General features: G+C 32.1%; 4 protein-coding genes and 1 long non-coding RNA gene across 6 annotated transcripts in view; 1 reads left to right on the top strand and 4 right to left on the bottom strand.

Annotated features, from left to right (window-relative positions):
* Positions 1-549: 549 nt before the first annotated feature.
* Positions 550-18,487, bottom strand: LOC139481311 (ras-related and estrogen-regulated growth inhibitor-like). The gene is made up of 4 exons (XM_071264547.1): positions 18,198-18,487; positions 4,308-4,364; positions 3,411-3,484; positions 550-2,188 (listed from the first exon to the last, which is right to left on the bottom strand). Exons 1-4 carry the CDS (start codon positions 18,304-18,306, stop codon positions 1,769-1,771), a joined length of 660 nt encoding a protein of 219 aa, XP_071120648.1. The 5' UTR covers positions 18,307-18,487; the 3' UTR covers positions 550-1,768.
* Positions 18,488-36,596: 18,109 nt separating this feature from the next.
* On the top strand, positions 36,597-65,219 carry LOC139481313 (uncharacterized). The gene is made up of 11 exons (XM_071264549.1): positions 36,597-36,894; positions 40,638-40,805; positions 42,100-42,264; positions 49,853-49,989; positions 50,302-50,483; positions 53,225-53,381; positions 57,182-57,373; positions 58,681-58,737; positions 60,540-62,076; positions 62,831-62,922; positions 65,066-65,219. The coding sequence occupies exons 1-11, from the start codon at positions 36,623-36,625 to the stop codon at positions 65,170-65,172; spliced, it is 3,066 nt and encodes a 1,021-aa protein (XP_071120650.1). The 5' UTR covers positions 36,597-36,622; the 3' UTR covers positions 65,173-65,219.
* A 6,931-nt stretch (positions 65,220-72,150) lies between these two features.
* Positions 72,151-135,126, bottom strand: LOC139481314 (adhesion G protein-coupled receptor B1-like). Of its 2 annotated transcripts, none has more exons than XM_071264550.1 (21): positions 134,913-135,126; positions 123,867-123,980; positions 123,135-123,337; positions 120,559-120,747; positions 120,044-120,115; positions 117,938-118,046; positions 117,599-117,718; positions 115,003-115,075; positions 113,567-113,681; positions 111,980-112,026; positions 110,703-110,826; positions 109,527-109,630; positions 102,690-102,792; positions 100,972-101,122; positions 99,742-99,811; positions 98,527-98,593; positions 97,204-97,289; positions 93,607-93,733; positions 75,459-75,500; positions 73,922-74,005; positions 72,151-72,958 (listed from the first exon to the last, which is right to left on the bottom strand). In XM_071264550.1, the coding sequence occupies exons 1-21, from the start codon at positions 135,109-135,111 to the stop codon at positions 72,887-72,889; spliced, it is 2,271 nt and encodes a 756-aa protein (XP_071120651.1). In that variant the 5' UTR covers positions 135,112-135,126; the 3' UTR covers positions 72,151-72,886. The 2 variants fall into 2 exon arrangements, with proteins under 2 accessions (XP_071120651.1, XP_071120652.1); XM_071264551.1 differs by having other exon boundaries at positions 72,763-72,958; positions 123,135-123,334.
* On the bottom strand, positions 77,203-87,862 carry LOC139481312 (uncharacterized). Its single transcript, XR_011654592.1, has 4 exons — positions 87,787-87,862; positions 86,772-86,858; positions 81,192-81,372; positions 77,203-77,403 (listed from the first exon to the last, which is right to left on the bottom strand). It is a non-coding gene; the product is annotated as an uncharacterized lncRNA (long non-coding RNA).
* A 6,145-nt stretch (positions 135,127-141,271) lies between the features above and the next one.
* LOC139481315 (leucine-rich repeat-containing protein 15-like) overlaps positions 141,272-144,179 on the bottom strand; it is a 70,390-nt gene continuing 67,482 nt past the window's right edge. The window contains exon 7 of the mRNA XM_071264552.1: positions 141,272-141,996. Within this exon, the coding sequence (XP_071120653.1) occupies positions 141,921-141,996 (76 nt within the window). The 3' untranslated portion in view covers positions 141,272-141,920. The remainder of the gene's footprint in view (positions 141,997-144,179) is intronic.

The following is a 144,179-nucleotide window of genomic DNA, read 5'->3' on the forward strand; positions in this document are numbered from 1 at the left end:
AAATGTCTTAAGATTATTCCTGGCTTGGTACATGCATTTTCCAATGGTGGTGTAAACCTGGTTTTTATAGCTAGCTAAAGCTCTCGTTTGTATGACAGTTGTTTATTATTCAGTAATATTGACAAATTTGGGTGAGAAACCAAACATACATGATTGGTCAATTTTACAGTAATTTTGACCAATCAGCCAAACCTGCGTAAACATACATCACACGCACACAACAAACACATATATGTCTGTTTTGTTCACGCATCGTTGTCAATATAATGGAATTTGATACATAAGAAAATGCCTGTTCCAAGTCAGGAATATGACAGTTGTTGTCCATTCGTTTGATGTGTTTTATCTTTTGATTTTGCCATTTGATTAGGGACTGTCCATTTTGAGTATTCCTCGGAGTTCAGTATTTTTGTGATTTTACTTTTTGCACAACACCTATTACAAAATTAAAAACTGACAAATCTAACGGACCACTGTGTGTTTTAAATAAAAACCCAGTTTATAACCATTGCATTGAAACAACAGGTTTTTTTTTATATCAATTTAATGTTTTCAACAAATTATTTTTATTTTGTCCATAACCAGAAGTAAAACGTATAAATACCATACAAAATTAACACAATGATTCTCTTTGTTTGAACTGTCATTCAGGGATACAAAAAAATGGTGTTGTTTGAGAGGTTGTATAATTGTAATAAACACATGTTAACAACACCAACATGATTTTAAACTTACATTACATTAAATTTGAAATGAGGAAATGTGGTAGATTCTTAATGAGACCTCTATCAACCAGCATTGTTAAGCATAATTATTGCTTCAATCGTCTAGAAACACTAGAATGGTTCTTTTAGTACTTAATACATGTATGGCATTCTAAAAGGGTGAAGTTTTACATAGTGTAGCAATAACGTTATGTAAATGATCTGTATTGTACAAAATTATAAGCATGGTATCATTGATGAGTGTTTATATATATATTTTTGATTAATGTCCGTCTCCTCGTTTGTCCGTCCCACTTGTCTATCCATTTCTGCTCTTGAATCGCTGAACAGAATCTTGTGAAAACTGACATGCCTTGCCATTGCACCTCCTTTTTCGTTTCTTCATCCGAGTGGTATTATAGATTTATTTATGTATAGTATGGCTTCATACCATATTATATAATTGTGCACCTCTGTTTCGTATTCATCCGAATTAATTGATATTCCCGTAGCAAATCATGGACTTCCCAATTCAGGAAACACAATTTGTATCTGCAACTTCTCCTAAATCGTTCATCATTTATTGATTTTTTTTTAAGAATCTTAACCATTTAATTTGATTAATTCATATCCTATTTGTGTTCAAATGAGTTTTTGGGATCTCACTTAGCACATCTGGAGATCGGGGTATAATTTTGTTAGATTTGCTCGCATCATCTCACCTCTATTTTTATTATAACGAAGAAAAGAATACGTCACCGTTTCTTCAGACCATTTCTTACGAAATACATATCTAGGAATTTTGAATTCCTTAATTAGTAAGTCAGTATTTAAATATCTTTAGGATGAAATGGAACTTATAACAGTGAACGAAAAGCAACACGTGAAGTTGCTGTTGAGTCAAACGATTTCAATGACCGTACTGATAAACAGATCGTAAAATGTATCGAGAGACTTTGTACAGTTGAATCACATGCAATTCTTCAGTTAGAAAACATGAAAGACAAAGTGCCAATTGAAATTAGTCACTGATGTTATAAGTTGCTCATAAGTAATGCACGTGGTCACGACGGTCCTGTTTTACTTGTCTGTTTATTGAACATTTTTGTAAGAACTTGTTTTACTTGTTGAGCAGAACTTCGACGTCTAGGTTTATTTTCAACCAATTTTCGTCTTTTTATTTCGCGGTGAAGCTCTTGGAATAATTCTGGAATTTCACTACCAGCTTCACTTGCTGATGTCTCGAAAAACGCACATGCCATATCAGCCGCGAGCTTTTGTCCTTCGACTGTACTAACTAGTCTTTCGTGGTGGAGATCAGATTTTGAACCAACTAAAACACATTGTACATTTGTCTTTTTTGTTTCATCAATATATTGTTTTATACTCGTTATATCTTCAAAGCTTTGACGATCATTTATAGCATAGACTAGAACAAATCCGTCTGCCCATCGAACACCACCCTCACGATGTATATTCTCGTCCTACAGTAGAAAAGAAAAAGTTGTATATTTTGATTATAAAAAACTTTTATTTGTACCTATACTATCAATCAAAGGGAAATATAAGAGTTGTATCTTTGTACTATTTCTTGATTCTTTGAGACTAAACTCGTGTGTATCTTTTAATCATTTGTTTGTTTTGTAAATTAAGCAATAAAACTAATTAGCTGGAAGATGTAAGATCAAAAGACATGATGAGGGATAATAACTTCAATTGGAAGTGTGTTTTATAGTTCAGCAACAAGAACATTTAAAGTGTATGTCTATGTAAATAGCTGCAATTTGAAATGATACCCGAAAGATCAGCTTCAACATTTCATAAAAAGGACTGTCTATTCTACCATGGAATTTAAAAAAAACCTTGTTATTGTTAAATGAATTCATAACTGATAATATTTCACTTCTTTAACAGTCGTGTGCTCCTTACACAAGCTTTGCCCGAACAGTGGTACGAGGAAGAACAGATGAAAACGAAACTACGTTAAAATCACCATCACGAATTGGTTAACTAATATGCCATGTTTCCCACCGAACTAGCGATATGTGTTCGTTCTTAGATCTTTAGATAACAGTATAGTCGTCAGATCTGTAAATTTACCGAGTGTGTCCTATTCTAGACTGTGACATCTTGATAAAGTGTGAATTCGAGGGTGATGCAGACATAGTAGGAGACGCCGACTTTGCCAACGCATCCAATCTCGTTCTTTTAGAGCAATGCGATCCCATCGGTTTTGTTTGTTACCTTAAATGTCTTTTCTATTCTATTTACGAGATTGATTTTGGGATTCTTGTTATTCATTTTTAATTTTTCTGAGTAGTGTTTGTCGATTTTGTATGTTTCCTTTTTTAACTGACCATTGTAGTGTCTTGTTTAATTTAATTAAAATGTCGAACTCTGATTTCGTTATACTCTACATAAGTATAACGAAATCAGAGTTCTATATTTTAATTTGGTTGGTGTTAAATTACCTACTTGCTTCTATTTTGGTTTCATTCAATCAATCATGACATTTCATACCGTACGACTTAGCTGTTACGTTAACTACCATGGATTCATCAAATAAGATTGATATTGACCTTTTGCTTTTGGTACGATAAGTTTTATAATGTTTGAAACGTTCTACGCGTTGACGAGAATACAAAAGAACGGTTTGTTTTCTCTCACTCGTCATAAGATCAGAAAAGAAACAAACTGTTCACTTACTTGACCAGCAGTGTCTAAAATTTCCATGACAACGTTTTCATCGTCTACAACAGAGTGATGTTTGTATGTACATTCTGAAAAAAACCCCCAGTAAATATATAAGAAGATGTGGTATGAGTGCCAATAAGACAACTCTTCATCCAAGTCACAATTTAAAAAAGTAAACTATTACACTAGGTCAAATTACGGTCTTCAACACGGAGCATCGGCTCTCACCGAACAGCAAGCTATAAAGTGCCCCCAAAATGACTAGTGTAAAACCATTCAAACGGGAAAACAACGATTTTATATAGCACTAAATGCTTGATTTGGCAATATATTTTAAAACCTTTGCTGCTATAAAAGCAACAAAAAAATGTTAGAACTAATTCATCGTCACGAGAACTGATTTATAAGAGTCATTTAAGTCGTCTCTAAAATACTTCGACGTAGGAGATCTCAAGTTTGAATCGTTTTCTTTGCCATAAATGCTTTTAATGCATTGTGTATTAAGTTTTATCAAGATAAAATGATTTATTATGAGCAAAAACATATAATTCAAATTACAAGTATTAAAATACAATTATTCTAAAGAAATTGTTCTGTATATAACAAAGATTACAGTCAATTCCGAAGTTGAAATGAATTATCAAGTAAGCTTAACGGACGCTGCGCGTAAATACTTTATAAAAGACTTGTTTACTTTGTGTTTTCAGTAACTAACAAAAGCCAATCAACTAACGCCCTTTTGATCCTATAGCTCTTTACGTGTGTAGGTATTTATACATCCTTGGCTTTAATTTTTTGCCATGAGCATTCCTGGTGACGGAAGGTTATCAAGAAAGGCGATAAGAATTTTTTTAAATGTCATCTACGGAAGGACTATTTCCAGTCGTATTCAATAGTTAGTTCACATACCTAGTGTTGGGTCATATTCCCAGATGAAGCGTCTTGTTAAATATCTAACCACCAAAGCTGAAAAAATAAAAACACAAACTTAAAAACAAAGCCATTTAAGCAATGGACTATAAGTCCCCGAGTGTATCACCAGCCCAGTAAACAGTACTGGGGCACTGACATGAAAAGTCGATTATTGTTGTGACTAAAATTTTAGATATCATTTTAAATTAAGGAATATATCCCTCCTTGTCCGGTTTTGGCTATACATTTGTTCCTTTACGTTGATAATCTCAGCAACGTTAACTTTGTATAAGGTATTCGATTTCCCAATGTTTTGGCCTCTCGAACAATAAAATTACCGTTTGTATTATTATGCAATATATCTGGTATGTTACGTATGACTCAGAATCTAATTTATGACAATTTCGCCTTATAAAGATCGGACCTTTTCATGCTTCAAGAAACTGAATCATACGCATCAAAATAGGTATATTAAATCAATGTATTACAAAAAAAGGTTATATTACTAGTTTACTTCGACATGTGTCAACAAATTATAAGCTAAGAGGTTTAGATTAAAGGATATATAAAGTTCATGTAGAAAAAGATATTAATACATAATCTGAAAGCAAATAGATGGTACAAGAAATGACGCAGACATGTCATTGAAGGGATTTAGAAACCGGAAGTAGAGTTCCAAATTACAAACTATCGACCTAGTGTCAAGTTTTCATTAAAATACTATTTTGTTGGTTAAATATTGTTGATGGAATGAAGTTCCAACTGTCTTTGAGAGCATGTATTAATCTACAAGTTAGAGTGGTCAATAATGAAGATCAGAGTTTATTTTTTGGATAGAAAATAACATATATAATATATAACAGATAATTCATGTCCTAAACTGTCTTGTTTATAAAAGTGTGCTTATGTGCTTATCCTTATTTACTAAATATTCAATAGAAAATAGCATAAATAAAATATAAGATGTAAATAATTCTCGTTCAAATGTTTGTGTTCTTTTGTTCTAACCCATTTAATTACAAAATATTCAAATTATGCTATCTGTCTGTAAAATATTTTTATTTATTTTTACTAGTAAGATAAAACGTCCTTTGATTATGTTGGTTTTGCTTTCAAGTACATGCATTTCAATTTAGTATTTCCGATTGCAAGTTAGATTACAATCGGTACAGATACATAGTATTTACATTACAAATATCTTTGTCATCTGTTCATTTAACTTTTAAAGTATTACAGGGTGTGCCATACACAAATGTTATGATTATATATAATTGCAGTTGCACACCGCAAATTCTTGAGGAAACTGGGAACACAGTAAAGAGTTCAAACAACTTCTGATGTGGTTTAGTCTAGAAATTTTGATTTTGTGATAGCTATATTGGTCAATGGTTCTAGCAGATGTTTTAGAATACAGAATTTGTTATAACGTATTCTGAAATGCATAACTCAGCAAAACATTTGCACTTGTCAATACCTCAATATCTAAGTGGCACTCCTACTATTTTATATGATAAGAGGAGATGAAGGTTAACAAGGGTGGTAAAGGGTGATTCTCGTGGAACGTTATCGCTGATTTTATATTTATCGTTAACGCGTTTATACCTTTTTATTTGACTTTCAGTCGTGCAAGAAAGGTGCCTCCTTATTTTAGTTCTGTCTATTTTATTTTACGTGTAAAGTGATATCTGATATTCACATGCTGATTTTGCGTGCTCGGTACTTTGCGAATAAAATTTAAAAAGATCGTTTATATACTTTTACAGAAGCTGTAAACTATCTATATGTATACCAAATAGGGAATATCAAGTAAAACCAGAGGTTATATATACAGGAAGATATGGAATCAGTCCCAAAATGTTCACACCAAAGTCTATTTTTTGTGCAACGTTCATGACGAAAATCATATCGTGTTCAACGTGAAATTATGTCGTATTTCATGTTTTGTTTTTACAAAGAAATGATTTTTTTTGCGTTAATATTGTGTACAATTTAGTATAACCGATAGTTTGGAAAAAACATCAGTGACCATTTTTTTTTCATTAAAATTTTTGTAATAAACATAATAATATGAACTAATTTGGATAAAGTATTTTAACTGTGAAACATTATATCCGAATTAAGACCCTCTTCTACCTGTGGGTCAACAAAATGGTCCCAATATCAACCAAAGCGTGACTTAAAAGACAACAAATCTTAATATAATCTATTATTAGGAATGTGTACATCGCAAGTACCATTATCATTTCCGGAATGTAGTAAGCTGTCTAAGATACTGAAAGGAATTCGGAAATGTGCATTTTAAATTCAAATTAAGAACATGCATGTGATCTTAATGGGCGTCACACCATCAATAAATGCGTGCAATTATTGTAAACGACGATATAAAAGTCTTTTCTTCACATAAATTATCTTGTTAAACGTGCACTTTGCACTCATGCATATTTAATATTTATTTAAACATTGAAATAGTTTATTATCACTTGCATTCATTCGATGATACATGTTTTGAAAAACATTTGCTTTTCTTCTTATATCACATGTCTAATGGTACATGTATATGATAGTGATGTTCGCCATTGGTTGCATAAATTAAGACTGAAAATAGCTTAGCAAACAAAATACTAAATATAACAAATTGAAATCGCGGAAATATCGAACTGGATATCGACTTAAATCTACACTTACATAGATACAAATCCAACAAAAATTTTAGTATTGAAGAATTAAATTAAAAAAATACGAAGCCGTTTAACCATGGTGAGAGCCGTGGTGTAGTGGTTAGTGCATCGGACTACTAACGTGACAAAGGGATGAACATTTCTTGGACTGAATTTTCGGCTCTCCCTTGACACCATTTGCGAGTACGGTCTTGTGGAAACGATGATAGTCAGTCGAAAGGGGACGATAAATGGCTGACCCGTGTTAAGAGAGAGCCATACATTTGTATCTCTTGCTCGTTAAAGACACCCTTGTATATTTCGAAAAAGAGCAGGCGCGCAGTAATGCCGCTACAAGGCAGCACTCGCACCCGCAAAGTGGAAAGGGATTAATATAAGTTGCAAAACTTGTTTCCCAATCTACTATAAATACATCTGTTTAAAAATTTAAAAAATGATACAAACTAGCATATTAAAAGAGTGAACCAGATCACCATTATATATCACGTTGCTAACTGGAACAGGCAATAATTGAGTTCTCGTTGGAAATAAAAGTTTTACATTTTGATGCACATGCATGTTTTATTTAGATGTTTAATGATGTTCATATGTTAAGATGCAACCAATAAGTATATTAAGATGTGCAAGTGTTCAACTTAAAATTGTTTATCTCGTAAGTTACGTATATTAATTAAAAACTGATAAATAAAATGAAATTTATTGAAATCCTAGATCTTACAAATTCAAGTACACCTAAACCTCATGTTCATTGTTAGCATATTTTTGTTATTTTATTACAAATTTCACGCAAATGTTCCATGCACTTGAAAGGTGCAAACTTTAATTCATAAGATTAAATTAAATGAAAACGTGAATAGAAAATTGTGGTATTCTATAATTAAGAAATTGGACACTTTTTGTCAAAAAGGAGAAGTTTGTTCTGCAATATTTGCACAATATTTACGAATGAAATTAGTCTTTTCTTTAAAATGACACAATTTAAACATCTAAGTGATGGGATGGATGGGTCAATTTATATAAAATAACAACAACATGCAAAGCTACAGCTGGCAAATCATTGTTCAAAAAAATTATTATTTACTAAGAATATAGAGGTCACATTACAACGGGTGTTCAAATGACAGCTTGCATATTTCGATACATAAATCCGTATCAACTATTTGTAAGGTGGGCTAATCAAACATTTCATTACCAACCCAGACCGAAATAACAAAAGTGTCATAAAAATCCCGAAATTAAAACAAGATGTACTTTTAGTTACTGGTCACTAATGATGAACCCACTCTTAAGTATTCGGTTAACAGGAATTTGATATGCGATGGATATGCAACCATATTCACATTTCAAGAAGCACGCTCCAAGGAATTCAGATAAAAACGATGAGTTTGGACAAGCAGAATCTTTATGAAAAGTAAATTTTGTGACGACGATATAACTCGGTCATAGTTCTATAGATGTACATGTATCATAACATGCTTAATCATAACTTAACTGCTGAGTGGGAAAATGACAATTTACATGGGACGGGCAAATAGCATCGACCTGAATTGAATAGAACGGGGGGGGGGGGGGGGGACTAAAATACTTGAGTAAATATTGCACCAAATAATCAAGTTTTAACAGACAAAAGAAGAAAAAAAAACAACCTCAAGTTACGGTCGTTGTTCATGTGGTTGACCGTTGACCACAACAATCAATCACTGTTATCGTAATTGATGACAGGGATCTGATAATATAATATTGTAATTATTTTAACGCTTGATAACATTAAATGTTACTTATCATTTTTGCATCGACGAAAACAATAACGATAATTCAGCAAGGTTATGGTTCGACAAGGGCATTCCCATTAAACTCTATAGACTCGTCTGTCTTAAAAACTCTACTGTATATTGTACATTGTTCAAGTAAAGGGGGTTCAACACACTCCATACCTTTTTCTTACTATAAAAACTATATTGTATATTGTTCAAATGAAAAAAGAGTATGCCATCTTCAAACTTAAAAAAAACCCTAGGTATACAATTATTTTATGTATATTTTCAAGTTAGTCAAAAGAGGGGTCAAACACTCTATATACCCTCTTCTTCTGCGTTTTAAAGAACTTGATGTAAATTCTCCATTAAATCTAAAATGTGTCGAAGAGACAACATCCTGACCAAAAAAACACATTCATGTATGTTATTCGAGTGAGGGCGAGTTCATCTGTGAAAATTATACAAAAATGAATTCCTAAAATAAATGATTAGAAAATAGTCAGTATCATACAGCTCATTGCCCAATCTAATTAAAATATTGAGAAGTTATAATTGTAAATAATATAAGAATTAATATGATCATATTATAAATGAAAGATCTTTTTATCAACAAATAATTTAATTGGATTTTAAACATTATTAATATATTGTGGAATTTTATTTTTCCACGTACCTATTCTTTGTAAAAGTACACATCAAATAATATGTATTGTTGTCATGTATTTTACTATGCTGTATGAGTGAGTCTTATATATCATGCTGGTATTAATATGTACTACCCCTACCTACTTATTAAGCTGAAAATGATTGTTACAGGATATAATTTAAAAGCACGGTACTTCGCTATGAAATATGATACACCACCGAAAAATTCACGTAATAAAATGCAAAAGGAAGGGGTTTTAAAAACTAACAGCTTGCTGAACTGAAAGTGCTTCAATGGAATATATCTAAAATGCACGGTAATTACTTATTAAATATGATACACCACCATTGTTTCTTAACATGTATGAAATATCAGCCACTGGACTTAAGTCGAACATGATCATCAATCAATCATGATATACTACTGAAAAATACAAGTACTGAAATGCAAATAGTACGGTGTTTCTATCAAATAAACTATCATAGCTACTGTTTTAAAAATCTATAAATCAAAGGCAACATAAATACATAACAATAGTCCTTACAAAACTATTCAAAAGTACTTCACATGCAAATATTTTATTTGTTAGGTAAATTTGACCGATTTACGGCTTTAGTAGAGGCAGTTTTGTTGAAATCTTAAATAAACAAAATTAATATGAAAGATGAGTCTTTTAAATGATTTTTTAAAGTACAAATCATCTGTCTCTTATTTAACTTTCTCAAAACTAACATTTTATAATGCATAACAGTTTTTGAAGAGAAAAAAGTTGGAAGATGCCAAGAACGTAAATCGATATATATATATATATTTATACTAATGACAAAAAGACGAAAATGATGAGAAAGCAAACGATCTTTTTCAAAAGAAAAACCATTAATATAAATAAATGCTTTTAACCTCTTTGATTCAAATGAACTCCTCTATAAAACATTCATATACATTTATAAGATATCCCTAAAGTTTCGTCCGCAGTATTCCTCGATTTAGTTAAAGCAATTTACGGAGATGCATGGTAAAATCTGTTAGATAACTTATATTTTGGTACAATAATTTTTTTTGTCATCTTCAATCCCACTTTTTAGTCTTCAATGTACATGAAAAGGTACCAAACAGAACATGCCATAGTTTGTATCCTTTATTTTACACTTAATAGGGTAAAGATATTTTAATAAATATAAATCCATATATTGTTTTAATGTTTCTAATTATTTTAAGTTAAAACAAACTATTTCTTTTCTCACTTTCCTTCTAAAATAGTTAACATAAAGAGGACCCCTCCTCCCCCCCCCCCCCCCCCCCCCCCCCCCCCCACAAACGCCGACCGAAGGAACGCACAGACTTATTATAGCTTCGTTCAAATGCATCGACAACATAAACGAGGGTGCTTTTCCCTTTTTTTTTGCTATTTTTATTCACTTCCACTTTTTCCGTCTTTTTCTCAGCATCCCACTTTTTTTTTATCTCCTATATGCCACATTCAAAATGCGTGTCATCTCCTTCCATAACAACGATGATTGTTGATTAAATCATTAAATTCTAGTGAAATCGAAGCGCTGGTTTTGTTCTTAAGATCTTCATGTTCAATGTTTTTTGGTTTTTGAATCGAAAAAGTTCTTTTTTGGTGACTTTTATACAAAACTTAGAATTTTAGGTATATCGAAACATACCATTAAATAAGAAATTGCTCCATATATTTGGTGATTTTTGGTAATATTAAGATTGATTGATTGATGTTTGCTTAACCGCCAGAAGAAATATTTTCATGTGTATTTAGTATGATAAATTTAAAGAATAAGAACACCCTGACTAGCGCTTACCGGAATATAAATTTTCATTTTGTTTGAAGTACAACATCAGTTATTATGATTCAGTGCAATACACGCGAGAGTGTATGTGTTCGAGACAATCGATTTAAAGATCTTCCAACACAATCTTAACAACTGGAAAATGTAATCAAGTTCATAAAAGTACTACAAACATGCTTCTTTCTTTACAAAGTAAATTGGCCTTATAAAAACCTATTTATTTAGTTCCATGTCGATAATCATATTACATAACAAAAAACTGCAGTTCGTGTATTTGCATATAAAAGACATTAAATATGCAAAATGTATTTTTAGACAGTCTAACATGCTGTTGTGGTACATGTACATTTCATTCCTTTCAAGTATTTAGTACTTAATATTTTGAGTAGAGATCTCTATAATAGTTGAAAAATAAAAGAGAAATAATTATTCATTGAAAAATTTAACTATGATAGTGTTTGAACAATTTTGGTTAAGGTCGTATCGATTATTGCACAAAGTGTTCTTGATATATTCGCTTTAAATGTATTCGTCCTTTTAAATTGCTTCAATAACTCAGTTTAAAATTGCTGCTGATCTTTGCTGCTATAAGTCAGTCGAGGTATTGATATTTTCTTCCGAACTTCTTCGAATCAACTTTGTACATATAAGTATCATTGATGTCAACAATAATTGAGCAATATGCAACCAGTTGAAAAAATATTTCAGTGCTGTACTCAATGAATGTCTTCGCAACTTCCATTATAAACTGATTTTTTTTCACATAACCACTTCCCATTAAAATCTGCTGGTATCCTATACAATATACATGAGGGAGGAAAGATATGCATCGTCTTCAATGTAAATCCATAAAATAAAATTGTATGAGTAACAACTAAAAATAACTAAAATTTAGAGCTCTGCGAAAAAATTTACCACTGTGAAATTTACATAGCGCACTCATAATGATTTTATTTAATTCATACGATCTGTTTTCACATTTTTGAATGTTATCCGATACAATTTAAGTTTAAAAGATTTATTTAAAAAGAAAGGTTATATCTCGGATCAATTTCTGAATAAACTTATTGAATCATAAATTTACACTAAGATAAATTAAAATTCAGCAAAACTTAATTCCCCCAAAGCTTTATGATTTGACGATGTCATTATATTTACATACAGCTGTATTTTATTATAAAACTTCTATTGAACAGTGAAACTACCTTAAACGTAATTTTATCCACTATCTATGTCAAATGTCAATATATCTTAGTTTCAAATTTACTTTAGAATTAATCTAATTTAATAGTATGTACATTAATCACAACATTAACGTGCATGTATAGATGAATTATATCCAGTACCATATACATATAGATAGTATAAAAGTACGTTATCAAACTACTTGTGTGTTTGTTTTTCTACATTTGCTAGAAGTATAGGGGGAGGGTTAAGATCTCAAAAAATATGTTTAACCCCGCAGCATTTTTGCGCCAGTCCAAAGTCAGGAGCTTCAGGCCTTTGTTAGTCTTGTATGATTTTAATTTTAGTTTCTTGTGTGTATAATTCGGAGTTCAGTAGTATGACGTCCATTATCACTGAACTGGTATACATATTTGTTTAGGGGCCAGCTGAAGGACTCCTTAAGGGCTGGGCCGGTCGGGCTGGATAACGAAGCGTGATTGGGACGGGCACGGGCTGGGCGAGGCCGGCTTCTTTCGGGGAGTTCGGCCGAACTCCGGGTGCGTGGATTTCTCGCTGCATTGAAGACCCATTAGTTGCCTTCGGCTGTTGTCTGCCTTTGACATATTCCCCATTTCCACTCTCAATGTTATTCGAACATGTAAGATGCGATTTTATTTTATGACCGTTGAACTCGTTAAGTCAGATATTAGAAGTTCATTGCTTAATTCACTCACTCTTATTGGGTTCCTGGTGTGAAAGATTCACTTTACTTTTTAAATCTTTCTTTTTAATCTCTTTGTTAAGTGATATATCGGCCTATTATAAATGTTCTGTTTACATCTAACCGAATTCGAAGTAAGTCGCACTGGAAACATTGTCTCAAAATTGTCTAAAAATATTAAAACCAGATGCTCCGCAGGGCACAGGTTTATACGACCGCAGAGGTCGAACCCTGAACGGTTGGGACAAGTATGGACACAACATTCAAGCTGGATTCAGCTCTAAATTTGGATTGTGATTAAATAGTTGACACAGCATAGGTTTCGGACACAGAATGAATGTTGTCTAATGAACTTAAAATATTTTTTTTGCCTTTGAGCAATTCACTACGTGTTGAATATTAATCCTCTCAAAAAAATGTTTGAAGAAATTTTCTTTTTATTTATGAAATCTGAAATGAGAAAAATTTAACCCCCCCCCATTTTTTTTTCACATCCCCCTTTCCCTTTTTTCAAAACTGATCTCAATTCAAATTTCTAATGTAGTTTGCAACAATAAATACTCATTTAAATACATCATAAAATATTAAAATGTAACAAAAGGTGCTTGTTATCACTGAATGGTAAAGATTGTTTTAATTTATCAGTTGGTAGTAAAAGTGAATATACTTTGTATATTGTATAAAACAATGATTTAAGTTGATTCAACTACTATTCTGGACAAAGAAAGATAACTCCAATCAATTGAAAATTTCTTGCTATTGCACAATATTGTTCAATTAGATATTTCTTGCTATTGCGCAATACTGTACATTGAAAATATTTGCTATTGCACAATACTGTGCAATTGAAGATTTCTTGCTATTGCCCAATACTGAGAAATTGAAAATTTCTTGCTATTGCACAATACTGTGCAATTGAAGATTTCTTGCTATTGCTGAATACTGTGCAATTGAAAATTTCTTGCTATTGCACAATACTTAATATGATAATTTTGGATCCTGATTTGAACCAACTTGAAAACTGGGCCCATAATCAAAAAGTACATGTTTAGATAAAGCATATCAAAGAAGCCCAAGAATTTAATTTTTGGACCTTAATGTAGACCAATTTGAAAACTGGACCAAAAATTAAGAATCTACATACACAGTTATATTTGGCATATCAAAGAATCCCATTTATTCAATATCTAAGTACATTTTTAGATTCAGCATATCAAAGAACCCCAAGGATTCAATTTTTGTCAAAATCAAACAATTTAAGTTTGGACCCTTTGGACCTTAATGTAAACCAATTTGAAAACGGACCAAAAATTAAGAATCTACATACACAATTAGATTCGGCATATCAAAGAATCCCAATTATTCAATTTTTGATGAAATCAAACAAAGTTTAATTTTGGACCCTTTGGGCCCTAAATTCCTAAACTGTTGGGACCAAAACTCCGAAAATCAATACCAACCTTCCTTTTATGGTCATGAACCTTGTGTTTAAATTTCATAGATTTCTATTTACTTATACTAAAGTTATAATGTGAAAACCAAGAAAAATGCTTATTTGGGCCCTTTTTGGCCCAAAATTCCTAAACTGTTGGGATCTCAACTCCCCAAATCAATACCAACCTTCCTTTTGTAGTCATGAACCTTGTGTTTAAATTTCATAGATTTCTATTTACGTAAACTAAAGTTATTGTGCGAAAACCAAGAAAATGCTTATTTGGGCCCTTTTTGGCCCCTAATTCCTCATATGTTGGGATCAAAACTCCCAAAATCAATCCCAACCTTCCTTTTGTGGTCATACACCTTGTGTTAAAATTTCATAGATTTCTATTCACTTTTACTAAAGTTAGAGTGCGAAAACTAAAAGTATTCGGACGACGACGCAGACGACGACGTCAACGTGATAGCAATATACGACGAAAAATTAAAATTTTTGCGGTCGTATAAAAATGTATAATGTTTACTTTCTTTGCTTAACATTTATTCATATTCTGTTGTCGCTGCTACTCAAGGATTATAACAAAGACATCCACGTGTACTTGCGAACACCTCGATCAAGTAATCGAAGAGCCATCTTGTTCCTTTATATAATCTAGATAGTATAATTATACATAGATATATGAAGATGTGGTATGAGTGCCAATGAGACAACTCTCTATCCAAGTCGCAATTTATAAAAGTAAACCATTATAGGTCAAGGTACGATCTTCAACACGGAGCCTAGGCTCACACCGATCAGCAAGCTACAAAGAGCCCAACATTTACTAGTGTAAAACCATTCATACGGGGGAACCAATGGTCTAATCTATATAAAAACCGTGAAACACTTATGAACCACATAAAAAGACGACAACCCCTAGACATTTATTTGTTTATTTTACATATTTTAGAATTCCCTTTTTTACGATTGAGGTCTTACATCCTCATCCTGTTCTTTTATTTTTTGTTACACTTCAAAAAAGATATAACTTTTCCGCAGTTTACTAAATCTGTTTGGAGGTTTATTAATTGATATTTTAATCTGAAAAAAAATATGATTAATAACTTATCATTTTTAAGCAAGCTTCAGTACCTTCTTCGAATAGTCTTACGCATTACAACACATCTTAATATATTGACAAACCCTTTTCTTAATTTTCAAAATTTATAGTCCGCATTCAATATTGAAGATAACATGCCGATCTGCAGATATTTCTTATCCATTCTTTTGGTGTAAGGTAGATATTTCCCCGTTGTCGTTTAATTTATATCATTTAATTATTTGCAATCAATCATTATTTAGATATCTGATAGTTCTTTGTATCCTTCAGTTGTTTTTTTCATTGACATTTACCCCACATTTATTTCCCACTGTTCCTTATATATTCATAGAGGTGTCATTTCATGATTTTTATGCGCTTCGGCATTGCTTATCTAAACTAAAAAAATGTTTAAAAAAATATAAAAAAAAATGTTCAAAATGTTGTGTTGCTGACGATCCCACAAGGTCAGCTGAGCTCATCACATGAACATTTAAATGAGAAAACTGGTTTAACCATTAAAAGACATGAAGGAAACATTTCGTTTCAACATATATCTTGATCTTCATATCTTAAGATATAAAAGAATTGACATTTGTCTATCATCAGATCTTAGAATCACACAGAAAAAAAGACTATTCAATCAGTGCTTACATGAAAAGACTATCTCTGATGAAATCAGATTTCGTGTGTTAAGATATGATACAAAGAACATTGCAGAGTTTTGAACATGACGTTGATAGATATATAATTTCTAATATCTCGGCCTCTACGGATCCTACTTTTGTAATTTTTAACCAATTTTATATTGCATGGAATGTTAATGATATAAGAACAAATGTCTGCGACGCAATAACTTCAAATGCAGATATAATGGGTGTGTCCAAAGTACAGAATGGCCCGCTCGCACTATCACATTTTCCCGTTCAGTGACCACCAAATTTGGGAACACTTATTGAAAACATATTAGTACTCACTCCATAATGAACGTTTAATCCCGCTACAATTGTTTGCACCTGTCCTAAGTCAGAAATCTGATGTTCAGTAGTTGTCGTTTGTTTATGTGTTTCATAAGTGTTTATCGTTTCTCGTTTTTATATATAGATTAAACCGTTGGTTTTCCTGTTTGAATGATTTTACACTAGTATTTTTGGGGCCCTTTATAGCTTTCTGTTCTGTGTGAGCTAATGCTCCATGTTGAAGACCGTATAAATTGTGACTTGGATGGAGAGTTGTCTCATGATAGGCACTCATACCACATCTTCCTATATCTATGAACATAGGCTTATACACATTGATGTGACCACAAATTATCTTTAACCAAAGCTTTAACCTAACCCTAAAACTTAAACTTGATACAAGACGGACGGACGGATGAACAGACCTGAAAACATATTACCCTTTTACTATCTTATGCGGGGCATTAAAGGACATTTAGCACTCAGTTGACAGATATACATAAATAATTTCATGATCATAATACTATTAAATGCATCATTGATTTCTTGATTTTCCAGACAAATCAATCGTCTGTCAAACATATATTAGCTTTTCATGTCATTGGAATAGTAAATATGAAATCAAACGTGTTTTTTGTCACTGCTTATTTAGTATGAAGCCTCTTTAAGTCTAAAATTTATCAAGACTATTTAATCTTCTTTGGCCATATTTATAATTTTGTTAAGCTATTCAAAAGTTTGTAATCAGAAAGGTTTCTAGCAGTAGGTTACATTTTTTTTAAAGATAAATGTAAGTCACAGAGCAAAACTATTTTTACCGAATATTTGAGCATTGAAATGCAGATCATCAGGTATTTTTGAACAAGCTTTATTATATACTGCTTGTTGAATTGTTTTACAACCATTTCGGTGTTATTAAGATATAATAGGTTGCACATGTTCTCCTTGACTCACTTTTAGAACATGAGAAAATACATTTCTCAAATGATTACCTGTCAATTATGTACTAATGAAGAAAAATCAAAAGAAGTGGCCGAGAGAAAAATGACCAAGGATGCGAATATCTTTAGTTAGGTATTTCAGCAATTTTCAAAGCCAGTTAATTACATCTTTCGCTTCTTTTGTTTTCCTTTTTTTTAAAAGCAATATTGCACTTACTTTGAACTCTGAATATACAAACGCTTAGCTTTGTTCAAATTAGTGTACCAACTAAGTTAGTTTCATTGTAAGGTATGACAACGCATGAAGCGTTTCCCGATATTTTCTGTCTGAAAGTTTTCCTCAATTATCGCTTATCTATTAAAAAGTGATGTCCTGCTCAATCGTTAGACAGTTTTAACGAGTTTTATAAGTAAGCTTAATTTTGTTTCTATTTCCGCTGCTTAGTCTATATTAAGCTAAACTACAACAACTTAATGACAACAGATACTGTTAACACAGTCTTATTATAAACACGGAAAACAGGAATATATTTTTTCAAAGATTTGGATCATGACCGATAAAAATCAAAATAGTGCGACGAAACAAATTTAACAATAATCCAGTCATTTTTTTAAATTTTAAATCGTATTTAGATAACCAAACTATGTACAAAAATGTCTCTAAAATATAAGATAAAGAAATATGAAATCATACCTGATTTACCAACAGCGCTCCGACCTAATACCATAATCCTACTATCAACCGAAGACTTCCCTTTCCCATTTGAAGTCATTCCTTTTGCCTTGCAATCCTGATTTTTCATCAAAACGTTTTGACTTGTCAATACTATTGATTTAAAATAGTAAACAAGTGTTAAATTTATACACTGAACATGTTCATTATGTTTTTACTATTAATCATATTTATAAACCATTCTTTGTGATATAGTCAGTTAACAGTTCAACATTACTTGTCACTTTAAAAATTTACTACAGCAGACGACCGTTTTTCTTCAGTTATCACGTGATAAATAAAGAACGAACACTATCAGTTGAAATGATGGTGTTGATTTTGTAATATACATGTTGTAATTATAAAAGCACGTGGATAAGATACATTGCAATTACAACACACCTTATTGCACCGTAGAACCACAATAATGATAGATTTGCATTGTTATGGGTGACGTAGTGCATTTTAATTACACTGACTTTGTACTGCTTTACTCATACAATATTTAGTCAATTTCACCTGGTATTTATAACCAAGGAATAGACAAAATCTTGACATAAAAAAACCAACAAAGTAATAAAATACTAATGTTAAAATAAAAGCAAAAACATCCTATATATATATATCAAATTAAAATCAAGTAATCAATAACCACAAAATTAATGATAAAAGACAAAAGAAGAAAAATACCAGTATAGGACAGAAATCTTATGATAAAGACTGACTACATGAGATAGATAAGAAGATAGGATAAGAATTTTATTAATCTAATCAAGATATATAATCATAGTGCCAGTCCTTAATTTTCTAACTGAGAATGGATCTATATTGCTGAAACTGAAAAGTACCATAAGGAAGTCATGCATGGTACCATCATAAAAATGAAAAACAATTGTAAGAAAAGAGCAGCATAGCTAGATCCAATTAGAATGCCGAAGTCTTTTGAAAATATTCGAGTATATATATGAAGATGTCAGTTTCAAATCCTTTTGTTAGAATCATTGTGGTGACATAGCCTGATAACTCTGGTATCTTTCGCCCCTCTTTGACACATATATATACATCGACATAATTTCAGGCTTTTAATCTACAATGTTGGTGATATTTTTTATAGGAATCTATGTAATTATATTTCAGATTAAACGAATTTTGGACATATGTGATAGATTTCTTACTAAATCATAAAGTGAACTATTTTAGTTGTTATATACTAATATAATACAGTGTAGGTTACTTAATGTATAACTATCATAATAAAACTATAACAATAACACATGTCTCATTAAAAAAACTAGCATAGCAATATTAATGACTATAAAGAAGATCGTAAAATAGTATGTTTAGCTATTTACATCCATGCCAATATTTTCATCATTAATTTGCTAAGCTCTGATATTTTATTGGCTTGAACTTCGTATTTAATTTCGAAACTTACACTTTAATAATTAACCTGCATTTAACCGTAGATAAAACAGAAATCTTGGATATAACTTGTTCAATAACGCAGTTTGGTATAAATGCACTATTACAGTTAGAATCCCAAATGAAATTTTACTTTTGCCAAACATGTTGCAACATGTACAAGGAACGGATGCTGATACGGAATTGCACAACATCACTTCGCTAATTACTCCGATTCCGTCGTACAGATGCCGCTTATTGCTGCTGTCTTGGTCTTTTATATGCATTATACCTTGCAGGTCAGACACATTGTTATTCTTGTTGATTTATGATCTATAAGTTTCTCGAAAAACTGCGTGAAATATTTGTTATTGGACATGAAGTAAACAATACAAACATTCAGTCTACCATTGCCCAAATGTGCTAAACCTCACATATCAAAGTCATTTTGGTATCCTCTTCTAGTATATAACTCGTGTACAAAGTAAAGAAAAGTGTTACCCAAAGTGAAAGTGTATAGGACGTGCGGTGCATGTGCTTGTGATATTCGAGGTGCAGCACGAATAGCACTAATGCAGTATTTTGCAAGCAGGTTGAGTCTTAAAAAAGCTTTCAATCTAACTTTACTTCACATTTTTACGCCTTTATTTTCGTATTTTGAGGGTTGACAATTGCATATAGCATATTTCTGAACATTCTATCAAGTTATAGATACTCAAAGATAACTCAAACCGCAGTTTAAATTTGATCAGAAAATAAAAAAAAAAACAACACTTTCATAACTAAAATGAAGTTTCTGTTAAAATAAAGGTACGTGTGTGTATTGTCTCCCAGATACAATCTCGTTTTTGGTCAAAGTAACCCTTAACTGATTCAATACAAAAAATGAAACTGACGAATAACGTTTTGATTTTATGGATATTAAAGGTGAAAATGTTTTAAACTTTTTCTTATTTAATTTCAGGTATTGGCTTCGAATGGAAAATACATGGAAAATGGCCAAACCTTCCCATAGGATCAAAATCTGAAAACATCATTTTAGATTTATGTAAAATTTTGTTGATAGTCTGTGTTATGCGTATCCGGTAAAGTGGGGGTACATACCTGTTGACATGGGTAGATTTTATAAAGTTATCTATACACATCTGAAAGCCAGATAATCTCTTTAGATGTAAGTTTATTTAAACTTGCATTTTTAACATTTCACACCTATCAGGAACAAATTATGGACTAATAGTCTTTAGTTTCGAATCGTAGATAAGATAGAATGTAAACAGTAAATTGTTTAATTCATTCATAGTAGTTGTAAACACTTTAAAAGAGAAATCAATAAAATGCTGTGTAGTTTATTCTGAAATAATTCTGAACTAACACGAGAAAACTGTTTTCGAAGATTTATAAAGTGCAACTGAATTTTTGACTTTTACTTTGTACAAGTATTCATTCGTTTCTTGGTGTGATATTTGTTTGTTATTACTTCTGTTTGTTAATGATTGAACGGAATCAAAACGTCATGCACATTTCGAAAAGATGTAAATATGCTACAATTACTTCTTTAGTAATGCTCTAGTTATCTACTAATGTTTTGACTTTTACTTACACGTACTCATTCGTTTCTTGGTGTGGTATGTGTTTGTTTGTTGTTGTTTCTGTTTGTTAACGATTGAACAGGAACGAGCTGTCATGCAGATATCGAAAAGATGTAAATATGCTATAATTACTTCTTTAGGAATGCTCGAGTTATGTTCTAAGATATAATTATTCCTTAAACAAATATTAACTTTTAAAAATGTTTTTAAAACTCTTTCCTTATTGACTTTGTGGTATTGGCCTATATTGTTGACCTACGGTGACCTAAGGTTCTTAACATCTGTATCAGTGGAAATTTGTCTTATTTGTAATCATACCACATCTTTTTTTTTAATACCAGAATCAGAATATTTTGTTCGTTTAGTATTATATATACTTTACTATCCCAATATGTCATAATTTCTTAAAACTCACAGTTATGTGTTCCCCCTCATCGTGTTTATACTATACAGCATTTTCACTGTATCAATATTTTAGCCAAACTCAGACAATTATTGCTTAATTCTAAATTAGTAATTGAATTCATTATCAACTGTGTAATAACATTGTGATCTTTTTTTTAACAAAAAGAGCACATCAAAAGTGTGAATTACCACCTATCAGTTACAATGTACGACCCTTTAAATGATAACAAGACATGGCCTATTAGAAATGATTTCAAATGGAATGATGTTTTACTTTTCAGCTACATCTAACTTTAAGTGTACTATGACCATTTGCTGAAATCAGATTTAATGTACTTCCCATTCCTTTGTACAACTGCTAATGTCGTTAACTTTAACATTTGATAATGATACATTTAGGTAAACCTCTTTCATACGGATCATAATGTTAATTTTAACTGAAGACAAGTAAAATCCAGTGTAAATTTGAATCGGAGATAAACCGGGACATTTTACATAGATATGGGAATAAATTAGTCTTTATCTACGTATCTTTTACTTAACGAAGGCTTTACATCAACTTAAGTATAGATATGGGTTACTCAATGAAGTCGGAGCATATTTACCCTTTTTAAAATTAATGTGGCATACGGTGACCTGGTCACATTTAATACTTAGCTGATATATATTTTATGTATAGAAAACATTTCCAAAAGGTCTTGATTTTTATTTACATACATGTATGTTTGTAAAAGAAACAATAATTAAAGAAATGAAAAACAACACCTTTTTTTTCGGGATAAGTGAACTATACTAGCCATCTCTTGTAGTTTGTCGCCGTCGTAAACCTTTTCAAATGTCTTCTACTCCAAAAATACTGAACCAATTTAAAGCTTAACTTAGGAGAAATGATCATAAGGATGTCAATAATAAGGTTTGTGTTACTTCGCCAGTCACCAAACATAATCACCATGGTTGAACGTAGAATATAACAATTGTCGTATATCTCGAAAACTAGATTGAATGATTGTTGGTTGCTTAACGTCCAGGGACAAATCTTTCATGTCTGTTCAGGACGACTCGAAAATTCTAGAATAAATAGAGAAACCTGCACGGTATTAAATGCGGAGATTTACAATATTTATCTACTTCCTCATTGCACTAAAATTATCAAACAACGGTCACTTTTCAAGGAGCCATTGTCCTTAAATGACGATTTTTTTTTAATAATTTTACTTTTTTTGTCTATATCTTAAAAATCATAAGATATGGAAAGAAAATATTATCACGAAAAATAATCAGAAATACGATATCTACAAAATACATATACAGCTTATAACTGGATGACCCCTTACGGATTTACAGAATCAAATCAAGTTTTTTTTTACTACATGTTCTTTAATTGTCCGTTGTATACTTTTTAAAAGACCTTCCCCACTGAAACTACCAAACCAATCAATGTCATCCAAACTTGTTGTGAACGGCCCTTATGGTGTTTAGTATAAAATAACAGTAGTATACCAGTGTTCAAAAGACATAAATGGAAAATATTCGTTATCCCCGAGTCAGTTAATAAACTTGGCCGCAATTGCTTAAAATAAATTGGAAAACAACACGTTTAATAATTTCTTGCGTCTGAAGCGCTTTTTCTGGATTTACCTTCATCAGGAACACTCAAAGCCAAACATTTGAAATCCGAAGATGTATAAGTACCGAAACAGTTGAAGAGCTATATGTCAACAATACCAAAATTAAATTGCCAAATTTATCTTAAGCCAACTAATTGTTTTATATCACTATAATATTTAACCTGCATTTAACCGAAGATATATCAGCAATCTCGGAAACAAGTTGTTCAATAATGATTTAATTTACATACTATTACTGTAAGAACCCCAAATAATATCAAACATATTTTTCAAACATTTTACAATTCGCCATGCCTAATTTTCTTGAATGGTGATGCAGAATTTCACAGCACCTCCTTGTTACTACAATTTAACCTGAAGGTTGTATACTAAAAACAAGTACACATGTAGTACCTTTGAAGGAAGCTTAGAGATTCCGATTCTAGTTTGACTTATCGCGTTCGGTTGTCTTCGTCTTTTATTTCCGTTATTTTTCTACGGTAGTCCAAAATTCCCGGTAGAGCCCTACTATGTTGATCTTTTATTAAGACAGGTACCAAGTCAGGAATATATAAGTTGTTTACAATCCATTCCATTAGTTTATTGATAAAGTCTAATGTTTGATTTTGACTGTTTTATAGACTTCCGTCTTTTGAATTTGCCTTGGAGTTGGGTATTTTTGTTATACTTTTTTATTCATTGATACTTAAAAATGTATTGTCGTACGGAAACGGCGTGAAATATTTGCCACTGGAGTTTAGTAAACAACAATACATCTTTCATTCTTATTGCCCAAATGTGTAAAAATGTAAGTAACAAAGTCATCTAGGTATCCCCTTCAAATAAATTATGAAGCTCGTGTACAACGTAAGGACAGTTGTTACCCGCATTGTAAGTGTGTGTATATAGGACGTGATGTACGTGTTGTGACATTCGAATTTTGAGGCGCACACTCTGTGAATAGCTTTTATGCATTGTTTTACAAGCAGATTGAATCTCGAAAAGTCTTTCAATCTTCACTTTCTTACAAATATTACGCCTTTATGTCAATATCTTGAGTGCTGACAACAATATCGCATATTGCTGATTATTCAATCAAGTTATGGATATACATATTGATTAACCAATCTGCAGTCTGTAATTTACTAAGAAAAAGAAAGAAAAAACGTATTTCTAAACCGAAATCAAATTTCTTTTGAAAATAAAGGTACTGGTATGAATTGTTTCCCAGATACAACTTGGTTTTGTGTCAAGGAACTGTTTTAATAAAACAAATAAAACTGACGTCATATTAAAACAACACACCATAGGACTGAATAACGTTTTTATTTTATGGGAATTAAAGTTGAAAATGTTTATACTCTTTCCTAATTAACTTTCTGGTATTGGCTTCGAATGAAAAATAGATGGAAAATGGCCAAACCTTTCAACAGAATCAAAATCTGAAAATATTATTTAAATTTTGGTATAATTTGGTTGAAAGTCTGTGTAATGTGTGTGTTGCATTGCCGGGTTTCTTTTTGTAACACTTCAGTATTTCTGTTGTTTCGTTGTTTTCCACTTTATAGTTGATGTGTTTAACATCAGTTTTAGTTGTTTTCTCTCAAACGATTTATGGCTTTCGAACAGCGGTATACTACTGTTGCCTTTATTTATGCGTACCCGGTAAAGTGGGGGTACATACCTGTTGACATGGGTAGATTTTGAAAGTTATCTATACACATCTGAAAGCCAGATAATCTCTTTAGATATAAATTAATATAAAATTGGATTTTAAACATTTCCCACCTATCAGGAACAAATTATGGACTATTAGTCTTTAGTTTCGAATCGCAGATAATATAGGATGTGAACAGTAAATTGTTTAATTCATTCATGATAGTAGTTTGTAAACGTTTTGGGAGAGAAATCAACAAAATGTTGTCTATTTTATTCTGAAATAATTACGTACTAGCAAGAGACATTTGTTTTCGAAGATTTATAAAGTGCAACTGATGTTTTGACTTTTACTTACACGTACTTATTCGTTTCTTGGTATGGTATTTGTTTGTTTGTTGTTGTTTCTGTTAGTTAACGATTAAACAGGAACAAACTGTCATGCAGATATCGAAAAGATATAAACATTGCTATTTCTGCTAAAGTAATGCTCGAGTTATGTTCTAAGATGTAATTATTCCTTAACTGTGACAAATATTAACTTTTAAAAATGTTTTTAAAAATCTTCCTAATTGACTTCGTCGTATTGGCCTATATTGTTGACCTACGATGACCTAAGGTTGTTAACTTCTATGTCAGTGCAAAATTGTCTTATTTGTAATCCTACCACATCTTTTTTAATATACCAAGATTAACATTGGTTAAGTATTATATATACTTTTCTATCCCAGTATTTCATTATATCTTAAAACTCACATTTCCCCTCATCGTGATTACAGCATTTTCACTGTATTGATATTTTAGCCAATCTCAGACAATTATATTGTTTTCTTTCTAAGACTTATTCCAGACTTCATTATCAACTGTTTTAACAATGTTTTATTTTCACAAAAAGCACATTAAAAGTGTGAATTAAAACCTATCAGTTATAATGTATCACCCTTTAAATGATAACAAGACATGGCCTATTAGAAAGGATTTCAAATGGAATGATTTTTCACTTTTCTTTTAAGTGTACTATGACCATTTGCTGAAATGGGATTTAATGTACTACCCATTCCTTTGTACAACTGATAATGTCGTTAACTTTAAGATTTGGTAATAATACAATTAGGTAAACCTCTTTGATACGGATCATAATGTTAATTTTAACCGAAGACAACTTAAATCCAGAGTAAATTTGGATCTGAGATAAACCGTCCTTTTTACATAGATATGGGTATAAATTGGTGTTTACCAGGTCATAGTGTGTCGTATGTAACGTATCTTTTACTTAATAAAGGCTTTATATCAAATTAAGTATAGATATGGGTTGCTCAATGAAGTCGGAGTGTATTTACCTCTTTTTAAATTAATATGACACACTATGACCTGGTAACATTTGATAATTAGCTGATATGTTTTCATTTCCCAAAGGTCTTTATTTTGTTTACATATGTTTGTATAAATACCAATCACTAAAGAAATGAAAAACAATTTCAATTTTTTGAGTCAGGTGAACTATACAAGCCATCTCTTACAGTTCGTTGCCGTCGTGAAGCTTTTCAAATATCTTCTGTTCCAAAAATATTGAACCATGCAATTTTAAGCTTAGCTTAGAATGAATGATCCTAAGGATGTCGATAATAAAGTTTGTGTTTTCCCCGCTAGCCAACAGACATGCCCGTCATGACTTAACGTATAGAACATAATGATAAAAATGTGTTTTTTTATTGTTTTTTTTTTATCTCGAAAACTACAATAAATAAAGCAAATCTTCATGGTATTATATGCGGAGATGGTAAAGATTTACCTACTTCCTGATTGCACTAAAAATATAGTTAAACGATAGTCACTCCTTAAGGAGTCATTGTCCTTAAATGACAATTTTGATAACTTTTAGTTCTTTTTGTCTATTATCTTAAAAATCATGAGAAGATGTCTTGTTATCATAAAAAATAATCAGAAATACAAGATCTACAACATACATAATTATACAGACGATAACGAGGTGAACCCTTAAGGAGTTACAGCCTTACATAACGATGTTCACTAATTTAATTGTCCATCGTATACTTTTTAAAAGATCTGCCCCACTGAAACTACCAAAGGAATTTCTACCAAACTTGTTGTGAATGGTCCTGATGGTATTTAGTATAAATAAAGGCAACAGTTGTTTACTGGTGTTCAAAGTTCATAAATCGACGACATGTGTTTGGTTCCGAGACAGTCAATTAACTTGGCCACCATTGCTAAAAATAGAATCTCATATCTCAAAATCAGAAAAGACTAAATGTGGATTGTCGAAGACCAAGGATTCTGGAGAGACTGCTGGCAGCCCAGAACATACTGGTATAGGCACTCGGGGTCCGCTACCCTAAGTGCGGTTTCCTTGAGGGAATATCAAAGACAGCTGCTACAGAGAATGAAGAGATATACATGTACCCCAGAGTCTCCCGAGAGGGGAATGAGAGGCTTAACCAAACAGACCAAACGCCAATGACTCGGAAACGAAAATGTACAACGACACAGATGGCGCAAACAACTTTGACAAGAGATAAAGTTGAAGTTGAATGCCATTGTGCAAAGATCTGCAAGAACCAAACACGCTTAAAGATTCATGAGACAAGGTCTTGATGCAGTCGAGGAATTATAACAGAGCAGCGCACAGATTTGGCTGGTGAAACGCAGGAGAATAATACCAGAAGCCAGGACACAAACCATAGTCGAAACTTGAATGGAGAGGAGCACATTTCACAACAAAGGCAAGAAACAATAAATCAGAAAGAAAGGATAGCATGACCAAAGATGAACAGTGAAGCCCAATGGAGAGATCTGAACGATAATGTAGGGGAAATTCTAGAAACATCACTCCAAGGATGTGTTGAGATGAGGATATAAACACTGACTATGCTAGAATATGACATCGGAAAGGAGAGATTTGGTGTTGAGGAGAGGAAAGAAATGAGTAACATCAAGAAGAAGCCAAACAGGAGAGAACAGAAATTAAACACCGAAGGAAGGAGCTCAAAGACATAAACAGGTGGTACAAGAAAAGCAATGAGATAGAGAAGTTGGGAATAGCCTGCATTACAGACAGTGTTAAAGAGGAGTTGAGGGGAACTAGAAAGGCAGAACAACTCAAGATTAGTAATAAGAAGGAAGCGAAAAATAGAGCGACAGGGATTCAGAGATGAGGGAAGATGAGAATTCAAGAGAATATGACAGCAGAAAAGCAGAATACCACCATCTGTAGGTAATAAAAAGTAAACAGTTCTTCATAAATGTGCAGACAAGCACATCTTTCATAGTAAGGATTAAGACAGCTCTTCATAAAAGTGCAGATAAACACAAGGTTTAAATTAAGGATTACGACAGCTCTTCATAAATACAATGAATGCAGACACAGAGTGAACTATATTTGTTAATTTCTATATCATTTTGTCTCTTGTCGAGAGTTGTCTTACCACATCTTCTTATTTTTATATGATCAAATATACGAAGAAAAAAACCCTCGGTAATAATAGAGGTCACTTTGAATGGGAAACAGTTTTTGGCCTTGATGTGTAAACTCGACCTTGTAACTCAAAAATTAAATAAAATACGTAAAAATTACCTTTATTACTTGAAATACCAATAATATGCACTGTAAAAAAATACATTTAAATAGAAAACACTTACAAAATTATTTCGTCTGACGGTCTGTTCAGAAAACACGGATACCAGGTGTTGAATTTAATACGCATGGCCCTGTTTCATCTGCATCACATGGCGGTTGGGACATGAAGCAAACTTTTTTTCTTTTTAAATTATTATTTGTGTAAATTATTTTTATTGTTTTCACTCTTTTGATGTATTCTTTGCTCTAATTCATGGTTATATATACATGCTGTCTTTCTGATATAATTTTCCCGCACGTGGTAAATTTTCTTAGAAAACTAAATAATTAAACTCCTATGCAAAAGGAAAAGAAAAGTTACATGACCAAGCGCATGTGGTCTACATAAGACTTAGTATCAGTTGGGTCGAATCGAAACAACTGAGAGAAAGGCCTAATTTACAAAACAGAAAGGTGTCTCTATGTTTTTTCTGTTCTGCCACGAAGTTTACCAATATAACATAAAACGTTAAAATTGTTACTATTATAATTGCAGTTCAGGAAGCATCTAAGAGAATATTTGAAGTATATTCTGATGACATATATGTACTTATGATATTGATCTCATTACAATACTCAAGTGGCGCATCTAACATTATCTGTGGTTTTCGCTTAAAAACAATATTTGATATATTATATAATCATACATGAACAATGTTATTTGTTGTTATCTAAATGAATTTGCACCGAAATTCAGTATTTTATGAAATCTTGATGATGGTATATAAATCAACTTGTACAACGAAAATATGATGCTATTGATTGAAGATTATATTATTTACGTTGTCATTTATATCTTTCCATTACAATATTAGTGTATTGATGTAAATATGTTGGTTTTTTTTGGTCTGATGTGATATAGTTTATTATCTATTGCCGTACTAAGAAAGAATAAAAAAAAAGACTAAGTCTTGAACTTCTTTAGGTGACGACTTTGTGATATTCTGGGCAGAGGAGCAGAAAGATTTCTTATCCAACGGAATATTATTTTTCACCTTTTACTATTTTTCCCTTTTCCCTTCTATATTTTTTTTTTTTTATCTATTTCCAGCATTTTGGTCTAAATATTCATTTTCATTCGGTTTTTCGATAAGGTTATTGTGGTTCTTATATTTTTTAAAGATCAGAATATCAATTTCTAAAATCCTACTGACCCCTTACAGTATCAAATGATAGTCTCCTTATATTCATTATACTTAAGACTCGATCATCTTTTACTACTGTTTTTTTTAAAAGTTTTTATACACCCCCTACAATCTTTTCAGAATATACAGATGAACGGTTGCCCTTTGCAGGCCGGTTCACTTATTGCTATAAAAATAATACGCGATGCATACTCTAACTGTTATGTACATTTGCACTGAATAAGTTTTCTAGATATTAAAGCGTTATATATAACAATAGGTATTTGGTTTTCAAATACAATGCGTGTTTGAAAAGAAACGACACCATTCAAACAGTGTTTGCTATATGTTACGGATTTTGCAATTTTCTGAACCTGTAGACGTTCATTTCTTTTTAATAGCGTTAACCCCTTATCACAGTATAATCACCATAAAATGTTCCTATCTTATGTATACTATTCACAAGGGCAGATGAGTATGCACCGAAAATAAACACTTATTCCTCGTGATGGCAAATAAATCAGGGTTGGGATGAGACGACTTTTGACCTGCCTACGAAATATAACTTTAATATGTTGATTTTGATGTCTGTCTGACTATTTTTGAGTAATAAAACGTATCAAAATAGATTATTTATTACTTATATTATGTAATCATAAACCGGTATAAAATAATTTGAAAACATTATTTGAAATCGTCTATAATTCCCTAAGAGCAATCTAAGAAGGGTAAGGCCGGCAGTACAATCAATTTCAAATGGTGATGATGTGATTGTAGCTGATCTCTCAATGGGCATGAAATGAAAGCTGAACTTGATAAAATATTTACTCTTTCAAGATTTAGTCAACAAAACCATATGTCTCTCCTACTAGTTAACAATTTGGTGCATACATTGCTGCAAGGGTAGAATGACATCTTTAATCTGGTTAGTTAAAGTATCAGTAATGAAATGATTTTTGCCTTGTTAAAGTACCTTGTTACATAATGTTGAGTATGAAAGGTCAATGACATATGTTATTTGGAATACTTTTCATAACAGCGTAGACAAAACCATTTCTTGACCCGCTCAGGTTATTAACTAAATTGGTTAGATAAGGTAAACGTACGTCTGTAATGTCCAATTGTCATATCGTACGTGTTACAGACATTTAATCTGTGGGGTCACTAAATGTTCTAAACACCTAAATCATATAATACGAATAACTAGAAGAGGACTGAACCTTGAGTGTAAATTTAAATATTGATTGATTGATTGTTGGTTGCTTAACGTCCAGTGGCAAATATTTCATTTATGTTCAGGACGATTTAAATGTTCAATACTTAAACTTTCTTTTTTTTCCTCGTGTACCTGCATGTGCTTTACTGTTTTATTTTACGTATTCAAATCTCCACTGGAAGGCCTTTAACAGACAGAGTTGGTGTCAATCAATGTTATCGATAACCGATGGTAACAATTTAAAGGTAAAATTTAATGATCCAGTATTTTTATCACCATAAGCATTACAGTTGTCTACGCTGTTATGAAAATGATTCTATAATGGAATGTCACACAATGTCATGGTATAACACAAACAAGTTAATTTCATAATTCCACGTTTAAAGATGATAAAAAATCAATTGTGAGGTAAAAGTTTAATGTAACATGTATATGCCAGTCTTGAAATTAGGCATCGCATCTTTGATGGGGATATTCCTATATATTAGGATCTATGCAATTATTGATAACATGGTACTTGTCCTAGTAACTCGTGCAACACCATTCCAAATATATATGACATTTCTATGTCAGACCAAGGAGGTTGTATAAGACCCTTGTGCAACCTGTGCTGTCAGACACTCTTTCATATGAAAAAAAGATTATCTGTCCTATCGGTCAATGGTCGAGTGATATGTCGGTCTTGATAGAAATGATTCTTTAGCTGAGACACTCAAATGCCAAATATTCTAAGATTTTGTTTGTGTTCTGTACAATCTAATTAAAATATTGATCTCTGATTTCGTTACACTACATATGACATATATGTAGTATAACGAGATCAGAGATCACTATTTTAATTAGATGGTGTTCTGTAGTGAAATATAAACTCGCCAAATATCCATTTTTTGTATCGGGATAGGACACATTAGATCTAAGTTCAAAGTTAAATATCGATCGTAATGGTATGTCATTCGTTTTTTGTATTGTGACACACAACTACATGCAACACTTCTACGTCAAAAGATAACGAAAACCTATGTCCTGCATGGACATTCAGTGCAGTCCTGTGTATCCGCACACCTTAGACTTTTGGATTCACTTTGGTAATCTCATATAAAACCAAAATTTGGATATAATTGAGTGAAAAAATTCATGAAATACTTTAATTTCATGAAATTTTCTTTATATAAAACGAAGATGTGGTATGATTGCCAATGAGACAACTCGAGGGCAAATGACAATTTCGTCAGTTGTGATTTAATGGACCATTTGCATATGAACATAAGCCAACATGCTGAATATCTATCCAGGAATATATAAAATAAAATGAGGTGTGGTGTGATTGCCAATGGGACACCTGTCAACTAGTGACCAAAGATAATATATATATACAGTATTAAAGTAAGTTTAAATTGACTTGAAAACAGTCACTTTATTCTAAAATAAAAATAAAAACTACTTTTTACAAACTATAACAATTTGAAATGTCATTGTTAGTTAACTATGTTGTTAATACGTCTGTCAAGATTGATTTGATTTTGCAAGGCTTGCCAAATTTTAATTGAGCACTACAAATACTTCATACTTTTTTTGTTTTAACTTAACAGATGTCATATTGAATACACATGTTTCAAATCTGCTGTATCGCATATGACGTATTTTAAGAAAATCTAAATGCATGTCTTTGCAACCTCCTCACGTTTTGTTATTTATAACAGATCAAACATGTATAATTGTAATCAACTTGTACTATTAAAATAGAAGACGTTTCTACTGAAAATTAAAGATTGTGTTATAATTGTTATGACTATTTTCATCGGCTATAGTAAAAGACGCTCGTTGTTATCATGAGTATGGAAATTAGATGCAGTATAATTTTCAACTGTTCGGTTTGGCTCATCTGTCTTAGAATATAACAACAGAAAAAAAACAAAAATCATATGTTATCATACCGTAGTTTGAGATAAAATATTCGAATTTTAATCGGGAAACTATAACCTCCTACTTCTCGATCTCTTCTCAAGTGAATTGCTTCTCGATCCTAACTCGAATGTTTTTGACATGTCAAAAACTCTCGGGTAGAAAGTCAGATCGATGACGGGCAAGGTAGACTATCCCGAACATTCTTGTCGATTGAGTCAGATCAGTCTCCCGATCACGTAATTTGGCTAGATCGGGCTTGATTGAGTTGATCTGATCGGAAGTGTGAACCTAGCTTAAACAACATAAGTAGAGAAAAATGTTTCATAATCAAAATTACAGTAATTTAAGATTGTTAGTAGGGTGACTCTAACAAGCTTAGTTTTGTAGGTTTGTGTAGTACTTCCCTGCCTCTTTAGATGTCAAACATAATAGAATGATGTCTAAATATATTACATGAACGGACAATATCGTACGGTCATCCCTTTTTAAACGTCCGATTTTTTTTACAAGCGAGCTATTTGGTCCTTCCTTGACTATTCAGACGCCTGACATATTAATACTGGAACAAACTATTTCCGCAGGTTTAGTTACTAAACGCAATTGAAATGAGTAGGATACAATAAAAATGACGTCTCCACAATATAAGGTATTGAGTAATCACAGTATATTTAAAAAAAAAACACAAAAAAACCAACATAAAACCTATTTGTTGCAAAAACGACCGATCAAATATTAGTCAAACGTTTGTCACTATTTAAAAACCCATTGATACAGAATTGAGAATTATGTTTGTATAGTTAACGTTCGTTTTCGATATTAATTTCTTTTAAAACATCTAGGAAAAAACGGTGTTGGCTTCGAAAGCATAATACACTATTAGATTCATATAGAACATTTGCATTATGATTGAAGTCACATTTTTGTTAGCTAATAAAAGGTAAGATAAAAGAAGAATAATTGCATTAAACATTGCAAAAACAATCATTTTGGTGAGTTCAGTGATATTGTCATACAATCCGTTTAACTAAACTGCAGTAGAGCGAACATCGAATCCCTCATAAAACCATACAAAGTCAGCAGCATTCAATTTGGTTTGCAACTCTAATAATTACATCATTTCTCAATAAAGTTATTGTAATAACTCTTCTATTTCTTCAACGTTACAGTTTTATATAAAAAGAAGGATATTTGGTATGTTTACTAGTACAAAACTATCTATTCACATTGACAAGTACCGAGTATTCAAAGACTAAAATGTCAACAAGTTCCACATTTAAAAAAAATATATAATAGTCAGTCTGAGAAAAAAATAGTGTTCAATGCATGACATTTTATTATTGTAATGTTAATTAAAACAGTTCGGTGGAAATTATTTCTTTTCGTGTGAATGTTGTGTTTTCTCATTTGAAGGAATGGGAAATTATTTCCAATGTTTCTCTTAAATAAATCCTTTACTGAAAGGAAGTTAAGTTCAAACATATTTAATATTCTGGAAATATAGCAAAAAAGCACAGTACTTTAAGTGTGTGTTTAGGTTCGTATATTTTGTTGTAACACCATCAGTACATGCACAGAAAAAAAATCACAAAAAGCAAAGGATCAGCTCTGTTGTTGCTGTCATCTCAATGTCACAATAATGCCTTCATCACGGAGCATTATTATTTATTATAAACTGTATATATATGATTGAACAATGTATGGACTTTATCTACTAATTGCACTGTTGTATCTGTTTAAATACATTTTGACCATGAGTATATGCATACATGTCCCTGAACAAAATTTATTACCAAAATATGTGCTGGCAGCAAAAACCTGTAAAACGTTTTATAATATTTATAGTGTTATTTTATATGATCACCAATCTGTCTATAAAATTATGTAATACAATAATTAATTCATAAATTAATGGATTTTAATGCCGAATATACAGTATAATGACAGATAAAACATATTGAATAACTCAGAAAAACTAATTCACAACGTGTATTCAAATTTACAAGTTAATGTTTATGTAAAAAAAAGAAGATTTGATATGTTTGCCAATGAGACAAGTCTCCATCACAGACCAAATGACGAAGAAGTTGAGCAACTATAGTTAGGTTATTGCCGGCTTTAAACAAAATATATGTTAAGTCATAAAAATGTTACGATTTATTTCCATAATTTCTAAGCTAATAAGTGAATAGTATATATGTGTAATGATCTTGTATGATTGCCAGAAAGGAACCGGTGACAAATTCAATTTACATAAACATGAGACAGTGGCGGATCCAGGGCCCCAGGGGGGGGGGGTTCCGGGGGATGGAACCCCCTTTTTCGACGATCATAAATTTGAATGGGGACATGTAGTTGAAACCCCCACTTTGTCCTGGGCTAGGACCCCCCTTTTTAAAATGGCTGGATCCACCCCCGTGAGATACTATTGGACATTCAGGAAATGCTGCTTACAAGTAATGCTATCAAAATTAGGAATGTAAGGTTTCACATTAAACCTTTTATTTTTGTGACATCTTTTCTGTTGCAAATTTAATAATCATAAATACTCGTCTACATCAAACTTACCAATGTTGCTAAATTCCTCAAAATCGCCCGAACGCTGAATTATAACTAAACCTAACGGGAAGGATTGTGCCTGATTTCATATGATGAAATCATAATCTTTCAGTTAGTTTAATTGAAGTCTGGAGCTGGCATGTCAGTTAATAGCTGCGGAACCGTAGCTCTTAGGTCCTTATGTTATTTTTTGACTATTTGCGGACCCTGCTAGTAGTCTGTTGTTATTTATGTATTATTGTCATTTTGTTTATTTTCTTTGGTTACATCTTCTGACATCAGACTCGGACTTCTCTTGAACTGAATTTTAATGTGCGTATTGTTATGCGTTTACTTTTCTACATTGGTTAGAGGTATAGGGGGAGGGTTGAGATCTCACAAACATGTTTAACCCCGCCGCTTTTTTGCGCCGGTCCCAAGTCAGGAGCCTCTGGCCTTTGTTAGTCTTGTATTATTTTAATTTTAGTTTCTTGTGTACAATTTGGAAATTAGTATGGCGTTCATTATCACTGGACTAGTATATATTTGTTTAGGGGCCAGCTGAAGGACGCCTCCGGGTGCGGGAATTTCTCGCTACATTGAAGACCTGTTGGTGACCCTCTTCTGTTGTTTTTTATTTGGTCGGGTTGTTGTCTCTTTGACACATTCCCCATTTCCATTCTCAATTTTAAGTTGGAGAGCATTGAAAACCAACAAAGATTAAGATAGTCAACATGAATGCATATTTCTCTTGGAGGCACAGGGCAATTTCCTCCATTGGCACTAGTAACACAATACTTGTATCATCAACCCAGAGATATGTATTGCATTATGAATTTGACCATGACAACATGTTGAAGCAATATTGATTATAAAGTTACTAGTGAGTATTCTATGGATTGGAAATGTTGAGGTTAATTTAAAACAATGTTTGGGATAATGTAAATGTATAACGTTTGAACTTTATAAAGCGTTATTTTTTTATATATTATAAGCAAAGAGGAATAACTCGAACAATTTTTTTAAAAGTACCATTCAAATAAGGATAAATATTTATCATATGGTTAGTTTTTTCTCATGTTAAATTTTACTGGTATTTTATTACATGTAATGGTAAAAGAAATTGTCATTTATTTGTCGTTTATATCACTTTAATCCTTCTAGTAGTCCGAGTTTGTTATAGGCCGAGATTGTGAGGACGAATTTGTGTTATTCCGAGTTTGTTACGGACCGAAGTGTAGCCCTTTGAATGACTGATTTTGATTGGAGAATAAAGACACTAACAACCAATCAAAAAAGTTTTTATGGCCGCACTAATACAAATAAGGAAAAATGAATAGCAGGCACAGTTTATATAAACAAAATAGTCATGACGAACAACACAATTTGGAACAACAGGACATTGAAGAATTTGGAAAAAGCATTGAAAACCAAACAAGTGGTTCTGAACAAGATGCTACCGATAAAGAAAGCAGTATGTTGTTAATACCACAGGCACAGAAAAAAGAAAGTCGATGGAAGGAACACATATATGATTTAAGTCAATGTACCACATTACATGGAGTTCGGTATCTCGGGATGAAAGATACATCGATAATCAGCAAGTAAGAACAATACGATAAGTTCGGATCTTTAACCCACATGGACGCCCCCGTGTATGCCCAATTACCATATTTACAATCTCCAAAAAAATCCAACTTCCTTATGCATTCCGTCCGACTTCTTATTGTTTTGAATGTGATCGTGTTACCGAGTTTGGTAAAATACATGTGTTTTTCCCCCTTTAAATTGACACATGATGATGTTTCTATTATGTATGAGTATATTTTTGTAATTGTAAGTTTGTATATTATTATATTGATTAAATGTATTGGAATAAAATGATTTTCATACTTTTCAGTTTATTGATCAATATTATTAATATAAGTTACACATTGAATTGTATTTAATTTGCTCAGTCTGAATACTGTTAAACTGACCAGTGTACCTGTTTGTCTATGTTACCTTGACCTATTTTTAGAATCTTAATTTTAATTAAGGCTACATTTCTATATATTGCGAAATATACAAAGACAATATTTCAATGTGCATTTTATTTCTTAAAAGTCTCTACAGAAGGTACCCTTGGGTGATTTCCGTCATCCTAATTTTCGCAAACATTATAACAGAGAAAGAAAAACTGTATGCAAAAGAGGTCAGTTAAGCTGAAATTGCCAGTCGTCTTTTTGTAACGAGTTAGATCTATTGCCCTTTGATTTAGACTTTTTTACTCAATCTTATTAATCCTATTTAGTAGATAGAGGGAAACTGCAGGAAAAATGACTGTAAAAAAAGAGATCTTGAATTCGATTTCAGTTTTCAAGTTCAATTTTTAAAATACAAATATATCCAAGTGAGCGGCACAGGATCTTAAGAAAAACTCTAGCCTTTTGTTTAGTTTTTTTAATACTTGTTTTCTAGTCTAGACGAAGTGCTGTTAAGACAAACATTATGTGAGTTAAAGGGACAGCACTTATACAAAATGTAGGTCAATAATATTTGGTATGCAGTTTTGAAATCAGCATTGGCACCTATCATTTAGGTGTCAAAGTAATAAAAGAATTGAACTGAGGTGGAGATTATTTGGCCCTCAATCATCTATCATGGTTCCTAGACTTTGAACATTTTGCATAGTTTTCATGTTTTGCAATTTTATAATTTCAACATTTGCATTTAAGTTAGTATCAAAAGTAACATAAATGTAAGACAAATTATCGTATTAACAATAAGTTGTCATTATGATTAAAATTTGGATTATAATTATTATGATGACGGAGAGCTGTTTAATGTCCAGTTGCAAATTGAGTGCATGTTTAGAACGAGAACTTATTAATGTGACACAAATATGAACCCTGCTTTTTTCCGGGCCGACAGCCTGATCTAGATTTTTTGAACGTGCTAGTTCACAAAGAAACAATCCCAAAGATGACAGGTCACTCTACCCGACCCCGTTATGATGACCTAAGTCCAAGCAGTCTTGCTCTAATTCAATTATTATGACAGCGTGCTAAGGAGGAAAAGCAACAAATTCTTCAAATTTGGTCGAACCTGACCGACCCCTTCTCAATTTTGTTTTAACGTGACCTGCTCGTCAAATATAGGCACAGCCAAACAAAACCGATATTTCTATTTTATTGTTTAACCGACAATTTTACATTTTAAAGTTTGTAACGTTTTTAAATGAGATTTTATGTTTCTTTGTGGTTTTTATTTGAATACTGTTTTGAACTTAGAATAATAAAAAAATTCTATAGTTTCAACCTGAAAAACGGAGTTTTCCAAGGTAGCAATATCCATTAACTGTCACTTAAAATAAAAACGACGTCTTGATAAATTTCATCTGAGAATTATGCAGTTACATCGAAATACCGATACCCATTTTTTTCGGATTATCATATATCAAAATTCCATAAAAGGCCCCTTCAAAAAATCAAAAAAATCATGGAAATAGTTTTTATGTTTGCATTTGGGATAACACAATGAGTATTTTCGATAACTTTTTCGTGTCCTAGTAAAAATAGCACCGTCACACTATGCCACGATCACATTACGAAAAATATGCATTTGACGATCGTTACACGATCGCAGTAAGGTCGTATTCAGAGAGAGTGTGATAGATCTCAAATCGACGTTACTAAGACCTCACTCACTACGACCACCACGTTCTCACTGCGACATAACCACGTTTTTACAAAGACTATACCTCGTTTGTATCACGCTGTTCAAAACCATATACCAATTTAGCCTATGTTCAAACGTTAAAAAATCCTTTGAATTTTCATTTAGGGCTGAAGTTTAAAGATAGTCAAGAATAGTTGTATGCCTCACTTAAGGGCATTATGTTTTTCGGTCTGTGCGTTCGTTCGTCCGTCTGTCCCGTTTCAGGATAAAGTTTTCGTCAAGGTAGTTTTTGATGAAGCTGAAGTCCAATCAACATAAAACTTAGTACACGTGTTCCCTATGATATGATCTTTCTAATTTTAATGCCATATTAGAGTTTTGACCCCAACTCCACGGTCCACTGAATAGAGAAAATAATAATGCGAGTGGGAGTATCCGTGTACTATGGACACTTTCTAGTTTATTAGATCATTTACTTATATGCGGATATTTAAAAAAAAAAATCTTTGTAATATGTATGGTCCCCAAAGGGCCAAGTGAGCATTTATCATCACTTGTTGTCCGTCGTCGTCGTTAACTTTTTACATTTTGAACTTCTTCTAGAGAACCACTGAATGGAATGACACCAAACATGACATGAATGTTCCTTATGAGGTTACTTTGTAGCCGATCCATCATCCAAGATGGCCGCCAGCGGGGGACTTTGTTTATCGTAGGACCCTATGGGAAATTTATACAATTGACTTCTTTTAGAGAACCACTGAATGGAATGATACCAAACATAGGACGAATGTTTCTTATGAGGTGCTGACCAAGTGCTGTTACTTTGTAGCTGATCCATCATCCAAGATGGCCGCCAGTGGGGGGACTTAGTTTAACAAAGGACCCTATGGGAAATACATACAAATGTTGTTTTTTTTAGAGAACCACTAAATGGAATGAAATAAAACATTGCATGAATGTTCCTTATGAGATGGTGACCAAGTGTTGTTACTTTGTCGCCGATCCAAAATCCAAGATGGCCGCCAGTGGGGGGACTTAGTTTAACATAGGACCCTAAGGGAAATACATACAAATGACTTCTTTTAGAGAACCACTGGATGGTATGAAACGAAACATAGCATGAATGTTTCTTATGAGATGCTGACCAAGTATTGTTACTTTGTAGCCGATCCATCATCCAAGATGGCCGCCAGCGGAGGCTTAGTTTAACATAGGACCCTATGGGAAATGCATACAAAAGTCTTCTTCTAGAGAACCACTGAATTGAATGAAACCAAACATAGCATGAATGTTCCTTTATTTATTAGATGCTGGCCAAGTGTTACTTTGTAGCCAAATTTTATCTTTTTTTTGTATGATTTCAAAAACCATATGATAGTAGAGTCAGGTGAGCGATACAGGCTCTTGAGAGCCTCTAGTTTTTGCACTAAACAGTATAGATTAATAAATTACCATTGCAATTTGAAGTCGACTTACATAAGATGGTACTGAACAACAAATTTACCAAAGCAGACCAAATGAGGCGACCATATCCCTCCAACATTATTGTTATGCAGAAAAAATTACTCAAAATTAGAGGTTCGGTAACCATAACATAACAGGAATAACGAAAACTATCTTAACATCTAAAATATAATAGTATTTTGCATTTAATAAGCTCATCTCATCTGTGTTGTTATTTTAGAGTGTTATGGGTTTGCGTGATAGGTTTGTGTGGTGGTATCATGGCATACAATATGTCGGACAGACTGATGTATTATCTACAATCTCCAGTGAATGTCAATGTGAAGGTTCACCACAACACCTCGCTCATATTTCCATCAGTCACCATCTGCAATCAGAATGCATTCAGGTTTGTGTTTCTTATACTCATTGGGGCTTCTACCAGACTGACACGCTGCTCTAACCTTAGGACTATTATGTATTACCTACCAGCTAGAACAGTACTATGTTTAAGTTTTATCAGCATTGCAAATTTCTCCCATCATTTTATGCTGGCTGCTTGGTACCTCGTATATTCCGTAATTCGTATACATAACATCAATGTATTAATAAATAATCAAAGTACTGAAGTACTGAAAATCGGATGACCGCAAGTTTTTGTGGATAGTTCGACAAGCACTTGTCTCAGAAAAAAAAATCACATCTCTATACCTGAAAGTGAGGTTAATATACAGATACAATTTTTTGGTTATATATTATATTAAAATTATACTTGTATTACAGTTACATGTATATATAATTTGAATGCATTTGCATATCATTCTATTCTACTATATTAATAATAATGCAGTGAAAATGCATGTTGGACACTCTTCTGTAATAATTCGATTTTTCTAATAATAATAGAATGGATATGAGTAGACATTCGTATTGTCCCGCAAAAAATATTTAATCATCCATGCAGAGTTATCGTTCCATGAGATTGCAAACGTTCTTAAGATATTCTTCCGCATACGTGTGCATAGATATTAATGATTTTTTTTACTTATATGTATATACATACAAAAAAACATTTTAATATTATTAATTTATCCTCTTAAAAAAATATTTGATGAGTTTTCATTGAAGAAATGAATTAATAACAAGGGATAAGGAATGTTAGTTTGCACTTGATGATGTTTACGTAGTAATTATGTTTATAGATCGGTTAAAAACCGAAACGAATGTTAAGTAATGGAAATCTAGGCGATAGCAATACACTGGAATGCGATCACGGCTATCCGCTGTGAAAAGGCCGTGCTGTTTCTCAATTTGTCTTGCTATAATTTTGTGTCGTGTATATGGATGGACCTTTCGATCTGAAATAAAAATTATCCTTTATGGTGTTTTGTGTTTTCACATTCATTGTTAATCCAGATCCTGTTTATCGAATACTTAATATTGGGAAGAACATTTATAGGTTAACTCTGTTAGAGTTATCTTAAACTATCCTACAATTAGGGGTTAAACAAAGGGGCTTGGTTTGGACAAGCCAGTTGAAAAGTAATATAACGAGTGTAATAGATAATCCATCTTTTCTTTGAAAGAGTAATGATTAATTTCATAAAAAACAAATCACTAGCATTATACAACACAAATCAATGCGCTTGTATTGAGCAAGTATCACAGGTACATGTGTAATTATAATATTGTTATGTTTACAGACTTACATCAGCGAACGAGCATAATTGGTATGATTTTATAGAAACATTGTACACCTCAAACAGAACATCAACTGGTATAGATTGGAAAAAATACAATGCTACAGATCTCACCTTTAGTGAATTGTATTTAAAAACAGGCCACACAAAGGAAGATATGATACACAGGTACTAGTATTTATGAATTTATTTGAATTAGTTGTCTTGAAAATGCTAATTCTTTATGTTAGAATATTTAGAACGTTATTATTACTCTAGTGTGCTTGTCGCTAGTGCAGTGAGTTCGATTTCCGACAGGGTAAAACCAAAATTTTATATATTGGTATGTTTTGCTTCTCTGTATAATTAACGTAATCAGTGTTAATTGTACAATTATTATACAAGAGAGTCAAAAGACTGTTTAGCTCGGAATCAGAATAACGTGTTCGGGAGGGTTGACATGTCTTCCTGCGGACTGTTAACCAAAAAAAAAAGAAGCACGTTAACGGATTAACGTGCTGGTTTAGTGTACAAAGCATCATTCATATTCAAATCAGATATACATGTTCTCATATCTCCTGAAATGCATGTGATATTTGACACTGGCGGTTTAACACCAATTCATCCTCCTCGTCACTATATGAAATGTTCCCTTATAGAAAACATTCTTTTTTTCTCCATGGCGACGTCAGTTTATTTTTGACTTTGAATTGGGTTTAAATGTACCTTTGATATCTTTCAGCTTTCAGCTTTTATATGAAAGATTTTTTTTGTGTAAACCATTTTTTTCGAGCTTGCGACTTTTTTTTCACAAAATCGAGACATAGCGATCCTACATTCCGATTTCTACCAAACTTGGATTGGAGAATGTTTATGATCATATGATAGTAATCCAGAAGAAAATTTTGTAAAAAAAAATCCTGTTTATCCGTATTTTACTTTTTAATGGACCTAGTTTTCTGCCAATTAACATTACATTCAATCTGTGGTTTTAGTTTTTAAAAGTTTAATAACTTTTTTTTATAATATCCTAAACTTCCGCTAAACTTGGACAGAAGCTTGTTTATGATCATAAGATAATATCCAGAAGCACATTTTGTAATTGAAAATCTGTAATCAGGTAAACTTTAATGGTCGAAAATAATGGAGGTAGAATATAAAAAGAGAATTACTGCATATATCTTTTTATAGCAATGTAAAATAAATATAGTTAAGGGGAAGTGAATATCCCTCAATATATATATATAATAATGATAAAAGTAATGAAAATTTAAAAAGCGCCCTATATAAAAAATAAAAATTACTCTAAGGCGCTGAACATTTACAAGGTACTTAGTAATTATGACAAATCAATGACAAAAACATAAAACTAACATCGTGTCGGATTCAAATACTGAAATAAAAAGTACAACTAAAATGCCTACCATAAAATAAAACAATTTGGTCAAAGAAGTAAAAATTAACAATAAAGGCTAAGAGCATACACAACAAGCACATATTCTAAAATGAAATACAAAGAGTTGCATTAAAAGTTGAAACAAAACTAGTAAAAAAAACGTAAAAGAAAACAGACAAAAATCTAATTAAAAAGAAATACGATATAAAATAACCTTTTAGCTGAGATTTCAAACACTCTATGGACTTGCATTGTCTTAAACTGTTCGGGAGATTGTTCCATGGAGATGCCGCTACCCAATCAAATCGTCTTCAACGTACGTCTACGTCCTCACTTTTGGAACGGTAAGTAGTTTTGTAGAGCTTGAACCCAGAGATCGGTTCGGCACGTTTAAATTGACTAGTTCTCGAATGTAATCAGGGCCAACGCCATACACATAAGCCAGTATTTTGTATTGTGGTCTGTATTGGACGGATAACCAAGGTACATCAGCGAAGTATCGTCGTAATATGTTCATGTTTTCTTGTCCTGGGGCCTGGTTTTCGAAAGTATCATAAGATATGTCATAAGATATATCTTACTACATATTTTATGATCATCTTAGGACTATCATATGATATGCCATAGGATGTAAATCAAAGCTGTCTTAAGAGAGTCATAGTTATGATGCTCTTATGTCTGTCATGAGTGAACATTATGTTCTATTATTTTAAATAATGATTAAAAAATAAAAATGAAAATGAAAAGTATGAACATATAAATGATTACCATTATCATACATGCATTGTTATTTAACTGTGAATAATTTTTAGATTCGGTACATCGAGTACCCGCTTAACGAAATGCCCGTGCACATACGTTAATACAGTACTATTTTAAATATACTAGGAACGAAATATTATGTATATTTATTATACAAAACCATGAGTTCAAAAAATTCAATCCAAATTGTATGTCGCAGGAGATTCAAATGTCTGTTAATTAACGTAGTTGAGAAAAAAACACCTTTACTATTTAGCTATCTGAGAACCACAACTAATATTTTTATTGCAATGAACATGAAGTTATACATGAAAAGTAATTAAAATTTTAGTTGACAATCATATGACCTTCATAAGTCATGTCGCGAGGGGTTTTAAATTCACGACAAAAGTTATGACAAATCGTAACTTGGGACACTTTCGAAAACATATCTTACGACTATGACATGTCCTAAGACCATCATAAGACATGTCTTAGTCATAAGATACTTTCGAAAACCAGGCCCCTGGTGATTAGACGAGCTGCTGTATTTTGTACTTTTTGTAATCTGTTCAATGTAGTTTTGTTGATACCGTTCAGCGAATATTCACATAATCAAGTCTGGATGTTACTAGACTGTTCACTAATGTCTGTCAAGCGGTTGTTGTTATAAAGCTGGGAATGCGTCCAATATTACTGATGTGAAAATGACAGGATTTTACTATGGCAGAAACTTGCCGTTCCATCGCAAGATGTTGATCAAAATATACACCTTGGTTTTTCACGCAGGATACACTACTTATTACAATATAGCCGACTTTGAGTTGAAGATTTGGTACACTTGCCTTCAAATGTTTCAGTGTGAATATGATAAATTTATCTTGATTAAGTTTTTAGGGCAAACGATACAGTTACAGGGGAGGTAATGACGTTGTTAACGTAAATTGTTATTTTCGCGACGTCAAACTATGACTTATTGGGAAAAGATTAAGTTTCGACTGATTATTATCATTCAAACTTATTTAACTTGAAAACGAGTTCATGGACCCCTCTTTTTTAAAATGCCATTTGGTTTGTTTACGCGAGAAGATTATGTGTTAATTTTCATGAAAACGTAAATAGTGCAATTTAAAAAAAAAGATAAATATACAACAAAAAATGATGTTGTTTCTACATTCATGAACATTTGATAAATATGAGTTATTTCTTAATAAAAAAATAGATAAATTTTAATGATACTTAGGGACGACATCAAAAGTTCAATGAAGGATAAAAAACTTAATTCACATAGTTTTTTCACTGACACCCACACCCCCCCATCTTAACTTAATTTGGGAAAAATTGGTTGACCAATAGGGATATATGTAAAATCGATTTTAGATTAACAAAACTTGCAGCAATGTTGACCCCCCCACCCCCAAACTATTTGATTTAAGTTTTTTTTATCCTACATCGATCTTTTGATGTCGTCCCTTATAAGATTCAGAAATAACAAATATCTTTTAAAACAAAAAAAGTTATGTCTTTCTTTCGAAAGAGAAAATCCTGTCACAAATCCGAATTTTGAGCAAATATACAAAATTTCGACCTCATTTTACTCAAAAAGTAGCACATGAAGGTAAATTTTTTATTACCTATTTGATTTAATCAGGTTAAAAATAGTCTATATGGAAATTTTTTATCAAAATCTAAATACGGGATCAAAACTGTATCGTATGCCTTTAACATATTTGTTGACATCCATGAACTAATGGAAACTGATCCAATGATCGGACAACTGACAACCAACAAAGATTTGCAGTATTTTATGTTCGCTATTGTAAACGTCCCATTCTTGATTTTGTGTAACCGTTTTCAAACTGATTTCCCAAGGAAAATCGGTTACTGTTTTTGGGATGTACGGCAGACGGCTGCCAAACAGTGTCCGTTCATTAACATGAAGCTTTGACGAACTCTTTTTAAATTTAAACATGTTATTCCCAGTGACTAAATGAAGGTCAAGTTCGATTTTTCACGATTTTAGCTTTTACCGTTGTTGAGTTGTAGACCTTTCAATAGCGAAAAGTGATACTTTGAGCGTTATCCGTGCAATAATTTGATAACAATTATGAAAATTGATACTCAGAGCGTTGCCCGTGCTATAACTTGATAACAATAACTAGAGGCTCTAAAGAGCCTGTGTCGCTCACCTTGGTCTTGTGCATATTAAACAATGGACACGGATAAATTCATGACATAATTGTGTTTTGGTGATAGTGATGTGTTTGTAGATCTTACTTTACTGAACATTCTTGTTGCTACAATTATCTCTATCTATACACATGGAAAAAAGTATTGCAACACCTTGATTTTTTAAAACTTGAAAAATCAGCCTTTTTTTTTGGATGAAATTTGATAAAATATGTGTATAATATTATTGAAACATAGTTTATGATAACATTGGTATTGAAACGAACAAAATGTTTGAAAAAAAAAGATTATATAACCACAATTTTAATAACAAAATGAAGTGTTTTTTGTACAAAAAAATGCATTTTACAACTTTTACTGTAGTCGAACTTTACAATGTCAGACATCTCAAAAATAATCTTCAGATGACTGTTCACATCATGGTTGATCGTTATACGCCAAAGAATTAGTACTTTGTGCGCAGCCTCCATTCAAACGGATAACTGCATCTAAACGTCTTCTGATTCCTGCCATAAATTGACTAATTTGTTGCTAAGGTAGCAGTAACCATTTCTGATGAAGGGCATTGTTTATTTCATGATGTGTTTGAACTTGGGTGTCCTTTCGCGCACTTTCCGCCCAATAGTGTCCCAAATATGTTCGATATGGTTCAAATCCGGGCTACGATCGGGCCAAGGAAGATGAACCGAATTCCATTTGAACATTGGATCTTCCTCCACGATGCTAATTTCCAAGTTTGGCGAGCTCTGCACTACATTGGATACGGAAAACTGTGTGTCTGTTCGTTAGCAAAGGTCTCCGAAATGGTCTTATCGCACGATAACCAGTAGCAATGAGTCGATCTCGAACAGTTCTTGTTAAAAGTCTCCTGTATGGCCACCACTCTCGTTTTAGGATTGTCTTGTATGCAATGGGTTTCCTTCTGACCAACCTTCATTATGCTTGATTTCCCCTAGCAAATGGTATAGGGGGTCTTCATTATATCGGAAGGTCTTTAACAGCGTCTATTGACTGATTTTTATTCTCAAAACGACTTATAGAGGAATGGTGATGACCAACAATTCGTGCAGTTGTTACAGCGAGATCCCTGCTTCTCTTATACTGATAATCTGCCATCTTGCTGCAGTTAAGAGTTGTCAAGGACACATTACAAGGTGTCAATCACATAACTTTAAAAACTTGGTTGTTTAAAGTGTTGAAAACAATGAGGATAAAAACATCTGTTTTGCTGTTTACGGGTACAGTAGCTGCATGTGCAGATAAAAACTTATCGAGTCGATATTTATTGATTAAACTCAGGTGATACTTAAATAATGTTTAACTAGTTCTATTTTACCAAATTATATCACAAAAAAGTAAAAAGTGTTTTTTTAATTTCAATTTCAATTTGGTGTTGCAATACTTTTTTCCATGTGTATATAATAAACTTGGCCCAGTAATTACAGTGGAAAATATTTTCTAAAAATTAACAAAAATTTATGAAAAATGTTAAAAATTAACTATAAAGGGTAAGTACAGTGGAAAATATTTTCTAAAAATTAACAAAAATTTATGAAAAATGTTAAAAATTAACTATAAAGGGCAATAACTCCTTAAGGGGTCAATTGACTATTTTGGTCATGTATACTTATTTGTAGATCTTATTTTGCTGAACGTTATTGCTGTAGTTCCAGTAGTTTCAGAGAAGAAGATTGTAAAAGATTACTAAGATTTACGAAAAAATGGTTAAGAATTGACTATAAAGAGCAATAACTCCTTCAGGGGTCAATTGACCATTTTGATCATGCTGACTTATTTGTAAATCTTACTTTGCTGAACATTATTGCTGTTTACAGTTTATCTCTATCTATAATAATATTCAAGATAATAACCAAAAACAGCAAAATTTCCTTAAAATTATCAATTCAGGGGCAGCAACCCAACAACAGGATGTCCGATTCATCTGAAAATTTCAGGACAGATAGATCTTGACCTGAAAAACACTTTTATCGCTGTCAGATTTGCTCTAAATGCTTTGGTTTTTGAGTTATAAGCCAAAAACTGCATTTTACCCCTATGTTCTATTTTAAGCCATGGCGGCCATCTTGGTTGGTTAGCCGGGTCACGCCACACATTTTTTAAACTAGATATCCCAAAGATGATTGTGGCCAAGTTTGGATTAATTTGGCCCAGTAGTTTCAGAGGAGAAGATTTTTGTAAAAGATTACTAAGATTTACGAAAAATGGTTAAAAATTGACTATAAAGGTCAATAACTCCTAAAGGGGTCAACTGACCATTTTGGTCATGTGGACTTATTCGTAAATCTTACTTTGCTGAACATTATTGCTGTTTACAGTTTATCTCTATCTATAATAATATTCAAGATAATAGCCAAAAACAGCAAAAATTACCTAAAATTACCAGTTCAGGGGCAGCAACCCAATAACGGGTTGTCGGATTCATCTGAAAATTTGAGGGCAGATAGATCTTGACCTGATAAACAATTTTACTCCGTGTCAGATTTGCTCTAAATGCTTTGGTTTTTGAGTTATAAGCCAAAAACTGCATTTTACCCCTATGTTCTATTTTTAGCCATGGCGGCCATCTTGGTTGGTTGGCCGGGTCACGCCACACATTTTTTAAACAAGATACCCCAATGATGATTGTGGCCAAGTTTGGTTTAATTTGGCCCAGTGGTTTCAGAGGAGAAGATTTTTGTAAAAGTTAAAGACGACGGACGACGGACGACGGACGACGACGGACGACGACGGACGACGACGACGACGGACGACGGACGCCAAGTGATGGGAAAAGCTCACTTGGCCCTTCGGGCCAGGTGAGCTAAAAAGGATACTCAGAGGGTTGGCCGTGCAATAACTTGATAATAATTTGAAATCTTTTCAAATTTAAGTATGTTGTCTCCTATGATTAAATAGAGGTCAAGAACGATTTTCACAATACAATTTAAAGTGTTGAGGTTGTTGATTTATAGACCTTAATCAATGATTTTATCTGTTCAATTGACTTTTGTCACAAAATTGTTTACCTGTGTGTTTTGATATCCTCTTGCTTATAATTATATACGACTCATTGTTATATAAGCGGGAAGTTAGACTAGCTATAAAACCAGGTTTTACCACCCATCTGTTTTTTTAATGTCCTGTTCCATGTCAAGACTATGTCAGTTGTTATTGAATAGTTCGTTTCTATGTATGTTGCATTGGCGTTTGTTTTTGTTTTTCCGTTGTTTACCTCTTGTAATTGATGTATTTTCCTCGGTTTTGGTTTGTGGCCTTGAATTGTTTTCTCTCAAACGATTAACGACTTTTAAAAAGCGTTTTACTACTGTTGTCTTTATATGTGTTTTACTATAATCATACATACCTTTTATGTTATAATGAATTCTCGTCGTGCAAAACTATAAAATTATTTCATAATTGTATTAATAAATGTTGCAATTTAATTTATAGTTGCAGGTTTGCTGGTAAAAAATGTAGCGCTAAAGATTTTAAAACTATATTAACAGATCAAGGGCTTTGTTTTACCTTTAAGCCAGACAAAAATTCTAAATTAAGACACTATCGCGAATTGCGATCATGGCACACAGGTATGTTTACTTTGTACAGAGAATATTTTGATTTAAGCCTATTCACTACGTGGCTCATTTGTTTTTAAAGTTAGAATTTCGTGAAAATATCTGCACTTTGTAATCTTTAATGATTTTTTTCTTTTAGATAATGTTGTTTTCATGCGACATTGCTGATTATTCTGAATGATAAATTATTAGAGAACTAGACATGTTGGTAAATTTAAAATTACTCACAAAAAGTAAAATTCATGGTAATATATATGAAATCTAATTATATCTTTACACCATACGTTTTAATTTATACTGTATCAAGATAATTCTTGCTTGCAGGATCAGACAACGGCTTAAAATTAGTTTTGAATACGGAGCAATATGAACACATGGACGGTCCAAATATAGCTTCTGGTATTAAACTACTTGCCCATCATGACACCGACATACCAAGAGTGAAGGAACTTGGGATTTCTGTTCCAACACATTCGTATGCTATGATAGGAGTAGATTTGACAGTCGTAAGTACAAAATAAATATTCACTATATAGAATCAGCATGCAATACATATATTAATTAAAGATTTTATTCAATACGGAGTATATACAACATTTTTAATTTCCTGAAATCAAACATAAATTTCAGGAGCAATAACCGTGTCAAACCTCTAAGACTGTGTTACCCTTTTCACGAGTCAATTAAACAAGCTAAATCTTTTGTATGCCCTATCGTAGGCCACTGGGGCAATTAGTGTTTCCTTTGACCGTCTGTCCTTTCGTCCTACCATCTTTTTTACATTAAGATAAACATCGCATCATTATGCAAGTATTTTAAACAACCATACGCATTTTGAATGCCACCAAACATATAAATTCAAAGTAATGTTTAGTAATACAGCGTAATCGGGTAATCCATAGAATGCCTTCACGCAAATGAATTCAAAGCAATGTTAAGTAATGCAGCTAAATCGGGTAATTCATAGAATGCCTTCACGCAAATGAATTCAAAGCAAAGTTTAGTAGTACAGCTAAATCGGGTAATCCATAGAATGCCTTCACGCAAATTAATCTAAAGCAATGTTTAGTAATACAGCGGAATTAAAGTATCCAAAGAATGCCTCCACACAAATGAATTCAAAGCAATGTTTAGTCATGCAACGGAATCAGAGTATCCATAATCTTATCAATTAACAATCATATTGGCGCACTGGTTCTATGTAAAAAATTCCACTGAAAGACCCCTACATATTGGCTGATTCATTACTACTTTTGATCCCAGAGAAATATTATTACCAGCCCAGCACTGCATGCAAGATATAATCATGATCACATGAAGAAAAAAGCGACGAAGATGCAAATAAAAAATAACCATTAAAAACATATATACTGTGCCAATGAAAACACAACACTTCTGTTTTTCAAAAAAATCTTTAAATTTTCATTTTATGTATATTAGAACTTTCTACAGTTGGGTGAAAATGACTTTTAAGACAATTGTCGACAACTTTATGGTTCAGTGATTTTTGGAACAAATGCGAAGTAAGGGTTATTTTGTACGGACATAAACCGAGTTCACAATAACCCAAACATCCACAAATTCAACCAAAATGGACCATTTAATTGTAAGCAACATCCCAGGGTACAAAAAGCAAGATACGCTCAGCAAGACCGATACATTTGGTCTTCAACATATCCGATATCGACTCTGATGGATGTCCAAAGGTCATGAGAGTTCAATGGTGGTCATGGTAGAACCTTTGAAGCAATTTCATTAAAGCACTTTTTGCGCAGAAATTGTTAAAGAGCACTAGTCTTTCTTAAGTGACATCAAAACGGCCTGCTGGCGTAAACATCGAATTCTGTAGACCAAAAATCATTCATTATGTACCAAAAACCGTCAGTGGTGGTTACATACACATTTGGCAATCGTCTTGGCCAAAAGTCATGCTTTTCGCCGGATTTTGGTCCGATCGAGCAAAGAAGTAGATTCAGTAAGACCCCTTTTTGGAATTAAGGATTTTCTTATCCCAGGCAAAGATTACCTTAGCCGTATTTGGCACCACTTTTTTGAATTTTGGATCCTCAATGCTCTTCAACTTTGTTCTTGTTTGGCTTTATAACTATTTTGATATGAGCTTCACTGATCAGTCTTATGTAGACGAAACGCGCGTCTGGCGTACTAAATTATAATCCTGTTACCTTTGATAACTATTTGGCCCCAAAATATAGCCGTTTTACAAAAATTGATAAAATGTAAACTGTTAGTTATTTATTTGTAAGTAGAATGCATCTGCTACATAAATATGGGCGGTTTTTGACAATACAATGCACACATATCGGGTACTAGCATCACTAAGTCATGCTAAATTACTGAAATCTTCACAATATTAGCTTTTTAGTTCAATTCCTGACGGTTTCCGTCTTAAATGAAGGTGGCCGCATTTGTGTTCATTCTTAATTTTGAAATGTTAGTTGTATTTGATGATAATACATAACATATACAAAGGTTGAGGATGAATACGGATGCGGCCACTTTCATATTTAAGCTAGAATCGGAGCGTTTTTAATGAGTAAATAAGTTACAATCTTTCACTTAACGAATTGAATCAACTGAAATAGACACTTAAGTGTTTAAAAAGTGTCCAAAATCATTCGTCAGATGAACCTGAAATTTGAGGCCAAAATCGGCCCTTACCAGACCTACTCCTTTTGCATCAGATTTGACATGGTTTAGACGATAAAAACCAACACCAATATCATAAAGTCAGCTTGAGTTTGCTTTGTGGGACAAGTGGAAAAACATTCCTCGGTATCACATTAAACGTCCGGGATGGTCAATTCAACGGCGCTGTCGAGATTGCGCTGCAGCATGGGATTGTAACATTTTTTGTTAGGACTGTGAGTTGATGATTCGACATTGGATGTTTCGTTTACCTATTGCGCCCGAAAGATGACAATGAAACATTTTTGTTTGATATTGATCTATTGTTAAAATTGTAAATTTTAAAGAACAATTTATTTTGAAAGATCATCATTTCTGATATAAATTTTATTTTTGAAAAACCAAGTGTTGCGTTTTCAGTATATTACAAATTGTATATGGAAAGGTAATATGTCACAGTACACCGACAAAAAATCATTTTAATATAACTAATTTCTCAAAGAAATGACAATGACTCAATTATCATGTTTCGTATTGTATTCATTCAGAAAATCTTTTTCAATAGTGTATTTTGATATACTTAAACGTTGTTTATTTTCAGATCGAGAGTTTACAAAAACCTTATGGGAATTGCAAGGATAAACCTCTCAATTACAGCAGAGAGTATACAAAGGATGACTGTTTGTTTGAATGTTTAAGTAGAGTTGCTGAACAAAAATGTGGTTGTAGCAATTACCTGATACCAAAAGATAAAACAAGTACTTATACATTACAATTCAATATTTGGGGTAAAATGATTTGTAGCTTTTGTCTAACAATCATAATCGATAAGGCTTTCTTTTGATTTTGTGAACTTAATAAAAAAAAAATCTATGGTATCTGTGAATCGGACATCTAACTTCCAAATATAATTAACCTGTTTGTAATTGGGCTTTTGCACAAATTTCAATACCATTAAGAAAGAAGCGAAACAGTAAACGTGTTTGACATTAGACTTAGTCTTAAGCAATAATACAATTTTTTTGCCCAAATTAGACATTTTCACTCGTATTATAAAGATATTTTGGAGAACAGGTTTATTATTAAAGTCTTAAAATGTGATTATAAATATCTGACAATTTGGTTAAAATATAGACAGTGTGTCTAGCTTTTAAGTGAAGCGTTGTCTGTTTTTTTTGGATAAAAAATTAAATCTGGCAGATTTATAACTTCTGGCAATCATATAAAATTGCACATTTCAATTTCGGATGTTGTTTTTGATAGACGGACAATCTATTTCTTTTGTTTTCAAACTATAATGACTGGGTTGCTGACAATGCTTGCTTCTACATAATACTAAATAGTTAAAAACATCGACAACACAGGAACGAGATTACTTAAAATCAGAACAGGTCAACATAACACATTCATATGCATAATAATGTATGGTCTAATTTCTTGGTGTTATTGGCCAAGCTTTTTATTTTGCATATCATTTCTAGGAATGATGACTTATTGAACAAAACATTTGGAATAATAGACAATAAATTTTCTGTTTATTCACAAAAGTTTTGGTATTATTGCCAATATAAAAGGTAAACCAGTTTCCTGGATCAAAATAACAAGATGAATTAATGGGATTATTTAGAGAATCTTCTCATATATATTAAAAGTAAACATAACAGAAAATAAAATCAACACAAATGTTTCAATAAAAATCTACAATAAGTCATCATATTACAATAGAATGTTCAAGGCATATGTATATAAATGCAATAGTAGTATACCGCTGGTCAATTATAGTCACAAATCGATTTCCTCAAATAAATCCGATTACAAACCAAAACCGAGGGAAACACATCAACTATGAGGGAAAAACAACGGAACAACAGAACCACTTAACTTTTACAAAAACAAACGCCAGCATACATAGAAACGGACTAGTTGACAACAAACTGCCATATTCCTGACTTAGTACAAGACATTTCAAGAATAAAATTGCTGGTTGAACCTGATTTTATGGCTAGCCAAACATTCTGCTTATATGGCCATATAAAGAATTCCACTTCACAGAATAACAAAAAACACCTGCCATTTATAAACAACAGTACACAAGAACATCATGATAAATTATGAACGTGTTACACACAAAGGTATCAACGCCACAATACGTGACGTAACATGTTAATTTCTAAAAATAGAATGTGAAATTGGGATTATGTTTTTAATGTTGTTGTTTTCTGTAATTTCTAACCCTTTAGTTCGAATGTTTATATAGAATTGTGTTTGTAGTGCTGCAATTATTTGTACTTTCCATTCATGACGGTTTTTCTTCTAAATCAAAACTGTGTTAAATCAAATACATCATGTGCATATAGTTACTTTAAGCTTAAAATAATATAAATGAACTAGATGATTAGATATCTTCACTTTTATATACATAAAGAAAATGAAAAAAGAATTCAAACAACAAACGATAAGAAAAAAGCACAAGTTCTAACGAGATTTGCAAACGAAACATCATAACTGAAAACGTGAATGTTGGATGTATACCAAAATTAGTCTTATAACATTGCGAATTCTGCAAACCGGTCAAATTGAATATGTCACGATCGGTACTTGGCAGACCAGACGACATAAATGGTAAACCACGATCTTAGACGTGGTAAAATTGTCATTATATAGTTAAGTCACAGACATATCGTATATATCAATCAATGCGTGGATTGTGTCCATAAAAATTTATGGAGTGTCATTTTTAACCTTTCCTCTTTATGAGTTATAACTTTGTTGGAACAGTTCCAGCGTAAGGTCCTCACTCATGTATAGAAAGGTCCGTATAATGTTAGAATAAGGGAATTTATGATTTGGAAGTTAAAATTGTCCCGTTTGTCATAAATTTTAGTGTGAAGTCGTCCATCGGTGTCAATATTAAGGAAACGACCAGGGCATGAATCAGTTCTTCCAGTATCAGTAATATCCATAATTTCACGTTCACTGAGATATATATGAGATATAAGTACTGACTGAAATATTGGTTATTCATTGAAGGACATTATCAATATATCTGAAAGCCAAAATTAAGAATTCCGAAAGTTCTGCTTCATACGAATACAAATAAATATTGGCCAGTAAGGGTTTACAATAAGTTTCCGTTCGATAATCGAGTGTGTTGAAATATCAATCCTTCAAACTCAACAACAGTTATCGATTAAAAAAATCCCTGTATTTCTGTATCTGATCGAATCAGTGTTTTGTTTCAACGAAATAAGATTATTATCACAAAAAAACAAGAAATTTGCTGTATCAACGACAGATTTGTCATGTAAAGAGTATAAAGCATCCACAACTTCCGGTTCCTTGAATGGGTTAGAAACCCTTGTGCTCATAGTACCTCGTTCTATCATACTTGAACTATAGCCACTCTGAAACTACAAAATGTCATAAAAACTGCACACCGAAGATAGAACAACAACGACTTAAAATGAGGGTTTCATCATTGTAATCCGCAAACTTTCCCAGAAACAAGGAACACCTTATATAACTCATTGGGAAAAGAAATTCAGAAAACCCTAAAATTAATCCTCGACAAAAATTAAAGATAAACCAATATTTAACTCTAAGAAAATAAAAACACCATCAGAACACTGAACACCTTGTTCCGCTGAGAAAACCATATTCCCATTATTGTAAAAACTCATCTAAAAATAAGGCTTATAATTTTTATAAATTTAAAAAATTTGCATGATAAAGTACAAATTCTGATTTGTCTCCAATGTATCAAACTGTTGAAAGAAATATGTTGAGAGTTATTTCCCATTTTTTGGCTCAGTTTACAAAATGTATTTTAAATTGTTTCAAACATCAATATTGATCATAAAAACTAATTATAAACATTATTTGTTATAATCTTTGAATTCTGTCAACTTTATTATCAATTATGAGAAAATGGCAAAGAAAAAAAATGCAAACTTCTTTAAAGTTGATAGTTAATATTGTGTTCAGGTTAGAAGTATTATAGTTGTGTTTTACCTTTATAGTATTGACGGACAATTGTATACCATGATATATAGCAGTGCTAAGCGCATGATACGCATATATATCAATATTTGAAGGCTACGTAGTAGCTTATCAATTATTTACTGATTAATACCTGATAAAGTCAAAAGTAATAAGTTATTATTCCACCTTATGTGATAATACTGTAGTTTGATTGGGTAAGAGACATGGTTTGTTTCACCAATTTCGATGTATTGAGATTTTCTTTTCCCTGCCGGTGTATTTGTCATTAGGGAAGTCCATGTGCCGGGGTATTTTTTAGTATTTAATTTATCGGAGACGGTGTACCATAACAAAACTGAAAGCCAAAGGCATATATTGTGTTTAATACAAAATGTACATCCTTATTACTTTTGTATGCATTTAAATTTGATAAGACAAGTATAACAGACATCATTTGATACACAAAATTGGGAGAGTAAAGAAATTTTGTAATCACAAACAATTTCACTTGATGTCTTTTAAGCAGTTTTTCCATGATTTGTTTTTATCATACCAGTTCTTTTCTATTTATTTTTAGTTCAACCGAAAAATCCAACTGGGAGTGTCAGAAAAGATTTGAAATCGCCAACTGATGATGAAGATTCTGATGATGAAGATTCTGATGAAGAAGATGATGAAGAAGATGGTGAAGAAGATATAGATATAGGGGAACCAGAATTCGTACCAGCAGAGTCCCCTGTGTATGCTTCTTCTGGAAAACATGTTCAAAGTAAATAGACCTCACTTTTTTTTCTCTTTTACTTACTAGAATATCGTAGAACGAAATATCCTTTTGTTTTTTTCTTGTTGTTACTTCTTTTATATTCCTTTGAAAGTATGATGGTGTGTTAACATATAAGCACAATATAGACCTCATTAAAAAGGCTTGATAAATGATCGATATATCCAAAGGATGTGGCTTTTTCTTTTTAAAATTTTGAAATGTCCTTAAGAATGATTACATAGGCATCATCAACACTTATGATGGTCACTTTGACGTTTCTTGATATTCTATGTTGTAAACTATATATTGAAGATGTACATTGCATTGACTTTAAGAAATAGTTTTCACATTCATTTTTTAACTGGTTTGAAAAGATAATGTTTGGTACAATGGTGTTATTTTTATATTGCAGTGCTATTCATAAAAAGGCATTATATACAAAATAAAAGGGGGGAACCCTACAAGTAGAATACAAAAAGACAGCCCTTTGGCAAAATGATAAAAAAAGAAAGACAAATAACGGCCAACTGTACACAACTTAATATAAAAGTAATATTAAGCAAAATAAACTCCACAAAAAAACAGTTGTGAACTTCGTGAGGATGTTCAGTTCCCGTTTAGTAAGTGGTACCCATCGCGTTATTCGTTGCGAGTCGACGTCAAACCTTGGGGGAATATAACTAGATTGTAGCTACAATAAAAATTTCAAAATATCCGTACTCAACTGTAGCACATAATATCAACCATAAAAAGGTACAGAAGATGTTTTTCCGACAATATGAAGAATTCAAACAGACTGAAACTAGTATTATTTCATAAATGTAAGAAGACTTAAGATATTGAAAAACACGGGTTTACTGACATAGTGAAGTTTTTATCCACGCCGGTTGGCTTTATAACGACCAAAGACTAGGCTTATAGTACATACAAGTCATTCAAATACACAATAACTATACCTTGTGATATAAGTGAAGCAAAATTCAAACAAACTATTCAATCGGATACACTATTCTAAAGAGAACAAGGAATATAGTTGTAGATAAAAACTAATTCACGACAATCCTTTGCCAATATTCCTTGGCATTTTTCTATATTTATATTTGTTTACTTAAAGATATGCACCACATGTACATGATGTAGTAACTATGGATTTTGTGATTTTTTTGGATAAGAAAATAGAAATGTTGAAAAACATAGCTAGCCTATGTATTAATGTACAGATATGAGTTTTTTTTTATTCTTAAAAACACAACTGTTGTTTATTAATGTGTGTGTATGTTATGCTTTAGTTCTAACATAATGTAATATTTCAGATAAAATCGAGCCATGTTCTATTAAAAAGTACTTGCATTGCTATCAGAAAAAATATGGTAAGTTGTTAAATAGTAAGCTATTAGACATTAAATATTTGTAGAACTAATTGTCAAACAAGATATCAATATGAATATATAGCAAACATTCTAATAAGAATAATATATACTGAAGTAATGAATTGTAATAAAGAACAAATTGTAATATTATGATTGAATTTTGCCTGTTTTGCATCTCCACTTTTAAATCATTATAACGAATATGAATTTGCATTCCTGCATCGGAAGATAAAGAACACAAATTATATTCTGACAAATGAAAATTTTATTTTTCTTAAACAGTATTCTTGCATTCTTCTCACTTAACATTAAAAAAGTTTTCATATTTGTTTTTCACAAAGTTTTATCTACGATTTTCTTTAATCTGTTATTGTCAAATTAACAACAATTTTAATCACTGCTCATTTGATCTTTTTACAATCGCACAATTTCAATGATTCATACTTACTAGATAATCAAACCAGATAATTAATTTTGAATGTAACGCGTCTTCTGATTGGATGACGTTGATTTGTTTTTTAGCCTATAGACATAATTTAGTCATGTGACCGTGACATCATTCACGTTTTGTTAGGGTTTACTCCGGGTTAAAATAGAATTTAGAATTTAATAATAAAGAAATGATGTATCCCTCTATTCGAAATAACAAAAAAATATGGTGCACACTTTATAATAACCCGCTATGCTGGTTATTAAGTGTGCACCACATTTTTTTATGTCATTTCTTCATAGACAGAAAAAATATTACAGTCATTTATTAAATAGACAAGACGAGACATAAACTTCATTACAGTCTCCCAAGATATAAAATATGCAACAAAACAGCATAATAAAACACAAGATGAAGAGTTATGAGAGACCAAGTTGGAACTATTAAGTATATATTTAATCAATCAATATATAACCAAATTGGTTCCTATCATAAGTGCTTCAACTGAAAACTGTATAAGCTAAACACTAAAATATTGCTGCAGAAAACGAGAGTGGGTAACCTTACTGAATTTTGCTATACTTCGGGTCTTTCTTTGGTATGATCAACCATTCAATGTTTCTACATTAGATTTGGGATTTGAGTATTTTGGGTTCGAGCATCACTGAAGAGGAAATTAATTCTAGAAATGCAAATCTCTAGCAGTAAATTTGATACTGTTAATATCATAATTACACATTCATAAATTACTTATATTATTATAATGTTTTGTTTTCCTATTTCATAAGTTGTTTTGGTATACATTGTATATAAAATCAGAACGTTATCTTTTGTAAAAAAAAACTTAAATAAATTGAAACAACAGTGACAAATAATAAATGATAAAAAAAAATCTCATACAAACAAACAAAAATCACTACTAAACACAATAATTTAATCCACCATTTTCTACATTTGAAAATGCCTGTACCAAGTCAGGAATATGACAGTTCTTGTCCATTCGTTTTTGATGCGTTTTGTTATTTGATTTTGCCATGTGATTATGGACTTTCTGAACTGATTTTCCTCTAAGTTCAGTATTTTTGTGATTTTACTTTTTAACCAATACAATGAATCCTAGCCTAACTTACATCACATGAAAAGCTCGAATCGAAAAAAATGGCAGTTTCTTAAAGAGTAAAGTAAGCGTCGTGCTAGAGTAAAGTTATTGAGTGTTTGTTTTTTCTGTAATTTATTTGAACAGGGCACTATAAAATATCAAGATGATAGTAACATAGATAATTATTAAAAACAAAAATACAGCGTGGATTTAATAAATGTCCTTTGAGTCTTAAGATAATAAATGTGTTTATTAGATTACCTCTGCTTTCAGATTTGGCATACCTTGATTACAATTTGCATTGCAACTGCCCTGCACCTTGTTCCGCCAGATTATATAAACCGTTGATGTCTTATGCGTCAACCGTGGAAAAAGAAGATGATGGAAATAAACAGACAAGTATTCATTCTAGTGGCACTGAAATACAAGGAAATCTCACTTTACAAGCCAAAGTGCTAAAAGCAGTTGAAATAAAACACAGAAAGAATGTAGTCAGACGAAAAGTATTCAATCGAATACGTAGCAACTTTATGCAGGAGTATAAAAACTATAAACTGATGATTGGTCATGACATGCTTATGTATAAATGGAAAACAAAGTTCTCAAATATGCTAGAGTATGATCGGAAATGTATAGAAAAGATGAAAGAATTGTTTTTATTTCAGATATACAACTTAGAATATAATTTTATTTTGGCTCGTCAAGAAATGGAAGAAGAAACGATATCAAATGTGTGTCAAGGATACAATGAAATCCGATCAATTGTTGAAAATACGTTAATGTCCTTATCCGTGAAGAATCGTGAGAGCAAATCAAATATTTTATTTTACACAACACAGCTGTTTCTTCAAAGCAAATTGGAAAATGTTGACAACGCTGCTGATAACATATCAACACTTTTCAAATCGTATAGCTTAGGAAAACCTATTTTTCATTACTCGTTTAAAAACTATAGCGAGAGCTACAATATGTTTATTGTCCCAAAAAAGTTACTAAGAGATTCCATGCGCCATTATATTGAATACTCTCAGAAATATTCGTCAGCAGTAAGTGGAGATATTGAAAGTGTACGTGTGAGCTTAAATGAATACTTGTCGTTGCTAAAGAGCGTGATGGAGTCTGGAAATCTGAATGAAAAGCGCATGTCTAAAGTCAGTAAAAATTACAAAGACAACTGTAAAGCTTTCTTGTACAATAAACGTGTTTTCTATAAGGAATGTCTTGATAGACCAGTTGAAATATTAAAAACAAATTATAAAAACTTCACCTCTTTGACAGATAAGTATTTAAAATCAATGGAATTTGTTTTGAAAAAATATAACCAATTTAAAACAAAACTTGTAGAGAAGCCTGATTTAACAGAGTTTTTACTGTTATTACAAGACTACTTGATCAAACCGAATATTACTAAAGATGATTTGTATAGAAAATCACGCTTAACCAAATTAAGCATAGATAGAATTGTATCAGATTTTGATGGATTAAAAAGAATACAAAATACTGTATATGATAAATTGTCCGAAAATAAAGAGCCAATAGCCGATATCTGGAGAGTGATCAAATACGATGAAAATATGAAGACGTTTTATAATTCAGTGAACAAATCCATTTTTTCAAAATCTCATTTCACATATTTTAAAAATGGGTTTAGATATGGAGGATCTGGTAACATTTTCAGTTTAGCTCAATGGTGGTGGAGACCAAGTGATGTCGTGTATGGTGTTTCAAATTTAGAAAAACGATTTGATGAGTTATATGAAGACTTGAATTTATTCAAGAAGCAAACGAGAATTGATGATAACTTTAACAAGTGAGTTTTACAAATGATTTCTAAATCAGTTTAGATATTTAGTGAACAAAACATAAAAGCGAAATGGTTTTAATTAATCTTTTATATAAATGTTAATCTTGACTGATATGTTCCTTTTTTAAGATAAGTTATTAGTTGTTACTATCATTTTTTTTTAATTATTTTTTATTTTTATTTAACTTCACTTCGTATTCTATATTGAAGTTCTCAGTTATTGTCACACAGTCAAAGTTTTGAAATATAATGAAACTACATGTAATGTGATTACAACCATATATGCAGCTATATAATTGGGTCTGGTCCCTTAATGTTTTTTCTTGATAATTCTATATGATATAAAACGTTGAAGAAATATTGTATGCGTTCTTTTCTTCAACACTGAAAGTTTTATATGTGCAATATAGCTCAAGTCCAAGTTTTTAGTTTTACAATTTATACTATATACGTTTTTTGTGTGGCTACATGGCGTTTCTTTTGTGAAATAAGTATAATATTTTTGACGAATTGACTAATGCATTTGTTCAGTTTTGAATACTTCAAATCACTATGATGTACAGCCTACTACTATTAAAAGTAGATTTAACAAAAACAAATATGAAACGTTTTTGTTCAAAATCATGTCAAATATGTAATACAATTCAGCAGTACATCATATCGCCATTTGTCCACCTTTACGGGACACCACACAAGTTCTGACGATTATTTTAATTGTAAATCACAACACGAATTTATTATAATATTTTTTTTTTTGCAGGACCAATTTTTTGCCAATAGATATTTTCTTCAGAGAGCTGAGCTTTATGGAAATAAAACAACAAGAAGCCTATGATTTATGGGCATTTTTTTGTAAGTATCCAAATAGAGGTAACAACAGATGACGTTTTTCAAATATTTATCATATAAGGACTTTTTGACGAGGACAATACGTAAAATAGGGACCTGTTCATAAAATATGAAAGAGGACTTTTTTAAGTGTCTATATAATATAACAGGTCCCATGATAATAACGTATGGCTGAGTGAAAGTCCTTAAATCATATACTACACATGTAAACAGTGTATCATGGAAATGGACTTCAATGTTCTTTCTGTGTATTTTTCGTGTTGTTTATTCTTTAGTTTTCTATGTTGTGTCATGTGTGCTGTTGTTTGTTTGTCTTTTTCAGTTTTAGCCATGGCGTTGTCAGTTTGTTTTAGATTTATGAGTTATATAAATATATAGATGGAAAATAGTGTATTTATACTTAGAAAAGGCTTTAGGTACATGCAATACAATTTGAATCAAGTGTTGAAAAAACCAAGGAAAAAAGGAAAGCATACTACACCATATATAAGTCGCTTAAAAGGAAAGTCAAATGATTGAAATAATTGACAGTCACATTCCAAACTTGATACAATTGCTAATGTAAATCAAAGTGCAAGTTGAACCTGGTTAAATAATAACGACCTATTGTCCCTATTATATGACAAGCAGGTCATTTCAATTCCAATTATATGAGAATTTTGGAAGTCACAATCTGGTGTTCATTCGATTTTCTATATTACAATTTGTTGCCTCGGTTTTTTCCTTCTTGATCGAACTAATCGATTTGAACAACGATAAGCCACTATTGCCTTGATTCTGCAAATACATTGATTGTTGATTATAAGTTTGCAAAATAAAAGTATTGAAAAACAAATGAAAAAATACAAAGGTGTCATATACTATGGATTCATTCATTTTGTATGATCCAATTTTCAAGGATTGGAGAAACACCTTTCTCAAGGATATTTAATTTCAATGTTTAGCCAAGGTCAGCATGACACATCTGTAACATATTTGTTTTGCATTTAAAGTACATATCATTAAAACGCGTTACACATTGAATATTGCATGCAATGATAAGAAATTTGGACAGAAGCTTTTTATAACAATAAACGGTTTCTAGAGCAAAATTTGAAAATATGTTTTTCCTTTCGTCTTATTTGTATCAATAAAAGGACTCTGCTTGTTTTCCATTCAACATTTATATACAGTATCAGTTCAACAATTTTCGGTCATGGATAACTTTGTCAAACTTAAATGGAATTTTACGAACATTTTGACAAAAGCTTTTTTTTTTTTTTTTTTTTTATGTCAAAACACTATATTTATTATTTTTTTTTTTTTAACATTATCATATAATTTAAGAATAAAATACGTTTTTTTCTTCTTAATTTATTGATGAAAGGACTAAGCTCGTTTTCCATTTTCCATTTAGATCTTCAATTTAGACAAAAGCTTTTTAAATACCAAAACACTATTTTTTATAAGATTCTATGATAATTAGAAATATATTGATAACGTTTCTTTCATTTTAAGTATTTTATCTAATGGATGAAAATACTGATTTGCACTAAACGTTAAAATACAATTGGTTTCCAATCAATTAATTTATTAAACCTTTATGGAATGTTACGTTAATTGGACTAAAGGTTTCTTGCGGTCATAAAGTAGCATGTTAAGAAGAAAAAACAGATTTTTGTATTGCTAGTTTCGGAAGTCGGAATTACAATCGAAATTCAGCGTACCGACAATGGGTTTTGTTCTTTTCAAAATTCATACCAAGGTATACTAAAACTCATAAGTCGAAAACAAACTTAAAACAATGGAAAAAAGAGAAAAATAACGTTTAGGAAACAACAGTACATAAATACAACAAACTAAAGACAGAGCAACACGAATCTCACAATAAACAAAATATTGTTGTATAAAATAAGTTTGAAATCATCAAGATTTTTATTTAGACTTCTCACATTCATATCAATCATTTCCTGGCATATTTAATTTAAAAGATTTACTAAAAATTCAAATAAAAAATACGCTACATGGCCATTCCAGTCTGTTGCGATAAATAAATGTTTAAGTCCTGTTTCCTAAAAACTCAAATACATATTAAAAAAGTTTTATATCTATTTCTCAATATTTTAATTTAATGTTATATGTTTCTATCAATTTATTACATTTTCAGGCGATGTTGGAGGAGCACTTGGTTTATTTGTTGGCGCAAGTGCAGTAACTCTTTTTGAGTTTTTGGACTGTTTGGTACACGTGGTATTATCATTACGTAAAAAATAACTTATACTTAATCTATTATATAAATTTCAATAAAATTATATATTTTATTTACCTCTTTAATGGATCAGCATAAACCTTAGTTAACGGGAAAAAAACAAGTCTTAATAATGTTCTGATTGTCAGTTAGTTTCAACTGGTTATTTTTTGTTCAAATATATCAGTTATTTACTAGTGGTCGGGTTGTTGTCGCTTTGACATATTCCCCATTTCCTTTCTCAATTTTAGTACATAAAAGAAACGATACAAAGCAATGCATTTTCCATATGTTATGTGGGATTAGATACATTGTACCAAGATTAATAATTGCAAAATTTTCCAGAGTGTTATTTCTTATCATTACGATTGATATATAAAGCAAATACTGTGGATTCATTAGTTTTCGTTGGATACACATTTTCGTGGTTTCGTGTGTACAGGTAACCCACGAATTCAAATTTTTAGTGAAGTACAATTTTTCTATTGGCTTTGTGTGCAGATTTATGCAAAACATGGCAACAATAGCATATACCACTGTTTGAAAGTCATTAATCGATTGAAAAAGGTTAAGTTAGCCTGATCGAAATTAGCCAATTGTTGGATACTCAAGGTTATCAACATAATCGTGTGTACAGAAAGTTTGTTTTAGATGCTAAAGCATTGAAATGGGTAGATTTGAGGAAAAGGCTTTCACAAATGTTTCATGTGACAAATAAGTCTAGAAATATTTTTTTTTAACAAATGACTTCAACTTAACCAATAAGATAACTGTGTTCATGTAACCAACAAGCAGAGAAATCATGATAGGAAATTCAAAAATCACAGACACCAGGCTTTAAATTGTGAACGCAAGACTCTTTCTTTGTATAAATGCTAGCTCTGAAATATATGAACAAACTAATAGACATATACGCCATTTACTGAATAAGGAGGAACGTTTCTGCTTAGAAATTGAATTACCAATTGGGAGGCTGAAATCGTCTCTTCTGTCGTAAAGTTTTGTTCTCAACCGACAATCACTGTCAAATTTTAGATGTAAGGCTCAACTATCTGGTGTATTCTTTATTTCAAGTTGGAATGGATACATTCGTTCAACAAGACACTAAATAATGATGTTAAAGAATACTGTAAGCTTGTATTCGTTTTCCTTTAGACGCTTCTGTATGACTGAAATCTCCTTCATATGATAATAAAAAAACAGGTCGGAATATTTCGAATACCATAAGCCTCATCAAATCAAATCAAGGTACCAAGATTATAAGTTGATACGCCAGGCACTCTAATGGAAACAGTTGGAAAAATCTAATACAAAGTTTTTTTCTTAAAATGTCCTGTACCAAAGTAAGAAAAATGGCCATTGTTATATTATAGCTCGTTTCTGTCCTTTGTTACATTTTAATGATGTGTTTCTGTTGTGTCGTTCTCCTCTTATATTTGATGCGTTTCCCTCAGTTTTAGTTTGTAACCCGGATTTGTTTTTTTCTCTATTGATTTATGAGTACAGAGGTATACTACTGTTGCCTTTATTTAGAGGACATTGAAAACCAAACATTCAGATGTGTTGTGCAAAATACGGCGGAGGCTATATATATCTGAAGGTAGAAATATCTAAGTCTTTCAATTTCTTCAACCTTTTATAAACAGTTAATTTATTTCAAAATACCCCCTGTGATAAATTAACAATTTTACTCAACAGTGCGAACAACTTGAATGAGCTGGCGATACCCTCGGGAATGAAGACTGACTTCATGTATTGTTGTATAAGTATCACCAGGAACAAATAAAGGCAACATTAGTATACCGCTGTTCAAAAGTCATATATCGATTGAGAGAAAAAAAATCCGGGTTACAAACTAAAAAACGAAGGAAACACATCAACTAGAAGAGAAAAACAACGGAACAACAGAAATAAAGAGTGCAAAAAAAAAAACAAAAAAAAAACGTCAGCGAATTATTTGAATTGTTTGATAGCAACTGTCATATTCCTTACTTGGTACAGAACATTTTTAGAACAAATGTTTGAATGAACCTAGTTTTCTGGCTGGCCAAACCTCCCGCATATATGTAAATGTTAAATATAAAAATAGCGCTAAAATGACAACTTTTACGTGACCGGAGTACAGTAAAAATAAATGCATAAACTCTCAGGACAGATGTTACATAAACAAATAATATAATAGTACATTTCAACATGTAAACCTCAGGATAAATACGAACACATAAAATTGATTTACGATAGAACACACATTCAACATAACAGAGTTATGAACTTGCCTCACACTATTTTTTTAAAAAGGGTCTGCCTGGGTAAATTACTGTTGCTCAAGGTTGAGGTGTTTACAAATCCTTTATTTAATGTTACTGCATCAAATAGATATAGGAAGATGTGGTGTGAGTGCCAATGAAACAACTCTCCATCCAAATAACAATTCATAAAAGTTAACCATATAGGTCAATGTACGGCCTTCAACACGGAGCCTTGGCTCACACTGAACAACAATCACATTCGATGTTTAAGGAAGTTCGCTCCTGATGTTTTGAAATTTTTGTCAGCTATTCGGAATCCTCAGGTTTTATCCATGTAGTGCAATTAAAACAAATTGCCCATTTTTGATTAATCATACTTTAAAATATCTTCTTTGAAAATCTAATAAAATCCTTGTCATTTTTTCATTGTTTGAAAGAGAAAAGGTGTCAATGATAAACATATTTATTTCCCGCCAAATTTTCAATGGCTTATATCTAGAAAATGAGCACACGGACCCATAATTATTTTTTGCTTTTTGTGACTTTATTTATATACTTTCAATATATAATAGTCTTTTTTAAAAGCTTGTTATTTTAAAATAGAGTAGCAAACATCCGTAACTGTTAATATTTGAAAATCCAAAACCTTCGAAACCTAAAACAACAGTTAAAAAATAGTAACAAACAATAACCGAAAGAACCCAAAGAATATCCGAATAAGGAAAAGAAACAAGAGGTATATGTATTCATGATGGAGACACATTCCAAAATTCTATTTTAGCCAGCAATAAAACAATATCATTATTTTGATGTAATTTCAACATAATCATCAATCTTCTTAAGTAAACTTACCATGAAGTCTTATATATAAAAAAAGAAGATGTGGAAGATTGCCAATGAGACAACTCTCCACAAGAGACCAAAATGACACAGAAATTAACAACTTTAGGTCATCGTGCGGCCTTCAACAATGAGCTAAGCCCATACCGCATAGTCGGCTATAAAAGACCCCGAAATGACAATGAAAAACAATTCAAACGGCCTTATTTATATACAAAAATGAAGGAAAAACAAATATGTAACACATAAACAAACCACAACCACTGAATTACAGTCTCCTAACTTATGACAGGCACATATATACATAATATTGCGGGGTTAAACATGTTAGCGGGATCCCAACCCTCCCCTAACCAGGGACAGTCGTATAACAGTACAACATAAGAACAAACTATAAAAATCAGTTGAAAAAGGCTTAACTCATCCGATGGACAAAAATACATGTGGACGTGGCCGGAGCTTGTACATCCCAACAACAAAAAGACACTAGGAACAGATCTGAGAGTACTCGCAGTTAACTGACAGCTAGTTCAAACCAGTAACAACTAAAAACAATCATGCATCTTGGACTTGATTATCAATCCGTACACATCCAACATCCAATGGATTTAGTGTAAAGACGTCATAAACAGTCAGAGAAAACATGACCTTGTGCAATGCCAAGATACAGGTATCGACAAATTGTAGATTCATGAATGTGTATATGTATATAACATACTAGTAATATTAAGTTTGCTTTTAATTTAATGATAACTAAAATCAATATTTATACCAATAAAAAGAATATTCAATGATCTTGTTACAGTGTTGAATTGGTAACCTTTTAGAATAAGGTTATTTAAAGGACCGATAAGTTTACCGGAATCATTTCTAAATTTCCGGGCACTAACACATTCTAAAATGAAGGCCGTTTTTTTGTTAAATTACATTCCAACTATATGAAAATATCAGAAAACTATATCTCTACAAGTTTCATAACTTGAGAAAAATACATAAAGAAGATCTGTTGAACTGGATAATGTCAAATGATGGCATCAATTAATATCTGAATGCATTGCTTTTTTGAATTATTTAAGATAGCATGAACAGATAGGACAAACGATATGAAAACAAACACTGTATCACGAAAAAATATAGACTGACTCGTCTCCTTTATTATTTTTAAACACTTATTATTTATGATATGTGAAAACAATGATAATTATAATGTGTTTTCTGCAATTTTCAATGATTTGTACACTGGTATGGTTATGGTTAAGAAAATGTATTAATAGCATACGTTTATAATTAGTGGTATTTTATTTTGGTAAAATGCCTTAACAAAACACCAACTCTTCAACATTGCAATTATGAGTCCTAGCTGTAATTTGATAAAACATTTTATTACAATCGTGCAAACAAGCTAAATTTATGAAGTTATTATAGAAACACAAGATTGAACTAGACATGATTGCCAATTCAATTTAATTCAATGTCTTATTTATGTATCACCTTAGGTATAAAATTACACATTACATTTGTAAAAGATACTTTTTGTACAGATTTATGAGATACGATAACAACTAAAACAACATGTATGTACATAAATAAATATTAAACAATAAAATTTTCAAGTAGTATTTACAATATAATACTTCATAGCTTCTTTTCAGAATTAAATTACAGGTATTGGTACATAATCTTAAAAAATCTGAATTTAAAGATAAAAATGCCATTTTCTGACAATCGGTAAAACTTTTAAAATGATCATTAATTTTAAGATATTCATTAAAAAAAACTTGTCTAAGATCATTATAAACAGGACAATGTAAATAACATGATATTCATCTTAAACCAATTAAAACAACATCCCTCCACCAATGGCAAATTTTCATACCTTCCCGTTTTCAGTCTAATATATAATAGGAGCCACCTCACATCAAATTTTGCAAAATACTACTTTCACTAAAAGGCATCACATGTTTGCAGTAGTTTCAACAACATAATCCTGCATAAAATGGTAATAGTTCTCAACATGTTACACCCATTTCCCTGTCTTTGAGAGGATGAATTTAAATGCTTTTCCTTTAATCAATATGTTTATCAAACATTCGTGAACTGACTGTATAAACAAAATATTCTTATTATATTAGTGTTGGTATTGCATAGGTCAACCAATTCATATTCCGTTTTTTGGCATGAAATTCCCCCCTTTTTTTTACAATTTATTTTTCAGACTGATCTCATCCGCCCATAAACATATTTTCCTGTTAACACGTTCTGGCTCCATATTTACTAATATATGCCAGTGTGTTGCAATAACCTTCCATTCTGTATGGGAAATTGAAACCCACCCCATGTATCCAATGACAGCTGGGTTTGGTGTGTATATACCAACATCAAGATAGAACCTACAAGCTCTCATCTGAATCCCATTGATACATGAAAAATTATTGCAGCCTCAAATCGTGGCACCATATTCAACAATATGACTTACAAGTGAATCAAATAGTGTTTTTTTTTTTGTAGACGTAATATGAAATACAACCAATACTAGGTTTACGCTTAGCTATTACCAGACCTTAAGCTCTGTTTGCTGAAATGTCAATTGCTTTTGCAGTAATACTAAAGTCAAGAAATTATTTAAAGCAAGGCCCAAATAAGCATATTCATTTCTAGTAGCAATATTCATATCCCCACACTTAAATCGTGACTTCATCGTTCAAAAAAGGTCGATCTGCAGTGGAAAACATGGACAACGTTAATCTTAAATGCAATACTAGTCATTTTATTGTCAGCACACCAATGATATAACTCATCTATTAAGAGGTTTTGTAACTCATTTTCAATATTTGCTCAAGGTACCATATCATCAGCATACAACAGAACACAGTTTACCCTCCCACACTGTTCACATCAAAATCAAAAGATTTTAGGTACATAGCTACAGTAAACCAATCTTTATTGAAACTATTTACTTGTATCGAGAACCTGCCTCCAGTATAAAAGGAAATAATAGCCGTACACATGTTTACATCATCGCACAGAGGCGTGAGTTTTGCCCATACCAATGTCCTATTAATGGCATCATACGCTTTATTAAAATCAGTAATGCGCAATAGGTTTAATTTCATTGTTTTTTTACAAACATCTAATAAACAAGTGAGTGAGGATATTTGATCTATGGTAATCCTTCCTTTCAAAAGGTCATTTTGATCATCAACTAGGGAATTATTATCTTTAACTCATTGAGAAAGCCTCATGTTAAATATGTTACATTATAATTAATATGAAGCCTGGTCTAAAGCAATACCCGTTTGATTTAAGGGATCTCTTTTATCTGACATGTTATTTTTTGGTGTCGGATAGATAATTATATTATTCCACATCTCTGGAACTTTACAAGTTATAAAACACCAATTAAACAATCTATGTAAAAATATAATACAATTCTGGTTTCATAAAACATTAGCTGGAATGTTTTCTACACTCAAGCTTTACATTTTTTACTTTTACATACTGCATTAAAAACCTCTTTAAATAAAATTTCTTCGGTAAAAAGAAAGTCACTTTCTGTCAAAACGCAAGGGCTATACTCGACTCGAATGTTCATATCCGTAGTTACCTGGTTTACTATTTGATTAAGTTAACCGTAAAAATGTTTGTTAATTAGTTTTTGATTCTATTAATAGCTTTTGCTGCAATGTTTACCAGTACTCACATTTTGCTTTTTGAACCCCACGATCTAAAATGCTTCGTTTTGAACACGAAACATGACTTTAACTGAACACAAGAAAACCCACACAATTTATATCTTCTCCATAACTTGTCAGCACAACACATATTATTAAAAATAAACTTAAATCATCATTCCACCTAGGGTTTTTAATTCTATTTCTTTTATTACAATAATTACTATCTGACATGAGACTAACCTTTGAACGCAATTTTTTATTCTTTATTTTGCTTATAATAACACAGAAATCATCACAAACTTGATCAATATAATATTGGAATTCTTCATTTGTTTCAAGACAACTGATAGCTTCTATTAGTCGTAAATGTATCTAATCGCCGTGACTAAAACCGGTCATATTAAGTTTGGACTATATAATTTGAAACAATGAGGCTTTCCATAGCTTGTAACACAATTATCAACAACATATTGACCCTTTGATGAAATGCATGTCAAGTCATTGTGTGTACTAACTCTACTGTTCAACATTCAATATTTGCTATTAGTTAGAAAATCAATAAATGTAGTACAGTAACTTTTACGTAAGAATTCTATAACACTTCTCATATTTATACAATCTACTCCAGGAATGTAATCATACTCATCGCCACATTTACTTAAAGTAAATAATATAAAATAAACTATCACTTTTGTATTCGTAAACTTTTGAAAGTAATGTGTCGAAAAATAGTTCCTTATTTACTTGCTTAGTAGAGAGATCAACTTGTAGATAGCAAACACATATATTAAATCTAAAATTGACAACCTATGATGTAGATACACCAATAGAATACTCTCGAAAGATTGGTCTAAAATACAATAATAATAAAAATCAGTTAAATAATCTTTTATAAAAAAAAACCTCAACCTGACCCATAGCATTTTTATAAATAACCTTTAAAGGTCAAACCATGTCAACCCATTTATAATTAATTGTTATATTCTGTTGTTTACTTCTTCCTTCTCTGATCGGAAATTTTCGTTGATGCGCTGTGTTTTTGGAAGTTCCTGTTTGAAAATTAACGATTAATAGTAGATGAAAAGATGCATAAATTATCAAAGTCGCTTTAAAGATAAAACAAAAACTGATAACAATATATCTCTCACTAACATACTTTTGCAGTTAAAATGATGTATTGAGTCAGAAAACACCATACTTAGAAATTTTTCAACCATTTTAAACAAATTATTTCAATTTCAAGAAAATGTCACCATGTCAATTGCAATTACATTGACATATACACATATCAAGCTCGTATTAACTCCATAGTCATAAAACGCTGTATTAACTGTTGTGTCTTGATAACTGGCGTAAAACCAAATATACACATGTTAAAATACTGATACCCTTATAATTATAAAACAATACATATTTTAAAAATCAAAATAATTTCAAAGATCGATGATTTTTTATTTTCGTTCTCAGGAAATAGAGGGAGGAAAACAGAAATATCTATTTATGAAGTCGACCAACGGTATAAAGTTAAAATGAGTTCATGATATTATAGCTCTTAAGGTGGTACCTAACACTACAGGGAGATAACTCTGTAAAATCAGCAGAACGTTTTAATGACGTTGTGTTCATAAGGGAATATTAAGCTTCTCAATGATCAAAATAAGTGTTTGTCAAACTGCCATATAACCAGTGTAATTTTTCTGATTAAACGGTTGGTTCAAATTTTTTGAAATTTTTATATTTTTGTATTAGGGTCAAAGTAAATACTTTGACAAAATTTTATGAAAATTAAACGAGCCAAATTAATTTTAGTGAAAGTGTTGGGTACCACCTTAAATGCTTAATTATTGACGAGATATATTCTGCAATAAACAGGTAGAACATGAATGTTGTTTCTTACACCAGTATGAATAAGACTAATATGTACTTGCTGTATCATTTTTGTCATAATAAACGGGATACTGTGACCTAGGTTTTTTTTTACTAATAAAAGTTTTGATAAAAAAAATGCTCACATAATTAGTAGACTCGGTAGGTGGTTTTGAATCCATGCGATTGGCGTGTCGTCGTCTCTGATAATGACGATAGCCTTGTCGAACCTATATAAAGTATAATACTTAACTATGAATACAAAAACAAAAAGAAGCAAGTTCACCAAATAAACTCAACTAGTTTTAAGATAAAAAAAAGAAAAAGAAAAAGAAATGCATGAAAATTGAATTACGGAATTAGTAATTCTTATTGAGAGATTAGGGACAAAAACGTGTCTCATGCTGTGCCACATGTGGATGACGACATACCTACCCCTACATCCTCCCAAACCCCGCTTGCGCACTTGATATTATACCCTTTCTTTTGAGTTTGTCTTCATCAGTCCTATTTTTTTGTATGTATTGTTCAAGGACTATTTTGTCTTTTCTTTGGTTTTCATTATTTATCGATGTCCGTTTCTCTTTAAATTAAGAGTTTTGAATGTTCCCTTAAAACATTGAATATCACCAAAAACATCAACTCTGACAACGCACATAATGAAAAGGTTTATAACATACTTCGTCTATATTAACAGGCATAATCTTTACATAACTTATAGTCTGATTCCAAACATTAATAACAACAAATAAAATTAATCAGAATAACAATAATAGTATTTGCCCACGAACATGAAGAATCAAGATACAAATCACTTAGACCGTAATGTCTATGATCAAAAACATATTGACCCAAAAAATACTATTACAGTTGGATGATATATTATGCTCAGTTTATTAGTACTAGAAATTTTGCAAGCAGTCTGTCTTCATCAGGAGTAACGCTGATTTGAATTGGAACTCTACAAGTCCTGTTTACGCCATAACATGTAAACGTTCCGATATGGTACATTGTACTTACAAACGTTTGAATGAGCGTCACTGTAGACGAAACGAGCGTATGGCGTATCAAATTATAAACCTGGTACCTTTGAAAACTATTGAATGAAGATTCGAACAAATTTATATTCTATGATAGATGAAATATTAACAATTTACTTTCCGTTTATCAACATTTTATTAACATGAACATTCAAACCTTTATATGCGATAACAATATACCACATGACAACAGTACCTACCTGTCTTGCAAACCCTCTCAATAGACATCCGAACAAAGTTATATTTACTTCAACTTTCACAACTCAATACATCAAGGAAAACCGTTAATACAATGTGTGTAATTGACATTGCACTAACTTACCGATAACGAAAACTTAGCATACAACACTTATAAAATTCCCAGCAATCGTAAAATATGTTTGTTTAGAATATCACTCAAAAATAACAAACTTGATCTCTCTTCACTACTGGATACTAACAAAACATAAGTTCCATTACCCAAAAAATTATATCAGTAGGTCCGCCAAGGGACTTGATATGCAATTATATTTTGCATGGGTTTATTTGCTAGTGTTGGATGTATTTAGGGTTATTTTCAATCGCAAACGTATATTGATATGATAAATACATTTAATGCCTCCTGTTCCTTCGTATTATTGATTGCAATTGTTAAGATAAATACCTGTTCATTCAGGCAACAGTGGAACACACATATAAAAAGACCCTGTAAAAAGGATAATATAAATACGATTATTTTATTACTATAAAACTGTATGATATCTGAACATACACCTATACAATTAGACAACATGTACAGTTGATATTTTTTTTTATCATTTGAAAAAATGACATTATCTTATATCTTGGACAAAAGTTGCGTTAATTAAAACGTCATCTTTTCTTCATATAGTTTTTTTATTTACAAAATTCACACGATAATGTATTTTGTGTTTTTAAAGACTCCTCAAATGTATCCAGATTAAGACTGTTTGCTGCTCTTGTTTTGGTCAAATATACGGAATCCTCTAGTTTTATACAAGTAGTGCCAATTAAAAAGACCAGACTAATCAGTTGCGATTAGAAGGCAAAATCAAATACTTCAGCGTCCAACCATTGCACTTCAGCGTGACCTTCGGGGTTCAGAGTCCTACATATATATCTCAGTTAAGGTGATATTCCAGAGTTTGTGTGTCGTATCATAATTTACTTGATATGGTGCTGCTAACAAAGAAGCTATGAATCTCAGGTTCATCACGAGTAAGTTGATCGTTATTGAATATCTGTTTACAGATGACGACAGATATGGACGAATTGTCAATACCAAAATCCAGTACTCATTTTTCGAATTGGACATCACCGAATTTGTATATACATGACGCAATAGTAACAGGACACTAGTAAATGTGCCACGCATGATAATCGTGCGAAAATCATGCGTAAATCATGCATATTTTTCGCACGGAAAACGCCCAAATCGAGCTACATCCGATAATCGTGCGTAAACTTTACGCATGATTTTCGCATGATTCCCGCACGAAAATTATGCGTATAGAGCTACGTGCGTATTACATGGAATAAGTTTACGCATGAGAATCATGCGTTAATCAAAACACATGATTATCGTGCGTAGTCATGATAAAACTATGTAGTGAATTATTTGTTTTTAACGTCTGGATTTGATAAGTTCTTCTTTTTTTAATGTGTTGACAACTTTTGGTATTTTCTATTTTCATAAGTTTTTGGAAAAAATATATACTTGTTTGATTTTTATGTCACAGTTGTATTGCTGGAACTTGCGATGAAACAGTCAATATACTTTCATTTTAAAGCAATATAATTGTGATCTGCATTTCCTTATAAGTCACCTAATGTGCAAATAAAATATGTTTCTAATGCAATATACACATACAAGGATTTTGGTAAAGAAATCTCAGTCATACAATAAATTGTTGCTAAAAAAGGTGAATATTGATGATAACTCTGATTTAAAATTCATTTAAACATTCTACATTCTACATGTATATTTAAGAGTACAGCAACATTATCCCAAGTATTTCAGTGCTTGCCTCTGGTTTGTATCATATTTTGTTTTCACATATTAACTTGTTAAAAAATTTTCTCTTCTTCTTTACATGTCTTATGTTTAGGTCTTTTTTTTATAGCTCACTATACCTGGTTTTTTATTCATTGTTGGAGGACATATGGTGACCTGTAATTACTTACTATATATACATTATTTGAACAACTCTTATGGATATTTTTCTCATTGGCAATTCAACCAAATTTCTTTACTATTATATGATCTTTGGATCATATTATATCAAGAGTAATTGTCCTAAACAGTGATTGTGTAAAATATAGTTTTCTTTTTACAGTTTTGAATGTCTCCATTTTCTTCAAACTTTCTTAGTACAAACACCAAAATATAAATTTCAATCTTCTAACTTTATTTCCAAGTATTTTTATTCACAATTTTATTTCTTCAGTTTTCAAAGTACAACATGTACATGAATGTCTTCTTCGTGAATCAAAATATTGGGTTTTTCTTGTAATATTTCCAATGTTTGTGAGGTAGTCTTCTATGTCCTTTATTGGTTATTCTTCACCATGTTCACTGTGAATGGTAACTGAAATAAAATATTCATAAATAATATAAATTTGACTTAAGTAAATTAAATAATTCGATAATAATTAAAAGTGTAATTCATTTAAGAGGTCTCAAACAGCTTATAATGTATACGCATATAAAAAAAAAAAGATGTGGTATGATTGCCAACTGTCTTTATCTACAAGAGACCAAAATGACACGGACATTAACAACTATAGGTCACCGTACGGCCTTTAACAATGAGCAAAGCCCATACCACATAGTTAGTTATAAAAGGCCCCGAAATGACAATGTACAACAATGATTGCCAATGAGACAACTGTCTATATCTACAAGAGACCAAAATGACACTGACATTAAAAACTATACATGCTATTGGTCACTGTACGGCCTTCAACAATGAGTAAAGCCCATACCAAATATTTGGCTATATACATGATATAAGGCCCCGATATGACAATGTAAAACAACCCTTCCCCTAACCTGGGACAGTGGTATAACAGAACAACATGAAAACGAACTATAACCAGGTGCTCTGCAGGGCGCAGCTTTATACGACCCCAGTGGTTGAACCCTGAACAGTTGGGCCAAATTTGGTTACAATATTCAAGCTTGATTCTGTCTGAATTTGGATTGTGATCAAATTTTTGACATATAGGTTTTTGTCAAAAAAATAAATGTAGTCAAAGATCTAACAAATCTATTGCACAATACATGCAATACTGTGCAATTGGAGATTTCTTGAAACTTTTCAAAATTCGAAATTTGAAAAATTTTGAAAAAATTCCGAAGCCCTTCAAAAAATGGTGAACAACCCCCCCAAACCCACCCATCCCCCGAACTTTTTGAATCCCTCTTGGAGCAATTACCCTTAAACTCAATCCCATGCTTTCCTTTGTAGTATTGAACCTTGTAGTACAATTTCAGAGAGATCCATACACTTAAACACAAGTTATTGTCATGATTGTTTAGAAACTAGAAACATGCTTCTTTTTGGTCCTTTTTTGGCCCCTAATTCCTACATATTTTGGGCAATTAACCCAAAACTTAATCACAGCCTCTCCTTTGTTATATGGTACATTGTGGTACAATTTCAGAGAGATCAATAAAATTACACACAAGTTATTGTCTTGTAACTAGAAAAATGCTTGTTTTGACCCCTTTTTGGCCCTAAATTCAGAGCAATTGAAATACTTCTACACAAGTTATTATCCTGAAACTAGAAAAATGCTTGTTTTGGGCCCCTAATTCCTAATCAGTTGGGACCTTCGTCCCCAAAATCAATCTCAACCTTCCTTTAGTGGTAGTGAACTTTCTGAAAAAAATTTATGAAGATCTATTCACTTTAACTAAAGTTATTATCCGGAAACCAATGTGTCTTCGGACGACGACGACATCATACCATTATACGATCCCAAAAATTTTTGGGGTCGTATAAAAATCAGTTGAAAAAGGCTCTACTCATCAGATGGACAAAAATACAAGTGGACGTGTTAATTTTAGAATGTTAAAAAAACTGCCGTAATGTCTATGTGTATTGATATAGGAGAGGCAAACTCTTAGTTAGAGAATGGAAACTAAAACTAGAGGCTCTAAAGAGCCTGTGTCGCTCACCTTGGTCTATGTGCATATTAAACAAAGGACACAAATGGATTCATGACAAAATTGTATTTTGGTCATGGTGATGTGTTTGAAGTTTTTACTTTACTGAACGATTTTGCTTCTTACAATTATATCTATAATGAACTTTGCCCATTAGTAACAGAGAACTATATTTGGTAAAAATTTACATAAATTTACCAAATTAATGAAAATTGTTAAAAATTGACTATAAAGGGCAATAACTCCTTAAGGGGTCAATTGACCATTAGGTCATGTTGACTTATTTGTAGATCTTACTTTGCTGAACATTATTGCTGTTTACAGTTTATCGCTATCTATAATAGTATTCAAGATAACCAAAAACGGCAAAATTTCTTTAAAAATTACCAATTGGAGGGCAGCAACCCAACAACCAGTTGTCCAATTCATCTGAAAAATTCAGTGCAGATAGATATTGACTTGATTAACAATTTTACTTCTTGTAAGATTTGCTCTAAATGCTTTGGTTTCATAGTTATAAGCCAAAAACTGCATTTTACCCCTATGTTCTATTTTTAGCCGTGGCGGCCATCTTGGTTGAATGGCCAGGTCATCGGACACATTTTTCAAACTAGATACCCCAAAGATGATTGTGGCCTAGTAGTTTCAGTGGAGATTTTTGTACAAGATTACTTTAATTTATGAAAAATGGTTAAAAATTGACTATAAAGGGCAATAACTCCTAAAGGCAATGAAAGGGGTCAACTGACCATTTCGGTCATGTTGACTTATTTGTAAGTCTAACTTTGCTGAACATTATTGATGTTTACAGTTTATCTCTATCTATAATAATATTCAAGATAATAACCAAAAACAGCAAAATTTCCTCAAAATTACCAATTCAGGGGCAGCAACCCAACAACGGGTTGACCGATTCAACTGAAAATTTCAGGGCAGATAGATCTTGACCTGATAAACATTTTTATCCCATTTCAGATTCCTAAAAATGCTTTGGTTTTTGAGTTATAAGCCAAAAACTGCATTTTACCCCTATGTTCTATTTTTAGCCGTGGCGGCCATCTTGGTTGGTTGACCAGGTCACGCCACACATTTTTAAAACTAGATACCCCAAAGATGATTGTGGCCAAGTTTGGATTAATTTGGCCCGGTAGTTTCAGAGGAGAAGATTTTTTTAAAAGTTAACGACGACGACGGACGCCGGACGCCAAGTGATGAGAAAAGCTCACTTGGCCCTTTGGGCTTTGTGTTTGAAACCAATTACACAATAAGTTCGTTTCCCGTATTTGTCATCAGTCCGTAAGATGATAGAAAGAACATTGTCCAAATGTGGACAGGTGGAAGACATCAAGTTAAAGTACTGAATATTAAATAATCATTTGGAATTTTCTTGTTTCATAGATAATAAAAAAATACCGTCCATTTGGATAAAAAACGGGAATGCATGACAACAGATTAAGCCGATATTCTTGTTTTTCCAGTGGACGAGTCTATTACGTTTTTGAAACGTGTGTTGAAACTTATTTTCGTACAACGTTTTTACATTTTTTTCTTTATCAGTTTTCCTGCTTGAAGATCATAATTCACCAAGTTTTCTGGAATTAATTAAGAGCTACGCGAATCTGTTTTTCTTGTTTGTGAAATGACGATTTAATTTCGTCTTTGTCCGTGTACCCCCTTTTTTATGGGACATTATTAGAATGTCATGCGATGTTTATGACAGCTGAGCAATAAAATTTCATCGAACTAAAATCAAAGAAATGATAACAAAATAGCATAACAAACATATTGTCAGACAGAAAAAATATTAGCCATTCCTTAAATGAATTCCTTATACCGATGATAAAATGTTTTGACTAGTTTGTGATATCGAAAACCCTGGTGTAATAATTTTTCACATGTGGGCACCGGACATTTGTATTCGATAATTCATCCCTCCAAAATTTATTTTGTCAGACGGGCGTATAAAAAATCTTTGAAACATTATCACTGAACTAGTATATATTTGTTAAGGGGCCAGTTGAAGGACGCCTCCGGGTGTGGGAATTTCTCGCTACATTGAAGACCTGTTGGTGACCTTCTGCTGTTGTTTTTTTCTACGGTCGGGTTGTTGTCTCTTTGGCACATTCCCCATTTCCATTCTCAATTTTATGTACAGAGTGTGACAAGAAAAAAATATTCAAACAAAGTTTTCATTTCATTACATACCTCTCATCACAAAATTATTCCTTGACTGCTGCTCCTCATATGCACATAAATCAATATGACGATCTATGACTATACTATCTATTTAATCTAGAAAGCAATGCCTAAAATGAATTCTGTTCTGTTGCTATAGCCATGTTAGCTTCTCGTACTTCATGAAGGACTTGTATTTTCATTGAAAGTGCTAAAAGAAATAAAGTTTAATAAAATGAAGTAAAAATATCTGCCAAAATTGCCTTAAAATATTTTGATATGGCAAACTGGCTTATTATGACTTTTTAGAAAGACCACCAAAGTTGCCTTGAAAAAGTTTTACCATTTTGATCTTTTAAATAAAACCACCAAACTTGCCATGAAAAAGTTTGACTATACAAAAACATTCCTTGGAAGGTTCTTATCAATAAAATAAAATCAATATGACCCTTGAATGAAGAGCTGAACAAAAGTTGTTATATTTTAGCTCTAAATCCGACATGATATATATATAATGCCAATCTTTGGGCAAAACTGTAAACCAACTTATTTTCGCGACTTTTGTGAGTAGAAAAATAACACGAATATAAATCGTCGTGAAAATGTAAAGCTTGGATCTTTCATTATTAAACTACATCAGCACTGTGTATCATCGCCACCGGAAATTGGGTACTAACGAAGCGGAGAGAAATAGAAAAAAAAGTAAACAAGTTAAGAATTCATCCAATTTAAAGCATTTCCACTCATTTGATGAGGATGCCGCTTAAGAAATGATTTTCTGATATATAATTCTTTAAATTATTAGGCAGATAAGTACAAAATTAATACAAGATTTTGTGTAATACTCCAAAACTTGCCACTTAGTACCGGAAAATTTCGAGGTCGATCGTCCTCTGTCGCCCCATTCTGAAGATATTGAACTATTTTTCATTATTTTTCCAGACACGTTTTTATATTATTATAGTGTGGCATCATATTTACTGAAATTTATTGTCAAAAAGATGTATTTTAAAGAATATAGACCATAAAAAATAAAGTCTAGTGTACGGCAACTTGCTCGTGTTGACAAATTTACTGTACGGCAACTTGTTTTCAACTGTATGGCAACTTGCTAATTATAATAGAATAGTTATTTACCGTCCTTTCAAAGAAAATGAAGTATTAAGTTCAAATATTTAAGGGGGGCGGGTATCCTTTTATGTTTAACTTTTTTTTGTCCTTTTCAAGGTTTTAATTTGTTTAAAATTGTTATTTCACTGATAAATTTTAAAAACTGTTAACTGTTTTTAACCCACTGTTTGTAATCTGTTTTGTTAAAATTTGCAATGTTGTTAACTGTTTATTTGAAATTGAGATTCCTGTTATCTGTTACTTAATACTTAAAGTGTTCACTGCTTTTGACATTATTTTCTCTGTTAACTGATCTTAACTGTTATTTACAAGAATCACATTAAAATTTGCTGTCCATCTCTTTCTTTACGTTGCTTCCACAAAGGAGTGACATAAACAACATATATGTAACTGTACATATCTTTAAAAAATATTTGAGTATAGTAAATCCTTGATAAAATTGAGAATGAAAATGAGGAAAATGTTAGATAAACAGAAGCCCGACCAAATAGAAGAAACAACCCAACGCAACGAGAAAATTATGCACTAGGGTGGGGTGTCAATTCACAGATAGGAAAAAAACTTAGAATTGACACTCATAATTTTTAAACACCCTCTTTCCCTTCCTTCCTAATAAATAAGTCTTACTATTTGAGTTATGCATGTGTATATTTATGGAAAGAAAATCGTCCATAGATTTGATTTCCAATAGTAATAATGGTGAAATATAATCTTTTTTTTTGTGTGTAACCATGGCAACAATCAGCATTTATTTGATAATAAATATTGCAAAATAGGGGGTTGAACATGTCACAAAGATCTCAAAAATTTGGTCCGAAGGAAAATTTCAATCAATAAGAGTGATACCTTTCCTGAAACCATAGACGTATATCTATTTAAAGGTAAAAAAAAAATCATATGCATTTCTGCTGTTTTTTCCATAAAATTGAATTGAAAAGATCGAGCGTCAAATCTTTGTTGAAAAACAATACAAAATTTCTAAATCTATGGCGGTACGGATAGGAACGTATGGACGTTCAAACTGAAAAATGGCTTATAAAACATGCTAAAAACAATCTAAATGTTCATATAAACTCACTAGGAAGGCTATATTATTATCCAAATATCCAAAATCAATTCAATTGTACAAAAACTTTCATATTTAGAAAATTCACCATGGCTATAATGCAATACTAAACGTGTACTTGTGTATTGATATACCTGAAGCTGTCTCCTAAGTGAGCAATCATTTAACTACAAAAAGGGGGTAGAAGTTCAATGTTTGTTTCTTGAAACATATAAATGAACCAAAATGAAAAAAATGAAAAAAATACAAGACTATATACAAATGTAGCAAAGGTTACAGACTCAAGTTGGGTCATGCAGGTGCAACAAATGCGGCAGTGTTAAACATGTTTAGGGATATCTCATACCCCTCTTTATACGTCTTACCAATGTAGTTACAGCTGGCTTCTATTTGTAATGTATCCAAAACGTTAAAAGGAAAGACCACTTCTTATCCAGCTGAAACCCTAGTCAGTCCTATGATGAAAATAATTGAGATGTATATGTTTGATAAGTTATATTACCCCAGAGTACCTGGACGGAATTGTGAAAAATAAAGTACCTTTTCAATTTGCAATTCGTAAAATAACTGAACAGTGTGGCCTGGTAGAAGAGGCCGAAAAATGAGGACTTGGTTCTGAAATTGATGTCAAATTTGCTAGTCTAAGACTTCATAAATGTAAAGATGGAGATTTTTATATCAGCTCACAGTTCTTAATTAGGATGTAATTCCTTTTAATAAAATCATGTAAGCAATGAGTCGTATGAATACCCTGACTGAGATGTAACCATAATTTATAAGAGACCCGCCCTATAGTATTCACTCATTCTGTTTGTTACACTTTCCTACGTCATGACGATAACCTAAGTTGCTACGACTGATTGACATAAAACATTTACTCAACAATATACATAACCAGAAGAAGCCTCCCTTTTGCTTTTTGAAGCATTTCGATTATTCATGATATAGTCCTTTTTCTTGGAGTCAATCACTCCGTCTGTTTTTCCATCCGTTCAATTGTCTGTCCATGTGTCAATAAAAAAATATGGTACTTGCGTGTGTCTTCTGAAAATTAGTCAGCTTTATATAAGATTCCTTATGGAGCTTGGCATTTCTGCGACTTTGTACAGTGGTTTTCAAACTTTTGTATACATTGAAAATATATGCACTTCCCCTTTTCATTGCTTTTGAGTTCGTTTGGAAAAAGGGTAAATTAAAGTTGCTGTTAACTCTTATCAGCATTTAAAATTTGTTGTTAACAGTTTTTGCCAAAATCGAGGTGTTGTTAACATGTTAACAGACCCCTCCCCCCATCTAATTATGCATTAGATACAATGCATTAGATACAATGCATTAGATAGAAATACCATTTGCTTGACAGCATTTAAGATGTATACAAATTATATATTTTCAAAAAGAAACTGACAAGAAAATTAATTCGAAATGCAATTCACGATTTGTTTCTCCTTACTTTCGATGAAAACAAAGTATTTTCTTAATTGTGTCTGTCCGAATTTTCGATCCTGTGGTTCGAATTTTCGTTGCTTCATCTTTATCTTATTTGTTGTTTTCATAAATTGTTTCAGTGTTAGGCCGTTAGTTTTCTTGTTGAGTCCTTCCACATTTTTCTGTCGGTGCTTTTTATAGCCGACTACAAGCTGAGACTACTATAACTGTTATAGTAGTCTCAGCTATATAAGGTACGAGTTTTCGTACGAGTTTTCATTGTTGAAGGCCGTACGATAGCATATACTTTATTTTATCCTGATGGATAGTTATCTTATTTGCTATCATACCACATCTCCACTGTTTTTTTAAAGCTAGCACCAACAAACGATGAATGGACGGTTTATTTTATTGAATTTACACAAAAACAAAAAGACAACAGTCGCTAGTAGTATAACGATATATAAATGTATTTATGATAATATGGTTGAAAAAACCTTTTTGTACAAAATCGAAAAGCGGTACGCAACAGAGGCCTTCTGAACTGAATTAACGGCATGTATTTCATAATATTTGATAAGTTAGACATTTTGTATATTTATAAGCCTGTAAAGCTTAGATACCAACAAAATATCGTCACTTGATTTTATCTAAACAGTGATTAATTTCCTCTTAAAAATATAATATATTGCAAGACGCCGTACACACAAAAGTTGTTATTTTGCAATTCGCCGTACAACGTCCTGCAATTCGCCGTACAACAAGCAAACAATGTTTTTGTCCATATTCTTTAAAAAACATGTTTTTGACAACAATTTTCAGTAAATATGATGCCACACTATAATAATCTAAAAATGTGTCTAGAAAAATAATGAAAAACAGTTCAATATCTTCAGAATGGAGCGACAGAGGACGATCGACCTCGAAATTTTCCGGTACTAATTGGCAAGTTTTGGGGTATTACACAAAATCTTGCATTAATTTTGTACTTATCTGCCTAATAATTTAAAGAATTATATATCAGAAAATCATTTCTTAAGCGGTACCCTCATCAAATGAGTGGAAATGCTTTAAATTGAAGGAATTCTTAACTTGTTTACTTTTTTTTCTATTTCTCTCCGCTTCGTTAGTACCCAATTTCCGGTGGCGATGATACACAGTGAGGTAAATTACAAAATCGCGAAATTAAATTGGCACGAAGTGGACAAGAAAGGCTGAAACGTGAAATAAAGTATCTGCGAAAATTAGTTGGTTGACAGTAAGTCATTTTAATAATTATGATACATGCATGATCATGCATGCATGTACTTTGAAATTTGAAGTTATTCATAATTACACCAAAAGTCTTGTTATTGGCTTTGAACTAGCTGTTGGTACATGTAACTCAGGGAGTACTCTCAGATATGTACTTAAGTCTTTTTTGTTAAGGGGATGTGTAAGATGTCTTTCTGCTTTGTTTAGATTGATGAGTTAGGCCTTGTTCACAATAATATCCCCAGATAGATGGGTTTGGCATCACAAAACTACTAGTCTAGCCCCATCACATTCTGTACATGAGTATCAGTCTGTAATTCAGTGGTTTGGTTTGTTGCTGTATATCATATTTTGTTTTTTTTGTTCTTTTTTTGTACATAGATTAGTCTAGTTAGTTTTCTTGTTTGAAATGTTTTACAAATTTATCATTTTCATTTGGGGTCTTTTATAGCGGACTATTAGATGCATGGGCTTTGCTCATTGTTGAAGGATGTAAGGTGACCTATAGTCATGATAGCTGTTAACTTCTATTTAATCTCTGGTGAAGAGTTGTCTTTTCTCATTAGTGTAAACAATATTGTATTTTGAAAATAATGTAAACATTACAATATCATGTGAATCTTGACAGTTTTATTAGGATTGGAAAACAAGTGAATTTTCATTTGTACAAATTTCTCTCTTTTCTCATTGGCAATCATACCACCTTTTCTTATTTATATATTTACATTACATACTATTAAATAGACCTTTCATCTCCTCCAGGGGTCCACTTCCCATGTACAACACATATACATGTAGCCTGACAGCATGATTTTGAGTTGCTATAAAAAAAATTGAGATATTTTGGCATTACATTTGTTAATCATGTTAATATATTTAAACCTCTGCCTGCTTTAAATTTCCATATTAAGGTATGAATGTTTAAACATACATGTAGCATTTATTCAAAGATGCCCAAGGTTGACAAATAGCAAAAAAAGAATCCCAATGTGTTTTTTTTACAAAGTTTTATATTAATTGCTTGCTGTTCCTACATTTTTGTCATTACCTTTTGTTATATTTCATTTTGGCCTAAAAATTAGCCCCAAAATATAGTATTTTTGTCTTGGACAATTTTTTAAAATCTTAATTGTTATAACCTTTGAACCAGTCGACTCAGATTTAAAAAATTATGGCGCCAATGAATTTCTTTATTTTGTGCTCTTTCACAATAATATATTTTTTTCTGTATTTTCTATACATGTACTTCAGTCTTCATATTTTGGCTGACCTTTATAACATTGTTACCCATTTAACAGGTTTAACAGCATGAACAGTGTTCTTTTGACTTTTTTTAAATATTAATCTGGATTTTACTCATTTTCACAAGTGGGATTTGACAGGATTAAACACTTTTCATTTAGTGGGGGGATTTTTTTTAAACTGTTAAAAGTGGGGCGATGTGGTGAAAAAGTGGGGAGATTTGTCGGCAGGTCGAGTTGTCTTGCTTCCGTTCTTGGACTGATTAAAGGGTTTACATGCATCACAGGGGTTTGTTACACTTTGCCGTGTTTACTATGCAACCCCAATTTTTCGGGGTTCGTAATGGATAGTGAACCCGGCAAATTGTAACAAACAGAAACCCCTGTGCATGCATAACCATGATAACATTTGACATCAGTTGTACGCCGGTATAAAGTCAAAAGACTGTAAACTATAGCACTAGCATCTGCTTTTATCCATTTAAAACATGTGTAAGATAATATTTACCTTTCGTTGCGCTTTCCAAGTACAAAATAGAGGGTACATAAATCCGTCAATGTTCCGGTTGGTTTGACTTTCATCTCCAAGACGTCATAATTATTTGGACTAACTTTCATCATGTTCATTTCAATTTTTTGTTCGCCGGTTTTTTCCAGTTAATCGACAATTAATAATACATTCATACTAAATTTTTGACCTATTAGTTTGAATAAATACAGTGTCTTGTATTATCTTTCTGGCTGTCTCTGTCTAGGTGTTTTTAAAATACGGTAAAAAAAATCAAATCAGCAGACGCACGAGCGTCCATGGGTTTTGCGTCATAGTATAAAAAATGGCAACGGTGAAAAGTTTCCGGGTTTTCGTGTTCAACGTGCAAATCCGTTTACGTAGTTTTCTAGTTTGGTTTACGGATGGATATATGAGCATTGATTATGAGTCTGGAATCAATAATGGGGATATACATTGTATAGAGAATAATGGAAAAAAAAGTGAAGAAGAAAGAACAAAAAGAATTGATATTAAATAAGCAATATTTATATAATATCATATGACTGCCTTGATTATCATTTATTTCTATTAAGTCATTCACTTATTTTGCATTTTTTTCCATGATTCAGAATCAAATTACTCTACTGAGGGGTTGACATTCTTCTGTAACTCCTTTTGTGATGTGGGATGGAATTTGGGGAAACTGACAAACGAGAAATTAATCGGCCAATCAGACGGAATTTTGAAATCTCAGTAGAGTGTAAATAAATGAAATACAACACATAGGAATACTCTTGGTTTGTTAGTGTTCCTGCGGAAGATCTCTCCAGCTTCCTCCATTAATGAAAACTTACCACCTTCGAGAAATAGTCAATACTGCTGACAGTGGCGCAAAAATGAACAATCGATAAGTCTTAGATGCAGATATAAACATTTAATAAGTGAATTATACATTTTACTAATCTGAATTTAAAAATGTATTATATTATTAGGAAATATACTTTAAGTTTGCTACTGTCTCTGTGACTTAGAATTGCACACTCTACAAAACTCTAGACAAAATATAACAAGTGCTAGCCTACCGGCCTACATTATCAGCATAGTCGATCCTTGAAATGGCTAAGTTTTGGACTCGATCTATTGGTCAAAGGTTAAACAATATTTTTTTCTTTTATAATAATCAACTCATGGATTTATTAAGTATGCATATACTTTTAACACTATCTCTTAAAAGCTCGCCAAACCGTATGCAGGGCCGTAACTACCTACAAATTTTTTGAAGTAATAAAATGAAATATTGATAATATGTACACGAAGAACTTGAATTTATATTATAAACAACACAAGTTTACAGTTTTAACAGTGTTGTCATGATACGTGATATATCTGATATAGTTTTGATCGATAGTGAACCGTTTCAGTTTGTTTTTTTTTTTGTGGTTTTTTTTTCGTGTGGCTGTCCGTCAGTTATTCAGTATTTCATATGTCATACGAGAACACAATTGAAACTTTGCTTTCGACAATTTTGAATAATTACATTAGATGTATGTTTCATTATGATACGTTATTCTGATTGGCTAACTGCACATCACCTGTTATTCCTTAAGCAGTTGTATCACACAATAAAACTTATCATTCATGATGACACGAGGTCCCATAATAAAGTGCACAGGTAAATTAAATAAAAACTTGATGTAAATCGTGTTTTCGTGATCCTCGCTAAAAAATGTAATTATAAGTATTGAATGCTTCTTTTTGTAACTTCATAGGGTTGTAAAAGCGTTGACCGTGCGCACATTTTTAGAATGAAGCGCTTCCGCGCTTCATACAAAATGTACTTCGGTCAACACTTTTACACCCCAATAAAGTTACAAAAAGAAGCATTCAATTCTTAAATAAAACTTAACTATTCACATTTATTTAGGGACTCAATTAAGCAGAGCAAGTTCCCTTTGTATTAATATTGTGAATCTTTAATAATATTGGAAATTCGTAACTGGCTGAATCAGCTGTTGGATCATTTTTTTAACGTGTCTGCATGGTCAGAAAGTACTATACCACGTCTCCCGATCGTACGAGAATATTAATTATGGTCAATGCCTTGGTAGTTAAACACTCCCATTCGTTGTAGCAGGGACTTTCTATACTAAGTATACTAGTATAGAAAGTCCGTGGTTGTAGACTTGTAGTTATATACATGTCTGTTCAGCTTTCAACAATAATGAAATTCAAGGTCCTCGATAAAAAATATATCTTGTGTTCTATGATCTTGCTTGATATATGTTTTTTTTTTTAACTTACCAGTTTGATTTCTAACAAAAATATCTTTTAATACAGATAATAATTGTTTGCATAAGAATTGCTTTCAGGATGAAGCATTACTGATGAGAAATCGAAGGAAAACGGGTTATTTTTAGCCACTGATTTTATTAAGAGAAAAAAATCCGCGGTCACAATGTAATTAATGTTAATAATTATAGGTCAAAGTACGGTCTTCAAGACGGAGCATTGGCTCACGTCGAACAGCAATCATAGTCCTTGTTTTTGCATAAAAATTTCATACAGGTTGTTTTCTTAAAGTAAGGAAATCGAAGGAAAACGGGTCATTTTTAGGCATTTTACTGAGAGAAAAAAAATCACTTCGGGGCCTCAATCGGCGGCCCCAAACCCCTGCCTCCCCTAGATTCGAACCCCAGTTACGGCCCTGGTATGTTCACATGTTAGTTCATTTGCAATTTTACTATAAGCTACTGAGGCTAGGTTGCCACTTGTTGACGGCAGAGTTCCGAACTGTTAACCATGTATAGTACCTAAATTCAACCATGTATTTTGGAGATTCGTATTCCACAAAGAAGGCAATGGATTATATATGGAACCGCTAAAGCATGACTAGAGCGGAAAATCTTTAGCAGTCAGTGCCCTCCCCCTTTAAAGATTCGTCACTGGCGCAATCGTTAGTTTCTTTGTAATGGCCCGTAATGTAAAGTTATTGGTGTTTTACTGCATGAACATTTTATATTTTTAATAGGCTTTCTCGTGTTTTATTGGATTTATGGTAATAAGTTACCAGATTAATTTGTATCCTTCTTTGATTTCACGGTTAACAAGAGACACACAGCTAAAGACCCTGTATTGTTATTTTTTATCTTATCTTTTCTTACCCAATTTTATTTTCTCCTGTAGGCTGGAGAAATCTATCAAAATTTCTTACCAAGTCTGTTTTAGTATACATGTACATCGCAATTTTAAAATGTGTTCACATTTGATCTTAACTAACGACGTCTTTGCAATACTTTAATCAAAATCTGTTCCGTGAATGTTTTCCTGCACACTGGTATTTATGAATGCCTCGAACATTGATATTTTTTGTTTCCTTTATATATGTATAGAATAGAGAATTGAAGAGTTATGAACTTTGACTCGGAAAACCACAAGCACGGGTAACTTTTGAAACCACCCACAGGACATGCAGGACATGCAGGACATGCAGGAGGTGGTCACAAATGGAAGTTTATACATGTACTAAGAGTAATCCCCCCCCCCCCCCTTTTGCTTAAAACACAAATACTCATTATAGAATAGAAGCAGGTAGTTATGTCCTTTGCTTTTTATATTCCACTCTAAAGAAGAAGAAATATATGATTAATTTATAATGGTACATTATTCTGTCATTGTATATGGACTATAAGGGACGAAGTAACACCATGTAAAGTGATTTTTGTTTGTCGTGATTTAAACATGATAAACGTGTTTCTTTCCCCTAAATCTTAAGAGCCTCATTGAACAGGATAAAAACTACCTCAGACCACAAACAATCTGAAACTTTTCAAGTACTTTCTATATGCTCATGTGCATTTTCTTGTTAGCATAGTTTTGTACTTGAACAGATAATCAGAATGATCAGCTATCGAGTATGGTCTCGTTTGTTTGAACAACCAATGATCAGGTAATTTGTAATTCAGCCTTATGTCAATGATTTGGAATAAGAAAATCCTAGATAACATATGCAAATGGCTAGATTAATTTGATTATAGTCATAACTGTATATAGCACCTTTTACAGACTAAAAAAAAATACATCTATATGTAACTGCCATTTGGTCAAAGATTTGGGGGGGGGGGGGGGGATAGATGGCACATATGTACATATGAAAAAAAGTGATGTAAGGTATTGTACTAAACTTTTGAAAAAGTTATATATACTCGATAACAATATTAACACAACACAACACATCTAGATATTCCAAGTTCTATATCATTAGTTTAAACTTTTTTTTCCAAAGTGTTGAAGAACAAAAGATCTGTCATTAACATGTTAACACCAAATTCTTCAAATAAAGAAACACATTGACAGATATGCCATCCACCATTACTTTAGTTGTTTGTTGGGAAGACACTAGGCACTTTTGGTTACTCAGGGACACACATTAACTTCAAATTTATGAGAAAGATTTTTTTCAATGACATACAATGTACAGCAAAAACTTATTCTTTAAATCAACATTGTTTTAGTGCAATATAATTTGACCATGTTGACCCTTTTTCTAGATTTTTTCTTAAGAGATGTTTTTGGTAGATCATGTTGATGGTACAACCATATTTTAAATTAAATAAATGGATGACTACATGGAAGAAATTAAAAAAAATCAGCGTTAAGAAAATGAAGAAACTCACGGTCTTTTCATAATATAAAATAATGTGAAACTGTTGTCAAGAGAGGCTGTCCATTTTATTTTGTATATTACCATACCCTTTTCATTAAATTGCTCTATATATAATAAATTATTTTAATATTTCATATTTTTAATTAAATTAGATTAATCATGTGGTCTTTGCTGGAAAGAAATGACTCCATTTGTACTCATATATGCCAATATTTAAAGTTAAAAGCTTTAAGCAGAGATTTACAATATGCATGTACATCTGCCATGATCTGGCATGCAGAATGTTAAAAGCAAGTAAAGAATTGACTTTATATGTGCAATATCTATCATGATTTATATACAACACATGAGATTTACAACTATTACATAAATCAGATGAGTCGAGCATGATACACAAATAACTTTCTCATGTACTTAGCTTTCATGCGTAAATCATGCGTTTACAATATATGTGATACACACATGTATTTATTACGTGCGAAAACCGCATGTAAAGATCATGCGTTTAACGCATGTATTTATTACATGAGAAAACCGCATGTGAAGATCATGCGTTTAACGCATGTATTTATTACATGCGAAAACCGCATGTGAAGATCATGCGTTTAACGCATACTTCAGATACCGCATGATTTACACATGATTCACACATGATTTACGCATGTAATAGCCTTTATGCGTAAATCATGCGTTTAAGTAATCATGCGATACACGCATGTTTAAAACATGCGAAAACCGCATGTGAAGATCATGCGATTTACGCATACTTCATATTTCGCATGATTCACGCATGATCCACGCATGACTTTCGCATGTAATGGCCTTCATGCGTATATCATGCGTGGCACTTTTGCCTGTGTATATGCTTACTCAATCGGAGCACATCAGATCACCACCAGTTTTGATGGGCTTATTGTTCCATCGTCTGTAGTTTTTCTTTCATGTGTTTTAAAGATTGAAGTTTGTCTTGCGTTTGATTCACAACTACCCATTTTCTATATATCATTTGTCTATCCATTAAATATCAGGATGTTATCAAACGAAAAGAACGTGTTTTTGAAATATTTGTTACTGCAAATATTCGATCACCACTAGTTTTGATAAATGATAGCATTTGGTTTCAATCGTCTTGAATGCATTCGCCTATGTTGTAAACAAGTTAATGCTCTACCTACCTGCAGAGAGTTGAAAATTGCAAATAAGTATTGAAACATCACCAGATCCTCGTTCAGAGAAAATGCACCAAGTACCCACGTTACTCCAAACAACGGTAGAATGACACACATACTTTTTAAACCAACCCTGTGAAAGGACAACACACATGTTTAATAATATAACTTCACCTGTGTCATCTCCATCTTTTGACATATTTAAGCACAGGAGCCTGTGATTCAGTGGTTGCCGTTTGTTTATGTGTTACGTATTTGTTTTTCGTTCATTTTTTGTACATAAATCAGACCGTCAGTTTTCTCGTTGAAATTGTTCTACATTGTCTTTCGGTGCCTTTTATAGCTGACTATGCGGTATTGGCTTTGTTCATTTTTGAAGGCCGTACGGTGACCTATAGTTGTTAACTTCTGTGTCATTTTGGTCTCTTGTGGAGAGTTGCCTAATTGGCAACCATACCACATCTTCTTTTTTTGTGTTTTATATTAAACATGTACATTACAGCATGTTGTGTAACATATTCAATTTGTTTAATTCATTATTTTATGAAGTAAAATTAAAACAAAATAATATCTCCGCGAATTAAATGGATCATGATGAGTATATGAATAAAATTAAACATTCACAATATTAAGATTTACCTTTCTTAATTGAATAAGTTAGGAACAAACTGCAATAAAATTGCACGTAGCAAAATCAAGAAAAAAACCCCACAGATTTATATTGTTATAAACGGGCAGTTGATATCCGAGTATACAATAATTTAAAGATGCGTTTTGATTGATAAAACCTGTATTTGTGAAACATTTCTTTTTCAACAAAACTATACAGTGTAAAAACCAATATCTTGGGATGAATTTTATCGAGTAAATGAATGTTGGTTAAGTACCTTGATGTACCTATAAATGATTTGTTTTGTTACACATATTTTCTTTTTTCGTTAACCATAACGGGCAAGCTGGAAGCTATTCTAGCTAAAACATCGCTAGGTACTTAAATTAAGTCACGGATGCACGATGTCGGGGGTGTTTTCTGGTTAATTTAATGTCTAGTTCTTCTAATAACTTCTTTAAATATTATGGGGCGGGCAGTGAATATGTTTTACTTATATTTTTTTTCTTGCAAATGATTTTTTTTGGGGCGAGTGCTTTACAAGAGATGCAATCGCTATATATATGAATATGCGATACAGAAGTTGCAAACTTATATGTACATTTTACAACTGGTTTACTACATCAAAAACCAAGAGGAGCAACAGATACTTTAATGCATTTAGTTTGATTTATTGGTGCCTTAACCAACCAGGCTTTCTGAACCCACTATGGTTTATTTCTTGGTTCACTTTTTTTTCGATGCCTGAAATTTCATTGTAATCTATGCAAGCATGCCAATTAAATAAATTGGAAGTAAGCAACCACTGCAATCTTTATGTTTTATCTAGTATTTCCTTGTGAATATCTGTTCGTGGTACTCTTCATTAAAGTAAAAGTGTAACAATTCAAAGGTTTTACACGAGTGACTACAGACTGTGGATTAATTTTTTTCGCGGGTACCGATTTTCGTTGATTAAGGAAAATTTACACGAACGTGTATATTTATTTTTCGTGGTTTTGCTGAAATCTGCAAACAATTTCGTGGTTGATCTGTTCCCAAAAAAATCCACGAAACATTAGCAACGAATAATAATGAATCCACAGCATATTAGATAGTTAAATACACATTTTGAACAAAATTGTAATATGTGTATTTATCTAGACAAATACCCTTGATAAATATTCGATTGAAGTTGTTTTCATTATATGGTTATAAATGGTGATTTACTTATTGACATCAAGTTGAATCTATTCTTCCATATTCAACATCAAAATAACATGCGAGATGAATATTTCGTGCTTAAAACAACATGCTGAGCAAGATAGTTAATTTGCTATACATGAAGTCTCCATTGTATCAATGTTCCCTCCTTTAGATACTTTATTCTGACGGGGCAAATACTCTTTCCGTTTGCTCCTTATATCAGCAATCATTTAAAACTCTTTAGGTTGACCCATTTACACCCCATATTTATGTTGAACATGCCAATCACCATACCATCACATCAGTCTCATTGATACTCTTTAAATTATCCCAAATAAAAGAAGAGTTATGCTTACATGCCAAAAGACTAAATTACACATTCTCAATTATATTATTAGATCTAATCAATTAATTTGAAAGTTAACCTTTCAAATAAGTTCAATATGAACCAAGGAAAGAAAGCATGCAGTTAATCCAATAATCCGCGCGGAACTATCAATATGAAATAACAAATGTAGCTGTATATTTATGTGTTGTGATGATATAGATTTAGTGCCTATATATGCATGAGTCATACTTTAAATATTGTATATAAGTATAAGTCATTCTTTCTTAAATATTTGTAACTAAAAGTACTGAATTGCAGTGAATTTTATATTAAAATTAATTGCTAGTTAGAGACAGACAATTCTCATTGATATAGAATGAATTACGTGTACTTATTCACTGAGTAAAAATGCACTTGACTTTTGCAAGTGGCTACTCCCATGTGAGAGTTTTGTATTATATTGATAAATGTTTCATGTTCGGTTGTGAAAATATCGTATAGGTAACCTTATTCATAGAAGTTATGAAGCTTCGATTGCAGTCGTTATTTTGGAGTAGGTGCTGTGTCGAGAGATCACCCTTATTAATGAAGCCCATTCAGTGTGAAAATGCACAAGCGTAACGGACTACGGGAGATGTACAATGAATTCTAATTTTGATTTAACATTTGCAAAATTGTATGATTTATCTTCTCGTTACGACCGTTTTTACAGAATAAATGTTTGAATGAAGGAGATAACTGAGTAAGCTAGATAATTTGACTTTATAAATGAAATACTCATTGAATTAAATGTTTTGTTTTGTAGCAAGTAAACAATGTTCGTTGTCCCATTAATATGCACTGAAAGCTTTTTATAGATATTACAAACGCTTTTGTCTCTAATTTCAAGTTACAATTGTTTAGTCTTCTGTCTATTTTTGTATTAGAAGCTTCCACTGTAAAAAGGTCAAGTTCATTTTGACGACGTAATGAAATGTTCGAGCGTTTTTCATTTCCCTTACAATTGCCGACAAGTTCTCGTTTTCGTTCTTCGTTATAAAAAGATTATCAAATGCCATGCATGTATCATAGTCATTTATTATATGTGTACATTGCCTCAGCTTTTATTTCTTGCGTAGTTTTATTTCGAATTCGTTTTTATATTTATACTGATTATATGGGCTTTGAAACACTGTGCTCCTTCTAGCGACGAATTCATAAAACTTCATTCTGTCTTTCTTTTACAGTTATAATAAGTACGTTTGCATTTTGATTAATACGATTAAATGTAACAAGGTGCAACGAAACAATCAAGAGCGGTACGATATTGGTTGCCTGTATTTAAACATGCAATGTTGGCTAAGTGTTATTTGGGATTTCTTTAACTGATATTCTGTTATCTTCGTATGAATGATAGCTTTCATCATCTTTTTCTATTTTGTTATTTTTCCCTATGATGTTTTTTTTTAGTATTCTCTGATATAACCTATAAAACACTTACTTGGATTTCACTTTAAGTGTTTTTGAAGCTAACCCTCTACTGGACATCATTTTATACATGGTAATAATGATGATAATAAAATTGATCTGAAATATACGATAACAAAATGACAATAAAATCATTATATATACCAGGATTATAATTTTGTGCGAAAGACGAGCGTTTGGTCTTCAAAATACTCATCAGTGACGCTCAATACATATTTTATGAAAACGACTATTAATCACTTTTAGGGATTCTAAATTTTGTTTTTGTTTTATCTTACACAATCTTAAGTTCTCTAAAATGGATTAATTCGGACAAGTGAACTAATGTTTGTTTTCTGCTCTTCTTTTCGATTTCGAATTTGTATTGCCCCCTATTATTGTTCAAATTATTAACCTCTTAAGAGAACATTTCCCTTTTTATTCCCGTCAGTGCAATCCATACAGTTAGAATTTCGTAAGAAAGTCCGAATCAAGACTTTCAAAAGTCAAGATCAGAACCTGAAAAACTATGTACTTATGGCAAACGTTTATATAACAATAAAAAGACGTGAAATGATTGCCAATGAATACAATTTATTCATATTGTGGTCTTGTCGGTACTGTAAATAACAACGTATGCATACATTTAAGTCAATGATATAGATTTACGCAGGAACTAATACGTTTACTGAGAGCATTTCCGGACCCAAGCTATTGTCGTTATCTGATATGTCTTTTGCCATGGCACAGTCAGTTTGTTTTTGGAAAAAAAAGCTTATGAGATATGAGTTTGAATATCGATTTGTTGTCTTCCTCTTCCTTATCTTTTTTTCCCTTTTCTGTCAAACTGTGAGTTTGTCAGGCGTTTCTGTGTAGACACTTTTATAGTTTCTATTCTCAGAATTTCTGAAAATCCTTGCTTTCCAAACTTTTTCAATGACAGCAATTAATTGATTTAATTACATGCGTTTAAGGCTACATTAATGCTCGAAATGTTTAGAGTCAAAATTTTAAAAAAATGGGTATCTTCATAATCCTATACATTTCCATTGCTTTTCTCACATGTAGATTGATAACAGAAGACATACATAGAAACACCAGCAGTTGATCGAATTCCATGGAATACCTTACTCAGCTTTGTTAGGGTTTAGGTTAGTGTTTTTTATTTGGTCTTGTATTAGTATTTTGTTTTCAATCAAAATGATTCCATATATTGTACGCAAAATATAGTGTATGGCAATCAATCATAACGATAACTAGTAGTGAAGCTAAGAATGAAAATAAACAAAATATATCATTATAATATATCATAATATTCATTAATTTTTTTCGTTATCGTTCTTACATATATACATACCAAAATTACAAGTAATGCTGGTCCAATGAACGCCCAGATGAGGTTGGAATCAAGGGTTAACCAACAACTGAAATGATAAAAGCGATCAATCCTATTGCAGATTTTTATGCCTCATTTATGGGCATTATGTTTTCTGGTCTGTGCGCCCGTTCGTCCGTCCGTTCGTCCGTTTGCTCGTCCGTCTGTTCTGCTTCAGTTTTTATGTCCCATTTATGGGCATTATGTTTTATTGTCTGTGCGTCCGTTCGTCCGTCCGTTCGTTCTTTATATAAACTTATTTCGCATAATTTGTTTAAGTTGCAGACTGTCACATGTGATAGCCATTGTTTAATTTATTCATTAAATTAAAAGCCAATTTGTCAGACGATCGGTTCGAAAATAATTTTAAAATAAAAATCTTAATTAACCGGTTGACACAATAACTTCAAATGTAATGAAATTTTGTGAAGGGACTTCCAGTATAAAACCATACATTGTGATAAGTCGAAAAGTTCGAACATAACAGTTACTGTATACAGATTAAGGCTAACATGACAACTGTTATCAAAACCAACTACGAACAAACAAATAGAAACCAAATAGAAGGTCAACAACCTGTTTCTCAACTGTAATATGTTGGAACGTGTATTTACATGTATTTGCACGGCACCGCTTTTTCCAATTAAAGTTAAAAAAAAATCAAAAAGTTCAGTAAGACTTCATCTTTATATCAATGCCCTATAACTTTGTACTAGTTTGGCTTTATAAATATTTTGATATGAGCGTCACTGATGAGTCGTATGTAGACGAAAGGCGCGTCTGGCGTACTAAATTATAATCCTGGTACCTTTGATAACTATTATAATAAAAATAATAAGCTCGTCTAAAATAGCCCTTATTCAAAAGCAAACAAGTGTTTATCTATCCAAATATAATATTAATGTTTTCTTTTATTCTGTTGACTTTGTTAATGTTGAAAGATTTTAAATGATTCGCGGAATCTGGCTAGCTTCACGTGAGGAAGTAATTGGTTCTACTCCTGACCGAGTCAAATAAGAAACCATGCAAAATGGCATATTTCGCTTTTCAGCTAAACGTTTAGTATATAGGATTAAGATCAGACTGATCGCACATAGTGACGATAATGTAATAGCGGAGGACAAAATACGAACTTCACTGTTTAATATTTTGTTATATCTATATTTAATATTAGATGATTACGGGGTTAATACGTACAACTGTTGATTGCCATATCCTTTAAGTTTAGTCACACCAGCAGAAATTCCTACTATACCAAAAGGAACAACTGGAAATAAAAGTTAATATATTTTGTAACAAACGAAGCCTATTTCTTTTCTTATAATAAGACTCTGTACTCCCGTCAGTATGATATTGTTCTATTATATGTCATTATGATATATTTCTATTATGAATTACTATATACGTTGAACCACAAACGTCAAAATCATTCAATCGCGTAGTGGAATTAACTATTTGTGGATTCTTTTAAATTCTATATATAACTTTTGGACTAGTTTAAATCTCGGTCTATTTCTGAAATTTATTCTTACATACTTTTGATTTTTTAACCCTGTATGCTAACATTGCCTATGTAAAATTTTAAAATTGTTTGTATGCACATTGAACGACAAATTTATGTGACGTATACAGTTTTCTGACGTCAGACACTCAAATCAATGAATGTGTTCGTAGATAGTAGATGTTTTTGTGTTCTGTTAAATTGTTCCTTTTAAAACTGTTATACGATGATGACTGATGTACCCATATTTTGACTATTTTATTTATTGTGTCTGTTTATTTAACGCATCAATGTAAATATAACGGAATTTGATGAGACTGTCATTAAAGTGAGAGGGTTAGCGCTATAGAACCAGGTTTAACCCACCATTTTCTACATCTGAAAATGCCTATACCAAGTCAGGAATACGACAGTTCTTGTCCATTCGTGTTTGATACGTTTTGTTATTTGATTTTGCCATGTGATTATGGACTTTTCGAATTGATTTTCCTCTAAGTTCAGTTTTTTTGTGATTTTACTTTTTTCTAGATAATCTCTTGAAGATTGATGACACAGTTAAATGTAAAATAAGCATGTTGCAGGGTGTTTTTAACACCCCTTTTATATTCTTTCCCAAGCGTTGTGAGTGAAAAGTTTTTGAATCACCTTTTATCGTTTTCGTTCAATGTTTTGTTCTTTTGTTCTTTTCGTTTATATTGTTGGGTAAAGATTATGTTATGCTATCAACCTAAACTCCTAATTGTCTTGAAACCATGAGAAAAAAATGTTTGCAGTGACATTTTAGTACTCGTATTGAATAGCAAACAATATGTTCATTTGGAATATAAAATAATTAATCCTGATTGTTTTTTTTTTTTTAATTACAAAATAAATTCTTTCATATATATGCCTCTGAAAAAACACCCAACCCTGGTTTGTTTACTTACTCCAACATGCTGGTATGAGCCTATGAACAATAGAACTTGTTGGGAAAATAAGGACTACCATTCTCACTATAAGAATACCCTCAGCCAGCATCAAAGCAAAGTCTGTTAGGAACATATAATGCAAAGCAACTGCAATCGCTGAACATACAACCTTTAAATAAGATTAATCTATAAAGCATTGTAAAATGGATAAAATGGCAAATTTTTGAAGGCTGCAACCTTACCAATATTTATCTATACTCCCTCTTCCTTATCAAAGATGAAATGAAACTTCCGTTGTGTGGCAGATTTGTATATTACAAATTGTTTACAGATACACATATCGTTGTCAATATAATGAAATTTTATGCGACTGTCATACAAGAGAGAGGTTGTTTTAGCTATAAAAACATGTTTAATCCATCATTTCCAAAATGCCTGTACCAATTCAGGAATATGACAGTTGATATCGTTTCTTGTGATTTGTTTGAGCTGTCGATTTTGTTCAGTATATTTGTTATTTTACCTTTTATTTTAAGAATAGCAACCAGTACCGTTCTTGCATAATAATGTCTAGCCCTCAATGGTACAACCTCCGTCGTAGCTATTGCTTCTTTGCTAGCACGATTAAAATTAAACTATGAATCGAGAATTTGAGTAAAAACTAAAATAGTAGGTTTTTTTTCTGTTATATATAGTTAAGTTAGGTTTGACGGAATAAAACGAACGCTACTTTTCATCTCATTTGACATTACATTTCTTTATCACTTCCTTTTTCGTGGTATTATTAAAATATCGATAAGGCATAAAAACAAGAAAATTGAAAGTCTTGCGGCTTTAGAGTTACAAACTTTTAAATAATTACCTATAAATCCCCATTACTTTCAGTATATAAAGCATAATAAAATTACGAAACATTTTATCCGGATATAAAAGGCGTGCAAAATTGGTATACAAATAAGTTCTTTTGTTACTCTTGTTAAGGTGTGTGTAAATTATTGATTGCAGGATTTGTTGCTCTTGCTGCAAAATGTGTACATGTGCTTGTAGTGTAAGCCAATATATTTTACATGTATTGGTATTTTGCTGGTGAGAATGCTGTTTACTACTAGTTTTATTTTTACATTTTTGATATTTTTAATATTTTGTTAAATTCAAGTTGTTCAATTTTATTTGAACTTCGGTGGAAATTTGTCTCATTGGCAATCATACCACATCTCTCTTTTTTATAACCATGTCTTTTGATCTTTATACAGAAATATATGTTTGCATTGTATGAACATGCTTTACAATCTACAGTTTGGATATCAGCTATCAGTTCAAATACATATATATGTGTGCTAAAACTTACTAGGTAAACAGTTATGAACACATTTGATTCAAATATCTGATTGAGTTAACAATAACTTTTAGCGGGCATGACAGTTAATTGGTGTTAGTGGACGCCAGCGATCTGTATCATAACTCAATTATGTATGATGCTTAATGTGTCTGAGCCACAAGCCTGACTGATGAAGATAAATATAGTTCCAGCTTCCAGTATTAAGTCTTCTATGATTGGTTTGGATACTTTTGTGTGTCTATTCGACTTTGTTTTCATTACAACGGCGTTGTTAGTTCTCAGTGTGGTTTCGACTTATATATTTGAATATTCTTTTGGTATCTTTTCTCCTTTTTCAGTTTTGAACCAAATGTATCACCCGTTATATACTATACGACTACCTTCCTGATGTTCTTACTTTATTCTCTGTTTGTTTTATACCAGTTAAAAATATGACATACGACAAAATTAAGGCCACACATAGGTTCATCAGTGCTTTTGTTCTTTCAGTTTTCAAGTACCTGCAAAAATGACAAAACAGCTCGATCGAAGAGTCTTGGTAGCTCTTAACATATAGTCTAAATCACTATATGCGAAGGAACAAATGTCCGATCAAATCGTTGTTGTTGTTTACTTATTACTGAAAGTAAAGAGAGGGACGAAAACAAGGGCTCAATTCAGAGCACAAAACCAGTAAAGCTCATAAAACATCATTGCAAACAAGACGACAACACTAAAAACTGAAATATAATCCTCCCTTTATTGCAAAGTTAAGTTCTCAACCGTCTTAACTTTGCAATAAAGGGAGGATTATATTTCAGCTTTTAGTGCAAAGTTAAGTTCTCAACCGTCGAGGCTTCCGGTAACATGGCGATTGCATGAAGTGGTGTTTTTCTACTCTCCGCCGTTTTTATTGAAAACACAGTTAATAAATTATGTGAGTTATGAGCTAGGTCTTAAAATAAAAACAATAGATGATCCAGAAACAACTCTGTCTGTTTTAATGACATTTATCTGATAAAAACTCTTTAATTGCCACAAACATTACAGTTATAAGATCATTCGAGTGGACCGAATTCCAGTACTCGTGTAAACAGAGGCCACTGGTCGGAATAGAAACCAATACCTGAAATACATTTTGACGGTATTATACTGAAACAGCTGATACAATGGACCCCAGGGAACAAGAAAGGTATGAGACATTAAAACAAATGTACGAATCAAAGTCTGTGTCCGAATGTTTTGCAAGTTTGCACCTTAAATTAGAGGGGGATGTTGAAACTCTGAGAACGGAGGTCAAGGTACTAAGGGACAATGTAGAAAACCTTGAATCTCACGCTAAACTCATGGAGGATAGTATAAAAGATGTCCATAACACACTCCTCCCTGATATTGAGGAAAAAATATCAACAGAAGAAAAGGAACGTCTAAAGCTGGAGTATTGGGGCCGAAAATGGAACCTGGTTATAAGTGGCGTGAGGGGATCCCCCTTGACCGAGATGCCTAAAGCGACTGATGTTTATGTCCGGGCCTTCTTTGAAAAAACTCTAGAGATACCAAAGGAGCGCATAGAAAAAATGCTATTCCAGGCCGTGCATAGGCTACCAGGAAAAGAGAGCGACAAGGAGAAGAGAAAGATCATTGTACGGTTTAATAGCCTAATAGATCGAGATGATGTTCTGGCTGCAGGAATGAAATTAAAACGTGGAAGTGGTTACAGTGTCGTTCCCGATGTGCCGCCGTCTGTTGCAAAACTTAGATTTAACCTTCTGAATGAAAGACGTGCACTGTCCTCATCTGAACAGAGGAACGTCCATCTAGTGTACATTAAAGATTATCCGTTTGTTATGCTGAAAAAAAAGAGATCATCATAGACTTTTTAGCTTACCTACTCGTGAAAAAAACCCCAATGACAACTTTTAACTGAATTAAACCAAGAATTGTAACAAAAACTCATTTGAACACTCATAGTATATCTTTTTAGTATTATTGTATGTTATAACTTTGTTTTTTGGTGTTTTTTTGCCATTGTGTATTTTGAAACTCTCTCTAAATTCGGGTTTTTTTTTCTATGTTGTTAATTGAGTGTCCCGGTCAATCTGCACATGGCTAATTTGCATATTAGGTATCCCAGGTAGACATGCGCAAACAAAACCGGATGTTTTGACTCGTGCAAGCTAATCAGACATAAACACTAATAGATTCATTACAGTAATATTGCCTACTCTAAACTAAATAAATACACAATATGTGCCTTTTGAGAGTAATTAGGCAAAAGGTAATCCAGTTACGTAACATGTTTGAACTTGTCCTATTGGTGAAAATAGTTTTATAAGTTTTAAGCGTGGTCACCGGCGGTAGATCATAAAATCCACATGTCAAGATACATATCACCACATGTTGCACTTTTTCTCTATTTCAAAGAGCCCTACATATAAGTAACATGTCACTAAAGAGTATTTATAAAACCCTAGTATCTTTAAAAAAAACATGTCTACCTGAGAGACAAGTTACAAACAAATAGTTATCTGCTTTCCACAAAAAAAGGGGGCACCCCTGTCAAAAATAACAAATACTTCATTCAAACTTCCGAACCTTAATCAAACACTATTAAAATTAACTGGGAAATAGATTTTACACCATATTTAAGGTTAAAAAACTGTTCTTTTAGAGGCATGAAGAAAACAGCCAAAAAAAATAAAAAAATAATAATAATAAAAAAGATTTAGACAACACTATATTTTGTTTACATAAATGGCTGGGGAAGAAGGAAACCCACTGTATCTTAGTTACTTAATTTATTTGATTTAAATTGTATTTGCTGCAATACCATGAAACGGGAGCTTTTTGGTAGTTATTGTTTAAATGGTTGGAAAAAAGCATTTTTATGTCACTTTCATTTCTCTCTATTTATTTGTACTTCATTTTTTTGTATTGCTCTGAATATGTTTATTGACTGTATAATTTTAGATCATTCATCCGTTACAAGTGTAAGTGATATAAAATATGGGTAGTTTGAAAATTGGTTGCATAAATTGTAGAGGCCTGTCTTCTGATAAAATTAAAAGAAGAGATATATTTAGTAAATGTAGAGAAAACTATGATATGGTTTTCTTGGTAGATACTCACTGTAAAAAAGAACTTGAAAAGTATTGGCAAGCAGAATGGGGGTATAAAATAATATTTGGGTCGCATACCACGAGCAGTAGGGGCGTGGCTATCTTATTTAGAAGCACTTTTTCTTTTGAAATCTTTGGACAGAAAGTGGATCAAGACGGGAACTATGCAATTCTAGATATAAAAATTTTCAATCATAGAATGACAATAGCAGTAGTATATGGACCCAACGAGGACAAACCAGTTTTTTATGAAATACTCCAAAGAGATATTGAAAATTTTGGTAATACTTCAGTAATAGTGGGGGGTGATTGGAATTTACCACAAAATTATGATATGGATACTTTAAACTATTTGCACAAAAATAATCCTAAAGCCCAAAAAAAGGTTAATGAAATGATGTCAGAAATAGATTTGGTTGATGTTTATAGGGAATTATACCCAGAGAAAAAGAGGTTTTCCTGGAGAGGACCTAACAAGAAGCAGGCAAGACTGGACTACTTCCTTGTCTCATCTGATTTTCAACCACTGATAACCTCGTGTGATATTGGTGTTGCATATAGGTCTGATCACTCACCTGTATCTCTGTCCATTCAATTTAATACAAATGAAAAAGGCAAAGGGACGTGGAAATTTAACAATGCTTTATTATACGACAAAGAATTTATTGCTAATACTAAAACTTGTATTGCTGATTGTATTGATCAATATAAAATAGTTGATTCTGAAAATAGGGAAGAAATAGAATTTTCCATTTCAGACCAACTGTTTTGGGAAACATTAAAACTGATGATACGAGGAAAAACAATATCTTATTCATCTTTTAAAAAGAAAGAACGCAGTAGGGAAGAAGAAGAACTAGAAAGTCAATTGAACAATTTGAACAATAATGAAAATATCAATGATAAAAGGGAAGAAATTACACGTATTGAACTTCAGTTAAGGTCTTTAAGAGAATCTAGAATAAAAGGGGCAATAATGAGAGCAAAAGCAAAATGGCAAATTGAAGGAGAGAGAAGTACAAAATATTTCTGTAATCTAGAGAAAAGAAATTATATTGAAAAAGTAATTCAAAAATTAACTCTAGATAATGGTGAAACTATCACTGATCAAGCAAAAATTCGTGCGGAACAAAAGTTATATTATGAAAATCTATATTCATCTAAGAAAACAATTATAAATAATACACACAGAGCTAATTTCTTTTCTCTGGAAAACCCATTTATCAAAATTCTCTCTGATGAACAAAATATTAATTTAGAGGGGGAACTAAAAAGCTCAGAAATTCATAATGCATTAAAAAATATGAAAAATGGAAAATCTCCCGGTCTGGATGGTTTTACAACTGAGTTTTATAAATTTTTTTGGCACGACATTAATCCTTTCCTACTGCGTTCTTTCAAAGAAGCATTTCAAGGAGGTAAATTATCAATTTCACAAACACAAGGTGTTATTACCTGTCTACCCAAAGATGGTAAACCAAAACATTTTCTAAAAAATTGGCGACCTATTTCACTACTTAATGTAGACTATAAAATAGTATCAACATGTATTGCAAATAGAATTAAAAAAGTCCTAGATCACCTGATTAGTGAAACTCAAACTGGCTTTATGAAAGGCAGATATATTGGTGAGTGTACAAGACTTATATATGACCTCTTGAAAAAAGTAGATGAGGAAGATATTCCTGGCTTGCTTGTTTTGTTGGACTTTGAAAAAGCTTTCGACTCTCTTGAGTGGAACTTTATATGCGAAACCTTGAAATTTCTAGGTTTTGGTGACACAATAGTGAAATGGTTCACAACTCTTTACTACAATTCAAAAAGTTGCATTCAAAATAATGGCTATCTATCTGATTTTTTTGTAATAGAGAGGGGGGTACGACAAGGGGATCCGCTGTCTCCCTATCTTTTTATTTTATGTTTGGAACTGCTTAGTGCATCTATAAAATATGACAACAACATCAATGGTATAAAGATTAAAAATTCTGAATTTTTACTCAGTCAGTATGCTGATGATTCGACTTTGATCCTGGATGATAGTGAAGAATCTCTCAACAGTGCTCTAAATAAGATAGACTTGTTTTACTCATGCTCTGGTTTGAAGGCTAATTTTGAAAAAACCCAAGTTATATGGATTGGGGCAAAAAGGGGCTGTGGTGAGGAGCTAAACACAAATAAAACAATAATATGGAACCATTCAGGAAATTTCAAACTCCTAGGCATTCAATATTGTTTGTCAAAAGTTGATATATGTGTTGATAATTATTTAGAAAAAATTCAAAAAGTAAAAAATCTTTTAAGTGATTGGTCATTCAGAAATATTACTATATATGGGAAAATTGTAGTTGTGAAAACTCTCGCCCTACCAATTCTAATTCAATGTTTTACTGTTTTACCAGATCCATCCCCAGATATATTAAAGCAGTTACAAGCTATGCTATACAGATTTGTGTGGGATGGTAAAGGGGACAAAATTAAAAGAAATATACTTATCTCAAATTACGAGGATGGTGGGGTAAAAATGCCACATATTGAATCATTTATAAAATCACTTAAGTTATCCTGGGTTAAAAAAGTTTTAGACCCCACAAATTATTCCTCATGGAAAGTTCTATTGGCAGATCACCTTGAAATGAATGGTGGAGAAAATATGTGGCATCTATCAAAATCAGCACTCAATGAAATTAAAAAAGAATTTAACCCTTTTTGGCAAAATGTAATTTCATCATATGCCTCACTGTGTGAACCTCTGACCACAGCCCCAAGTGATATCTTGTCTCAACCATTGTTTTTAAATGAAAATATTATGATTGATGGAAAAACAGTTTTTTATAAAAGGTGGATACAGAATAATGTATTTTTCATAAATGATCTCATTAAGGAAAATGGAGAATTTTACAATTATGATGAATTTATTAGAAATCATAATATAAAAACAACTTTCTTAGAGTTCTATGGACTAATCTTGGCTCTTCCAAAGGAATGGAAGAATATAATTCATTCACAAGTATTTATCAAACTAAATACTGTCAGTCACAAAATTGTTACCGCCATAAAAACAGTTGATAAAGTATCAAAACATATGTATAAATTTTTTCTAGAGAAAATAAAGGAAACCCCATCACGCATACAAGAGAAATGGAAAATAAAATTGGGAATAGATATTGTGGCCGAAGAATGGAATTATTTTTTTAGTCTTCCTTTACTTATAACTGAAGATCCCACATTAAGGGCATTTCAATACAGATTACTCCATAGAATTCTAGGAACAAATATTTTATGAAGTGTAAATATAGTGAAACAGAACTGTGCACTTTTTGTACAGAAACTAAAGAAACATACATACACCTCTTTTTTGAATGTAGATACGTTCGAACATTCTGGCTTAATTTTTTTCAAAAGTTAGAAGATGTATGTAATGTAAGCTTTCTCCCAACCTTATCAAGTATAATCTTGGGTGTTAATTATCACATATTTAAAGATATTCTAAATACATGTATTCTGATATTGAAGAGATATGTTTACTTATGTAGAGTTAGATTTACAGTCCCATCTGTTGCTGAAGCAATTGAATGGCTTAACTATTATTATAGGGTTGACATGGTCTCTATGAGTTTGTGCTCTACCAATAAAGCAAAAAGAATAAAAGAAAAATGGTCAAACATTAATAATATTATTAAAAAATAGAGCTCGATGCAGATGTATTCTGTATTCTGTTATTTGACTTTGTACAATGTATTTTATAATTTATAACAAGTATGGTTAACCATATGTTTAAGATTTATAGCAGAATAATTTGTGTGTACATCTTTATTTGTAGATGAGATTTGAAAATGATATGAAAATAATAAAATATATATTACAAAAAAAAAGTTCTCAACCGTCACTTTCGTCAATCTCTAGATTAAAACAAAACAAAAAAGGTAAATCTATTGAAAAAAGAATTGATCAACAATTAGCTTTGTAATTGTAGTTCAGTATACGCCTTGATGACAACTCTAGTTTTATTGTGAAGATAATAGAAATATAACAATGAATGATACAATAAAAAAACTCTTTTCTGCTGCTAATATCACATCATAATAACAATGTTATCTTAATAATAACAATGCACAACTTAAATATGTGTAGCTTACCTCCACAGAACGAAATGAATCAAAATTGTAATGACGAGAAACAAAATTGACACTCCACATCCGATGGCTGATATTAGACTCAGGGCATAGCGGTGGGACAATGGCTGGAAAAAAATGTAAAATCATATTTAAACAGAGACTCTGATATCTTTGTTTAATTTTGAATACTTATATAGAGTGCTTGTGTTGTCTATCATTTGTTTCTGAATTCACATTACTATAAGACGTGTCACGGTACTTTTCTATCCCAAATTCATGTATTTGCTTTTGATGCTATATTTGTTATTCTCATCAGATTTTGTCAAATGCTTAGTCCGTTTCTGTGTGTGTTACATTTAAATGTTGTGTCGTTGTTCTCCTCTTATATTTAAAGCGTTTCCCTCAGTTTTAGTTTGTTACCCCGATTTTGTTTTTTGTCCATCGATTTACGAGTTTTGAACAGCGGTACACTACTGTTGCCGTTATCTGATACCAGAATATTTGCATTAATGAAGTGTTTCTTTTGTTCAATTTGGTTAGTTAAGTAATTAAAAAACATAAATTGACCACAAAATTAATACTCTAAATGTCATGAATGATGCTTGAGATTTGGAAATTGAAGATTTAAAGTATCCCTGAAGTGTAAGATTAATGAAGATCAAATTAGACCTTTTTCATGTAAAATTACTCTAGTGACTCCCATAAGAATGATATTGCAGAATCATTGAAGTATAAAACCCTTATTACCATACAATTTTACAAGAAGAAAATGAAAATGTCCTTCACTATATTACACCTATTTGTGTCACCAGATTAAATTTTAATACCGCTATCCTAATATTCAGAGAAAAGATATAAAAAGATGGAAATAAATGCACTTTTACAAATACCTTTAATATATCTGGCACATGATATGACAAATATTTAGCCTAACTCAATGTGAAATACACGTTTACGGATCAGTTTAAAAATGTATACATAAGCGTTGTTCGTAAAAATGTTGCAAAATTATTAGGTAGTTGGCTTGCATTAATTGCTTATTTTTCAGAAAGAGTTATATTTGTACAGGTCTCATGTTGACGGTGAAGGTTTGTGTGTGTAATTCTTTATTTTGCATAATTTCAAATACGAAAGATGTACGAATGCATATGTGATATCTTATTGTGAAACTTTGCTATATGTAGTTACTATACATACTGTCTTTCCTGGGCTCATCAATATGGCAAAATTAGTTGTGTGATTATATTCACATATCGTGTAAGAATCTGCAGCATCAACTACTCGTGAACCAAAAAACGACCATGCTCCATTAGCAGTTTTCCTATAAACAAGAAAACATGTTACACATTCTGTATTATTTCTCTAATAAACTTGCGAAATAAAATTAAAGCTAACTTCACTCGAAACACGATACACCAATGATAATGCATGTCTAATATTTAAAATTTCAAAAGGGGATGTTTAATAAACAAACGTTCAGAAAATAGATGAAAAGTAACATATCAAAAACAACGAACTGCAAGGAATATTCAAATCGAAAAGTCCCTTATCATTTGGCAAAATCAAAAGCTTAAACACACCAAACTATAGAAAACAACTGTCACATTTCTTTGTATAGGCATTCCCCTATGTAGAAAATGATGGATTAAACCTGGTTTTTATAGCTAGCTAAACTGCAAACTTGCATGACAGTCGCATAAAACCGGCAGCAACAAAACAATACAAGGAATACAAAATAAGAATCAACCAAGATGACCCTTTATGGTCTCTTTCTGGAGGATATTAGAGCTTTCAATCCAAATTACGCATTTTTAAAGTCATATGAAACCTCAAATTGAAAAACATTTATGCATATGTTTTTTTTATAACTAAATGGATAGTTTTCATTATACAACTTATCTACATATACTTTTTTTTCTGAGGAAAATTCTTCAATTTGTACAAATTTAGGAGAAGTTTACTTATTTTTAATTGCTTGATTCCAGGATTGCTTCCGTATGCATAATCTTAGCGTGACCCTCCTCGTAAAATCCGGTGATCGCAATACGCATGGATCTGTCATTAAAATAAACAATTATCTGATTGCAGATGTTAAACAAGTGCTCAATACCCATGCTTTTTGTTGATTGTTTACTATAAGGTGACAATCGATAACTTCGATTTCAAGACACGGCATGTAAAGAGCAGCCATATTTGTTGAATCATAACAGAAAAACAGAACAAAAATTGACGATTATACGATTTATTTGCGAAAAAATGATAAAATCGTGCACAGAGGACTAAGTTTATGATATTTACATGCATTGGTTCAAGAATTGGATAAGCTTTATTTTTCACCAGTCACTCGTTTCATATGACTTTTATTCAATGTTTTAGTACATCTTCTTTGATCCCGCCTTTTGGTTCATGGTAGACAATAGTCTCATTTGCCCTCATAACAAATGTCTATAATTTTATCAAGTCTTTATACTTACGGGGCACTGAAGTTCCAATGTCCACAAGATGCTTTGGAGTAGTTTCCCTTGATAAAAAGAATATAAAAAAAAGCAATATTATTTTTTAAATTTTAGCACTGTCATTTTCACATATTCTGCACATTGTTTATGTGTATAAACAAACGCGATCTAAGTAAGTTTTAAGGTCAGAAAAATGGCTAAAGCGTTTTCAGATTCATATTTCTTCATCATTTTATTGCGTGTACATTTTAAAATTTTGTCATACTTAAGTAGACTTAGAATTATTGATAAGAAACTTATTGTATTAATCAACAAATATAATTAAAAATGACACAAGCAAAAAGTCGAACCAAACGAATGGAATTGTTTTTGTTTAAATGTTCATCCTACTGCAATGTTATATTTATATGTAAAGCATACATGACATAACATTATAACATCTTTGATTAAGTGCACGAAGGTTGACATTTTGCATAGTTATTTTAACTGCAATAACTTTAACGGTACCAATTTATTGCACCAGATGCACATTTTATAATTAATGTCTCTTCAGTGGTGATCGAGTCCAAAATATCTAAAAGTCTACTTTTCAATACAATCGTAACATAGCTTATAAAATAAATTAGAACCAGCACGTAATTAAAACCCGGACACAAAATCAAAGCTATGCATGCCTGAAATAGATGCATTCCTAATATATTTTTTATTTTGTTAACAACACATTTAAGGACGTTAAAGTGTATAAATTAAAATCCATAGAATTTTTAATAATTTGTCAAATGTAGTTTATATCATACTATTTTGAAAAATATAATAAAAAGTATGGGTCACCATGCTTTTTTTTTCAAATTGTTCATAATTGTCAGATTTTCTATACATTATGCATGAAAAAGCCGGTTTTGTGTCATAAAAGAAATCTACACCGAGTTGAAGATAAAATATCAGAAGATTATTCTTATATTATGCTTTCAGAAAAGAACAAACAATGGTGTCGACGGACTCGTTTTCCTGCTACATTATTAAATAGGTAAATTCACAACATATTCATCAATAAAGGTTACTTTATCTGAGTTATCTCCCCTTATAATTGTGTTATCTCTCCTTATGTGGAAAAGTTGAAGAAAAAACCCCTCTAAAATAGTTTTTTTTTGGTTAAAAAAAGGGCATACATATGATAAAACACATAGTTTTCTAGATTTACATGTAACGTCTTACTAATGAATTACATACTACTCTTGAAATGTGCTCATTCAATTAAAGATCTAGACCGATTGTTAACTGCTTTTTCAAAATTCTAGAGGGAGGAAGACATCCCAGTCACCTTAAACAGAATAATTTTCGTATGTTCAACCAAGTTTCCATGTACTTGTTACTGTTCTAGTGATTCTCTCGTGAATAAACCCGCAGAGGTATCGATGTCTTGGTAGTTATAACATTAACGGTACCAATTTAATTGTACCAGATGAGCAGTTTGATAATTAATGTCTCTTCAGAAATGCCCTGGACCAAAACATGTCATGCATACAGACAGTTTACAAAACAATGAATATACTTAGCAGTGACATGAAAATATAAAGAGACCATTTTGAAAACAATATTACTTACCAAAAGATGATCGAATGTTATAAATAAAGAATAATCCGAGCAAGATGTTCCATGAATCGTAAAATCGGCTATAATAGAATTAACACCATAACTCCCATTAAATGACTTTATTTTCCTAAAATAAGATAAATTAGGTTAAAATCAAATTATACCAAGTAAACTAAAATAAGTGTAATATGTGTCAAATAAGATCGCAGTCAAAGCAAATGTTTTAAAATATATGTAGAACTCAAATCTATGACTGGTTCCAAATCTTTGGCAGATTCCTTAGCTATGGCAAAGTGACGTTACAAACGTTAAAAAAATAAAATCTATTTCAGATGTTTGTTTTCTCCAAATTTTTGGCAGATTTTTATGCATAATTGTCCGGAAAAAAGAGTAACGTATCACGTCACAATTGAGCTGCGCCATACCGGATATTACATCGTCGCCGCCGCAGATTTAAGGTATACCCTTCTGCAACAATTTACGGATGGTTTATAGGAAGATGTCACATTATCCGGAAGAGGGACAAAATGTGCTGTACAGGCCGATTCCCGCGATGAATAAGGGCACCACTGTTTTCATTAGTGGATAGTTTAGAAAAGGAGTTATAGTAAATACTTGTGCGTCTAAAATGAAATATAAAATAATTGGATAACAATTTAATTAAAGTCGTCATCAAATAGAAAAGATGAATTAACAATGAAATAAATATTATGTGAAAAGTCAATATTGAAGACTGTAATAAGGTATATGAATACATCATTTACGAAAATATTTGGTTTCCATCTCGATTTGGTTGACCATTATGGAATGTGTATTTAACAAATGTGTTTATACATGCTCCTGTTGTCGTACATGTCAAAGAAAAGTCATTAGTCGTATATGAACTGTATTGTTTTCTATTAGCACAACAGTTGCTATAGATTTGAAAACAACACAAACAGCCGTAGATTAGGAAATTACAAAACTTGCCATAGATTTGAACTGTAAAAAAAATGTCATAGATTTGGGATGGCATGACGTCTTATTTGCCTTAGATTAGAAATCTGCAATACATTTGGAAACCATCATAGATTTGAGTCCTAAATATATACCGGGCAATAGGAGTAACAAACTTGTTTTACAATATCAAAGAGACAATTGACAGTACAAAAAATTACCATACCCAAGGTAAGTAGAAAGAGGGGGAATTCCTTAAAACCTGATAAAAATCAAACGCACGACTATATATATCAATTTCAGGAACGAATGGAAAACAACTGTAGTATCAAGATAGAATTAAAAAACTAATATTCATGGAAAATAAAGACGCCCAGATAAATGTATGAGAGAAAAACATCAGCGTATCAAATTTTTATTATTTTATCTGATAAAATGAAAGAAGATAAAATGAGGAGAGTTGGTTTGATTGACTTTTATTTAACTATCTGTAAATAAAATCTTAAACTTACCCATTTTGTATTAGATACTTCGGAAACAAATTTGAAATATTTCTATAGAATGTGCTACTAAATCCCGTCAAACCTGAAAAAGAAGTACTGAATATGTATCATGATGTTTTTGTCGCATTGATTAGTGTATGAATAATAACCATACATATTATCCAGCATGATAATCTCAATTAATCAAATAAGAAGATAATGGATTGATTAATGACAGAATAAAAACATCATATCAAATTAAAATCATTAATGTTTAGTCCGACATACTTAACCAGAATTATTGACATATTAGGTGACCTAAAACATTTTATAGAAAAAACGTTCGTCCCTCCTACGACATTCTTCTCATCAAGTATATTGATGTTTAAAAAACGAACTCTCTCACAATAGGTAACCACTACAACGAACTATGGAGGGCGGTGATCTTTGGAATATGTCATTTTATTTATTTTCTTTTGTTACATCTTTTGACATCAGACTCGGACTTCTCTTGAACTGAATTTTAATGTGCTTATTGTTATTCTTTTACTTTTCTACATTGGCTAGAGGTATAGGGGGAGGGTTGAGATCTCATAAACATGTTTAACCCCGCCGCAATTTTGCGCCTGTCCCAAGTCAGGAGCCTCTGGCCTTTGTTAGTCTTGTATGATTTTAAATTTTAGTTTCTTGTGTATAATTCGGAGTTTAGTATGACGTCCATTATCACTGTACTATTATGCATATTTTAGGGGCCAGCTGAACGACACCTACGGGTGCGGGAATTCTCGCTACATTGAAGACCCATTGGTTGCCTTCGGCTGTTGTTTGCTCTATGGTCGGGTGGTTGTCGCTTTGACATATTCACCATTTCCTTTCTCAATTTTATTGCATATTATATGAATCGTAGTTTCAAAATAAATTCTACTGTTACAATAAGTTAGACCATACTCTACTTTTAACGCCTCCAAGTCATACTGAAAATTATAAGATGAAAACATATTTCAATAATATCAATCTACACAACACGCTACTTAGTGAAAAACGCCTAATGACAAAGTTTATTACAAAAAATTGCAACATGCGATTCCACTGTTGAGCTTTAATTGGTTTCGATATTCTCTATTGACAACATCATTTTATAATTTGGCTTTCAAATCATTTTTTATAATGGCACGTAAGTTAAAACAATGAAGATGCTTTCGTTTCGACACGCGTGGAAGAAAAAAAAAAGGACACTAAAAGACAGTTTCTAATTTGTTGGTTTTTTTTTGTTCTTCCACTTAAATTTGTAATCTATATGATTTTTATTTAATAAATTTAAGCAAAAGCCATTGGGTTTCTTTTTCAAACTCTAGATAAGACATGACTGAATATTTTGATTGTAATTTCTTTTCCATTTTGTTTTTATTTGAAATGTAGACACATACTTAAGATAATCATGTACCGTCTTATTCACGGATGGTCCATGTTATTTCATGGTCATCAAGGGCATTACGACGAATTACACGGCAAAATCTTACATAACTTTTAAAAGGGGCACTAGCTGTCAAATTCATGGTCACCTATTTGATTCAAATTCTAGTATTTGATTAATAACAATGTAAAAAATTCAAAAATAAGCAATTTGCATAACATAGGGTCGAGAACATGTAGCTTCCTTTCGTGTGTATTTTAGTCTAGACGAAATCTAATTAATTATCGAGTTGGCCACCGAATACTTCCGACGACCATATAAATAAAGGTAACAGTAGTATACCGCTATTCAAAGCTCATAAATCCATGGACAAAAACAATATCGGGGTACCAAACAAAAACTGAGGGAAACGCATTAAATATAAGTGATATAAACATAAATAAAGATATAAATAGATAAAGCGAATTCGTGTAATTGGATTTTTCTATGATTGTTTTATTTTATATCATAGATCAAAAGCGTAAGTTAATCATCGTTTTTTCTGTATAAGAATGAGTTTTTTGTGAATCGAATAGGTCAATTAAATGATTTACCTTTGTTTCACTTTCAATGTTGGCATTATTTCCTTTAAATAACTATACACACACAATTCACGTGTTTTCAATCTGTAGCTAAGTGGTCCAATTGAAGTTCACATGAATACGGATTTAATGAGGTCGAATTATTCTCTTGCAAGTGAATAATATATGATCAATATTTCTTCGCTTATTTTGAAAAAAGAAACCCATACTGGCTTCTAAAAGCGAATTATTATTATAGTATTTCACTTTCATTAATGATTGAACAAAAAATACTATATTTTAGATTTTTTATAAAAATTTTATAGCTAGTGCCTTATACATTATAATACCACCTATGGGATGTGTCATCATTCCAATTATCATACTAATACTTCATTGAGGAGTACAACAACAAAAACTATACGTTATGCTCAAAACCCAAAATGAGTTAAGAAAAAAAAATGCAAAATGTCCATCATAAAGCTATATAACAACAGCTGTTCATCAATGTATCTTTTGTCTTAATGAAATGTACGGGATGAACCTTTGGGTTTATCTATAAAAATTTGGGTATGATTGATCAAATTGTTTGGTCTTGAGAGTTAACAGATTTATATGTCTTGCTTTTTGAAAATTAATAATAGCTATTTACCACTACATATGTTCTTTTTCAGTTTAATTTCGGTCGCTGAATCTGATATCCATGAGTCGGATGTTTTCAAGCGATCAGGAACAACTATCTCGTCCAAACTAGCCTTCCCTACTTCTATTACTGAAATCATTGAAATCATTGATTTACTTTGAATAACATAATTAAGTTTGGATTATATAACAAACGATATAGTGGTACTTAATGTATATCAAATAATTCTCAATGAAAAATGAATTAAAAATGTTACACAGAAAGGCGTTTGTGCTCATAAAAAGTCAATCACTCAACAAATTAAATTTAAAAAAGATACCTTATGAGTCTACATAGCATAAAACATACCAATATTTTCCTTCGCGACAACCAGGGATAATTCATCGTCCAAAACATCAGTAAATGCATTAGTAAACTCTGTAACTGCGCTAACGAGTGAAGTAACACCACCTGTCCCCTTTTGAAATAGATGAATGGGATATATAGAATACCTCTTTCTAAATAATTAACATAAATTTTATCAGCAACCAAAGCCGGGCTTCAAAGTTATTGTGGAATATTCTAGAGGTTGCGTGAATCAAATGTGAATACTGAACATTCCAAAAATCTTTGAGAGTACATACAATATAAGACTCTTTCAGCTTGCAATATTATTACAACATTTGACTGTTCTACACTTTACACAAGTGTTACCCATTCCAAACAATAGTTAATATTGCTGTGTTTCATACAAAAAGAATGGTCAACGTAAATACCTGTATCTTGTCTAAAGTAGGGATACCTCATTCTTTGTAAAAAGTTGTTCTAATTCAAACAGAAAAATCACCGAAACTGACCTTATAAAGATGCTTGTTTATTTTATTGACAACATGTTTTTTTCGTTTGGAAGACGTATTTTTTTAACAATTAATCGGCATTATAATTGGTGACTATGTTGAACTCATCTATCCCATCAAACTTGAGATAAAGGATACAATAGATACAGTTAAGTCTGCATAATATCTTGACATACATCTAGAAAATGACAGTGAGTGTTGGTTGAAAACAAAACTTTATGACAAAAGATATGGTTTCAGCCTTTTCATTGTGAACTTTCCATTTCGATGTAGCAACATTCCAGCAGAACCTGCATCCGGAGTATATATCTCCAATTTGATTCGACATGCCCGGGCTTGTATTTTCTATCAAGAATTTTTTGCGACTCACAACGAAGATATTAAACATTGCCAACATATTCCAAATAGTGAACATAAAATCACCCCTTCGTACATTTTACGGACGTCATCACAAGTCTTTTAACGTTTTTAAAAAGTCCGTTTCACAGATGAAAGCGAATGTGTTCGTAATGTCTTAACTACAATCTCTTTTCACGAATAAGACTTATTACCGGGTGTGTTCTAACATGAGCAATGCGACGGGTGCCACATATGGGTATGCTTACCCTTATGGAGTACCTGAGATAACCCCGTTTTTTGGTGGGGTACCTGTTGCTTAGTCTATAGTTTTCTAAGTTGTGTTCTGTGTACTTTTGTTTGTGTGTTTGTCTTTATCTTTTTTAGCCATGGCGATGTCAGTTTATGTTCGACTTATGAGCTTGAACGTCTCTCTGATATCTTTCGCCTATCTTGTTCAAAATGTTTCAGATGTATGTTTGCTGCATTTATCTCGGTTCCACTAACAAATCATTGCTAACTCTTTTTCCACACATTAGTCAACCCCCTCCTCACACCCCCTCCCCAAGTTTAGCGGTTTCTTTTGCAAAAAGTGTGGTTATGAGACTTGTTTTGTTTAAACATTTTGTTTAATATGTTTTTTTTTTTCCTTTTTTCAATGTACTACCAGTTTTCTTATGTATAAATTTAACTTTGCTTTCTCCCTTCGAATATTCAGGCATTTTATATCAATTTAGATGATACATATACGCTCTATAGATTGCACATTGAAATTAAGAGTTTCGATGGCGATTTCTGAAAAAAAAAACCCATTAAATATAACAAACCTTTCCTTAATGGTTCATTGAAAATAAAATTGCCAACATTATTTCGAAACTGAGGTTATGTAATTCTTAAATTATTCTTAAAATAAATGAATGTACTTTAATCCATATAAAGTTCCGCAAGTAATCAATTGTTTTTACATACTTATTTGTCAATATTTCGGTTTGACCGTTCCACATCAAGAAAAATTGTTCACACACACCAATTTATCAATTTATTTCAAATTTTAAAACATGATGGGAATAAAATGAGAAATGCTGTATTTGTAGCTGAAACTTGATATTAAAAAAACCATATCGTACATACTGAGATCGATATTTTGAATCAAAATCATAAGCATTTACCACTACACACATAGGACAAATAAACGCGTTTTTAAAGACAAACATTTGGGAGAATGTTTGAACGTTTTCCTTTTCTTGATACATATATATAGATTGCATTTCAAAATGTCAACCTCATTGTTAAGCTCTTCCCATGGCTGATGGTTTCTTTCGTCTAGTAAATTATCGCATAGAGATCCAAAGATCTGAAAGAAAAACGATTTTAATTCAATCCACATTTTAGGCAATACTCACTTGTGTGTGTTTATATTTGAACACGTTAGATAGATAGTTGCCATTTTCACTGCCAATTATTCTATATTTGCATTCTTTAATTTATATACAGTCAAAAAGTTCTTGTAAAAAAAATGAAGATTTCAATGTAACCTTTTCTTATTACTGTTATAAATAAAACGATGTCATGTATAATAAGGCCGTTAGTCTTTCTCGTTTAGATTGTTTAACATTTGTCTTGAAGGGCCTTTTATGGCTGACTATGAGGTATGAGCTTTGCTCATTGTTGAAGGCCGTCGGGCGACCAATAGTTGTTAATTTCTGTGTCATTTGGTCTCTTGTGGAGAATTGTCTCATTGGCAATTATACCATATCTTCTTATTTTTATATATAATGTATAACCTTCATAACTAACCTCTAGTTGATCAACTGAAAGATTTTCTGTGTGGTTTGAAACATACTTGGCAATATCATTAAGTACAGCTGAAGAGGTAAGCAGATCACCAGACCGCAATTCGTTATCATTTCTTGTGATATTTTCCAGATCGTCAAGGATAATGGTCACCGAATCATTGTCACTGTTTCCAGATAAGAGCATAGCCGTCTAAAATGAGTTGGGTTTCGAACTTTATAAAATAACCTAAGGATGTTAACTTGTCGTGTTTTGGAATTTTTGTCAGATTTTCGAAATCCTCTGGTTTTATACATTTCTATGACTTAAAAAATGGTCCCCCATTTTTCTTTTTATAAATCTTTTATGTGTATAATTATAAGTCATTTGTAGTGTCTTATAAAATCTTATTTATTTTTTAATAGTATTTAAGAACTATTACTGGTCAATTATAAAGCTATGAAAAATTAAGAGAACATTTTCCCGCCAAAATTCAAATGGCTAATATCTCGAAAACAAGCACATTGACCCCTGTTGTTTTTTTTGTGGCTTTTTTGACTCCTCAATTAATCTCTTATTAATATATACGAGTTTTATGGAAAGTTATTTATTTTGAAACTGAGCAGCAAATATCATAGACTGTGTTTGTATAGAAATTCAAATTAAGATGTTCGAAGAAATACCAATATGAAAGTCGAAGGAATAGCATTTTTTTATACCTATTATCATAAATGTTTTTCTTCATTCTAGTACCCTATGCAAACAAATACAAGACGTAAATACTTTAGAAGCTCGAGCTCGATATGTAACTCAAAATGGTATACTTAAAAACCAAAATCTCAAGTATATAGGAAAATATTTGTTAGAAGTGGAAACACTGTAAATACTACATGCTTTATCTTCAGAGTTGCAATGACACAAATAAATGATTCTATATTTTTAACGCGAGACATAGGGTACTGTTCAAAGCGAAACACATGTATCCAACACAGCGACATAACTAGTAGTTATCAAAGGTACCAGGATTATAATTTGATACCCCATGCTCGAGCTTCGTCTACATGAGACTCATCAGTAACGCTCAGATGTAACAAAATGTAAACATGCATCATTTTAATAACTGTCAACACTAGAATACTAGTAAACGGATAGGCAAAACGTTGTTGAAAAGGTAGGCATTGCAAACACTTTATGCTTTTACTACATAAGTGCACGGACATAAAACTCTGATTCCATATATAAAATGACATACGGGATATTATTAGTTACATAGTGTGCTAGTGACCTAATACGGTATATATGGGGTCAGTAAATTCCATATGGGGTGAGAGCGAAGCTCGAATCCCCATATGGAATTTAATGACCCCATATATACCGTATTACGTCACTAGCACACTATGTAACGAATTTATCTTTCCGACTATCTTAACGAGTGAAATTAAGACTAGTGATTCTCAAAATGAGCAAGTCTTCAATACTGTTAGCACTAAGAAAATACTTCCATTGATCCTACAAAAACAGAGGCCAACAATAACGACTTGTAAGGTTTAAATGTGTTTGATGAACTTATTTCAATTTTAATCATCAATTTCTTCGTCTGTTGGAACTTTTAAGATTTTTTCTCAGTACCGTTATATTTTTTATAAAGGGACATAACATCATTACTAACCGTGTATGAAATAAGCCCCGCCCCTTTCTTACCTAATAAGGAATTATCAGGGGTTTCATTATCTTTCATGTTGACTGGTACTTTCCACGTTTCTAGGTGGTACTTTTCAATTTATTCCATGAATATCTTATATAAAAATTCCTACATTTAGGCGGTACTTGTCAATAGCATAGGAGGGTAAAAGTACCGGGTACCGCCTCCTAATGAATGGCCTGCTGGAATATAAAGGGACGTAACTCCACTACTAACCGTGTATGAGATAAGCCCCGCCTCCCTACTAACCTAATATCAAATATACACGGTTTGCACGCGGACGCTTTTAACCAATCATATTCCTGGAAATGTATAGGAGGTAAGATAATATTAAATGAAGTCCTAACCCAGCTATATAAAGACAAAAATCATTTATGCAATCGTCAAATTAGACAAGCATCTTAGAATATATGTCAAGCTAATAATCCCCTCTGGGAATATATACTAAAAACGACAGTTTTAATAGAAACGACAAAATATGACTCACAACTTATTTCACTTTATACTTAAGTTTTGTTTGTAACTATTGACCTTCAGGTGCCATATGTACCTGTCAGTGTATAGAACCTCTTTAGTTTATTTTGTGTATGCATACTGTTGTTTGTCTTTTTTGTCTTTTTTCTTTTCTGTATTGGCGTTGTCGGTCTATTTTCTACTTTGAATTTATCTTCGGTATCTTTTGTCTCCCTTTAAATATGTGTGTTGTTGTTTTTTTTTCTTCAATGCTATTGTTTATAAATTAATGCAAATAAAACCACTAACTCATAACCCCATTGCCTTTTATTTTAATTATGCAATTGCAAGCATTCATTACTACCTTTTCTTAAGTGAAATTTATTTTCTGTCCACACTCTACCTTATCTGACTTGTGCAGAAAAATTTAATATATAGGATCTACCTGTTCTTTTATATGTTGTATTGATTTACTTGTACAATTGCTGTAGTTTGGTTCCTCCCAATTTCCCTCTTTACTGCAGTATCTTGAAACGTAACCCACATATTCACCGGTGCATACAAGGGTAGATAGGGTGCTTTCTTCTGTTGTATTCCAATAAGTATAAAGGTTGTCAACATTTTCTGCACAAAGATTTACTATTTCTACTGAAATGCAAAATTATTTAAAAGGGAAAAAGTGATTAAAAAATAAAATAATATGAATAACTTTTACTGCGTAAAAATTTTGCCAGGAAAATAGAGAGATAATTCGTCAAAAGAGATTCCAAAATTAAAAAAAAACAACATTATCTCAGTAAAACCTTTTCCATTTCTATGTAGTAAAATTCTAGCAGCGCCTGTATACGGAGTAGTTATCGCCCAGTTGATTCGATATACCCGGGTTTGTATTTCCTATCATGATTTCCTTGATGACGCCATTTAACAAAGCGTTGTAAATGGTGAAGTTTAAATCACTCCTTCGTAAGTTTTGCGGACACCATTACGAGTTTGTTGACCGTTATGGAATATCCGCATCACCAATAATAGTGGATATGTTCCTTATGCCGTCCCCTTTGCCGAATGTGGCCTACAGAATAAGACTTATTACCGAGTCTGTACTTACAAGAGCAACATGACGGGTGTAACATTCGTGTCTATGCAAAAAGAAACAAAACTTATCATAATTATCTCTAACCTGTACATGTATCACCGGTCCAATCACCAACACAGGAACATGTCAAATCACCGGAAATGTCCTGACTACAAGATCCTCCATTTGAACAGTAATCAGTATAATGACAAGCATTGTCTGTAAAAAGCGATAAATATTTTGTTCTAAACCTTTATCATGCAATTCTAATAATATAAAAGTATCTCTACAAAAAAGTTTACACTATGATAAGTACTGTACTAATAGAAAGTGCAATCGTTGTACTCATAGTCGTATTTCACCAGAATTCTATCTTTACAAATCCTCCTATTCAGATATACTAAAAGTAACTGTTTACATTTTGATTTCACTTTCGTCTTGGATTTTTTTTTAAATTAGCCAACAAAAACATGGGGTCATCTACCTCGTTTACGATTTAAAACACAATCATTTTGGGAATTTTGGACTTGTAGCTATATGCAATGCAATCTTTTATAAAAAAAGGTTCGTATCACATAAAAAAAGTTTGATTTTGGTAAACCTGTCGTTAGAAGAAATTACACTATTGATATTATTATCTTCTGCACGATAAGGTGCAATAATTATTTTACCGCATTTTTATGGCAAAATAAACCAAATAAAAAATAAAAACGTAGGATCAACGTATTAAATAACAGAGATATGTTAAAAAAAGGCGTTAAACCTTTGAATTAGTAGGGATATAAAAGCTAACTCTGAAGTCAAAGCTGAAAAACGTTACGCCGAATCGGCGATGTTTTCAATGAAATGTACAAATATTTCGATAAAAATTTTGATTTAGTTAATAAGATTTTTGTTGTTATGGACAAAAATTCTCTTTTAACTATGGAGAATTGTTTTATATAATTATTTGAACAGCGATGTAAATGTTTTTTTTTTATGAATATTGATTTCTGATATAGATAGTAAAAGGAGTTTAAGAATGTCACAGGCTTTGTCGTATACAGAATTGCTTGCTAGTTAATATGCTAAAACACCAGTCCCAATAGGCGACGATCGCACTACGATCTGTGAAAAAACTGAAAACTTTGCAGATAGCAGTAAGGTCGTAGTACGGTCGCGGTTATGTCTTCATGAGCGTGATGACCGTGGCCAATTTTGAACATATTAAAAACAATCGTGGTGCGGTCGTTTCGAAATCATGTCGTGGTAGAAGCGTAGTGAGAGCGAAGTAAGGTCGTGGTAATATCGCAAAGATCGCTGTAAAGCTAGGTTCACACTGCCGATCAGATCAACTCGATGATCCCGATTGTCTAAATTTCCACGACCAAGCTCAACCAAATTCTTGATCTGGCCTGTTTACGACTTCTAGCCGACCGCCATACGACTGTACACGACCTTAACTCGACCATTCACGACTCCTAAATGACTCCATCACGACTGCATCCCGACAACAAAATGAATACTTATTCGATAATTCCGATTAATTCACGATCTTTACTCGACTATCTAGACCAAATCAACTGTTCACGATCTCAGCCTGATCTCGACCAGACCAGATCGACCAGATCGTATATGAGTCGTAGGGATAGTCGGGAATTGGTCGGGTATGCACAATTGTAGTATAAAAACGTCCGAAATTTTTATTCCCCGCCGCTTCGGAGTGGGCATTAAGTTTTACCCTTGACCGCCCGTCTATACGTACGTCCGTATGTCCCAACAATATTAGTTTACATTCTCTAATTTTATTTTGCCTCAACCAAATTCTATGAAACACCGTATATACAATGCTACTAGTTACCATAAAACACAGTTCAAATGCGAATTTAGGTGGCCGTTCTTGCGTAATGACCCTTTATAATGTTATATATGCTAGCTGGACAAATTTTCCGTTTATTTGGTTATATTCAGTAGAAGGTCCGAATAAAATCATACATTTAAAATATCAACATAGAAATAAAGCAGTTGGATTTGTGGGCAAGATTGTAAGAGCTCACAGAGACAGGCTTATAGCTGTGAAGGAGCTTGAAGAGTGCAAAGAAGATGGTGTAGACAGCAACAGGCGCCTATAAATCTAGACGAGGCAGTGGCTGACACGACGACCACTGTGTGGGCAGTATGATAGACTTGCAATAACTCGATCAACAAAGAGGAACCCAATGCTTATAAAAACTTCCTCACTGATATGTAATGGCAATTTTTTTTGTTTTTTTTTTGGACATGACACCACAAAATGAGATTTGTCATTGGATTAGTTCTTATGTTAGATAGCAATATACATAAACTTTACCATCACCATTTACTTGCTTTCTTATAAATAAAAGCGTAGTTTGTCAAACATATGTGCATAAGTATGTAATCAGTATTTTTCATAAATTTGATATCTCGTAGTTGAATGGTTAAAGATATTTATTTTCTTTTTGCTGTATGTCAACAACCTGTATGTATTTGCCAAAACAATATTGCAAAAAGAGGGCAAAGATGCCGCATATTTCCCCAAAATTTGACCAAAAGTAGAATTTCAATCCCATAGAGTGATACCTTTTCTAAAACATTTCTTTCTAACCAAAGTTTGGTAAACGTTGTGTGCCGTTTGTTATAGTTTGTTAAACGTAACAGAAGTAGAAACAATTGCATCGCTTGGTTAGAGGGGATTGACATTTTGAGTAATTTTAGACAAGGTTTTAAGTTATGACAAGCAAGAACACGTTTAGATAAATGATTTACTAGTAATGTTAACGTTAGAAAGAAATGCATCGTTTGAACTAACAAACGACGAACGACAAACTGTAGACGCATTTGCAGCAAGTGTATAGTTTGTCAAAGTTTATGCAATCTTGCAAAAGTATGTTAGAAACAAATGATCAAAACTTGTGCTCGCTGAACAGTTTGTATCGTTATTGTTAGAAAGAATTCGCACCAAATGAAAAATATTTGTCTTTCGTTTCATTTTTGTATGAAATTACGTTAAAAAGTTCGAATGAAAAAAAAAATTGACTGTTAGGTGACCTATAGTTGTTACTGACAATTTCTGTGTCATTTGGTGTTCTGTGAAGAGCTGTTTCATTGGCAATTGTACCACATCTTCTTTTTTTATAATACAAACATTTCTTGACAAACGGAAAATACAGACAGACAAAACAAAAATAGCCCATAAAACTGGTAAAATATAATCTTGATGTTCTTATAAACCAACTTGGAAAGATAACTTAGTCATCAGCAGTTTAACAATGAATATTTTTGCACAATTACTTCCGGGACATCTGAGATCATCCCAGGTTTTGTTAGGTTACGTGTTGCTAAGTTTTTAGTTTTCTATGTTATGTGGACTGCTGTTTGTCTTCTCGTCGGTTACCGTTTTTCGATATGGCTGTGTCGGTTTATTTTCGACCTCTGAGTTTGATTGTGCATTTGGTGTCTTTTGTATCTCTTTTAAAATGTTACCTTTCCTTGAAAAAGTAAAGACACGTACTGTACATTGAGGAATTGTTGTACAGTTAAAATTATGTTGCCAATATATTTTTGCGGAAGCATTGTTATGAGAGTTAATTAGATCTGCACACAATTTTAGAGAATCGTGTAGCAGTCATGTGTTCTCGTGTATGGCCGAGTAGAGATCGAAGAATGGTCGAATGTGGTCGCGAAGGGATCGGGTATTGGTCGAGTTGGTCTGGGATAATATAAATATACAAGTCGCAGTGATCTGGAAGCGACCGGGTATTGGTCGAGTTAATCTGGAAATAATCGGACATTAGTCGAGCAAAGGTCGAAACGATCGAGTACTGATTGGTAAAAATTTAGTATTCCGACCAAATTCTATCTCTACACGATCCTTTTCCCGATCTATTCGACCGCTACTCGACGAATTCTCGATCCCTTCTCGAGAGACTTGCTTCTCGATCCTTACTCGAATGTTTTTGACATGTCAGAAATTCTCGGGTAGAAAGTCAGATCGATGACGAGCAAGGTAGACTATCCCGAACATTCTTGTCGATCGATTCAGACCAGTTTCCCGATCACGTAATTTGTCGTGATCGGGGTTTATCGAGTTGATCTGATCGCCAGTGTGAACCTAGTTTAACATCGAAGCGACAGCGTAGGAAAGCGCGATTTTAGTCGGGAGACTACGCTACGAGATCACAGCGATTTCACTACGACCATCACGTTCTTACCACGACCCAAACACGCTTCTAATACGACTTAACCACGTTTATACTACGCTTATTAAGACCATGGTACGATTTAAGCACGCCCATGCCGTTCGCATCACGCCGTTCTTACGACTCAGCTACGTTGATACTATCATCATGCTCATTGTCATTGTCATATAACATTTATAAAAGCTCTCCAGCTTTTATATTTCCGTATGTTATTTGGACCTCCTGTCCTTTATCTCCAACGGCTCGATTATTCTTGAAACATCTGTGTCATCCCTACTATCGTTCACTACAACATCGTCATTTGATCTTGATCTTGATTCAGGTTGGATTAGTAGGTTCGACATATATCTTCTAGATCATGATTCTTTACTATCAGATCACCTTCTGCCTCTACTTCTACCCCTACCTCCACGTAGACTTTGGTTGAATTACTGCGTTGATTCCTAGGAATCGACGTATCAATGAGAAATAGAATGAATGATACAGTGTTTATATGAAACACGATGCTAATGTTATTGCAGGGAGCGAAGTAAGAATGCGGTATGAACGTGGTATGATCGTAGAATGGTCGTGGTAAGAGCGTGCTATAATCGCAGTAGAAGCGGGTTAAGATCGTGTTGCAATCAGATAAATCGAGCGGGGTCGTTGTAGCAGCGTAATGAAGACGTAGTAGAAACGTGAAAATTTCATTTTCATGCCCGTTCATACTGCGAACTCATAACGATCTGAATTGATTTTAGATCGCGGTGAGCGTTGTGCGATCGCGGTCTTGTGGGACTTGGTCTTTACGTTGTATAAAATAACACGAAATGTGTGTGTTCAATATAGCACATTTAACATGTTTCCGTAAATGTGGCTTAAAAGATTCAAACTCAACAAATCGAGAAAAAAATTGAGATTTTAAATAAAAAAAGAGATTGTTATAAGACCATATGTTTACCTCTACAGATGTACTTTATTATACAAGTATACGTCGTTGTGATAACATAAAGTTTAAGTTAAGCCGGGATAACGACGAGCTCGAAGAAATGCAAACGCCAAACACATTCAAAATACCTCAGCACAATTTCCGATACCGATTTTTATAAAATATACAATGAATTTAAATCAAGGATCCATGATTTACTTTCAAATGATTTGTGAAGAAGAATTAATTTAACATATACTATAAACATTGACTCATAGAAAAAAGAAGTTATTATCATATTATAATTTGAGTGACCCATCTTGTTGACAAATTTCATGATAAAGTTTCATTTCATGCCAGTCCCTTTGTTGTGTTTATGTTGGATTGTTATATAGTTTACTGATACCACTCGACTCCTCTTTGTCGTATGTAAAGGACAACCTATCATCGCGTTTGCTTAAAACTTCATATAGAAGAAAACCACCTCGTCTTTTGTATTTGTTTTGTTGTATTTATGTACTTTTCTTCCTTGTTCTTTTCACTTTTCCTGATATACATCTTTGTTATGTGCACAGTTTCTCAAACTATTTTGTAATGTTGTATCTCGAAAACGAAAACAAACTAAACATTTTGACAATTTAGGAACACATCAATAATCCGAAGACAACTTCATTTTCTTCGCAAATCGACCATTCAAAACCTTCTCCTTTATCGAATAACAGTTCCCGGAAACCATGACGTCAGAATCTGTGACGGCATAATACTGTTGCGATTGTATGCGCACATAAACAAAAGATGGATTTGTTTCTAATTTAAATGTATCAACCAAGGTCTTACCGAAAAAAAATAGTTTACAAAAATTGACGTCTATACAGCCTTGACTTATTTCTAATTATTAAGGGATGAATCTCATATTAAGGCCATTTTGGAAAATATTGGAATTTTGTTTCAAAAAGGTATCTTTCTGAATTCCGTAGGCAAAAAAGATGAAGGACACACTATGAAATATAAATGTTGATATAATGATTGTTATATATTTGATAGATTTACAAACTAGTAATCGTTTAATTTTTTTTCCGAACTCAGAGGGGCATTCTATTTACAAAGAGAAAACTCTCTTGCTCAATTATCTAAAGAAGATTGAATTAAGCAAATTAGTGAACATTGTTAAAACAAAATTAAACAGAAATCAAACGAATCAACAGATGACAAACATAGTATTCAACAAATGAAATCAAGAAACATATGTTCTAAACATTTAGAAACTATAATTTGGACACAATAATCGTTCTTAAAAGTCTGGAGTGAATAAGAGTATTTCGAAAGTATGTATATAACTTAATATAAATTTAGGTTGCAGTTTGGCAATCAGTTATACTTGTGTATAACATTTCGTTTTATGAAAATTCCTAGTAATTATACATGATTTCTAAAATTATCGTTGTAATGACATTTAATCTTAGGATAAACTCATAATATTTCAGGATTAACATTTTATATGCCAGACGAGTGTTTTGTTTGAAGAAGACTATTCAATGACGCTCTTATAAAAACATTTAAAAGGGCAAATAAGGAACAAAGTTGAAGAGCAATGAGCACCACAACGTACGAAAGGTTTTGACAAAGACAGCTAAGAGAATCTATTCCTGTGGTAGAAATCTTAGTACTAGTATAATTACAGATATGTTATATTTCCTTATAAGAGGCGCATTTATATAAAATGTTAACTCCATTTATGCATTTACAATGAAACCTATCACCTCAACAATTAGATTTGTTATGTTTTTTTTTAATCTATTTTGCAACATCTTACAAACGTCAACACCTAAACATTTTATTTCTTTTTAAAAACATCTTTCAATTGTCTTTATAATTCATTGGTATTTTTTGAGGGGTATAAAAAGATATGTAAATAAACAACGAATCTTCAGTTTTTTTCCAAACAGCTAAGACTTTAGTATTGTTAACAGTCATAGTATGTATCTATAGCTAGTAAAGACATGTAAAAAAAGGCAAAAGTAGTATACCGCTGTTCGAAAGTCCTAAATCGATTGAGAAAAAACAAATCCGGGTTACAAACTTAAACAGAGGAAATACATCAACTGTAAGAGAAAAACAACAAAACAACCAAAACATTAAGGTAGCAATACACAGTTAGAAGTTTAGTTTCGCATTATGGCCCCTGTGAATTTTTTAAATATGAAAGTTTTTGTACAATAAAATTGATTTTTTGATAATTGAAGAATAATATAGCCTTCTTAGTGGGTTTATATGAACATTAAGATTGTTTTTAACATGTTTTATAGGCCATTCATATGATTGACAGTCCGTATTTTCCTATCCGTACCGTTCATAGGTCCATACATTATTGTAGTGTTTATCAACAAAGATTTTGCGCTCGATCTTTTCAATTCAATTTTATGGAAAAACGAGCAGATAAGCATATGATTTTTTTGGGACCACTTGATAGATATAAACCTATGGATTCAGGAAAGGTATCACTGTAATTGATTGAAATTTTCCTTTAGACCAAATTTTGGAGACTTTTGTGACATGTTCACCCCCCTTTTTTGCTATATTTTGTATCTAAGAAATGCAGATTGTTGCCATGGTTACACCCAAGACGGATTATATTTCACCCTTATGACCATTAGAAATCAAATCTATGGAAGATTCTCTTTCTATAAGTATATACATGCATAACACACATATAAAACCTTCTTTGTTAAACAGGAGGGGAAAGAGGGTGTTTAAAAATTTTGAGTGTCAATTTTAAGTTTTTTTCCTAACTGTGTATTGCTACCTTATGGCATTTGACAAAGCAAATAATTGCTTTTTTTTAGACAAATCATACCACAAATCTATTGATAACTAGGTTATAGATACAATTCTGAGGGAGAAACAACCTTTAGAATGACAATATATGTTAGTTTTGTTGTTTATTGTCCTTAGCAACCAATATAGACATTTTGACACAAAGACTTGGTTCCGTCATAAATTGAAACTTTATTGGCTACCCCTTGGAAAAGAAGATTGCGCGTTATGTAGAAACCTTAGAAGAGAACGCATTATATTTTTTCATGCGACTAAATCAAATTTATTATTTTAGCAAGTATAAAGTCACAATTTAGCATGAATTAAGCCTAAATTTTTTCCCGCTATTATAAATGAATTCAGTATTTACTAAATTTTAACCAAGGCTTTGGTATGGTAATACACAACAAAATTGACATTCTAGAGCTTTAAAATAGCTTTAACTTGTAAAATTTGTCTACTGTTAAGGTTAATTTAAGTTTTTAAACAAGAAAAGACAGGCTTAGAAGGTATAGTTTTAGAAATTTAACAAAAAAAGGAGAAAATGCACTTTGACATGGCATGTTTCATAAAATCACTTTTTTGTTGCATTTCAGTGTCAACTGCTAACCTTCATAAAATATTTATTTCTGAACCGATTTTCAAAACTAGCAGGCCAATTTGCTCGTTTTAGCTAGTAGAAAACAGAAATCCATTTAAAGTGGAATTGGGAAAAAAAAATGTTAATCCTTAAGGTAGCAATACACAGTTAGAAGTTTAGTTTCGCATTATGGCCCCTGTGAATTTTTTAAATATGAAAGTTTTTGTACAATAAAATTGATTTTTTGATAATTGAAGAATAATATAGCCTTCTTAGTGGGTTTATATGAACATTAAGATTGTTTTTAACATGTTTTATAGGCCATTTATATGATTGACAGTCCGTATTTTCCTATCCGTACCGTTCATAGGTCCATACATTATTGTAGTGTTTATCAACAAAGATTTTGCGCTCGATCTTTTCAATTCAATTTTATGGAAAAACGAGCAGATAAGCATATGATTTTTTTGGGACCACTTGATAGATATAAACCTATGGATTCAGGAAAGGTATCACTGTAATTGATTGAAATTTTCCTTTAGACCAAATTTTGGAGACTTTTGTGACATGTTCACCCCCCTTTTTTGCTATATTTTGTATCTAAGAAATGCAGATTGTTGCCATGGTTACACCCAAGACGGATTATATTTCACCCTTATGACCATTAGAAATCAAATCTATGGAAGATTCTCTTTCTATAAGTATATACATGCATAACACACATATAAAACCTTCTTTGTTAAACAGGAGGGGAAAGAGGGTGTTTAAAAATTTTGAGTGTCAATTTTAAGTTTTTTTCCTAACTGTGTATTGCTACCTGAAGTGCAACAAAAAACAAACGACAATACAACACACACAGGAACGATTTTTAAGTTAACAACTGCCATTTTCCTGACTTGGTACAGGCTTTTTAAAGAATAAATAGTTGGTGGAACCTGGTTGTGTGGCAATCCAAAACTTGCGCTTGTATGACAATGTTGAATGTAACAATACAATGACAACATTACATGACAGGATTATAGTACAAGTAAATGCAAGAACATTAAAGCCTCGGTCACACCTTACCGGATAGCTCGAACGGACGCCTAACGGATAACTTTTTTTCAATCCGTTCATGTCCGTTAAACGTTCGTTCTTATCCGTTAGACGTCCGTTCATATCCGTTGCATGTCCGTTAAGCGTACGTTTTATCAGTCGATGTCCGTTCTGTCCGGTGGAAAATTTTGAGCATGTTCAAAACTTTGAACGGACGTCCAACGGATAAAATGTCCGTTGGACGTCCTTTAGGCGTCCGTTTTGTACGGTACTCGCGATCGTCCGTTCGGTGTCCATTTTGTATCCGTTACGTGTCCGTTATACATCCGTTGGAGGTGTGAGAGATAATTTCACCAACGGACTTCTACCGGACGTTTATCGGATAAAACGGATGTTGAACGAATGAGAAACAGACTTCTACCGGACGTATAACGGATAAAACGGTTGATGAACGGATCTGAAACGGATAGATGCCAATTGAAAATTTCGCGTCAGAAATGACAATTATTGGTATGTCAGATTTCCTAAATTTCATGAATTATTATTATTCATAATCGGTCTTAGAGTAAGGGCACGTCTTCACAATCAAGCAGCTCTTATTCAGGCCAGACATTGTCCTTTGGCGGCATTTTGAAGAACAAACCAAAACCATTTACACAGAAACATATTGAATATTAATGCGATTTACATGTATTATTATTGTCGCCTTTAATTTTTCCATATATCTTGTTCATCAGTTTTATCCGGTACGCTTCCGTCAAGTGTCCGTTTTATGCGGTACTCGTCCGTTGGATGTGCGTTCGACATCCGTTTTGTCCGGTACGTTTCTGTTTCTCGTACGTTGCATATCCGTTATGTGTCCGTTGGGCATTCGTTACACGTCCGTTTTATTCGGTCATTACATCAACGGACTCCTAACGGATAACAATTTTGTCAACGGACAACATTTATTTTCATCCGTTAGGCGTCCGTTCTTGCTATCCGGTAAGGTGTGACCGAGGCTTCAGGACAAGGAAATACACAAATAAACAATACAATAGCATATTTCGACATGCTAACCACAGAATAAAAACGAACAACTAAAACAACCTAGGACAGCACACAAAAAACAGCACAACATTACAAGGAATTGTCTGGCACACGACTGGGTCAACGCCACAAAAGAGACATCACTGGTAAATTTCTAAATATTGATTTAATTCAATATCAGATTTTTAACTACGTCATTTGATGTATTTTATAACAATTACAAGAATTTTAATAAATGATTTTGTTAGTAATTAGATAATTAATTGTATTATATTCCTAATCAAACTGTAAAACAAATAAATCATGTACATATAGTAGCTTTAAACTAAATTTTATAAATAAACTGGGTGAATGATTATCTTTACGTTAATAAGTGCAATAAAACTTGGATTAATTTAAAAAAAAAAAAATTACAACTACATCCGATAAGATATTTAACAATATATTATCATTATGTCAGATGACTCTAACTTATGAATCCTAAATACAAAGCAGATTCCATATTTGCAATAGAATGAATCAAGAACAATTTCTTATCTCACACATATTATTATCATGGTTTTGAATTAAAAAAAACCAATACTTACAAGTGCAATTATCAAAATCGCTTGCTTGAAGACTTGACAGTTCCACATAATTCCGATCCAAACAATTTACATCACTACTATTCAACGATTTAGATTTTATCCAGGACCAAAAGGGAATATTACAATCACAGAATAAATCAGCATACCTGTTCATAAAATGAATGATAATAAGTCGATGAATTGATTCTTGTTCATGCATCTCTTTTTTCTTTCTTTCTAGCGTTTTAGTTAAGTAAGATACAGCAATTTAAAAAACAGTCATCTAGAGAGTAATGAACAAAGTCAACAATAGGATAAACAAATTTGTAAATTACGGAAAATAAGAATTAATAAGGAGTATCCAGAATGACATTCTCAGTACCACGGTTACTGCTCAAGATGAGTAATTGGTTAACGTTGTTGCCTTTCTAGAAAATATATACAAAAATCCAAAATTGTCAAAGGGAAGAGGACACCAACATTTTTTTATAAATAAAAATAGTGTACCCTTAATATTTTAGTATTATCATTTGCATGGGCATCCCCATGTTGATAAAAAAAAATATAAATCGATATTTGACTATTTCGGCGCTATTTATAGATTTGTCTTATTGTATGATGAAATGGCTTTATGGTATGGTGAAATGATATTATAGTATGATGAACTGTTTATCGAGTCATAGGAGTCGAGATTAAGAACTGAACGATGGACAGTTAGTGCGTGAATTTTTCTTGCTACCTGATTGGAAGATATTACGAGACGTGAATAATCAAAGTTTATTGATTGGTTAGGACAATCCAAACCTAGTAAATGTCCTTCAATCCCGTAGACTATCGGATTTGTCCGCTCTATTTTATCAATTAGATTTTGCCTGGTCATAATCATGCATATTGATACACAGGTAAATTTTATCTATAAATAGCCGAATCTTCTGGAGTGTCGTCAACAACGTTAAACGATATATACTACTTCAAAACGTGTGACCTCACGTGTGTGGTAAAATAAGTTGATTGATGCACGTGGCTATTCTAGTGAATGAATTAATCTACAAAGCGAGAGCACTTTCCATTTTCCTCAGCTAAGAGTCGACTATAGCCCTTTTTGAAAGGCTAATGCCTGTCTTATAGTGTAATCAAATAGTCTACTGGTATATAGATAATACATCGTGATATAAGAATTGTGAGCTTGATATTAAAATATGTCTTTATAAGATAGTTATATGACATAATAGTATAACAAAATTGTTTTATGTTATACCAAGAGGATTGTATAGTATACAAATGTATCGTTATAATATACTGAGGTGACAAAATAGTATGCAAAAGTTGCTTAATGCTATATTAAGATGTCTTTGTAGTATAAAATGTATCTTTATGACATAGCAATATCACATAATAGTTTAGTTAAATGACAAATCAGTATGAAAATGCAGCTCCATGTTATATCAAGATGTCTTCATAGTATGAACTATTATCTTCATAACAAAGTGAAACGACAGAATAGTATGAAAAGGTAGCTCCATGTTGTATCAAAGTGTCTTTATAGTATATAAATTTATCTTAATGATATAGCAAATTGACAGAGTATTATAGTCAAATGTCGTCATAGTATGGAACATTTGCTTCATGATATATCTTTACCCTTAACAATATGGTTATCGTTATTATAAGGCAGCAATGGCGTTCCATACATATATATATGAAGGGGAGGACAGGGGGTACCCTTCTCCCTTCTCCCACCCCTCTTCTCCTATCTCCTACCACCGTTCTCCTTTCTCCCATTAGAATAAAACATCTCCTTTTGAGATATTTTTTCTTGAAATATTAAAAAAAAATTTAAAAGGAGAGATATTTTATTTTTTCTCCTTTCTTCAACTTTTTCTCCTTTCTTCTACCCCCTTTCTCCTTTCTCCTACCCCCTTTCTCCCTGTCTCCCTTACCCCTGTCCTCCCCCTCATATATAGTTTGACATGACAAGGTTTAAATCTACAACTGATGACAAAACAATAATAAAAAAATATTACAAATATAACAAATATGTCAGACAGCAACGAAGAACTCACTGAATGACATGCGTTTGCTTGGGAACAGACATGCAGATTGTGTGTAGGGATGACCCCTGTTGTTATAGGATTTAAACTTTCCATGTAATTGCTTATAACTAATATAGATGATAAAATTGAGAATGGAAATGGGGAATGTGCCAAAGAGACAACAACCCGACCATAGAAAAAAAACCAACAGCAGAAGGTCACCAACAGGTCTTCAATGTAGCGATAGACTTTATTAATGCAATATAAAGATAAGACGATAGGGTATGATTGCTAATGCGACAACTCTCTACAAGGGACAAAATGACATAAAAGTTAACACCTACAAATGTATAGATTACCATACAACCGTCAACTATAACACGGGTGTCATTCGGTTTATCGAGAGAAATGATCGTAAAAGAATATCTAACGGCGGTCAAGTATTGAGAGACGATCGTGAAAGCTCTGGTAACGGATCGTGAAAGACATTTAATGTAAATTCTAGTTCAGAATCTTTGAAAAAATCGCTTAATTTTCAAAACGCGGAACAAATTCGAACAAAAAAATATGTCTGTCAAAATGGTCATAATTTTTTTGTCATTTTTTACAATTTCAAATATGACGTCACTTGGCGTTGGGGTTTGGGCTTGTTCGGATGTGTCTACATTTTGTGTTGCAAATGTCTGGTTATGTAATGTTTTTCAGTTGTTTCCTGTAATAAGTTAATATTTTAGTTCTATCATGTACAGCTTTTGTTTAGTAATTTTATAAATTTACTGTTTGCAAAAGTATAAACTATTCTAAATAATAAGGATGTTCTGGTAACTAACAGAAAACACTGGCCGTTTTTGGCACAACTTTTTTGATCTTTTGGTCCTCGATGCTGTTCGACTTTGTGCTTGTTTCGGCTTTCAAACATTTGTATCTGGGCGTCATTGGTGGATCTTGTGTGGATAAAATGCACTTCTGACGTATTAAAATTTTCAACTTGTTGTTTTGTTGGCTGTTTTTCGTGTGTTTCTTTGTCAATTGTATACTCCAATTTATTTATATTGTAGTCCTGTGGTGTTGAGTTGTCCTTTTAATGTTATATTTCACATGGCTATAAAAGGGGAGGTTTGGCATGCCACAAAACCAAGTTCAACCCGCCATTTTGGTCTTTAAAAATGTCCTGTACCTAGTCAGGAATATGGCCATTGTTATATTACAGTTCGTTTCTGTATGTGTTACATTTTAACGTTGCGTCGTTTGTTTTCTCTTAATTTTGAGTGTAAATTCACATTGCGATAAGACGTGTCACGGTACTTGTCTATCCCAAATTCATATATTTGTTTTTCTCGTGGGATTTTGTCTGATGCTTGGTCCGTTTCTGTGTGTGTTACATTGCAGTGTTGTGTCGTTGTTCTCCTCTTATATTTAATGCGTTTCCCTCAGTTTTAGTTTGTTACCCCGATTTTTTTTTGTCCATGGATTTATGAGTTTGAACAGTGGTATACTACTGTTGCCTTTATTTAACTTCCTCAACATAACTGTGAAATAAGATAAAGAAAATATGCAGTACTTTATGAAAAAACACAAAAGGCGCAATGCATGTCTATGAAATAATTTACAAATAACACGCTTTTTGTACCTATAATGGTCATATTTCAGTATATCATGATATATTTGAAATTTAATCTTTGGTGTATCTGATAGTACAGTAAAATAAAAGTATTTTCTTCCCTTAAAAGCGTTAATTTGTTTATGAAAACCTTGAATTTGTTTAATTTCCATCAAACTTGATCGTGAAAGATCAGGCAACGTATTATTTTGATCGTGAAAGAAAATGAGGGACCAGACTGAATACTGGTAATCAGAAATCAGTATTTCTTTTACCATTAGATAAACCTGCAATTGGTTGAAGCCTGTAACTATTTTGATAAGGATGAACATTAAAACTATTTTTTTTTCTATTCAACGCTTTACCTCGAAAATTAAAAAAAAACCCAACTAAAAACGTGTTTAAATAAGTGTGAAAGATTCAGCTCTGTGAATCGGTCTAGTGCAATTCAAGCACACCTACACTATTTAGCCAATAATATGGATATGCAACGTTTAAACCAAAATGTTATCCATCAAACAAAAAATTACAGCAAAAACGGCATTTTTCATTTGTAATTTGAGATTGAACGATAACCAACATTTTCTGCAACAGTACTTAAGTTCTTTATATACAACGCAGATGTGGATTGCTTGAACTATGATACTACAGACTGTAGAATACCAGAGCGCAAATGCTGTAATGTCTCGTCTGCTTTACTTATGATAGTATATTTGTTTAACGTCTATAATATCAAGGGTATTACTAGAAGTGTCAAATGCGCTTAAGATTGTCATTGGTTCATTAAAAAAGGTCTAGGTCAGATGAACCATGCCATACAGATCTCTGCAAGTATCCCGTACACTAACTAAATGTGTTCCGATCCTTACAATGCCTTAGAAACTGAAAATGGTAAAAGTTATGCTTGGCCAACTAATTCGGAACATAAGGTCAAAAGTATATGAACCCTGACCGACAGCCAGACATATACATCTTACTATCATTCAATATATCAAATACAATTGACGTCATCATGGTCATATATGAAACATGCAGATAGACATGAATACCATACACGAAATACCTTGGCGCTATAGCATTCAGGTATATATCCAAATGAACAAACAACATAAAACAAACATTGCCGAATGATGCATGATAATGAGTTCGATGTTAGTTGAAACCTTGCAGAAGTCGAAAATGTACACCTTAAAATCATAACAACAACACTGGATTGTTTTTTTCGGCGTTTTGTCACCCATTGTCTTTTATTATTGCCGAAATTGTTATTTCTTTTTATTTTCACTTTCTGAAAATATTAATACTTTGAAATGCTTAAACCTATTGAGGATGTTGACCTATCTAGCTTTTCTCAATACCAATAACAAATATTATTTATCATATAATTGAAGAATAATTTGAACGTCTTCGTAGCATCAGATCTTTCACGATCCTTTTCACGATCTTCAAAAATGCGGTACGTGATCTTTCACGATCCGAAAAATCAATTTTGTGTAAATAGTTCTTTATTTACCAAGTTTCAGATTATATTTATACAAAATAACTATGAGAACCATTTGATTAATTCAAATAGAATGCCTTTATTCGGATAAAAGTAGTTTATCTAGTCGAATTTGTGAAAAAAATGTGTTTGTTTACATTTTTTATGTCATTGAAATGTCGCGAAGCAATCTGCCTTTTGTTTTTTTGTGATAACTATGTACTTTTGAAACTAGATATTCTCACATACTGATCATAATAATGAACCATTTTGACGGACAGTTTTATTTTGTCGTAAATTTGTCTGTGTAATGAATTAAATTAGAATATTTACTGATCTTTCATATGTCCTCTCGATTAAATGTCTTTCACGATCCGTTACCAGAACTTTCACGATCGTCTCTCAATACTTGACCGCCGTTAGATATTCTTTCACGATCATTTCTCCCGATAAACCGAATGAAACCCGTGTATAAGTAAAACCTATACCGCATGGTCAGCTTTAAAAGATTTTGAAATGACAAATGTACAACAATTCAAGCGAGAAAACTAACGGCCTGATTTATGTACAAACTGATTTATGAAAATCAAATATGACATACAGCAACACACGACAATCACTGGATTACAGGTGCCTGAGTTAGGACACTTACAGAATGTGGGGAGATTAAACTGGTTTGAAGGCGCCAACCCTCACCTTTCTTGGAACAGTGGTGTACCAGTACAAAACGCTAAGTACAGATCTTGAGGGTACTTGCATTTACTGACAGCTAGTTCAAAGCCAATAACAACTTATAAAAAAATCATGCATCTTAGACTTAAATATCATTCAGTACACATTAAACATCCAATAGATTTAGTTAAAAAAGTTATTAACAGTAAGCAAGACATGACCTTGTGAAATGCCGAGATACTATTATTGACAGATTGTAGAGCCATGCATTTATATCCTGAACAACTAATGCACAAATAACAGGTATACAAATAAATATTTGCTTTATCTCTACTTGTACAAATGAAGTCTCTTGTTACATCGCTTCATTGTTGATCAAGCGGTAATTTGGATATTTCTTTTTGTGTAACAGTTAATTTTGGGGTCCTCTTCGCAGTCCGCTATGAAATTGTGTCGATTTCTTTGAAAAATTAGAGAGAATGATTTTGATTTTAACAACTAAAGTTGCAAGTGTCGGTTGTAAACTGCAGGAGTAATCCAATATCATTTTTTATGTACATTTTCATTCTCAATTTATTGTCGAAAATCATAAAATGTAATTGTAATCGCTACAAAAAAGGAGAAAAACTCGCTTTTCGTTCTGTACTGAATAGTCATTTGTATACAAAAAGGGCCGTTTAAGACCAAAATGCATTTACAAAAGCAATCGTTTCAGTCAACAAAGGAATGATGGTTACAGTCAATTAAATGCAGTTTCTATTTCATCCGTTATTTCTTATATGTCTGTTGAAGTAGTGATATGCGGTTTGATTTTTAATGACTTTTAATGTTTTTATTATATAGCTCTTACTTTTTTGGTACTTATACAAACTTTGCTTTATGACGTATGAAATGTTTCACGTGTTGTTATATTTGTTTACTGGCTAACTTCTATGTTATGTGGTCTCCATTGATGGGTTATCTTGTAAGCAACAACTCCACGTGTTCGTATGTTAACATTCTTGATAGTTTCGTTGCAAATGGACGTGTGTATCAGCGTAATTATACATTGTGATATAAAAGTTAAATATTTAATAAGAGAAAGCTATTGACTATTTCTCAAATACCTTAAATCTTTTGATTCAACTTCTTTTATTTATATATTAAAGTAATAGATAATTACAGATCTACTTATTAAAAAAAGAAAAAAAACCAGATCAGTTGATGGCCATATTGTTATAAATTGTTCAATTTAAAATTTGTACTTACAGTGTGTCTAAGTTGTCGTTATATGCAAAAGTGTCATTCCTGACAAATTTCAATATGTTTACACTCAAACCTCTGAAAAAGTATTGAACACTTTTAAAAAAAAAGTTAGTAAACTAAAATGATATATTAAATTGCTTGGTCATGTACTCTTTGCATTACTTCCAGTTCTTCTAATTTGCAGATAGGTAATTATTTTAAAGAAAAAAATAATAATTAAATAATCGTTCAAGTTAATCTTGATATATAACATTGTCTGGCCTGTACAAAATATAACATGAATAGTGAGTCGTACTGTTGAGCTCTGTCATTTAGAGTACTAGTAACAATTCTTATAATTAAACCAGTTCTTGAGTCGTTTATGTGATGTACATGGTGTTTGGTCATGTGAAACAGTATATACCATGTTTAAAGTCGTTTCTATTAACCATATTTCATATAGCACACAAGCGCATTAGATAGAGATGAGTACGCAGGAGTTCTATCAGGGAAACATCGACATTGCTATGTCTTTTTTTTTTATCATTTCTCACCTATGCATTGGAATGCAAAGTTTGATGTTTCAGTTTCTAAACATAGACACCTTGATTAAATAGTACACTAAATGGAATTATCATGCCCTTATTTACAATAGCTGATTTGATATGACAAATATTTCAAGTAAATACTAAATGAAAATAACATTTTTAGATTGCATGCATTAATTTTCCTGTATCAGAACGCTCACAAAATATTTGCATGCCAGTATTATATCAAAGCTTCAAACAATTGGAGCTATTTGACCACAAGGGTCATTATACTTATAAACGCATTCTCATGTGAACTATGACTAAAGAAGTTGGAACTTCAGTTTCTTACACATTTTTCAAGTCTGTTGTAACTATTTACACCACTGGGTCGATGTCACTGCTGGTGGACCCGAGGGTAATACCAGCCTAGTAGTCAGCACTTCGGTGTTGACATGAATATCAATAATATGGTCCCTTTTTAAATTAACTGTTTGCAAAGTAGGCATTTATTTAAAAATAATAATTATTCTCTTATCCCAGACATAGATTACCTAAGCCGAATTTGGCACAACTTTTTGGAATTTCGGGTCCTCAATGCTCTTCAATTTTATACTAGTTTGCCATTGTAACTATTGTGATCTGAGCATCACTGATGAGTCTTATGAAGACGAAACGAGCGTAAGCCTGGTACCTTTGATAACTATTACATAAGAATTACATTTTGTATTACATTTCTGGTTTTAAATCACTGCATCATCGATTCGTTTGACCCCTGAAATGACAGTTTACAGAAAATGGTATTTATTCCTGGTCTTATGAAATGATTTTAACACTTTTTAAAAGACAAATACGACCATATCTTCAAATATACCATAACATATCAGTGAGATAGATAAATCAAATAGGATTTTAGTTATTCATTCTATTGACAAAATAGGATGAAGAATAATCGTTTGGTTTTCATCAGTTATTTGCAAACTGAAAGTCATATATTTGAACATTCCATATAAATGTACAGGAGGACATCATGTTTAGATTAATGAAAATATATGGAACGCCGTATAACGTAACTGTCTTATAATGTAAATTTTTAATGTGTTTTGTCGTTTTGTCTTTACGTCTTGTCATTTCCTCTTTATATTAGGTCTTTGGTCAATCAATTCTATGATATGTCATTGCTATTCTTTTTTATGTGCAACATACATTACATTATGCTGCATCTACATCTATTGTATGTTCAGTGAATATCCCTTAATGTTATTATCAACAACCTTTACTTTCATTTAAGTAAGTCAGTAAATACTTGCGTCCTGTCTCAAATGCGATTGATATGTTGAAAGTTCTAAACCTTTTATTTTGATACATCTTTGTTCTATGAAAATGTCATGATATTATATCTATTATATTCAGATGGATTTATATTATGATTATACATATGTATCTTCTGTGAAAAATATAATACATCATGGTATAGCTGATATGCCTTTTGTCGAACAATTGATACTCTCTGTCATTACTTCATGTGTAAATGCCTATTATATAATGTTCAAACACATATTTCATTATGTTCAAACACCTAGTACATAATGTCCAAACACGTATTACGTTTTGTGCAAACATCTTTTCCGTTTATGTGCGAACACTTATAACGTTATGTGCAAAAGTATATTACATTGTGTGCAAACACCAATAGTTGGTTGAAAACAAAACTTTACGACAAAAGAGATGATATTTTAGTTTTTCAATTGT

This window comes from Mytilus edulis, chromosome 7 (genome assembly GCF_963676685.1).
Source record: "Mytilus edulis chromosome 7, xbMytEdul2.2, whole genome shotgun sequence".
Lineage (NCBI taxonomy): Eukaryota > Metazoa > Mollusca > Bivalvia > Mytilida > Mytilidae > Mytilus > Mytilus edulis.

Excerpts from the sequence above, each read along its gene's own strand:
- LOC139481314 (XM_071264550.1), bottom strand. The coding sequence starts at position 135,111 with ATGCATGAACAAGAATCAATTCATCGACTTATTATCATTCATTTTATG. Across the intron at positions 115,076-117,598 it reads GAAAAAGAACATATGTAGTG|GTTTGACGGGATTTAGTAGC; the intron begins GTAAATAGCTAT and ends CTTCTTTTTCAG. Across the intron at positions 101,123-102,689 it reads TAAAACAAACAGAGAATAAA|GTTGTATGTTCAGCGATTGC; the intron begins GTAAGAACATCA and ends TCTTATTTAAAG.
- LOC139481313 (XM_071264549.1), top strand. The coding sequence starts at position 36,623 with ATGAATAGCAGGCACAGTTTATATAAACAAAATAGTCATGACGAACAA. Across the intron at positions 42,265-49,852 it reads AAGGAAGATATGATACACAG|TTGCAGGTTTGCTGGTAAAA; the intron begins GTACTAGTATTT and ends TTTAATTTATAG. Across the intron at positions 50,484-53,224 it reads TAGGAGTAGATTTGACAGTC|ATCGAGAGTTTACAAAAACC; the intron begins GTAAGTACAAAA and ends GTTTATTTTCAG.
- LOC139481311 (XM_071264547.1), bottom strand. The coding sequence starts at position 18,306 with ATGAAAAATCAGGATTGCAAGGCAAAAGGAATGACTTCAAATGGGAAA. Across the intron at positions 3,485-4,307 it reads GGAATATGACCCAACACTAG|AATGTACATACAAACATCAC; the intron begins GTATGTGAACTA and ends GGTTTTTTTCAG. Across the intron at positions 2,189-3,410 it reads TTTTAGACACTGCTGGTCAA|GACGAGAATATACATCGTGA; the intron begins GTAAGTGAACAG and ends TTTCTACTGTAG.